The following is a 144,179-nucleotide window of genomic DNA, read 5'->3' on the forward strand; positions in this document are numbered from 1 at the left end:
GCCGCAGTCCAGAAGGTGAGGGCGTACTCCTCAGCGGTCTGGGCACCCTTCCGGAGTAGTCGCTCACCTCTCTCTCTGCCCTCCGGTGGATGGTCGAAGACTGCCAAGAACAGAGACATGAACCCCTCGTAGGAACCCAACTCCTCTTTTCCCCTCTCTCAAACTGCCACAGTCCAATCCACTGCTCGCCCAGTCAGCAGGGAAATGATTGGGGCAACCAAGGACCTCTCGGTGGTGGGGGCTCCAGTCTGATGAGCGAAAAAGAGCGAGCACTGGAGTAGGAAGCCACGACATTTGGATGGAGTCCCGTCATATGTCTGGGAGATAGTTGGGCATCACTGACCTGGGCTGACTGCTGGGTAGGCTGGGGGACTGGCTCGCTAGGACGACTTGTGGTAGAAGGCCCTCCGCTATTTGCAAGTGAATCCTCTCGGGTGGAGGACCTCATCCATAGTCACACACAGTTGCGCCAGCTGATCGTGGTGTTGGCAGAGTAGGTGTCCCTGTTCGCCAACTGTCTGGTACACAGTTCACTACTGCTGCTTCCATAATTTGTGAGGTAGTATTCTGTAATGGGAGTAGGGAAACAAGTGCAGTGTGAGTTTAATGACCATGGACCTAATGCAAACCAAGAGCAGCATCTAACAAGGAAACATAAACAATACTACCTGATGACTGACAGAACAGAGTGCTAGATAAATGGTAAGTAATCAAGGTAGTAATTGAAGTCCAGGTGTAACTGATGATGGGGCGCAGGTGTGTGTAATGATGGTTGTCAGGTGTGCGTAATGATGGGTTGCCAGGACCAGTGGTTTGTAAACCGGTGACGTTACGCGCCGGAGCAGATGTGACATAGATAAAGCGCTTCATTGCCAAAATCCCAAACTATCCCTTTAAGATGAATACACTAACTGTAAGTTACTCTGGATGAGTGTCTGCTAAATGACTAAAGTGGAGAAGAAAAAAAAAATATATATATATATTTAATCATGGTCTTTCGGCTCACTTTCCTACTGTGCAACCCCCTCTCTGTAGTCTCTACATATCTATTTTATCTGTGTGTGTGTATGTCTCTCTCTCTCCCCTTCCCTCTGTCTCGCTTCCCCTCCTCTATCCACCAGGCTGTAACTATCTCTCTATCGCAGTAGATGCATAAACGCTGATAAGCATGCAAAGGCAGCAATGCTGCAGTGAGAGAGAGGCCAATGTCTCTCTGAAGCTTTTAGTCTTCTGACACACACACACACAATATTAAATTGCCAGGGCAGTGTGTCACTCTAATAGGTTAATTAAATGGACGTCTTGCTTGGCTCCTCTCGTTCTCCGTCTGTCTGTTCTTCTCTAGCTCTTTTCCCTGGAGTGACAGTTCATTTTATATGGTTAGAAGCAGCAAGCTTTTGCATAGGGTTTATGGGATTCTATGAAAGATGTCAGCGTTGCTCTTGAAAAATCTGCCAGTGCGGTTAAACTGTGGTGAACAGTGGTCTCCTTTGTTTAATGCCCAAGGCAAAATTTGAGGTAATTAAATATCTCTTTTGTTTATTTTATTGCAATTGTATAATGTACATTTCAACTTCCGAAACCGAGAGAGGTAAGATGTCAGAGAAATCTGTAGAACCCAAAGCTTAAACACTTGCATTCCCAGTGACATGTGGCAAAAGTCTGACCCTTAGTGGATGTGATAAAACATGGCATATACCAACCAGCTGTAAAACATTGAGAGGATTCTATTTATTCCCTTGGCCTTCCCCAAGTGAATTGGGTTAGCGTTGGTTGCTTTAATTTTGGAACCGTGCTGCCTCCTGAGTGTGAGCAAGGTGCCTTGTTTCGGCCAATAGCCCCCAAAAATAGATGCTGTACGTTTCTAAACGATGCATCATGCTGCAGTATTGACAACATGACAGATTGGGGCATATTACTGTTTGATTTGAAAAGGGTGCGCCTCCATCACCGATTCACATCACGGGCCATAGCCTGGTGCACCACAATTCAGCTTAATCAAACTCCCTCAATGGTCCTGTAAAAAAAAGAGGTGGGGCTTACCTGAAAGAGGTGGGGCTATCCCTTTAAATGCTCCCATTTGAAATTCATTAGCTCTTTTTCAACCAAACCAGAATGTTACCCTCACGATGCATTTATTGACTGTGAGTATTACATGAATGTGGTGGCCAAGTTAACACTTTTGTATTGTTATGTAGATTTGTTTACTGTGCCCATGGTGTCGGCGAACCAAGTAATTGGGCGTCACTCTAAAGGGGGAAGGTGGAATAAACGAGTCAGGAGTAGGTTTTTGATTGAACACAGTTCTCTATTGAGGGCATTTGGTCAACACAAACACTCCAACATAATCAATGAAAATCTTCCAAGGAAAAACATACATCTTCTCCAGATAAAACAGGAACACAATAGGATTATCTTTAAACTACAACAAAAGTCACGGGATTGTCACCGTCTTAGTGGTTCTTCCTGGATAGCTCCTCTCTCTCGGTGGCCATCTTCCAGAGATAGTTCCCCCCCCTTCTCTGCTGGTTCCATTCTCTCTCTTATAGGGGAAGGAGAGTATGTCATTAGTACCGTCAGCTGTGCTTAATTGCCTCTGGTTACCTTGTCTCCCATGCCTTTTTGGGCTACTATCCATGAGCTCAGCCTGCCCTCTGGTGGTCCTTCCACAATAAAGTATCCCATCTTCTTGGTCAACACTCACACAACAGGGTTTTTTCCATTAAAAAAAGCATCTCAATATATGGCTGGCTGTTTTTTTTATTTTCAAATGAGCAACAGAGCCAATCGGATGTTACAATTCAATGAATGATTTACCTGCGTGACATGCCAGGATTCAGGAATGGGCTTGGGTAGGCTATGTAGCGCTGTCATTAAGAGATGCAGATAGCCTAATATACTATTGTAGCCCATAGATACAGGATTTTTATTCTGAGGTTGCTTCTCATTCTCCCAAAAAGTTTTCAGACTCCAAATGAGTAATATGGACAAATCAAATGAACTAAACTTCCTTGGTGAGGCCTTGGTTCTGTTCAAAACAGAAAAAGGGAGCTTATGGAAACTGCAATCAAACTGACCGGAGACAAACATCCTTCTCATCAATGGCTACCAGTGTTTTCTTCTCCTATGAGGAATTTGCTGGAGGAACACAAGGTCACCACCCCATCAAAATAATGTCATCTGTCCTCCCTTTCCTCACCACATATCGATCCAGCTCAGTTTCCCTGCGGCTCTGAGGCAAACAGCAATGTTAATGAATTGCCTCAGAAGAAGTTTGGGGTTGTGTTGTCCGTGCATGTGCAGCACAATGGGCCCAGGACGTGGAGACTCTAATTCTAGGGCAGTAGCTGTGTTTATCATTGTGGTTGTTTATGTTAGGATACGGTTGCTATCTTACTGTAATGTAGCTGTCTGTTCCTGGCCTTAACCTGTTCCATTTGTGTCCTTGGCTCTTTCTCAATTCCTTTCCTTTGTTGCTAGCATCCTTTCTCCTCAAAATGCATTAGAGAAAAATATCTGAGAGGAAGGACTTTCTCCAATATGGTTGCAGAGGAGGCAAGGAGATGGGATGTGAGGAATTGCAGAAATACAGATTGCGATCAAGCTCCATGCAGACTAAGATCACCCTGACCTTCCCTTTACGGTCCGTGCTATACGAGATCCTTGGGATGTCCCGACACATTTAAAATGTTTTTAAAAAAATGGTTAATGGGGAAATATACATTTCTCAACTTCAAATTCATCATCACCACCGCCCCAATATCAACATTTGTGAAAATGGCGCATTTCTATGTTTTGTAGTCATGATGTTTTCAATGACATCATCAACCAATTGGTAGAAAACTACTCATAATTGGTTAAAATCACACATGATGCGCACCAACATCATTGGAAACACTTATTATCCCCTCCTTTCCCCCCCACATATGCTAGGGTGGTGCTAGAGATGATGACTACTATAAAGTTAAACAAATTTCCCTTTAAGTTTAGGGCAGGAACATCCCAGGGATTCTGGAAAGCGCTGACCTTCCCTTTACCCCTCAGGAGGATCACTTCGTCCCTCCGGCCTTTGATAGGCATCCTTGAGGCTCCGGTAGGCTCTTCCTGTCTCCCTCTGTGAAGGCTTCCTAGATTAAACCACTTCAAACACAGCCTTTGTACAGAGTCCCTTCCACCCAGAATATCAAACTGTTTTCCTGCTGCCTCTGATACTTTGATAGACTAGCTTGTTGCTACATTAGACTGAGTGCTTTGTAAGGAACTGGAGGGCGTAATCTAGTGTTATTACTTGGTTTCCAAGAGTTGAGTGTCTCATAGCCCACATGCACTACTTCATCTATAAAATGTAGCAGCTTGGTCCAAGCAGTCTCCTAATACTAAGAGACCAAGGTTCTAAAACTAAACCAAAACAAAGAGAAATAAATAGAGAGAGAATGAGAAAAAGTAAGGACTTACAATCAAAGACACTATGCATGCCCGCACACATACAAACGCACATACAAACGCACACGCTTGCCCACACACCCCATATAAGGTTTCTTCCTGAACTCTTATATCCAACAGTATAGTCTTTTGAACTCAAGATGGCGCCATCTTCCTGTCATTTTTGCACACTTACTCCACAAACCAACAGAAAAGTAATTGAAACAGGCTGTTCTCATCATTAAGAGAAACAATCAACAAATCAAGGGGCAACAGTTACTGCATAAATGTTTCAAATGTCCCCTTTTCTTCTCTCAGACAAGGCATCTTACAGATACTTTCCCCATTCGTCTCCAGTTCTTAAAGTGCAGAGGACTCATTCCATTCCCTCACTCTCATGGGGGCTGTGAGAAAAAAAAGGGCTCTGTACTCTGAACACTCAAGTCTGGCAGGTGTGGGGTTTATGGAACACACACACACACACTGGGGCCAAGCGAGCATCTGGGGATGTTGCAGCTGGCCATTCTGTCATGTGAGATGGTGCTGGTAACGGGTGAACGCATCCCCAACATTACCCTTGAAGACACAGGTGGTTTTATGGGAAGTCCTGGTGTCTGTTTGTCCGATTTTAAGTTTCAGAAGGGACCTTTATGGTAAGTGTTGAATGGATACAATGCATTACAGGGCAACGGGCCCCTATTATTAACATCAAAGGAAACATTAGTTACAACTCCCAGACAATACAGGAAATGGAAAATCTCATCACATCCTTCTGCCTGCGTAATACCTAATGCTAATGTCAGACAGTTGGAATGTTGGACGCTAAGTTTGTTTAAACACATCCTGTAGAACTGCATCCCAGACCAGCACTTTGGCCTGCACTGAATATACTGCTAGTATTCACATGACAATGGGATCCTCGTGTTGTTACTGCAGCCATACATTAGCCAACTACACTTTAGCCTTAACAAAGGACAAAGTAGTAGTAACTGTCTGCCATGTTGTAGGTAATTAGGCTCTTTTCCAGTGTTGTATGGTTGTATCAGTGCTTGCTGCTCGCTGTGTTTGTTGACATCGTATCCATGGGGACAAGGTTCAGCTGGCAATCTGGAGAGTGTCAGTGTGAACGGCGGAGACGCAGTCCTGGGACGTAAGGGCGTGTGGGTGGGGCCTGTATAGGACAGGCAGGGCCTGCTCTACTCTACAACACCACCCCTTATGCTCTCTCCCAAATTGTGTTTGACATGGCCAGTCCCATGGCATCAGTTGACGCAGCAGCCAATGAGTGATGGTGTCCCATGATGATGACATAGTTAAAGAAACCATGTCTATTGGAGGTTATAATTTCACTGCATTAAGATTCCCTCTAGAAGAATCACATGTAAAGACAAAACTACATTTAAACATTTATGACCAAACATCAACGAACACAATGGAAGAGTGTGTGTCGCTGTTTAGTATTGTAATGTTCCCGAACTGTTGCAGTCAGTGACAGGTGCAGAGGCAGATGGGAGGCACGTTTGGGATTTGTGCTAGGTCAGAGAGGCTGGGCACCCTCCAGACTGAGACCGGCACATCTGTAGACAATCCCACTGCAGACCAGGCTTAGCAGGACCAGCTGTGGTGTGCAGGGCGGTAAGGATGGGACTGGGGAGAGGAGCTGGACAGGATAGAACACAACTTTTTAAGGGCAAACCAGAATTGGATGATAGTTTGAGAATGAATTTGAATCAAATGCTCTTGTAAGAGAAGAAATTACTTTAGGTACTCTTGTTTTCCAGGCTGATTTATCATGCTGATATGATACATGTTAAATTCAATTACAGACTTTTCTGGGACTACAACACCAGGCACGTACGTCATCACACTTTCACTCCAAAACGGTAGTAATTTCCTCTTCCACCTCTACAGAGCTGTATCAGAGCTGCCTTTGACATAACAATTCTCTCATGCTTTCGCTCTCACTCGCTCTTTGATCAATTCAAAGGGTCCTTATTGGCATGGGAAACATGGGTTTACATTACCAAAGCAAGTGAAATAATCAAACAATGCCAAAAACCAACAAAGGGTATTAAACAAAAAAATGAAAATTAACAGACATTAACAGACATTAACAGTAAACATTACACACAAAGTTTCAAGAGAAGAACAATGTTTAAAAGATTATATTAGGGATCAAAAAATGTACTGTATAACATTTAACTGTTACATAATGTGCAAATTCTAAAATGGTGTCACGACTTCCACCGAAGAAGGTGTTCGGGAAGTGCTCGGCGGTCGTCGTCGCCGGCCTACTAGCTGCAACCAATCCATTTTTCCTTTTCGTTTGTGTCTGTCTGTTTTGTTATCACCTGTGTCTGATTCATTGCGGTGGGTTTATTAACCTCCGCTGCCTGCTAGTCTTTGTGTGGGATTATTTTGCTGTGTTAGCTCTGTTAGGGGTGCGTGTTTGCGCCACAGGTTTTTTTCCCTCACTGTCGTTGTACCTGTTGGTACTGTATTAGCAGTAGAGGTTTCTCCTTCGTGTGTTTCGTGATTTTCCCCACCTGTTGTTGATGGGTTGGGACTTATAATAAACGACTGGTCCAACTGGAATTCCTTGCTCTCCTGCTCCTGACTCCTGCACCTACCTCTTCTTAGGAGGCACCTAACAAATGGTCCTTTTGTAGCTCATTTGGTAGAGCATGGCGTTTGTAATGCCAGGGTAGTGGATTCAATTCCCAGGACCACCCATAAGTAAAATGTATGCAGGCATGATTGTAAATTACTTTGGATTAAAGCGTCTGCTAAATGGCTATTAATATAATAATATACAAATGACGGGGTAAATAAACATGTTATACTTACATTGGTTTTTGACCCACTGGTTGACCTTTTCTTGTGGCAGCAGGTCACAGATTTTAATACTGTGATTGCACACTGTGGTATTCCACCTCAGAGTTTGTCAAAATGTTGATTTGTGTTCGAATTCTTTGTGGGTTTGTGTAATTTGAGGAAAGGTTAGAAACTGCAGCTCTGTTTCCACCTAATTTTTTGAGCAGTGGCCACATATATCCTGTCATCTCTTAAAACTTTTTCAGGATCGGTGGGTCCCCTGCGGGACGTTAAGCTAATGTAGGCTATTGCAATTAGCATGAGCTTGTAAGTAACAAGGTAATTTCCCAGGACATAGACATGTCTGATAATGGCAGAGCTTAAATTCTTGTTAATCTACCTGCACTGTCCAATTTACAGTAGCTATTAGGGTGAAATAATACCATGCTATTGTTTGAGGAGAGTGCACAATTTTTAACATGAAAAGTTATTAATAAACCAATTAGGCACATTTGGGCAGTCTTAATACAAAATGTTGAACAGAAATACAATGGTTCATTGGATCAGTCTAACACTTTGCATATACACTGCTCTAGTGGCCAAAATCGAAATTGCAGTTGGATTGGAATAATACATGATGGCCTTTCTCTTGCATTTCAAAGATCGTACAATTTTTTTTACAAAATAATGTTTGGTTTTTTCCTTTGTATTATCTTTTACCAGATCTATTGTGTTATATTCCTTTCACACCTTTCAAATGGTACCAATAATATGCATCTCCTTGCTTCAGGGCCTGAATTACAGGCAGTTAGATTTGGGTATGTCATTTCAGGTGAAAATTGAAAAAAAGGGTCCGTTCCTGAAAAGGTTAAGAGCCATGTCTGTGTATGGTGACCTCTCTCAATAGCAAGGCTATGCTCACTGAGTCTGTACATTGTCGTGGAATTTCTACACAGGGACAGTCGAAGTCAATCTTAAATGAATCATTCTTTATTAACAGCAAGCTGGAGAGGTCATAGTCAAACTTAGATGCATAAAGTATCAGTCTGAAGTGAGCTCTGTCAGGGCAGTCCAGTTCTCTTTACTGCTTACACAAACAAGTGTTATTTGCATGATTTAGCTTATTCATAATTAATTCATCATTAATGTTTGGTTCATGCATGTGACCGACCGATACCTCACAAGGCTTCTCTCCAAGCTGAGACCTTGAAACAGAGATATCCCCTTCGTTCTCAAAATAAGGTTCTGGCCATACTGCCGAATTGCAGATACTAATTGTGAGGATTCCTCCTAGCCACGATCAATCAGTCACTTGCATTAATACAGAAATTGGTTATTAGAAAAGCACAAACACTCACTGTGATTATCATTTCATTTTATTCATTTGGTTATTACTTAAACTATCAAAGGAGTAGGTAAACAAAATCAACGCATAAAACCAGACACTTTATCCTTCAAACCCTTCATTCTGGGTTTTACAATCCAACTTGTAAAACCCTGGCTTAAAGACCTTTGCTTCATACAGTTACACATATGCTTCATTGCCAGAATCCATAAATTAAATTGTGTAATGACATTTTCAGCTGGAGCTTTTGTCGTGAGTGGCATGTTGATGACAGATCGGTATCTCAATACATTTTGTCTTAATTACTATACATTTCGGGGTGTGAAGACCTCCACAATCAACCTGATACCCCAAATAAACAATTTTGGACAAGCCTTAATCAATTACAGACACGGTTGACAATCCTCTCCCTCTCGGAATTCCATTTTTCTGGTGCTTCTTCATTTCCTTCTTCAGATAGTGTTTCAGTTCGTCCTCCCAATGGCACATGTTCAAAGTGGATGGCCCTTTATAATGTCCCAATTTCAATATCTGAGGAATTATCTGATTTCCTCCAGCAAACGAAACTCTCACCAAGGCCGGCACCATCTTTTGCTGTCCATTATATCTTGTCTAATTTCCTACCAGTACACCAGCAGCATGAGAAGTTTGGACAGGATCTTTCTCCATGCTCTCTCCACGTGGGCACATATCACTCATGAGAGAAGGCAGTTGATAGCTTCGACTGGATGCTGTGTACAGGTTGCTGGCTTGGACTCAGGTTTCAGGTAGAAGTGGTGAAGGGTCATCGTGAATGCCACTATCGCCATTACTTAAGCCTATTGGAGGGGGTGAGGCTCACACTGTACTTGACCAAATGATCCCTTCTGTGCATCTAGATGCCGTCTGTGGTCACCTTCAACATAACCTCAAGAGAGGACAGATCAGAACAACAGTTTAATTTAGGGTTTTTCTGATTCAGGAAATCTAGACAAATGGTTGACAAATTGGTATGGTATGACAAAGTATAACTACTACCAATATTCTTAATACAAGCATCTAACACAAATTTCAAAGAGATTAACAAGACACTGATTAATTTTTCAATTTGGCTTATACTCCCCCATCATATCGGCGATCTCACAGCAGTTACAGAGTCAAGGAGTTAGAGGGCTAATCCCGACCATCCAGCAGACCAAATCTGGTGAGATTTGTATTGAAGCAAGACAAAAACAAAACAACGATACACTTCTTCCCTTTAGACACATGACTCACATTGTGATTCATATGTAAAATTAAAAACTAAAGGAGAGGGTTAAATCAAAATAACAAATAAAATTTGAATTACAACTGTTTAATAGACTAGAGACAGGTTTCCCTCATTCAGGGGCATCCCTCTTTCTCTCTCTCTCTCTCTCTCTCGTGGTTCGAATCACACAGGACTGTTGATAAATTATAAATGTAATCCTAATTATCAGTGTTTACATATTGCAATTAAATGTCACCCAATGTCTCTAGCCTTTCTAGTGAGGGTGATCAGGCCTCAACAGAAAGTCAGAACAGAGGTCATTCAACACATTAAGTTAAGTCTTTTTTTCCCTCATAATTGAAAGATATTTCAAACATTTCAAACATTTTGTATACCATGTTCCCATTGGGTTTTTCAGTATATTTCTTATCAGGAGAACTGACGTGTGTGCAACAAACTCTGACAATAGAACTTCAGAAAATGTCATTTGTGTGCCCTTTTAAGGTGCATCCTTTCTAACCTGTGAAAAACCCACTAAAATAAAAAATAAAAAGACCCACACAATAAATCAGTATTTACACCACTAACAAATATTCAATAACAGGTGGATTGTGTGTGGGTACTGGCGTGTGTGTGGTAAAATGTAGGGTAAAAACTAACATAATGGCCAGGCCTTACTTGATATGGGAGCTCCATTAACAGATGGATTCGTGCACCTTTTTATACAAACTTCTCCCAAGGCACCTTCCTCAGAAAGCATTTCAAAGGGAGGGATACATAATCATCGGCATACTCATCAGAAAACTTGTTATTGGACATTCCATAAGTCCTGGAAGAAAGAAAATGAACATGTACTTAGTTTGCATATCTTAATCAGTCCTAAAAATTCTTAATCGAGTTTACTGCATCTTGGGCAGGAAGTTTTGATAAATCCATGCGTATACAGAACAGACACATCAGATGATACAGTGTCCTGTTAAGCTGAATGGACACCATTCATTTTGACCTGTTGCATTGACATATGATCTGAACTGACGATGACATCAACTAGTGAAAATATGAAACCTGTTGTTTAACAAATCTGCTATGACCTTCAAAAGGTTAGTGCTGGCTTATCAGCGCAATATTTGGTACTTGGATCAAATCAAATGTATTTATAAAGCCCTTCTTACATCAGCTGATATCTCAAAGTGCTGTACAGAAACCCAGCTTAAAACCCCAAACAGCAAGCAATGCAGGTGTAGAAGCACGGTGGCTAGGAAAAACTCCCTAGAAAGGCCAAAACCTAGGAAAAAACCTAGAGAGGAACCAGGCTATGAGGGCTGGCCAGTCCTCTTCTGGCTGTGTCGGGTGGAGATTATAACAGAACATGGCCAAGATGTTCAAATGTTCATAGATGACCAGCAGGGTCAAATAATAATAAATACAGTGGTTGTCGAGGGTGCAACAGGTCAGCACCTCAGGAGTAAATGTCAGTTGGCTTTCAGTTGACGATCATTCAGAGTATCTCTACCACTCCTGTTGTCTCTAGAGAGTTGAAAACAGCAGGTCTGGGACAGGTAGCACGTCCAGTGAACAGGTCAGGGTTCCATAGCCGCAGGCAGAACAGTTGAAACTGGAGCAGCAGCATGGCCAGGTGGACTGGGGACAGCAAGGAGTCATCAGGCCAGGTAGTCCTGAGGCATGGTCTTAGGGCTCAGGTCCTCTGAGAGAGAGAGAGAGAGAGAGAGAGAGAAAGAATTAGAGAGCATACTTAAATTCACACAGGACACCTGATAAGACAGGAGAAATACTCCAGATATAACAGACTGACCCTAGCCCCCTGACACATAAACTACTGCAGCATAAATACTGGAGGCTGAGACAGGAGGGGTCGGGAGACACTGTGGCCCCATCCAACAATACCCCCGTACAGGGACAAACAGGCAGGATATAACCCAACCACTTTGCCAAAGTACAGCTCCCACACCACTAGAGGGATAGCTTCAACCACCAACTTACCATCCTGAGACAAGGTCGAGCATAGCCCACAAAGATCTCCGCCACGGCACAACCCAAGGGGGGGGGGTCTACTTCAATTGTGGACACAGCTCCACGTAATGGAAACTGATTATTGTTTTAGATGACATTACCTTCTTATTTAAATCAGTGGTGCTACCCAAACTATAGAATTGACTAATAATAATTGGAAATGGTCAAAAATGTCTCTTATTCAATTATTCAAACCTCTGTCCCAAATTTTCCCACTGTGTCCCTTTTTAAGCCTGTTTGAGTTCAGTGAGTACTGGCGGCTATCTATTGTTCCACAGGAAACGTATCTCTAACCCAAACACCAGATGACAGCCTCTAATTTAACGTCAGTCCCAAGCCTCAATCCCTCTGTTCATCATGTGACCTTGTATTGAAACATTTACTTCTTCAAATTACTAAAACATTGCATTATTAGAGTGCTATCTGAAAGCCACAAATATTACCATTCACTTTGTTATCTTCACTAGTCTGCATATGTTTCCTCAAACTAGGACTCCCTTCTTCCCAATAGGAAGAACTTCTCAATCACTATTGCTAATACACGTGGATCACTCTCAAACAATGTTCTGCTTTTTCCCCTATTACAAGGTTTAAAAACAAAACAAACATAACTTTCTCGTGATTGGAAGGCATTGTTTTCATTTTAGTCTACCCTAACATTGTTATACTTAATATTTATTACCAATTTCTGTTGGATATACACTTTCTGCTTCACACTTATTAAATGTATATTATTTTAAGATGAACATGTAATGCGCCTAATTTTATAGAATACATCGGCCGATTCAGAAGGGAAGAGACATTTTCTGGGATTAAAACATGTATTAAAACTGGGCTAGCACTGTCTATCAGTCCCCTGCAGATGGCGTGCTCTGTCCAGTCTCCACCTAGCAAGTGAAACTCTAATCCAATTTACATTCACACATTGTTTACTTCATCAAATCTAATAAGCCATTATACTATTTATTTTTCAAATACTTTTTTCACCACTTCCGTGTGTGTGTGTGTGTGTGTGTGTGTGTGTGTGTGTGTGTAATGAACACAGCAACAAAAAAACGTCCTCACTGTCAACTGCGTTTATTTTCAGCAAACTGAACGTGTAAATATTTTATTGAACATAAGATTCAATATCTGAGACAAACTTCCACAGATATGTGGCTAACAGAAATTGAATAATTTTGCCAGTTCTTGCTGTGAGATGTTACCCCACTCTTCCACCAAGGCACCTGCAAGTTCCTGGACATTTCTGTGGGGAACGGCCCTAGCCCTCACCCTCCGATCCAACAGGTCCCAGACGTGCTCAATGGGATTGAGATCCGGGCTCTTCGCTGGCCATGACAGAACACTGACATTCCTGTCTTGCAGGAAATCACACACAGAACGAGCAGTATGGCTGGTGGCATTGTCATACTGGAGGGTCATGTCCGGATGAGCCTGCAGGAAGGATACCACATGAGGGAGGAGGATATCTTCCCTGTAACACACAGAATTGAGATTGCCTGCAATGACAACAAGCCCAGTCCGATGATGCTGTGACACACCATGACGGACCATCCACATCCAAATCGATACCGGTCCAGAGTACAGGCCTCGGTGTAACGCTCATTCCTTCGACAATAAACGTGAATCCGACCATCACCCCTTGTGAGACAAAACCGCGACTCGTCAGTGAAGAGCACTTTTTGCCAGTCCTGTCTGGTCCAGCAACGGTGGGTTTGTGCCCATAGGCAACGTTGTTTCCGGTGATGTCTGGTGAGGACCTGCCTTACAACAGGCCTACAAGCCCTCAGTCCAGCCTCTCTCAGCCTATTGCGGACAGTCTGAGCACTGATGGAGGGATTGTGCGTTCCTTGTGTAACTCGGGCAGTTGTTGTTGCCATCCTGTACCTATCCCGCAGGTGTGATGTTCAGATGTACTGATCCTGTGCAGGTGTTGTTACACGCGGTCTGCAACTGCGAGGACGATCAGCTGTCCGTCCTGTCTCCCTGTAGCAATGTCTTAGGCATCTCACAGTACAGACATTGCAATTTATTGCCCTGGTCACATCTGCAGTCCTCATGCCTCCTTGCAGCATGCCTAAGGCACGTTCACACAGATGAGAGGGACTCTGGGCATCTTTCTTTTGGTGTTTTTCAGAGTCAGTAGAAAGGCCTCTTTAATGTCCTACGTTTTCATAACTGTGACATAATTGCTTACCGCCTGTAAGATTTTAGTGGAACAACCGTTCCACAGGTGCATGTTCATTAATTGTTTACGGTTCATTGAACAACCTTGGGAAACAGTGTTTAAACCCTTTACAATAAAGATCTGTGAAGTTATTTGGATTTATACAAATTATCTTTGAAAGACAGGGTCCTTTAAAGACAGGGTCCTGGAAAAGGGACATTTCTTTTTTTGGTTGTATGTGTGTGTGTGTATGTGTGTGTGTGTGTGTGTGTGTGTGTGTGTGTGTGTGTGTGTGTGTGTGTGTGTGTGTGTGTGTGTGTGTGTGTGTGTGTGTGTGTGTGTGTGTGTGTGTGTGTGTGTGTGTGTGTGTGTGTGTGTGTGTGTGTGTGTGTGTGTGTGTGTGTGTGTGTGTGTGTGTGTGTGTAATCAAATCTCTAGTAACCGATTTATATAGGCGACAATTTAATTTCATATCTTCCTACACACACACACCTTAGTGTTCCATTCACACATTTAATTTCCCTATATAACGTTATAAATCAACTTATGTATTCACATCCACGCCACCAGCAATGATCACAGCACAGCCAGCCCGAGAGGTACACATGTTCTCATGGAAATCTCAGTGTCTGGGGGGTATCAATGAACAACCCTTATCCATCTCGCCTGTTACCCTCTCAAGCTTTTCAATGGCTTCTCCTGTCTGTGCTCACTACCTGTAGATCGACAGATGGAAGTGGACGGAAGCCCTTGATAACATTATAGATCACACAGAACTGGTTGGGGTATTCATTCAAACACGCACCTCTTTCACATCCACATTCACAGTACTTTTCCTTAGGCTTTCCATGATACCGTACTTGCCCTCGCTCTAGTCTTCTCACCAAAAGACCAGTGAATACATAGTCTTCTCACCAAAAGACCAGTGAATACATAGTCTTCTCACCAAAAGACCAGTGAATACATAGTCTTCTCACCAAAAGACCAGTGAATACATAGTCTTCTCACCAAAAGACCAGTGAATACATAGTCTTCTCACCAAAAGACCAGTGAATACATAGTCTTCTCACCAAAAGACCAGTGAATACATAGTCTTCTCACCAAAAGACCAGTGAATACATAGTCTTCTCACCAAAAGACCAGTGAATACATAGTCTTCTCACCATAAGACCAGTGAATACATAGTCTTCTCACCAAAAGACCAGTGAATACATAGTCTTCTCACCATAAGACTGTGTACCATTTTATTGTTAAGTTAAAAAAAACAATAAAAAAACAAACATTTTCTTCAGATTCATTCAGTTGCCGTCTCCCTCAATTGTTCATGGATGATGCGTCTCCTCCTGGGCAGCTCACAGTAAGGGTCTGGGCGGGTCCTCGTCGTCTCTTGGTCAGATGGGAACTTCCCTTACGCTTCATAAAATGCACCACCGGTTCTCCTAGCAGACCCCCACTGGAAAGCTCCGCAGGCAGAATCAATCATCCAGTTCGTGATGCTAAATTGTCATGGAAGTCAATCTTAAATGAATCATTGTTTATTAACAGCAAGCTGGAGAGGTCACAGTCAAACTTAGATGAATAAAGTACTGGTCTGAAGTGAGCTCCCCCAGGGCAGTCCCGTTAGATCTCTTATATACTGGTTACACAGACCAGTTATATTTGCATGATTTAGCTTATAGCCTCATTATTGTGTTACTGTTCATTTTATTTTCTACTTTAGTTTATTTATTAAATATTTTCTTTCTTAAGCATTTCACTGTAAGGTCTACACCTATTATATTCGTCGCATTTGGCTAATCAAATTTGATTTGATTTGAAACAGATGTTTGATTTCAGAGTCTAGTAGGGTGAGCTGGGTGCTGCGGCCTGTTCTCGTGCCCTCACCAATTAATTGATATAAATGTTGAAGAGGGTGGGGCTCAATCTGCATCCCTGTCTCACCCCACCCCCGGCCCTGGGGGAAGAAATCTGTGTTTATTGGACCGCACACTTATTGTTTGTACATTGATTTGATAATATTATAGGTTTTCCTCCCAACACCGCTTTCCGTCAGTGTATACAGCAGGCCCTCATGCCAAATTCAGTCAAAAGCTTTTTTGAAGTCAACAAAGCATGTGAAGACTTTGCTTTTATTTTGTTTGTCAATTAGGGTGTGCAGGGTGTATACGTTGTATGGTAATTTGGTCAAAACCACCAGAGGAGCGGCAGGGAGACCAGAAAAGCCAAAGATGAAACACAATACAGACAAGTGGGCATTAGCCGGCCAAGTGACTTGAGCAAAAATAAAGAGTTTCTCTCTGGCTTTTGCTTACTTTTAATTTCTCCTCCACTCACTAAAAACCTCTGCATTCTAAACGAGAAGTGATTGGGCCTGTTCAATGAATGGTTTATTTCAGAATAATAGTCACACTGCTTTGTGTCACAATCGGGGTGTGAATCGTTTTCCCGTGTAACACTGTACGTACATGCATAATTGAGGCCAGCGATGAGAGAAGCATCCACCCAGGCATATCATTCCTCTGGTGAAGAAGCCCCACAGCAGATACTGTACATACAGACAAGGGGGAACATATCAGCATCTGCATGCTGTTTCACTGGGGACCCATCTCAGTGTAGTGCCTCAAATGATATGCTGGTTTACTAATAATGGTTTCAGGCCAAAACAGATTTCTGGTATTTCTGGCTGTTTAGTGTAGTTCTATGTCTGAGTTTATTCTCAGAATGAACTAATAGAAATACCTATTGGTTGTGGATGCCTATTTGTAGTCAGCCTTAAAGACAAACTTGACTTTCCGCTGATTTTGTTTCACCTTAACCATAAAGGCTTGATAAAGCTGTAACACTTTTTGTAGTGCTCATCATCATTAACTCCTAAATAAAGGTAATGTCCCCGCTGAACCTTTATTGCTTCAAGATGAGGAGCTTTCACACAGGGCTCTCTTGTATATTGCCCTCTCCTGATGAGGCCCACAAAGGGGACGGACGGACGGACGGACGGACGGACGGACGGACACACACACACACACACACACACACACACACACACACACACACACACACACACACACACACACACACACACACACACACACACACACACACACACACACACACACACACACACACACACACACGCACACACACACACACTATGGGGTGCATCATTATTTGGAACTATGATCATCCCCTCCGTAGTCTGTGCTCCCCCCTCCCATTCTTCCCTCCCTGCCTCCACTAGCCTCAGAGCCAGATGGATTATCTCATCAATCACGTCTCCCAATACTGTACTATCCCCAGCCAGTCAAAAAACAGTCAAAAAAATTAAATTACCTCATCAGCCCCACTCTATTTATCTACACTTTGTGAAGCACTCAAACAGGAAACAGCTAATCTAGTCCAGGCACGAAAACCTCTTAATACAGTGCTTCACAGAAATGTATTGTATGAGGGTTTGGCAGAGGTTCGGGAAGTCTGATACATTGGAACTCTCTGTTATCCATCACATAGAGATAGCTAGAGCCCTCTTCACACACACACACACACACACACACATTCCTGGCAATCAGACAGCAGCTCCCAACCCAACACTGTCTTCTAGAGAGAAAGAAGAGCTTCCCCTATCAAACCCTGCCAGAGATCTCTCTCATTACCAATACACTATTGATCTTTACCTCAGAGGGTTGCATGGTTAATACCCCAAAGGCCATGTTCCTCCTGTGTGTTCCTGCATGTAACTTATTGTGGAAATATATATATGATGCAATAACTATTGTAAAATGTTAAAGTCAATCTGTGTTCGAATACTCATACTAACCATACTATCTGTGACGTAAATTGAGTATGTAGTATGCTTATTGGTCATAGTATGGCTATAGTTAGTATGCCAAAAGTTCCCAGATGTCGTACTAAATTCAGAGAGTTCCAAAATACTAACTATACAAGCAGTGGACACTATTTCTGTGCTTTTAGGGCCTGTCATGACAAATAGTGTCCCCTTCTACATCACAATGGGATTCGATGAGTTCTAGCTGCTGTTGCTAGGGTTCTTGCACCAAATCGTCTGTTGCTTGGCTCTATTTTATCTCGCAGCGGTCGTGAAGTAAGGAGGACGCCGGCAGTTCTAGTTCACCGCAGAAGCGCTCGCTCAGTCTTAACTAGCTGTCTTTGCTGGATGGAGAGAGGCCCAGAAAGAGGAAGAGAAAGAAAGTGGCAGAGGGAGAGAGAGGTGGGAAGAGCGTGAAAGACAGAGAGATGGAAACTGAGGTAAACAATGCAATTGTATATCAAATTATTGCATATACTCCAGTCATTCAAATTTGAGATGACTTAATGTGTTATTGTTTGTCTATTGCTACTTTTGAATAACATACTTTGAGATCACTGATATTCCACCTGATGTGGAAGTTATCGAACCAGATCAGAATGCCTTTAAGGACCACGTTCAGTCACAGGCTGAGAAGGACGTGGAGGTTTATGACCTGCTGTTAATTTATTTTCTGGCCCTCCAAGAGATATTTGTAATAATATGCAATATATTTGCATTTATTTCTGTTATCAATCAAGGTGAGACGGAACATCAACAAGGCGCAGGATAAGCAGAAGGAGAGCTACCGGAGGAGAATCAAGGGGAACACGTGCTTCAACATCCGGGCGAATGACTTGGTTTGGAAGAAAGACGAAAGGAAGGAGAAACCTGGGAAACCTCGTTGCTCTTTCGCTCCTAGCTGGGGTCATCATCCGTTAAGATGAATGTGCGTGAATTTGTCTGTCCATCGTGACTGTCATTTGTTTTGTCTGATGTTTTCCCCACCCTTGTTTTCACTGCTTGGCTGGCTCCCCACCTCAAGACGGTAGATATTTTGCTACATTGTATCATGTTGTAAATTGTATGTTGTTGTAAATTGTATGTTATTGTAAATAAATCAACTTAATTTTTTTCACCTTTATTCAACCAGGAAGGCAAGTTGAGAACAAGTTCTCATTTACAACTGCGGCCTGGCCAAGATAAAGCAAAGCAGTTCGACACGTACAACAACACAGTTACACATGGTGTAAAACAAACATACAGTCAATAATACAGTAGAAAAATAAGTCTATATACAATGTGAGCAAGTGAGGTGAGATAAGGGAGGAAAAGGCAAAAAAAGGCCATGGTGGCGAAGTAAATACAATATAGCAAGTTAAACACTGGAATGGTTGATTTGCAGTGGAAGAATGTGCAAAGTAGAGAGAAATAATGGGGTGCAAAGGAGCAAAAATAAATAAATAAAGTAGGGAAAGAGGTAGTTGCTTGGGCTAAATTATAGATGGGCTATGTACAGGTGCAGTAATCTGTGAGCTGCTCTGACAGCTGGTGCTTAAAGCTAGTGAGGGAGATAAGTGTTTCCAGTTTCAGAGATTTTTGTAGTGCGTTCCAGTCATTGGCAGCAGAGAACTGGAAGGAGAGGTGGCCAAAGGAAGAATTGGTTTTGGGGGTGACCAGAGAGATGTACCTGCTGGAGCGCGTAATACAGGTGGGTGCTGCTATGGTGACCAGCGAGCTGAGATAAGGGGGGACTTTATCTAGCAGGGTCTTGTAGATGACATGGAGCCAGTGGGTTTGGCGACGAGTATGAAGCTAGGGCCAGCCATCGAGATTTATTGAGTAGGGTATTGGAGGCTATTTTGTAAATGACATTGCTGAAGTCGAGGATTGGTAGGATGGTCAGTTTTCCAAGGGTATGTTTGGCAGCATGAGTGAAGGATGCTTTGTTGCGAAATAGGAAGCCGATTCTAGATTTAACTTTGGATTGGATATGTTTGATGTGAGTCTGGAAGGAGAGTTTACAGTCTAACCAGACACCTAGGTATTTGTAGTTGTCCACGTATTCTAAGTCAGAGCGGTCCAGAGTAGTGATGTTGGACAGGCGGGCAGGTAGCGATTGGTTGAAGAGCATGTATTTAGTTTTACTTGTATTTAAGAGCAATTGGATGCCACGGAAGGAGAGTTATGGCATTGAAGCTCGCCTGGAGGGTTGTTAACACAGTGTCCAAAGAAGGGCCAGAAGTATACAGAAAGGTGTCGTCTGCGTAGAGGTGGATCAGAGACTCACCAGCAGCAAGAGCGACATCATTGATGTATACAGAGAAGAGAGTCGGTCCAAGAATTGAACCCTGTGGCACCCCCATAGAGACTGCCAGAGGCCCGGACAACAGACCCTCCGATTTGACACACTTATCTCTATCAGAGAAGTAGTTGGTGAACCAGGCGAGGCAATCATTTGAGAAACCAAGGCTGTTGAGTCTGCCGATGAGGATGTGGTGATTGACAGAGTCGAAAGCCTTGGCCAGGTCAATGAATACAGCTGCACAGTATTGTTTCTTATCGATGGCGGTAAGATATCGTTTAGGACCTTGAGCGTGGCTGAGGTGCACCCATGACCAGCTCTGAAACCAGATTGCATAGCGGAGAAGGTATGGTGGGATTCTAAATGGTCGGTAATCTGTTTGTTGACTTGGCTTTCGAAGACCTTAGAAAGACAGGGAAGGACAGATATAGGTCTGTGGCAGTTTGGGTCAAGAGTGTCCCCCCCTTTGAAGAGGGGGATAACCGCAGCTGCTTTCCAATCTTTGGGAATCTCAGACGACACGAAAGAGAGGTTGATCAGGCTAGTAATAGGGGTTGCAACAATTTTGGCAGATCATTTTAGAAAGAGAGGGTCCAGTTTGTCTAGCCCGGCTGATTTGTAGGGGTCCAGATTTTGCGGCTCTTTCAGAACATCAGCTGACTGGATTTGGGAGAAGGAGAAATGGGGAAGGCTTGGGCGAGTTGCTGTGGGGGGTGCAGTGCTGTTGACCGGGGTAGGGGTAGCCAGGTGGAAAGCATGGCCAGCCATAGAAAAATGCTTATTGAAATGCTCAATTATAGTGAATTTATCGGTGGTGACAGTGTCCTATCTTCAGTGCAGTGGGCAGCTGGGAGGAGGTGTTCTTATTCTCCATGGACTTTACAGTGTCCCAGAACTTTTTCGAGTTTGTGTTGCAGGAAGCAAATTTCTGCTTGAAAAAGTTAGCCTTGGCTTTTCTAACTGCCTGTGTATAATGGTTTCTAGCTTCCCTGAAACGTTGGATATCAAGGGGGCTATTCGATGCTAATGCAGAACGCCATAGGATGTTTTTGTGCTGGTCAAGGGCAGTCAGGTCTGGAGAGAACCAAGGGCTATATCTGTTCCTGGTTCTAAATGTCTTCTTCTTATTTAAGATGGTGAGGAAGGCATTTAAAAAAAAAACAGGCATCCTCTACTGATGGGATGAGATCAATATCCTTCCAGGATACCCCGGCCAGGTCGATTAGAAAGGCCTGCTCGCTGAAGTGTTTCAGGGAGTGTTTGACAGTGATGAGTGGAGGTCGTTCGACCGCTGACCCATTACGGATGCAGGCAATGAGGCAGTGATCGCTGAGATCTTGGTTGAAAACAGCAGAGGTGTACTTAGAGGGCAAGTTGGTTAGGATGATATCTATGAGGGTGGCCGTCTTTATGTAACAGTGTAACTTTAGACCGTCCCCTCGCCCATACCCGGGCGCGAACCAGGGACCCTCTGCACACATCAACAACAGTCACCCACGAAGCATCGTTACCCATCGCCCCACAAAAGCTGTGGCCCTTGCAGAGCAAGGGGAACTACTACTTCAAGGTCTCAGTGAAGTGACGTCACTGATTGAAACGCTACTTAGCGCGCACCGCTAACTAAGCTAGCCGTTTCACATCCGTTACATTTACGGCATTGGAGTGAGGTTGGGGTGAGGGTAGTGAGGTTGGTTGGGGTCACGGCGATTCAGACAGCTAGCAAGCTAGCATAGGATGGAGGTCTGTTTTTAGCCACCTTGTGCCTTTCCGTCTGTAGATTAGTGGGGTTCCGTGTGGTAGAGGGGATCAATCCAATTGGCAAAATAGATATAGTTATAGTGACCCAAGAAAAATTGTCCGATAGATCTATTCAGATAGCAGCCGATAAGACAGCTAACTATTAGCGGGCCGCAGATGGGCGTTCAGGTAACGTCGCGACGGAGGTGCCAGTTGCATAACTCCCAGTCGTGAAGGCCCGGTGGGGCTCCGCATTGGCAGTAAAACGGGTCCGGATAGGTGATTGTAGCCCAGGAGTGACTGATGGAACTCTTCAGCTGGCTAGCTCCGGAATAATTTATGTTTGCTCCGGGTTCGACGTAAGCCAATAGTCACATGGATAGCAGCTAGCTAGCTGCGAGATCCTGGTGTAAATGTCCAGAGCTTGCAGTTGAAATCCGGGATATGTAGAGAAAAATAGGTCCGGTATGTTCTGGTCTGAGTCGCGTTGTACAAAACTGGTGATAGATTTTTGAGCTAAAGGATAGCTGATGACCACAAACCGTGGTTAGCTGAACACTAACGTTAGCCAGTAAATTGGCTAGCTTCTGGTTAGCTTCTATTCTGGATTTCAGATTTGAGGTAAATAATACTTTAAAAAAAATTGGTGATGCGGGTTGCAGGAGAGAGTTTTGAAGTTGAGTTTTTGGAAAATAAAATATATAAAAGATATGTGAAGAAAGGTGTAAATATATATATATATATACGGGACACGACAAGACGACGACAAAGGACGTCTGACTGCTATGCCATCTTGGCGGGATAATAACCTGGTGTAGTATATTGTTTTAAATTTGTATAAAGATGTGTTTTCTTGCAGACATTGGCTGTGAAGTTGGTTGGTAAGTATATAGCACATGTATCTGTCTTGTATTCCAAGTAACGTTTACAAGCAAGTAAATATTTTTACATTTGTTTGCTGGTAAATATTTGAAACTTGTTAGAATTGATTGTAAATGTTCTATTTGCATATTAAATGTATTAATTGCAAGTAACATTTTCAAATGACTGAAATTGACTGTTCAGTTGCACAGTTCCTTATTGGTCCTTAACCCCTTCTTCCTAGCCATTAATCTTTTGTGCCCATTTCCAAATCAAATTTGAGGCCAGGATTGGTATGGAATTAGACATTGGTTTTCTAGTTAGTGTTGGCATATCTGGAGGTTCTAGATTAGTTTACGTAATATGGCAGAAGTGTCACAGAGTTCATTACACAGCAGGGTGGAGTCATCACCATATTGCTACAACTATCCAAGCCCCATCAGGTCAAACACGACAAAGGCCAGGCCTGTGTTATTGAACCCCTAACTGAGACTGGATGCCTGTCGAGGACAAGTGGCAGGTGATGCAGCTAGTTTTTCCTGTCTCTTGATTCTGCCTCTCTCCTCATCCTTGAACTCTTTATTTTCTCTCCCTCAGATTAAATTCTGCATCTATTGATGTCAAATTGCCCACTCATCCCATCCATCTCATTACATAATCTAAAGATACTGTTATTGTCATGTTGCCGTTAACTGCTAGTAATGTTTGCTAGCCGTATCATACTGGGCACATAATATGTGAGATACACAGATGAACTAAAAACACTAGCACTGCAAACACTCAGAACAAGCGGAGCAGCAGTGCCTGGACTTCGCAGTCCCCCCCTTCTGAGACTGAACAAGTGACAGGCAGAACCTCCCAACCACACAGCCCCCAACTCTCTATTCCACACACCAGAATGAAGTGTTTCAGTTTGATTGCCCAATGAGTGCACAAACAAATTATCTGTGAAAATAAATGAAGGACAAGCCTGTATCACAAAAATATTAAAGTTGATGTATTAAAATCTTAAATTGCTAGGTTGGGCTGTTTCAGCTGTTTCACAAGGTGTTCATTATTGTAAGTTATCCTTTGTTATTTATTTGTTCCACATTATTCATTGTTGTATCCTAGGACCTGCAATAGATACATATATTCAACCACAAGGGTGTACTAATGAGCTATGCGAGATATATATATATATATATATACCTATATATATATATATACCTATATATTTCTTAATCAAAGTAGAGGACTACTGAAATTATATTATTTCAGTGTAGATAAGGGAATGGCAGGTTAATTAAAATAACATGACAGCCAGACAAGCCAGTGTATGATTAAAAAGGATTTGCATATGAATGGAGTGGAAATTAGCTGACTTCATGATCTGTAAGAAAGTAACTTTAATGTGTCATGCAGATTACGTTTTCTTTGACATTTCCGAAACGTAGCAACGTTTAAAATATGGATTTCATGTTGCAATGTTAACAACGTAGCCAAAGTAGTTAGAATTAATGTTTTCATTTTATTAGCTAAACAAAACGTATTTAAACAGTGAAATTGTCGTGGAAATCAGCCTTGTTTGCATAACGACAAAGTAAAGAACGTAATTTAGGCTGTGATGATCTCCAAAATTCGAATTAGTAGGTAATCACACCGTTGATATAGCAACGGACGCTAATCATTTATCGAATCCCATTGTGAGTAGAGGGGGACGTTATGTGGCCCATAATGCAATTCTTCAGAAAATGGGTGTGGCCTGGCCACATTTTCAGATTTGAAGAAAATGGCGGAAAATATGCAACCGAAATCCGACGACAGCGAATACAAATTCATTGCTTTAACTAATTGTGACAAATGTTAAGAAAAGGTTGAGCAAAGTAATGACTTTTCAAATAAGTTACATTACATGTTATGTTGGCTGACAATTTGTTAGCTACGCTATGTTTACAAACCACATAAAAATAAAATAGGCCGTCATTGTAAATATGAATTTCTTCTCAACTGACTTGACTAGTTAAAAAAAGGTTCAAAAAAATATATACAAAATACGTCCGGTGTCCATAAACGTCTGCAACAAAAAAGTGTCATTAAATTGTTGCCAGCAGAACAGTTACAGTCACCAACACGCTGGATAACATTAAAACAGCTTAACCAGCTCTGCTAGGACGAGTAAAAGGTCAGAGTGAGGTGTTCTCTCATTTGTGTCTGGAAATAGCAAGCTAGCCAACGTTAGCCAGTTAGCTTGGGTGATTGACTGCTGTTGTGAGGTCAGAATGCTCATCAACCCTACTCCTTGGCCAGAGCGTCCAGTGACGTGCTCTGAGAGCGAAATGCTCTGAATTTACGAAAGGAAAATCTGACAATGCTCTGGATTTACGAGCACACACTGGCACTCCAGATTGAGTTCATGAACACACCCACAATTGTAAAATGTCTAGCTAGTCATTTGTTGTTGAAGGCAACCATGTTGCAGAAGTGCTAATACATGATGCAGAGAGAAATATAGCATTAAGGAAGATGCAATACTGTAAAGGGTAAGTGCCACACCCTCGTCTATACAGGTTTGTGTCATAAATTATGGCGAGACAGCTCTTTGAGATGATGATCCTATTGGCCTTCAGAGCCTAATGATTTATGGGTCACGATGGGTCACAATAAATAGTATCACCAACCTCGATTTGCATACTTTTATCTGGCCGTTTGACTTTGACCTTGGCAAGTCAGGGCTTCCCTGTCAGGGGTTGGCAATGATATGGACAGCATAATCAACCTAGAATACCAAGGGAACAGCGTTTACAAGACACTGTGGGATTGCCGTGGATACCGTCACAAACCTTAGATGGATTTATTTTGCCCTTTTTCTCCCCAATTTTGTGATATCCAATTGGTAGTTACAGTCTTGTCCCATCGTTGCGACTCCCGTACGGACTCGGGAGAGGCTAAGGTCGAGAGCCATGTGTTCTCCAAAACACAACCTTGCCAAGCTCACTGCTTCAAGACACACTGCCGCCTTAACCCAGAAGCCAGCCTCACCAATGTGTCGAAGGAAACACCGTCTAACTAGCGACCGTGTCAGCGTGCATGCGCCTGGCACGCCACAGGAGTTGCTAGAGCGCGATGGGACAAGGACATCCCGGCCGGCCAAACCCTCCCCTAACCCGGACGACGCTGGGCCAATTGTGTGCCGAATCATGGGTCTCCCGGTCACGGCCGGCTGAGACAGAGCCCGGGATCGAACCTGGATGCAGTGCTTTAGACCGCTGTGCCACTTGGGAGGCGAGATGGATTAATTGACAGGAAGACAGAGTAGAGAGAGGTTTTTACTTTCAATCTGGTCAACATTCACATTTGAATAAGGCAAAGTGACAGTCTTTTATCACAAATCTGTGCCCACTGTTTGTTGTAATCAACTTAATTCTGAGTTCCAATTTAAAAGTGTTGTTATTGTGAGTTAACATGCAATGGAAGGAGCTAGCTAGAGCATTACAATTATTTACTAAAGTTTGTCTTTGTTTTCTCCCTCCTAAACCTAACAAACAACAAAAAGTAATCATTTAATGTAAAATATCTGTGGCTTTTAACCAACAAACTCTCACTCTGCCATAGTAGAGTTAGTGATAGCATTAGCATGTAGGAGAGTTTGTTTGTTTTCCTCTCTTCTTCAGGGACAGATTGAGAGCTGGCAATGCTGATAACAGCTAAGGAATGACAGGAATGCACAAACAGCCCTTCCTCCATCCGCTCTACTCCATATCCATCCATCCCTCCCGCCCTCCCCTATTCTCCCTTCCCTCAGCCCTCATCCCCATGCCCCCCTCTCCCTTGCTTTCTCCCTCTCTCTCTCCCCATCTCTTCAGTCTCAGAAATCTGTTCCACAAATGACTTCCATCTGAAGAGTAGAGTAAATACTCAGCTCTGGTGATTCTGGGGTCTAGTAAATAAAAAAGAGAAAGAAAACAGAATGTCGTAAAAGTCTACAACACTGCTTACAGTGAAGCGCACCCAAATGCTGGCAGATTTGATCCCTTGGACCCTTTAGGAAAAACCCTCTGCTGTCTGGAAGTTGTGTGGCGAGTATAGACAATCTGAGTTAGATACTGGAACCCTAGAATCACTAGGCTCGACTCTTATCGACAAACACACAGTTTCACTGTGAGAAACCGAAACTAACACCAAGTCCTCAAAAACGACTGTCCTTCGAATGCAGAGAGTGAATGTTTAACCAGGCACAAACAATTCCATGAATGATTGTGTAGTGTGCCATGCCAGTCAATACCCTGACTGTCTTAATCAAATGAGTACAGCGTGTGTCCAGAATTTTCACACAATGACTTATCTAATTACTTAGTTGAAGGATGAACAAGCAAGTTAACTCTGGAATAGCTGGAGTACGGAGCACTACTTGGGTAACACTTACTTGATGTGGCTATTTATGAAGTGTTGTAGTGCCTTAACAACTATGTTTGACACATTACAGATACAGTCATAATGCATCAACCAATTGTATAACAATTCATTAGGGCATTATTAGCTGTAATGTTATACATTCACAACATGTAATGGCCCCTCTCACCTCTCTCACTTTATAAGAAGCTTCTTTGTTATGAAGTGAGTCTGTTTGTTAAATATGAACGGTTATGAAAATGTTTTGATAAAAAAAGATGTTTTATGCTTAGTTATAGTGAAACACATCAATTCTGGTCTTCATTTTGACCATTTGTTGAAAAAGTGATATTTTGGCAGTGGAGTGTATTCATGGATGCCAAGGGAAGCCAGGCTTCCCCCCCAAAAAATACCAAGAAAAAACAACATTTAAAGTAATGTATCTTTCGTCTCTCTGTATTTTGATCATGTTCCTTCAATTCGCAAGAGGCTGAATGTATCTCAGCGGAGAAAGCATTCTAGCAAGCAAAACAGCGCCTCTCTATCTTTGCATGTGTAGGCCATCTATCTGATGCTGTATGGTCATAAAGGGTACGACATTGTTGCCTCCCATAGCATTCAATGCAAGGGAAGCCAGCAAGCATTTGTTCTCCCTTGATTAAAAAAAGTATAAATAATAGCCAATCAGTGCTGAGCTAAACTGGGACTGGTAATTGCACACCAAAAAAAAGGTGTCAATGGAAGCCAGTTTGGGTTTAGCTTCATTCCTATCACAACACATCAAGAGAAATAGCCTATGTAATTGACAGAAACAACGTGAATTTTTGCATCTCATGGTGTTGTCCTCCGGTGGCTAGTTTTCTAGCTAAAATTGGCCCTTTCCTAAATTAGCAATGGATGGAGATAGGGATTTGGACATGTGGTTTTACTTAATTCTCCTTAGCCTACTGGCCAATGATTTATTCTGCCATCATGTCTTTTTATTGTCTCGGCCTTAGGCCTATATATCTAGGATGCAAGGCATATGAACAATCATGTTTTAATGCAAACAAATGCAATTATCACAACACATAGTTTGTAGTTTGGCTTTTTTTCTGGCTTCCCCAGTGATTTTACCCACAAGCCGCTACTGTATTTCGGTCTTTTATAAGTAAATCTAGCTCATTGTTCCCATAGCGATTCAAGTCTACCATTGAAATTGTGATGTAGATGCACCTTGCGGAGGTGCCCTTAAATCATCTCAAGGAAGGGGTTCTGTTACGTTCGTTTAAAGATGAATTAGACCAAGGTGTAGCGTGGTAGGCGAACATCTTACTTTATTTTTTAAATGAACACCCCCCCCCCAAAAAAAAAATACAAAACAACCGTAAAGTTCTGCAGGCTATACAGCAACTAACAAAATCAAGATCCCACAAATTAAGGTGGAAAACAGGCTGCCTAAGTATGATCCCCAATCAGATACAATCAGATAGACAGCTGCCTCTGATTGGGAACCATACCCGTCCAACAAAGAAACAGAAAAACTAGAATGCCCACCCAAATCACACCTGACCTAACCAAAAGAGAAATAAAAAGGACCTCTAAAGTCAGGGTGTGACAGGTTCAGTATGAAATATACTCCCTTCTACACTGAACAAAAATATAAACACAACATGCAACAATTAAAAATATTTTACTGAGTTACAGTTCATATAAGGAAATCTTTCAATTGAAATAAATTCATTAGGCGCTAATCTATGAATTTCACATGACTGGGGTGATGGCGACGGATGACTGCCACGAGAGTGGGACTCAGGATCTCTTCACGGTATCTCTGTCCATTCAAATTGCCATTGATAAAATGGCTGTTCGTTGTCCGTAGCTTATGCCTGCCAATACCATAACCCCACCTCCACCATGGGGCAGTCTCTTCACAATGTTGACACCAGCATACCGCTCGCCCACAGGACTCCATACAGCTGGTCTGCCATCTGCCCGGTACTGTTGAAAATCTGGATTCATTCATGAAGAGCACACTTCTCCAGTGTGCCAGTGACCATCGAAGGTGAGCATCTGCTCACTAAAGTTAGTTACGACACCGAACTGCAGTCAGGTCAAGACCCTGGTGAGGACGACAAGCTTGCAGATGTGCTTCCCTGAGGCGGTTTCTGATAGTTTGTGCAGAAATTCTTTGGTTGTGCAAACTCACAGTTTCATCAGCTGTCCGATGCCTGGTCTCAGATGATCCTGCAGGTGAAGAAGCCGGATGTGAAGGTCCTGGGCTGGCGTGGTCACATGTGGTCTGCAGTTGTGAGGCCGGTGGGACGTGCTGCAAAATTCTGTAAAACGACATTGGAGGCAGCTTATAGTAGAGAAATTAACATAAAATTCTCTGGCAATAGCTCTGGTGGACATTCCTGCAGTCAGCATGCCAATTGCATATTCTCTCAAAAGTTGAGACATCTGTGGCATTGTGTTGTGTTAAAAAACTGCCCATTTAAGAGTGGCCTTTTATTGTCCCCAGCACAAGGTGCACCTGTGTAATGATCATGCAGTTTAATCAGCTTCTAGATATGCCACATCTGTCAGGTGGATGGATTATCTTGTCAAATGAGAAATGCTCACTAAAAGGATGTAAAAAAAATGTGCACAAAATTTGAGAGAAATAAGCTTTTTGTGCATATGGAACATTTTGGGAATCTTTTATTTCAGCTCATGAAACATGGGACCAACCCTTTACATGTTGTGTTTATATTTTTGCTCAGTGTATGTGTGCTGGACTGTACCACCTCAAGGTTTACTATAAAAGCAGCTGACCGCAGCACCTTTATTTAGCAAAGGATCTTGTTAAGTGGAGTGTGTCAATATATTTAGCATGACGCTTCCTTGACTAGACTACAGGCATTACACAAAATTCAAAAGCAAGTAAGGCACATTTCCGCAAATGATCAAATTCAACATTTTTGCATACCACTTCATACACGTGTTTTTACAAAGAAAAAAAAACATGTAAGCTATGAGGATTATACGTTTATATTCATAGCTACATCCATCGTAACCAAAAAATAGATGATAATGGTGGTCAGGTCAACTCATTCTATTTTTTCCTAACTGCATAGATTGATTGGTGGCTCAGCCTGCTAAGAGTGTGGGTTCATAGTTCAATGGTTATATGTTTTAATCCCACATGGGGCAGATATGTTTTTTTGTTTATTTACAATATTCATCCCGTGCCCACACACATCTAATTCTGAAAAGTGAAAGCATGCCTGTGAGAGGGGTCGCCCTGGTAGTAGTTGTAGGTTTTTATACAGTACGCATGACCAATTGTAATAGAGCTACTGCTTAAATACTGCAATGCGGGTTGGATTGAAGTGAACATCTCATCTTCATTTTCAAGGTGATGATTGGACTTTTCTTCCCAACACAATGCACATCATTTTATTATCTGAGCGTGCCAGTGGACTTCTGGTAAGTATGCTTTTGAGAGAAAGTGTTGGGATCAACTATGTTTCCACACCCCCAAAATTGATATTTACATGCAATTCCCCCCACCCACAACTTCTCACCTGAATGCATTTTTTTAAAGGGGTTTGGCAAAGGCTGATATTGGGGTTGAGACTTAACCTTTATCAACAGCTGGTGGGCAATCTCTAATATTAAGGGAGTCTCGAAGATCTGCTCGCCTGAGTTGGAATACCTCATGATGATCTGTAGATCATACTATTTACCAAAAGTTTTCATCTATATTCTTTGAAGCTGTCTATTAACCACCACAAACCGATGCTGGAACTAAGAACATACTCAACGACCTGTATAGGGCTATAAACAAACAAGAAAATGCTCATCCAGAGGCGGCACTCCTAGTGGCCGGTGATTTTATTGCAAGAAAACAAATCCATTTGACCTCATTTCTACCAGCATGTCACCTGTGCAACTAGAGGCGAAAAAACTCTAGATCACCTTTACTCCCTTGCCCTCCAATTGGCAAATCTAACCATAACTCTATCTGCCTGATTCCTGCTTACAAGCAAAAACTCAAACAGGAAGTACTGCATTTGTAAATGATGTCGGAGTGCTACCAGAAGAGCTAAATGTCTTCTATGCTCGCTTTGAGGCAAGCAACACTGAACCATGCATGAGAGCACCGGGTTGGACACTGTGATCACGCTCTCCGTAGAAAATGTGAGTAAGCCGTTAAACAGGTTAAAGATTCCGACAGATTACCAGGACGCGTATTCAGAGCATGCGCTGACCAGCTGGCAAGTGTCTTCACTGATATTTTCAACCTCTCCCTGACCCAGTCTGTAATACCTATATGTTTCAAGCAGACCACCATAGTCCCTGTGCCCAAGAACGCCAAGCTAACCTGTCTAAGTGACTATCGCACCGTAGCATTCATATCTGTAGCTATGAAATGCTTCGAAAGGCTGGTCATGGCTCACATTAACACCATCATCTCAGACACCCTTGACCCACTCCAATTCGCATACCACCCCAAGAGATCCACAGATGACACAATCTCTACACTTCCTTTTCCCACTTGGACAAAAGGAATACATGTGAGAATTCTGTTTATTGACTACAGCTCAGCATTCAACAGCATAGTGCTCTTCAAACTCATCACTAAGCTAAGGACCCTGGGACTGAACACCTCCCTCCGCAACTGGATCCTTGACTTCCTGATGGGACTCCCCCTGGTGGTGAGGGTAGGCAACAACACATCTGCCAGGCTGACCCTCAACACGGGGGCCCATCAGGGGTGCCTTCATAGTCCCTTCCTGTATTCCCTGTTCAATCATGACTGCGTGGCTGCTCACAACTTCAACAACATCATTAAGTTTGCAGACGACACAACGGTGGTAGGCCTGATCACTGAAGATGATAAGGCAGCCTATAGGGAGGAGGTCAGAGACCTGGCAGTGTGGTGCCAGGACAAAAACCTCTCACTCAACCTCAGCAAGAAAAAGGAGCTGATCGTGGACTACAGGACACAGAGGGCCGAGCACACCCCCATTCACATTGATGAAGCCGTGGTGGAGCGGGTTGAGAGCTACAGCTGCACCATTGAAAGCATGTTGACTGGCTGCATCACTGCTTGGTATGGCAACTGCTTGGCATCCGATTGCAAAGTGCTACAGAGGGTAGTGTGAATGGCCCAGTACATCACTGGCATCCAGACCTCTATACCAGACAGTGTCAGAGGAAGGCCCTAAAAATTGTCAAAGACTCCAGCCACCCAAGTCATAGACTGTTCTAACTACTACCTCATGGAAAGCGGTACCGATCCACCAAGTCTGGAACCAACAGCAGCTTCTAGGTGCTAGTGATGGCTATTTAACAGTCTGACAGCCTTGAGATAGAAGCTGTTTTTCAGTCTCTCGGTCCCAACTTTAATGCACCTGTACAGACCTCGCCTTCTGGATGATAGCGGGGTAAACAGGCAGTGGCTCGGTTGGTTGTTGTCCTTGATGATCTTTTTGGGCTTCCTGTGACATCGGGTACTGTAACTGTCCTGGAGGGCAGGTAGTTTGCCCCCGGTGATACATTGGGCAGACTGCACCACCCTCTGGAGAGCCCTGCGGTTGTGGTTGCGGTCAGTGCAGTTGCAGTACTAAGTGGTGATACAGCCCAATAGGATGCTTTCAATTGTGCATATGTAAAGACTTGTGAGGGTTTTAGGTACCAAGCCAAATTTCTTCAGCCTCCTGAGGTTGAAGAGGCATTGTTGACTATGAACCCTTTATAAATGATATGTTAATGTAAAGTGCTACTGAAATATATTATCTGAATGTTATTGTGTCTGGCCATTTCAAAAACAAATACAATTGCTCAGATGAAAACAACAACATTCCCACTGAGCACAAAAGAGGAGGGGTGGTTAGCTGTATTCACAAAATGTCAGAACAGGCTACTAGGGGGAATCCAGAGAAGGCTGCTAGGGGGAATCCAGAGAAAAAAAGTTTACCATGGTGCAGACTGCGACTTTTTGCTATCACACCCTCACTCTTTGCTTACACGTTCCTTTCTTTCATTTGCATTAGCATTTGCCAGACATGAGAGTGCATTTAGAACACATGAATAGTACATTATTAATCCATGAAGATGAACCATATTTAACTGAACAGCTACAGGAACAGTTAATGTGCACAAAGCATTTTAAAAGCTGTAAAACACTAGTGTAACATCCACTTCCAACTCACACTCTCAAACACATAGATCCCCTGAACACAGCTCACGCTCCAGATCCCAATCACCTGAATTCTGATCACCTGTTCACACACCTGTATGTCATTATCACACACTATTTAGTTTAGTTCTTTGCACCCCATCTTTGTGAGGTATTGTTTTGTGACACACTTCTATTCGGAGCGCTGTTTTTCCCATAAACTAATCATCCTGTGTATGATAGTTGTGGCCTGCCTCACTTAACGACGGCTTTTGCCTATTCCCTGCCTGTATGGATTTCCTGTTATTAACCTATTGCCTGATCTCCCATACAACATTACTAGCCTTTTCCCTGCCTGTTTTATTGCCTTTTTGGACCCCCTGTGTATGACCTTCTGCTTGCCCCTGGACCCAGCTACCTGCCTCCTTCTGTGGTCCTTTACCAATAAACACCTGCTGCACCCTGCACTTGAAACCAGCTCTCTGTCTCCCATTGTGTTCATTACAACTTGTGGAAGACTGTGTTGTAGATATGTCATCTCTGTTTTCATTCGTCATATAAATCACTATCATGTATTCTGAGAACAACCAGTCCTTTATGTTGCTCTAAAATATATCATTCTGTTATTCAGACACTACACACAAACTCAAGTCCCACACACTTACACACACAAACACACGCAAACATGCATATAATGAACAATGCCCATATGCACGCACAAACACAACGGACATGTTGTTTTTCTTCTGTTGACGACAGATGGGGCTTGTGCACCAACTACACACCTCCCCTTTAAACCTCTACAAAGCCCCAGACCTCCCCTTTCACACACTATGAAACACATTCCAGCTCTCAGGAACAGCACTGACTCACTGATGCTGTCTGTGTGTGGTCTCTTCTGGAGACGATCACTTTGATCTGGAGGATGGAGTCACCAATACACATGTTGTCTCAGTCTATGGAATTCTTTCTGTGCATCTGGTCGTCTGTGTACAGTATGTGTGTGGTCTAACTTTACTATGCTTTTGGGTTCCAAAAGTCCTCCCAAGGATAGTAAAACAAGGAACATTTGACAAGTGGAGACATTTTGCCAGTACCCAAAAGGAAAAATGCTATTTTGGCTTAGGGTTGACATTTTTAGGTTTAGAATTAAGTTTAGGACTTGGGGTTAGGTTTAGGGTTAGAGTATCCTGATTTTAAATGAGAATACATTTTTGGGTCATCACTTGCACAGTAAAACCAACGAATGTGTGTATGTCTGTTTAAATAGATTCCAATTGTTGCTTAATTAAAATGTGTTCTCTCTCTCTCTCCCTCTCCAAGGCACCTGTGTTCTGACTGCTTCTCTGCTCTTTCTCCTCCTGCTCTGTGTACATTCTGACCTTGAACCCGACGCTGACAGTCTCAATGACTCAACCCCCTAACTAATTTCCTCACACAGACACGCATGAACCCCCGGAACTATTTACTACTGCCATTCACATCAATGGGACACACACCATCCCTCCCCTTCCTCCCACTTCCACCCCACTTTGATGTTGGTGCACTGTTTATTCCCACAAAAGTGTTGTTTTGAGCTGGGTGTGTAGATGTATGGGGGATAATGGGTTCTCCCCATGCAAGGAGGTGGAGAATTGATCAAGTGTCTTCAGAATTGATCAAGTGAAAAATTATTAAAAAATAATCCCTTTCTACATGTGTAAAGGAGTATGTTAAAAAAAAAAAACTAAGTAGGCTGTTGTTGGAGCATCAGATATGGTATTGATTATATGTCACTGGTTTGACCCTGAACAAGACTTAGAAACTACTTCAATGTCCCTGTCCTGGTGAGACCCAGAAGAGTGCTGAGGCTAAACAGTGTTTAGGTTTAGGGGGAGTCACAAAACAGAAGGGATTACTGCCACATACACACACACACACAAATGACACACGTTTCTCTTTCATGTGTGCACACACTTTCGTACGCACATACACACATATACTATACAAACACACACATGCAATACTTGGGCACCACAGAGGTAATCAGTGGGGATTTAAAAGTCAGAACACTCAGGGTGGAAGGGGCTTGGGTTGCTTAGCGACGGGCCTGTTGATGTCCAAACAATGTTAGCGTCATCAGAGCGGGGTTCTGCTGAGTGCAACAATGTCACTTGTGTTATCTGTCCCCCGTCTGCAGCTAGTCAGTGGAATGCTCCAACCCAACAGCCGTCGGGGCAGACAGACATGACTTAGCCTACATCTCTGAGACACATTAACAGTGACACACTCTCTCTAAAACACACACTATAGGCTAGGTATGCACTCAAACAAACACATGCAAACTCATGCACATCCAGTTGCAGCACACAAGCAATCTCACAGATGATTGTAAAGTATTCAACTAGTATACAATGTTGTACACACACACACAGACAGACAGACAGACAGACACCCACCACACACACACCACTTAATTCTGGAATAGTTTGAGGATGATCTCTCATAACTGTCTCTCACCTAACACATTTGTGCAAAACGTCATGAAGAGAAAAAAGATTTCCATGAAGGAAAATTAGGAATAGGGTCATGTCCACAAAGCACTGTGCTGCTCCATAGGAGCGGGATGCATTCTCCAGGGGAAGAGGATAGGGATGCAACATGCTGGAGGATTATGAAAACTCTTGAAGGAATAATTGCTTTTCAGATGAATGAAAAACAAGGTGAAATTTCTATTTTGTTTTCTAATGGTAGCTTCTTTGAATATCAATTCCATAATAGGTGACATATCAAAGAGAGATTTAGTGAGACTTTTAAAACTAATTATTCGAATTACAACACATTGATATTTTAAGTGGATTTCTGCCAGTTTTAGACCTTAATAAACAAGTACATAAAATGGATCAAATCTCAGAAGTATCCATATTTCTGTGGTGCACAATTTCAGTGAAGGATCAAATACTTTGCGCTCTGGGACATTGTTGATTCGGTTTAGATAAGATTTTACATAGCAGAACTTTGACAACCTATTGCCAATACAGTCGTTATGTTTGGCTATCAGAAACCGTTCCAACGGCACGGTTGGTTTTTGGCGCGCTAGGACCCAGACGCGTGAAAGCGCAGCGCTTGGCCGCGAGCAGCAGCACTGGCGGCAGCGGGGCTCGGATCGCTTCCCCTGATTCCAAGCTTAACTTCCCGAGCTGCTGACGTCACTTGGCAGCCTGGGCTGTACTCGCCGCTCCATACATAGCGCCGAGAAAAATGCTGCTCTCCGTACCGCCAAGGACAGGAATCAATCCATACAACGGCTATAACAGCAGAAACGGCAAAAAGGTAAACCCTTTTCTGTTTTTTGTGCGCTCCCGGTCGACCAGTGGGACAACACGCCCGTGTCAGTGGCGACAGAAATCTGTGTAGTGCGTGACAGCAATCTGCAGTGTCCTTGAAAAGCGAATCGTACCAAACCAACTTCGTTCTCCGTGGAGAAAATTGCTGCTCACTATTCTGCACCCCCACTGTGGTATGTGTAAAAACTGCTATTCGGTGGTCCGGGCATCGACGCAGCCTATATATTTAGTTTTTATTCACGATTTGGGAATTCAACCGTAGAGAGCAATACACGAACCATATACTTCTGTTCAGTCATTAGAAAAAGTCAGTAATGGATACAAACTTTTATGGGCAACTGTACAGTATTGGGTCAGTGTACGTCTGTGCGTAAATGTGAATCCGAAAAGGTGGGGGTGGGGTGCAGATGAGGGAGACAGGGAATGTGTTATTCAATGTAGCCTTAATTGATTTCAGTCTCCTTTTCGGGATGGTGAACAATGAACAGTGATATCATGTGTCAAATCAAGTATCCATTGTCTACGCAGCCGCGTAAGTTTGGCAAAGTTTTTTTTTTTTTAAGGCAAAGATGCCCCACCCCTTGAAAGAACCCACCATTGTGACGATACCCACTTTCCCCAAATTATGAATAACAAAATAACAGTTACATTCAAAATACTGTAATGTGGTAGCCAGCAACAATCAATCTGCAACTGAAACGTTACAATTAACGTCGGGGATTGGACATCATTAAACATTGTAATATAACACATCTACAATGTAGCCTACCGCTTATGTAACAGTAATAATACTTGTTTTGGTTTAAATTGTTTTTATGGCCTTACTATTAACGAGATTTTACAATGTTATTACAACATATATTTTGTTATTATATTGATTAAGATTATTCGATTTTCTGTTGCATTAATGTTGAGTTCAAAATAAACACAATACAAGATCAAAGCCAAAGCTATTGGTATCTATTAATGCAACACCTGACATATTTGATCAGTTATGCTGTAGCCATAATAGTTTTGCCACAAAGAGAAATGCAATCGTGTTTTCATAGTTGTTCTGATGAAGTGAGGTTACCATAATTAACAGCATTTCAGTCTCTCTCTGGAATATAAACATAGACTAGAATGTTACATTTTAATGAAGGTGTTTTACTTAACTGTCATCAACTAAATGACTATATACCAAATGAAGATATATCTCATCAGCCTTTCAAATTCGGCACATTTCAGTGTTGGTTAGGTGGCTCTTGGATGCATTTACACAACAGGAAAAACTCACATTGTTGAAACAATGCTTTTATATGAATATATTTGCATGTAAAATGTGGCCTGTCTTTTATTATGTTGCTTGCCTGCCAAAGAGGCCTTTGAATAGTGTTTGGTATCCTTTCAAAGCCTCGGTCCTGTTGTGCAGGCCTGCCTGTGGCTGCTTGTGTTTACCTTTCCTCTACAAGAGCCTGATGTCATTTGTATTGCTTGAAGGAGGAGGAGGGTGTGGTCCTTTTCTCTGTTGCATCAGAGAGGGAGAGATAGACAGAGAGTGAGAAAGAGAGAGCGAGAAAGAGAGCGAGAGATACAGGACTAAATTAATACACCAATCTGTGACGATGCTAATTTTAGAAGTACATTGTCTTGTTGTGACATATTACTATATCTATCATGTCTAGACAATCATGTCTGCTACATCACTGAATTGAAACTGAAACAACGGACATCTTCAGTTATCATACAATTGGCCTAATTTTATTACTGTATTACTGGGGTAAGATTATTGTGATTGAGGGATTGGGGGAAACTAGGGGAATCAGGTTCCAGGGGTAAAATCATTAGCCGGTTAGAGTTCTAGGATTTTGTTTCTATAGGTGATTTCCCAAAGTGACTTTTCTTTCTCAAATTCCGCTTCTTCCAATGGGTGATATCAGTGTACTCTATTTCCTCTGTTTTCCTTGATGAGATATGTTACAAAATGTATAATGTGACTGGTTGAATCAAAGGAAGAGGATGTGTTCCTGTTTCACAAGCTTTGGCCTGATTTCCCCTGTATTCTTGACTTTACTGCCATCATTCTGGCATGATGTCACTCCATGAAACTCAACTGACTCCTTAGGGATAAACATTACGAATGCTCCATAGAAATGTGCACTCCTAAGAAGACGATCAACCTACACCGAGTGTACAAAAAATTAAGAACACCTTCCTAATGTACACCTTCCTAATACTATCATACCCTGTTCAAAGGCATGCCAATATTTTGTCTTGCCCATTCACCCTCTGAATGGCACATGCATTCTATGTCTCAATTGTGTCAATGCTTGAAATTAATTATTTAAACGGTCTCCTCCCATTCATCTGCACTGATTTGAAGTGGATTTAACAAGTGACATCAATAAGGGATCATAGTTTTCACCTTTATCCACCTGATCAGTCTATGTCATGGAAAGACCAGGTGTTCTTAATGTTTTGTACACTCAGTGTATATACTATAGTATTCTAAGTAGCCTGTGTTACACTGTAGGGCTTATGAGTAAGGACATAACAGTCACAGTCCATATGAAACAGTGTATAGCAAATATATTATGATTCATTTATGAGAGCTGAAATGTAATGACGACAACAAGCATAATATTTCTTCAGTGACAGTTTGAGTTCTGGTTCATAAGGTTAAGGTTTGATGATTGAGTAGTTTAAGCTACCGCTGTGAACTAATGTTTATTGATATCGAGAGAGAGAGAAAGAATGAAAAGGTTTCTTTCCTAAGGATAGACTTTTTGAGTTACAATTTTACATATTCTCAGCACAGACAGATTTAAACAAGTTGCTGTTCCCTCTGTATTTCAGTAATACCAATATTTCTACATTAAAGGGAAGGGAGAGAGCCAGCATGTTGGTGCATTGCAGGCAACGGTCAAATATCTACGTTAATCCTGTTTTTGTTTATGTTCAGAAATTGGTCTGTGTGGTGGAGTCCACTAAGATGTCATATGCACTAAGATGTGTGGAGAGATTCCTTGAACATCTCTCTCCCCCTCTCTGTTTCTCTGTCTTTCCCCATCAACTTGTTTGTCTCTCTCCCAAACTCCCTCTCCCACCCTCTCTGTCTCTCTCGCTCTCTCTTTCTCTCTCCCTCTGTCTTTCTCTCTCCCTCTGTCTTTCTCTCTCCCTCTGTCTTTCTCTCTCCCTCTGTCTTTCTCTCTCCCTCCCTCTCTCTCCCTCCCTCTGTCTCGCTCTCCCTCACTCTCGCTCTCTCTCCCTCCCTCCCTCTCCCTCTCTCTCTCTCTCTCTCTCCCTCCTCTCCCTCCCTCCCTCCCTCCCTCCCTCCCTCCCTCCCCTCCCTCCCTCCCTCCCTCCCTCCCTCCCTCCCTCCCTCCCTCCCTCCCTCCCTCCCTCCCTCCCTCCCTCCCTCCCTCCCTCCCTCCCTCCCTCTCTCTCTCTCTCTCTCTCTCTCTCTCTCCTTCCTTCCCTCCCTCCTTCCCTCCCTCCCTCCCTCTCTCTCTCTCTCTCTCTCTCTCTCTCTCTCTCTCTCTCTCTCTCTCTCTCTCTCTCCGTCTCCTTCTGTCAAGCGTTCCCGTATACCTGAGCGGCTGGCAGGAGTAAATAAGAGACAGAACACAAAATATACCGCGTGCTGAGCTGAGGGCTGAAAAAAGAGCCCTTTGTGTGTGGGAGGTGATTAGCAACCAGATGGCACCAGGGGTTTGGTTACTGTGGTGCCTCCAGAGTCACCTGCTCATCCTCCTCTGCCTGCCCCACTATCTCAGTTTCTCTCCTTTCCTGAATTTCCTGGTAGAAAATATAAAATGAGGAGGCAGGTTAATCCAAACCAAAGACTGAATGTTTCTATACAGTATTGTGCTCTTTTGTATGTGCACATTTGTTTTGTTTTTGCAATCAAATTGAGTACTCAATTAATGTGAATGAATGATGATTGAATGGCAGATGTCATTTGCAAGGTTTGTCATTGTTTTATTGAGTGTTAATATATGCTGGTGTTTAGTGCTAAAACCCATGCTAAAATAAATTATACAAAAGGCATGGTGCCTTGTCTTTGTAAGAGGATACCCTTCAATCTATAAAGATGGAAAAATGTTATTGAATGGCAATAACATACAGCGGTCTCTCTCTTTAATACCTATGACTAAGTATTCAAATGCAACATGAAAATAAACTTAAGCGACCACAACAAGTACCTGTTTATGAGGGAAAGATCTGTGAGTGTTCCACAAAAAGGCTATTCACTGTAAGATCCCCCGAGGAGGCCTGGTGGAAGTGAGGCCCTACATGCCTTTCCTTTGAGTTAAACCATTTCATACTTTCACTTTCAACCCCCAAAAACCTTTGAAATATCACCAACATTGTAGGATGCTAGCCCTAATGTAAACCAGGGAGCTTACTTTCAGTCCTCTTTTGGCTTTCATGTTCCTTTCTTTGGTGCTGAGAGATCTGAGTAGGGTAGATGACAGCTATGGAATTTTTTGAATCTAAAAAAATATGCGCCACACAACAATGGGTGTTTGTTTGTATGTCTGAAAGGCTCAGAAGATGTCTGACATGCTCACCAAGTTGTGTATCTTGTCATGACCAGGCTTGCCTTCATCCATAAATGTATTTTATTTTACTGCATGCACATATAATTTTATTGAATGTAGCCACCTAACCAACTTAAAATATATATATATATATATAATATATTAAAATATATTTAAGCTTAGTAAATTCAATCTTGTCACGAATAGACCATTTCAGTATGTCCTTTTTTAGAAAAGGTATGAAATTCAAATCGAGAAATAACATGTCTTCTCCATGAAATCGGTCGTCTCTAGTTAACACAGCCACAAAGTCATAATTATGATTCAACATCGCCATTTCTAAAATGTATCTTAAAATCAGATTTTAAACCTAACCCTAACATTTACCCTAACCTTAACCACAAATCTAACCTAATGCCTAATTGTAACCTTAAATGAATGCCAAAAATAAATGTATTTTTGTCCATTTGACTTTGTGGCTGTGTTATCTAGTGGAAACCCCATCTAGAGTCGATTGACGCGCCGGTACGTCTATCTAAGTAACAAAATAACATAATCTACATCAAAATCCGTCAGTCTAAACTAGAGATACCTGTGTTTTTGCTTTGGATGCATCTCATTCCACCATATCTGCTTATGTCGCACTTCCGCATCTGCGGTGAAAGGTGACAGAGCTAGAGCGGTATGTCAGACCATGAGACATCCTGAAAATTGGTCTTCTAACGAAATGTCTGTAGTGTCCGAATGGTTTAACCTATTATGACCATGCTATGGAAAGGGGGTGTTCTCAAAAACACATGCTGTTCTCCGTTTTGCTCTATGGCGCCCAGAAGTGTCACGGACTCTTCTGAAGATAATCAGTACCGGGTTAAAAACAATTATGAAAGTAGTTTTATGCCTACCCCCAAAATGAGTTAAATATGTGTACAAAAAAAAGTTTCCTGAGCTTTCATATCCTACATATAGGACACACACTTTAAAACCTTGTTTCTTATTATGTACCTTTTTAAAATGTATTTTCCATTTATGAATGTGTTATTCAATGCGTTTCTCTGGGCTATAGTAGTAAAGGCCAAATTCAATATTTTACAAATATATATATATATATATATATTTTATACCTAAAGGGGTCCTAAAATTCAAAATCAAATAGCTAAAAGATCCATAGTATGACCACCCCCCACCCCCAAAAAATACATTTAAACTCAGTTGTTCACAATTGCTGACATTTATTCCTAGTAAACATTCCCTCTCTTAGGTCAGTTAGGAGAATTATTTATTTCAGCTTTTATTTCTTTCATCACATTCCCAGTGGGTCAGAAGTTTACATACACTCAATTAGTATTTGTTAGCATTGCCTTTAAATTGTTTAACTTGGGTCAAACGTTTCGGGTAGCCTTTCACAAGCTTCCCACAGTAAGTTGGGTGTTCTTCCTGACAGAGCTGGTGTAACTGAGTCAGGTTTGTAGGCCTCCTTGATCGCACACGCTTTTTCAGTTCTGCCCACAAATTTCCTATAGGATTGAGGTCATTTTGCCACAACTTTGGAAGACCCATTTGCGACCAAGCTTTAACTTCCTGACTGATGTCTGAGATGTTGCTTCAATATATCCACATCTATTTTGTGAAGTGCACCAGTCCCTCCTGCAGCAAAACACCCCCACAACATGATGCTGCCACCCCCGTGCTTCACGGTTGGGATGGTGTACTTCGAAACATAACGATGGTCATTATGGCCAAACAGTTCTATTGTTGTTTCATCAGACCAGAGGACATTTCTCCAAGAAGTATGATCTTTGTCCCCATGTGCAGTTGCAAACCTTAATCTGGCTTTTTTATGGCGGTTTTGGAGCAGTGGATTCTTCCTTGCTGAGCGGCCTTTCTGGTTATGTCGATATAGGACTTGTTTTACTGTGGATATAGATACTTTTGTACCGGTTTCCTCCAGCATCTTCACAAGGTCCTTTGCTGTTCTTCTGGGATTGATTTGCACTTTTCTCACCAAAGTACGTTAATCTCTAGGAGACAGAATGCGTCTCCTTCTTGAGCGGTATGACGGCTGAGTGGTCCCATGGTGTTTAAACTTGCATACTATTGTTTGTACAGATGAAAATGGTACCTTCTGGCGTTTGGACTTGTGGAGGTCTACAATTTTTTTTCTGAGATCTTGGTTAATTTCTTTTGATTTTCCCATGATGTCAAGCAAAGAGGCACTGAGTTTGTTGGCAGGCCTTGAAATACATCCACAGGTACACCTCCAATTGACTCAAATTAATTCAGTTAGCCTATCAGAAGCTGCTAAAGCCATGACATCATTTTCTGGAGTTTTCCAAGCAGTTTAAAGGCACAGCCAACTTAGTGTATGTAAACATCTGACCAACTGGAATTGTGATACAGTGAATTATAAGTGAAATAATCTGTCTGTAAACAATTGTTGGAAAAATGACTTGTGTCATGCACAAAATAGATGTCCTAACCGACTTGCCAAAACTATAGTTTGTTAACAAGAAATTTGTGGAGTGGTTGAAAAACGAGTTTTAATGACTCCAACCTAAGTGTATGTAAACTTCCGACTTCAACTGTATATTTAGTATCTCTACCAGTAAGTCTTCTGTTGGGTGTCTGTGCTTTGTTACAGACTTGGTATATCTGGCCGTTGTTATATTGTCTCCTTTGTATTGTCTCCTTTGTAGACTATGTCATGGATAATACTCTGTGTAAGAGCCAGTTAAAATAAGTCTGGGCTTTTAAGTCCCGTATAGAAACACGCACAAACCTTTTGTCCCCCGGGGGAATATCAAAGAGGCCTTCTCAAACATGAACACATTGTTCTTTTCAGCAACATCAACTACCAGGGGGATGTATTATCAGACACTACACATTTATGCATTTTAAGCTGGGCTGGTGTAGTGGATAGGTGGAATAGTTGCAGTCAGTGGCTTCATTCCAGGCTGACTGCATTGCAGACGCCTGCCAGATCTGACAACGCCTGGATAGGTGTTTACCATATCAGCTAAGCATATCATATGACATTACAATCTGATGCCCAACCTTGCAGTCGATGGGAAGGTACATGTGTTAGTTGATGCAAAGCAACAACTGCAATGTAGTTGGCCTGGAATGCGACCACTGGTGTAGTGGATGGTTGGGGTAGGTTCAGTATGTTCTACTGGTGTAGTGGAGGGTTGGGATTGGTGCAGTCCGTGAGTAAGGTTTACTGATGTAGTGGCTTGACACTGGATCAACTTGGCCGGGGGAAGTCGCCTTGTCCCGCTGGCCCCGCTCCAGCTGTATGTTTACCTAAGTCTCTGTCATTGTTTAATGCATCAGACGTTTGAAAGTGGTCTCTCCCTCCATTGCCAATCACATGAGTAGTACAAGGTGAGCAGGAATAGAGAGCGAGAAAAAGGGGGAGAGAGAGAGAAACAGAGGGAGGGAGAGTCCTTGGAGAAAGCACAGCTGTCTGAAATATGATGCCAAGCACTGCAGTGATGCCAGGTACTGACACGAACATTACGCCTGAATGTGAGCAAGAAAGACAAAGAAAAGGATGAAAGAGTTAGAGAGAGAAAAGGGCATGGAAGAGGGATGCAAGGGAGAGAGAGAGGAAGGCAAGAACAGTAGGAGAGAGTGAGTGAGTGAAAGAGCGAGAGAGGGTACTAGGGGGAGAAGCGGGGGGGGGGGGGCCTGTTTGTCCTTTGTCACCTGGTAGGAATGCAGAGTGGCTGTCTGGCTGGCTGATGAACATGACTGATCAGGAGCGAAAATAAAGGGATGTCCTGTCTGCCTCTGTGTGCTCTATCAGCCTGCCAACTATAACCCACAGCACCGGAACGTTCAGCCTATGTTCAGAGTAACGTTTGCCAGTCACCTGAGGCCAAGGACGAGAATAATGACTTTCTTTTACTGTAAGCAACCAAGCCCATTGCTTTGTGGTCGTACCGTGTTGGCTGGAGAACAGGATAAGGAAAAGTAACTATTTGGTGGATCTGAGAGCAGAGTTGAAGAATAGATGGATTTCATTATCAGATACGTTATACATAGATTCAAATGTTGAATGATCTACTGTAGTTTTAATATCAAATTGACTCATTGGGTTTAATGTTGCAAAACCGTTAAGCATTTTACGACAAGTCTTTAGTCTAAATGTACTCAAATGTGAGCTATTTTCTTGGCTCTGAAAGAGTATTTCTAGTTTATCAAATATTTTCTCAACTAACCGAATTACGTATCATAAAGACTATGTAATTTGGACCAACTGGAGGCTGCTTCTCAGACAGTTCACAAATTTGTATGTCACCGTCCTCTCCTTTTGGTGGTGGGAACAAATGTTCCAGCTATAGGATACAGGAAACCAGCTATAAACAGACAAGCCCAACAGGAAGAAAAATATAGAAACAGAGAGCAAGACCGACAGAGTTATATCTAAGGGAGAAGGGGTTTGTGCGCTCAGATTTCCTGAAACTATTAAACAACAGTGTGGCCTATAAAATGGTCAGTGAACAGCAGAGTCTTCTATCCCAGGCCATTCTTCTGCCCATCATGGAGGAAATGGGGAATATATGAAAGTTTGTCTGATATATGGACAGGGAAATTGGAAGCATTTCAGTGTAATGCAGATTGGGTAGCCTAGTCTGAGTGGAAATTGTCAGGTTGGTAGCAGAGGGACTGCTGAAGGAAAACGAGTTAAGGTTTTAGTGTTATCCTGTGTGTGTGTGTGTGTGTGTGTGTGTGTGTGTGTGTGTGTGTGTGTGTGTGTGTGTGTGTGTGTGTGGTGTGTGTGTGTGTGTGTGTGTGTGTGTGTGTGTGTGTGTGTGTGTGTGTGTGTGTGTGTGTGTGTGTGTGTGTGTGTGTGTGTGTGCGTGCGTGCGTGCGTACGTGCGTGTGCCCTGGAAACGAGAGTGGTCACAGGATAAGGTTACTATTATGAGTTAGTCTGAGGTGGCTGCATGGTCAGAGAGACAGGTTGGAAACCCAGACCCACTTCCCTACAGACAAAGATAGCCAAGCTAGACTGTGTGAATGTAACAAGTACCTTTGTGAATGAGTTCATTACAAGCAGAAAGCTACAGGCTATTTAGCCACTAGGTTTGGTATGATGGAATTACAGGCTCTGTAGCCACTAAGTTTGGTATGATGGAATTACAGGCTCTGTAGCCACTAGGTTTGGTGTGACGGAAGCAGCTCCAGTCTACTCAACATCACACATACTTGCTGTGGTCATAATCCCTCATTTTGGGAAATGGAGAGCAATTAGATTTCTTTGATCGTCCACAGAAACTGTGTGTGTAGCCCTAGTTAAAGGTTACTGTAGAAATCATGTTCCTATAAAGATGTGGGCACACCATTCCTGCAGGTTTTCTATTCTACATAGGACACACACAAACGCACCGAGTTTCTAGAGTTACGAATATATAATGATCAGTATTCATGTGTTCATTACAAAAAAAAGAGTGAGAAAGGTATTTGCTGGAAAATGACTGCACACCGTTAACACCAAGTGGGTGCACTGGTGTGTGTGGTGTAGTGTGCAATGTTCCCTCTAAGCTGCATGCGTGCTGGGGCGCGCAGATCCCCGGGACTGCTGCACAGAAGAAATATCAGCTTGCATAGAGAAGCACGAGATTGAACTTCACTCAACTTTCTAGTTCCCCTTTCGTTTTCCCCTTTAGTTTCCCTCTACAGTGAGAATTGTGATCGAATCAACGCAATATACTGATTGCAACATATCGAAACAAAACAAACTATGCAAGAGATTTCCTTGTAGGCAGTGTGCATTGGAGTAGGATTCTATTACATTGACAGGCACGACCCATACTCTACCAAACTGGTGCGCCATAACCAATCAGAGCTGCAGTCTCCCTATATGCAAATAGACCATTGCCATATATGGATCTGTGCCATTCACTTTGAACAGGACTGTGTTCACAGTATGAGTGGTCGTGAGCTGTGCCTGTTTTGAGATCAAAGCGAGAGCTGCATGTAGCCAGTGTGCACATTTGTTCATATTCTTTGCTATTAAGTGAGTTATTAGCCCAGTTATAGCTCATTTCTAGTCAGCAATGGGGGGAGTGGTTTCTTCCTCCAAGAGCACAAAACATATGCATTTCTAGCCATCTTTGAAAAACGAGTCAGGTTAACAGCTTTTTTATGTCTTAAAGGTAAGCTAAGTAGCCATTAGGCAGAGGTTAGCACAATTTGTCTGATTCTCGGTAATAATGTTATGGGATAATAATGCATTTTATTTTGTCAAATGGTTTCTTGCATCAAACAACACAATATTTTCGGTCACCTCCTTATCTGAAGGACAAGTTGATAAACAGGTTAATGTCAAGCCATGCATGTTTTTTTTTTCAAAAGTCTCATGAAATGTAGGCCTACGTTGAACACCGCACATTGGCTGCTACTGTTGGCTGAATGATAGAACAGCTATTTCCATGTTAATATATTATGGGATGCATTTTCTCCCATTGTTTTTGATGTTAGTCCACTCTGAAAGGTCTACATCATGAACAAATAGCCACAGTAGCCTACTTGACCACTGTTATAATTGTAACTTAAAGTGGGTACAGCCTCAATGACCACAGTAAACGCGCACCAAAAGTTGCACCGAATTTTCAAATCTACTCTGTGGTTGTATAGTGTGTGTGTGTGTGTGTGTGTGTGTGTGTGTGTGTGTGTGTGTGTGTGTGTGTGTGTGTGTGTGTGTGTGTGTGTGTGTGTGTGTGTGTGTGTGTGTGTGTGTGTGTGTGTGTGTGTGTGAGGGAAAGAGAGAGAGAGGAGGGGGGAGAAAGGGAGAGAGTGTTTTAATTTGACCAGGGCATGCCCACATGTCATCTAACATGAGCAAATACAGAGAATCTTTTCAGGCTGAATCAGCATTGGAGGACCTGGAGAAATGAGCCTGCGCCTGGGCTTCAGGGGGTTCAGTGGCGGCTCATATGGGGGGGATATCTCCTTTTTTTTGTTCAGGGGACACAAAGGGGGACACTGTGTCCCTGTGGATGAGGTGTAATTAGCGAGATTCGGCCCCTGCTCTTGACTCGCCCCTCTGTGTCTCGACTCCCCCCCCCCTCACTGAGGTATTCCTAAACATGGGGAGTCTGATCTGTAGACAAATTGACCCATTGTCCCCCTGGTGCAGTTCATCCACTGAGCCTGGCCTAATTAGAACCCCTTCAGGAGACAAGCAGGGAACAGGAGAGGGCCTCTATAGGAGAGCAATACTATAGGCAGTATTCTACAAAACACCTTGGAATAGGCTACTGCAGAGGCGCTGGCAAGGATGAAGAATATTTTTCATTTTTCATTAGTCAAACGACACGTGGCGGTTCGATTGGGAAGGTGAATGGAATGTTTCAGTTGTCTTAAGAAATGGAATGAAACACCGCAACAGATCTCAAGGAACTACACTGGACTTTGTGCAAACTGGAAACCGCATATCCTGACTCCGCATTTATTGTAGCTGGGGACTTTAATAAAGCAAATCTATGGAAAACGCTATTGAAGTTCTATCAACACATCGCCTGCACTACTCGCTCATCAATAATTTTTTACCATTGCTACTCCCCCTTCCAGGATGGCTACAATGCCCTCCCCCACCCACCCTTCAGCAAATCAGATCACTCCTCCATTCTGCTCCTCCCTTCCTATAGGCAGAAACTTAAACAGGAAGTACCCGTGGTAAATACTGTTCAACTTTGGTCTGACCAATCAGAATCTATGCTTCAAGATTGTTTTGATCACACATCTTGGGATATGTTCCAGGTTGCCCCTGAGAATAATATTGACGTATACACTGGCTCTGTGATTGAGTTAATCAGGAAGTGTATAATGGACGTTGTTCCCACTGTGACGATTAGAACTTATCCAAACCAAAAACAGTGGATAGATTGCAGCATTTACGCAAAACTGAAAGCGGGAACTATTGCATTTAACCACAGCAAGGTGACTGGGAACATGGATGAGTACAAACAGTCCAGCAATGCCCTCTGTAAGGCAATCATACAAGCAAAAAGTCAGTAAAGAGACAAAGTGGAGTCACAATTCAACGGCTCAGACACAAGACATACGTTTTAGGGACTCCAGACAATCATGGATTATGAAGGGAAAACCAGCCATGTTGTAGACATTGATGCCTTGCTCCCGGAGAAGCTAAACACCTTCTTCGCACGCTTTGAGGAAAACACAGTGACCACCGCCGCTCACGAGGACTGTGAGCTCCTATTCTCCATCGCCATGGCCAACGTGAGTAAGACATTTAAGGGTGTTAACCCTTGCAAGGCTGCCAGCCCAGACGGAATCCCTAGTCCTCAGAGTATGTGCCAACCAGCTGGCTGGAGTGTTTATGCACATATTTAATCTCTCTCTATCCAGTCTATTGTCCCCACTTGCTTCAAGATGTCCACCATTGTTCCTGTACCCAAGAAAGCAAAGTTAACTGAACTAAATAACTATCGCCCTGTAGCACTCACTTCTGTCATCATGAAGTGCTTTGAGAGGCTAGTTAAGGATCATATCACCTCCACCTTACCCGACACCCTAGACCCACTATAGTTTGCATATCGCCCCAACAGATCCACGGATGACGCAATCACATTTGCCTTTGCACTGCACACTGCCCTATCCCACCTGGACAAGATGAATACCTATGTAAGAATGCTGTTCATCGACTACAGCTCAGCCTTCAACACCATATTGCCCTCCAAGCTCATCACTAAGCTTGGGGTCCTGAGTCTGAACTAGAGGCCGACCGATTAATCAGCATGGCCGATTAATTAGGACCGATTTCAAGTTTTCATAACAATCGGTAATCTGCATTTTTGGATGACGATTATGACCGATTACATTGCATTCCACGAGGAAACTGCGTGGCAGGCAGACCACCTGTTACGTGAGTGCAGCAAGAAGCCAAGGTAAGTTGCTAGCTAGCCTTAAACTTATCTTATAAAAAACAATCAATCTTCACGAAGTCACTAGTTAACTACACATGGTTGATGATATTACTAGGTTAACTAGCTTGTCCTGCGTTGCATATAATCAATGCGGTGCCTGTTAATTTATCATCGAATCAGCCTCATTCGCCAAAAGGGGGATGAGTGCGCATTCGCGAAAAAAGCACAATCGTTGCACGAATGTACCTAACCATAAACATCAATGCCTTTCTTAAAATCAATACACAGAAGTATATTTTTTAAACCTGCATATTTAGTTAAAATAAATTAATGTTAGCAGGCAATATTAACTAGGGAAATTGTGTCACTTCTCTTGCGTTCATTGCACGCAGAGTCGGGGTATATGTAACAGTTTGGGCCACCTGGCTCGTTGTGAACTAATTTGCCAGTCTTTTACTTAATTATGACATAACATTGAAGGTTGTGCAATGTAACAGCAATATTTAGACTTATGGTTGCCACCCGTTCGATAAAATATGGAATGGTTCCGTATTTCACTGAAAGAATAAATGTTTTGTTTTCGAAATTATCGTTTCCTGATTTGACCATATTAATGACCAAAGGCTCGTATTTCTGTGTTTATTAAATTATAATTAAGTCTATGATTTGATATTTGATAGAGCAGTCTGACTGAGCGGTGGTAGGCTGCAGCAGGCTTGTAAGTATTCATTCAAACTTTACTATGTTTGCCAGCAGCTCTTAGCAATGCTTGATTCACAGCTCTGTTTATGACTTCAAGACTATCAACTCCTGAGATTAGGCTGGCAATACTAAAGTGCCTATTAGAACATCCAATAGTCAAAGGTATATGAAATACAAATGGTATAGAGAGAAATAGTCAACGCGTTAATAATTCCGATAGTAACTACAACCTAAAACTTCTTAACTGGGAATATTGAAGAACAGGGAATATTGAACCACCAGCTTTCATATGTTCTCATGTTCTGAGCAAGGAACTTAAACGTTAGCTTTTTTACATGGCACATATTGCACTTTTACTTTCTTCTCCAACACTGTGTATTTGCATTATTTAAACCAAATTGAGCATGTTTCATTACTTATTTGAGTCTAAATAGATGTTATTTATGTATTATATTAAGTTAAAATAAAAGTGTTAATTCAGTATTGTTGTAATTGTCATTATTACAAAAATATATTTTTGGTCCTCCAATAATCAGTATCGGTATCGGCATTGAAAAATCATAATCGGTCGACCTCTAGTCTGAACCCTGCCCTGTGCAACTGGGTCCTGGACATCCTGATGGGCCGACCCCAGGTGTTGAAGGTTGGCTAAAACACCTCCACTGTTCACCCATGACTACATGGCCACACACATCTCCAACTCAATCATCAAGTTTGCAGACGACACAACAGTGGTAGGCTTGATTACAAACAACGACGAGACAGCCTACAGGGTGGAGGTGAGGACCCTGGCAGAGTGGTGCCAGGAAAATAACCTTTCCCTCAATGTCAACAAAATGAAGGAGCTGATCGTGGACTTCAGGAAATAGCAGAGAGAGCACTCCTCCATCCACATCAATAGGGAGAGTGTAAAAAGCTTCAAGTTCCTCAGCGTGCACATCACTAACAACCTGAAATGATCCATCCACACAGACAGTCTGGTGACGTAGGCGCAACAGCGCCTCTTCAACCTCAGGAGGCTGAAGGAATTTGGCTTGGCCCCTAAGACCCTCATGAACTTCTACAAATGCACCATTGAGAGCATCCTGTCAGACTGTATCACCACCTGGTATGGCAACTGTACAGTCCGCAACTGCAGGGCTCTCTAGAGGAAGGTGCGGTCAGCCCAACGCATCCCTGGGGACACACTGCCTGCCCCACAAGACATCTACTGCAACCGGTGTCACAGGAACGCCAAGAAGATCATTAAGGACCTCGGGCACCGGAACCACATCCTGTTCAAAGTGATACCATGAAGAAGGCAGAGACAGTACAAGTGCACCAAAGCTGGGACCGAGAGACTGAAAAATCTCCAGGCCATCAGACTTAAATTGTCACCAGTAGCCAGCCTCTGCCCAGTACCCTACCTTAGAGACTGCTTCACTATGTACCTAGTCATTGAACACTGGTCACTTTAATAATGTTTACATACTGTTTTTCCCACTTCATACATTTTCAACATTGTGTTGTGTTACAGCCTGAATTCAAAATGGATGACATATATATTTTTCTTATCCATCTACAGACAATACCCCATAATTACAAAGTAAAAACGTTTTTAGACATTTTTGCAAATATATTGAACATGAAATACAGAAATATCTAATTTACATACTGCAAGTATTCACACCCCTGAGTCAATACTTTGTGGAAGTACCTTTGTCAGTGATTACAGCTGTGAGTCTTTCTGGGTAAGTCTCTAGGAGATTTCCACACCTGTGCAACATTTGTCAATTATTTTTTATTTTTTATTTTTTTACTTCTCTAGAGTAGGGGCAACATTTGGAATTTTGGATGAAAAGCGTGCCCAAATTAAACTGCCTTCCACTCAGGCCCAGAAGATAGGATATGCATATAATTGGTAGATTTGGATAGGAAACACTCTACACCTTCCAAAACTGTTAAAATAGTGTCTGTGAGTATAACAGAACTGATTTAGCAGGTGAAAACCTGAGAAAAATCCATTCAGGAAGTATAATTTTTTGTTGTTGTAGTTTTCTATTCAATGCCTTTACAGTTTCCATTGACTTAGGACTCAAATTGCAGTTCCTATGCATTCCACTAGATGTCAACAGTCTTTAGAAATTGTTTCAGGCTGAGGGAGTAAGAGCAGTCTGAATGAGTGGATCCTGCCGTGTCACAGAGCTTTTTCATGCGCACGACCGAGAGAGTTTCTTTCTTGTTTACCATTTATATTGAAGACGTTATTGTCCAGTTGAACTATTATCGATTATTTAGGCTAAAAACTACCTGAGGATTGAATATAAACATCGTTTGACATGTTTCTATGAACTTTACGGATACAATTTGGATTTTTTTCTCTTACTGAAGAAAACACGCAAACAAAATGGAGGTTTTCAGATATAAAGAGAGACTTTATCGAACAAAAGGAGCATTTATTGAATAAATGAATGTCTTCTGAGTGCAACCATATGAAGATCATCAAAGGTAAGTGATTAATTTTATCTCTATTTCTGACTTGTGTAACTCTTCTACTTGGCTGGTTACTGTTTGTAATGATTTGTCTGCTGGGCTATGTTCTCAAATAATTGTAAGGTATGCTTTCGCCGTAAAGCATTTTTGAAATTGGACACCGTGGTTGGATTCACAAGAAGTTCATCTTTAACCCTATCTCACTGGATGTTGGCCAGGTGGGACGCTAGCGTCCCACATACCCTAGAGATGTTTTAAGCTCTGTCAAATTGATTGTTGATCATTGCTAAACAACGATTTTCAGGTCTTGCCATTAATTTTCTATTAGATTTAAGTCAAAACTGTAACTCAGCCTCTCAGGAACATTCACTATCTTCTTGGTAAGCAACTCCCGTGTAGATTTGGCCTTGTATTTGAGGTTATTTACCTGCTGAAAGGTGAGGAAGTTAATCCAAAATCATGTTAAACACTATTATTATTGAGTCCATGCAACTTATCTTGCGACTTGTTAATGAACATTTTACTCCTGAACTTATTTAGGCCATAAATAAAAGGGTTGAATACTTATTGACTCAAAATATTTCATCTTTTCATTTTTTTATGAATTAGCAAAAATGTCTTAAAACATAATTCCACTTTGACATTATGGAGTCTTTTGTGTAGGCCAGTGATAGAAAAAAATCTAAATTTGATCCATTTTAAATGCAGGCTGACAACTTTCTGAAAGCAATGTATGTACAGTATATACTGTTTTCTAGTCAAGTCTCATCCTATATAGCTACTGCTGTACCCACATTTTGTATTCATATACTGTAAATATACACTACCGGTCAAAAGGTTTAGAACACCTACTCATTCAAGGGTTTGTGTTTATTCTTACTACATTATTCTACATTGTAGAATAATAGTGAAGACATCAAAACTATGAAATAACACATATAGAATCATGTAGTAACTAAAAAAGTGTTAAACAAATGCACTACTATTTTATATTGCTGCAAAGAAACCACTACTAAAGGACACCAATAAGAAGAAGAGACTTGCTTAGGCCAAGAAACACAAGCAATGGACATTAAACCGGTGGAATTTTGTCCTTTGGTCTGGAGTTCAAATTGGAGATTCTTAGTTCCAACTGCATGGAGGAGGAGTTGTTATGGTATGGGGTTGCTTTGCTGTGACACTGTCTGTGATTTATTTATCATTCTTGGCACACTTAACCAGCACGGCTACCACAGCATTCAGCTGCGATACGCCATCCCATCTTGTTTGGGCTTTGTTTTTCAACAGGACAATGACCCAACACACCTAGAGGTTGTGCAATGGCTATTTTACTAAGAAGGAGAGTGATGGAGTGCTGCATCAAATGACCTGGCCTCCACAATCCCCCGACCTCAACCAAATTGATATGGTTTGGGGTGAGTGAAGGAAAAGCAGCCAACAAGTGCTCAGCATATGTGGGAACTCCTTCAAGCATTCCAGGTGAAGCTGGTTGAGAGAATGCCAAGAGTGTGCAAAGCTGTCATCAAGGCAATAGGTGGCTTTTTGAAGCTTTTTGATTTGTTTAACACTTTTTGGTTACTTCATTATTCCATATGTGTTATTTCATAGTTTTGATGTCTTCACTATTATTCTACAAGATAGAAAATAGTCAAAATAAAGAAAAACCCTTGAATGAGTAGGTGTTCTAAGACTTTTGACTGGTAGTGTATAGGAGACTAATGTCTATAGACACACCATCATGTCCATACATATTTACTGTATATTCCGGACTCTGACATTGCTCGTTGTAATATTTCTTAATTCTTTTATTTTTTGGGGCTTTGTGTGTATTGTTTTGTATTTTTAGGTAGTTGGAGCTAGGAACATACTGTATGCATTTTGCTACACCCATTATAACATCTTCAAAATATGTGTATGTGACCAATAAAATTAGATTTTTAAAACACGTTGATACATACACATACACGAATGAGCGCACACACACACACACACACACACACACACACACACACACACACACACACACACACACACACACACACACACACACACACACACACACACACTCATTAAATCTTCCACAATAACAAACGGTCACAGCCTCTAGCCACTGGTGTTTATGTACTGTTGAAGGAATGTTTATTTGAGATTGTTAAAAGTATCGTGTAACGTTGTTGTGCTAAAATGGTATTATTGCGTCAATATACTTGTTTTGGAAACGGCTCTCTTTCCTGGGAAGCAACTTCAATCAATCTCCAACTTAATGAAAGAACACAACGCTACTCAAACCATTATTACTGCCATAAGAAAACGATTTAACTTAACAGTTGTGAAATAAAAAATAGTGGATTCAAGTGAAGCTAAAACATTTACTCTTGAATCCAACTATTCCAGACTCATTCATGGGAAACTGTGATGCTTTGCCTATTGGGCAAGAGCTCGTCAAATCAAATCAAATTGTATTTGTCACATACACATGTTTAGCAGATGTTAGCAGATGTTATTGTGGGTGTAGTTTGTGTGTAGCGACTCAGTGTGTTGAATAACTGATCCTCCCCATAGGCTATTTTAGCACCACTCAGAATGCTGCTAAAGTGCTATAGGGAGAGTTGTTTATAGGCTGCATTAAGCAGCTTGTTATAAACAGTTATAGCGGGTCAGAGAATGCTGCTCTTCTGTGCTAGGCTCAGCTGACAGGGAACTCTTCCCAAAAGAGTGTTTTGTTAATCATCGCTGGGAGCTCTCCTGTCTCCTCGTTTCCCCTTTGCTGTGACATATTTAAGTAACCACGGTGCTCATGAATGTATGAACCTTGGACCTATTGTGGACTGAGCTGACCTCACAGTTCTAATTGTTTACTATTTTGGCACCTTTTTAGGGAGTCGAGCAAAGGTTAGCTATGCTGTATTGTTGAGGACAAAATTGTCTTAGGGGGGCATGAGAGGGAAATGTCTAAACGACTGAGTTGAACCTGTGGGTGTTGTGGAATAGGCCCGACCGGATGTTTGTGTTGTGTTTTGAAGCACTCCCTTTATACAGAGAGTGTGGTATGGGAGAAAAGACAGCCCATGACTTCTCACAAAGAACGAAAGATAGAAAGTGTTTACACACGTCACAGAATTCAGCGCCATCAAACTAAGCAAATATTGGTGTATGTTGTTCTTTGACTCATTGGGTTTCGCTGTGCAAAGCCGAGGAATTTTACGCGGTTTGGAAATTGATAGAGAAAAAAGGAGCAGTTGCCCAGTATGGAGTAAGCAGAAAGAGGCCCGTTTTCCCAATATGCCCTAGGCAGCAAAGAGGCCCCACGTTCACTTCAGAATGCAGTATTTGTGAATTTTGACATGAAGGCTGTTTGCTATCGTTTTACACTGCTCTCACACAATTGCCTGTCTCTTGACCCACCATTTGTATTTGTTAAAAACCGGGGTTTGAGTTTAGTCCTTTTGAACGGTAACAGCTATAACAATTAAAAGCATGCTATGAATAATTTATGAAAATATAAAGTTCCTGAACTGGTCTCCCGAGTGGCACGGTGGTCTGTCACTGTATCTCAGTGCTAGCTGTGCCACTAGAGATTCTGGGTTCAAAATTCTGACTATGCTGCATTCTGGTTGGCGATACAACCTTACAGCCTACACGTGTTGCGACAAGGATCTGTTCGGTGTACAATTGGCCCAGCTTCGACTGGTTTAGGGGAGGGTTTCGCCAGCAGGGATGTCCTTGTCCCATCGCGCACTAGCGTCTCCTGTGGTGAGCCGGGCGTAGTGCATGCTGACAATGTCTCCAGGTGCACGGTGTTTCCTCCAACGCATTTGTGCTGCTGGCTTCCGGGTTAAGTTGGTGTTGTGACAAGAAGCAGTGCGGCATGGTTGGGTTGTGTTTCAGAGAACGCACGGCTCTCGACCTTTGCCTCTCCCGAGTCCGTACGGGAGTTGCAGCGGTGAAGCAAGACTGTAACTACCCATTGGATACCACGAAATTGGGGAGAAATAGGGGTAAAAGTAACCAAAAGGGTAAATAAAAAGTACCTGAACTGAATACACACCCACACATATTCTTAACCACCTAGAAAGAGAGGAATCTACCAACTCCCACTCCCACCCTTTTATTAGATTCTCCAATTCCAAAATCACGACTTTAAATTGTTTATTATCTTTGTGGTCCAGCAGAAGACCTGAGGAGCGTTAGTGCCTGGGCCTCAAAGCCAGTTCCATTGCTGATTCTCATTCTTCCCCTCTAATTAAGGATCGATTTAGACCTGGGACACCAGGTGAGTGCAATTATCAGGTAGAACAGTAGTACCTCTGACCTCCAGGCTCGGATTTGAATAGCCCTGACTTATAACCGTCTCTCTCTCCCTCTCGCTCGCTCTCTCTCTTGTTTTCAGCATACGTATGTTGTCCTATATAACCGTCTCTCTCTCCCTCTCTCTCTCTCCATCTCTCTCTCTCTCTTGTTTTCAGCATACGTATGTTGTCCTATATAACCGTCTCTCTCTCCCTCTCTCTCTCTCCATCTCTCTCTCTCCATCTCTCTCTCTCTCTTGTTTTCAGCATACGTATGTTGTCCTATATAACCGTCTCTCTCTCTCCCTCTCTCTCTGTGTTCTCAGCATGCGTATGTGTCCTATATCATTGTCTCTCTCTGTTTCCAGCAGGCCTATGTGTCCTCTGGCCACCAGATGGCACCCCCCAGTCCCAACACCAACAGCAACAACAGTGGCGGGGGAGGGGAACAACTGAGTAAAACTAACCTGTACATCCGTGGTCTTCACCCCGGGACCACAGACCAGGACCTGGTCAAGCTATGCCAGCCGTAAGTCTTCTTCTCCTCCTCATTGTCTGCCTTCGTTTACACGGGTAGGGGGAAGTTTCCCCTAGACCACATTTGGCAGACCCATTCCACAGAGGGCTGAGTGTATGCGGGGTTTCACTCCTCCCTTGCACTTGATCGATGAATTAAGGTCACTTATTAGTAAGGAACTCCTCTCACCTCGTTGTCTAGGTCTTAATTGAAAGGAAAAACCAAAAACCAGCAGACATCAGGCCCTCCATATAATTAGTTTGACACCCCTGCCCATGTAGAAGAAGAGTACTTTATTGATCCTTACAAAATGGAAAAGTGTCTTCTTCTGTACCTAACCCCCTGATATACCCACACACAAACACACATTTAGGTCAGGAGTGTGGTGAAATAGCCCCTTAGACACATCTAAGATCATTTTTGTATTTTCATCATGGTAGTTAGGGTTAGGATGGGAGCAGGAAGCTGATCCTAGATCTGTGTCCACGGGTGACTTCTACCTGGAGCTTTTCAACAGGTGCTGCTTTGCCACAAAGTGGCTACAGTTATTACTATCAGGCTACCTCCATATTCAGTAAGCCTACCCTCAGATCAGAACTTGTTGACTTTACTGCATTATGGTTGGCGATACAACCTACACGTATTGCAACAAGGATTGTGGCTGGATATTGCTTACTCTCAGGGCTGCCATGTCACATTTGGCGAAGGTTGCCCCTGACGCATGCACTGACCAAGGCCGTCAATTGTTTCAGGTACAATGCACATTACAATATAAGTGCTGAAAGTAAAATGCTCGTGTCAGCAGCAGTGCTACAGTTTGGGTGGTGCTGCTCAGCCTTTGGCAGAGTTGGAAGGGCATGGATGTTAACTTCATAACAAGCTATTCTTTAGAATCACATCATTTACATAATGACACTATGAACATCAAATGTAATCAAGTGGGTGTTTCATAGAATTGATACCTAGGTTACTTTCTGAATGTAATCAGTTACTAGTTACCTATGAAATTGTAATCAGTAACGTAACAGTAACGTAACCTTTGGATTACCCAAACTCAGTAACGTAATCTGATTACAGTTACTTTTGGATTACTTTCCCCTTTAGAGGCATTCAAATAAGACTAAAAGGATCCATCAAATGCATTTTTGTGTAATCATAGTAGTCTCTGACTTGTGGTCAGACTCGCTCAGGTGGAACAAACTTAAACTTGTGCCTTTTTTCAATGATTTATTGAATGTCATTGAGAAAACAGAAAGGTGTCAATGTACATCCTTTCTGAATTTAAAAGTAATTCAAGAAGTAATTATATAGTTTTTTCAAAAATATCAAATCTGATTACAATATATTTGCTGGTAACGTAACTGATTAGTTAGTTTTTTAAAAACTGATTAGTAACTGATTAGTTTCGTCATTGATTACATGTAATCAGTTTCTCCCCAACTCTGCCCCCGGAAAACAACTGTATTCACCCCAGTCCAAATGAAGAATTTGAATCAGTTTTTAGCAAGTATGTATCTGTCCATTTGAAATGTGTGTGAAGAAAAAAACAGGGGATTAAACACAGATAGAAACAGAGAAGAAAATAAATAGAGGTTAACAGGAAGGAGAGAAGGAGGGAAGGAGAGAAGGAGGGAAGGAGAGAAGGAGGGAAGAGGAAAACTAAAACACACACCCAACAAGTCACCGCCTACAAACAACACACACACGTATACTGCTCTCTCTCTCTCTCTCTCTCTCTCTCTCTCTCTCTCTCTCTCTCTCTCTCTCTCTCTCTCTCTCTCTCTCTCTCTCTCTCTCTCTCTCTCTCTCTCTCTCTCTCTCTCTCTCTCTCTCTCTCTCTATATATATATATATATATATATATATATATATATAATCCTAGAAGCGTTTCCCTATAGTTCCTCACTCCAGCAGTAGTGTAACAGTCCCACTCTCCTGTAGAAGAAATCAGTTGAGTATTGCAGATAGATAACGAACTGGTTTGGCTCATGCAAGTCAGGGCTGATCATTGTGTTCCAGGAATGATTTATTTCTGTAAACATATACTTAAGCTTCTGTGGAGTGGGAGAGAGGTTAGAGGACATCATATTTGCTATATCAGGCCTTTAATTTCCCAGCGGCATGTACTACCTTGACCGTCACTGCCCCCTGGCCGTAAATGCCCCTTAAAGAAATCCATGCCTTGCGGCCAAAGTGTCCGTTGTGCCCTTCGGCTGAATATAATCATTCAAATTCCCTCTCTCACTCACATGGCTCTCTCAGATACCTCAATTCTTATTAGCCAATGCCCGTTACGTGATTGGGTCCTTCTCACGGGCATCGTAGCCCTGAAGTAGGCTACTAGTGAAAACAAACCCATCGGGGATGCAATGGCGTGCGTCCTTCTTATCGAATTCCAAGGCGCATTTTGAAGATGTTAGAATAACTTTCCACGTTTACTTTTCCTCAGCCAACAAGATGAGTAACGAACAGCAAAGGGAGCTAGCTTTAGTCAATCTACTATCCCCCATAGTACAAACGTTGACCTATTCTATTGGTCAAGCTGGTCATTCTGTCCGAGGAATAAGTATTCCAAACAGACTCTGGGACTGTTGTGGGACAATAGATCCCAAATTAATACATCCACTGTACATAAAAAAAAAACGTTTAAAAGCAATGAGACAGATATACAGTGCCTTGCGAAAGTATTCGGCCCCCTTGAACTTTGCGACCTTTTGCCACATTTCAGGCTTCAAACATAAAGATATAAAACTGTATTTTTTTGTGAAGAATCAACAACAAGTGTGACACAATCATGAAGTGGAACGACATTTATTGGATATTTCAAACTTTTATAACAAATCAAAAACTGAAAGATTGGGCGTGCAAAATTATTCAGCCCATTTAAGTTAATACTTTGTAGCGCCACCTTTTGCTGCGATTACAGCTGTAAGTCGCTTGGGGTATGTCTCTATCAGTTTTGCACATCGAGAGACTGAAATTTTTTCCCATTCCTCCTTGCAAAACAGCTCGAGCTCAGTGAGGTTGGATGGAGAGCATTTGTGAACAGCAGTTTTCAGTTCTTTCCACAGATTCTCGATTGGATTCAGGTCTGGACTTTGACTTGGCCATTCTAACACCTGGATATGTTTATTTTTGAACCATTCCATTGTAGATTTAGCTTTATGTTTTGGATCATTGTCTTGTTGGAAGACAAATCTCCGTCCCAGTCTCAGGTCTTTTGCAGACTCCATCAGGTTTTCTTCCAGAATGGTCCTGTATTTGGCTCCATCCATCTTCCCATCAATTTTAACCATCTTCCCTGTCCCTGCTGAAGAAAAGCAGGCCCAAACCATGATGCTGCCACCACCATGTTTGACAGTGGGGATGGTGTGTTCAGGGTGATGAGCTGTGTTGCTTTTACGCCAAACATAACGTTTTGCATTGTTGCCAAAAAGTTCAATTTTGGTTTCATCTGACCAGAGCACCTTCTTCCACATGTTTGGTGTGTCTCCCAGGTGGCTTGTGGCAAACTTTAAACGACACTTTTTATGGATATGTTTAAGAAATGGCTTTCTTCTTGCCACTCTTCCATAAAGGCCAGATTTGTGCAATATACGACTGATTGTTGTCCTATGGACAGAGTCTCCCGCCTCAGCTGTAGATCTCTGCAGTTCATCCAGAGTGATCATGGGCCTCTTGGCTGCATCTCTGATCAGTCTTCTCCTTGTATGAGCTGAAAGTTTAGAGGGAAGACCAGGTCTTGGTAGATTTGCAGTGGTCTGATACTCCTTCCATTTCAATATTATCGCTTGCACAGTGCTCCTTGGGATGTTTAAAGCTTGGGAAATCTTTTTGTATCCAAATCCGGCTTTAAACTTCTTCACAACAGTATCTCGGACCTGCCTGGTGTGTTCCTTGTTCTTCATGATGCTCTCTGCGCTTTTAACGGACCTCTGAGACTATCACAGTGCAGGTGCATTTATACGGAGACTTGATTACACACAGGTGGATTGTATTTATCATCATTAGTCATTTAGGTCAACATTGGATCATTCAGAGATCCTCACTGAACTTCTGGAGAGAGTTTGCTGCACTGAAAGTAAAGGGGCTGAATAATTTTGCACGCCCAATTTTTCAGTTTTTGTTTGTTAAAAAAGTTTGAAATATCCAATAAATGTCGTTCCACTTCATGATTGTGTCCCACTTGTTGATTCTTCACAAAAAAATACAGTTTTATATCTTTATGTTTGAAGCCTGAAATGTGGCAAAAGGTCGCAAAGTTCAAGGGGGCCGAATACTTTCGCAAGGCACTGTAACAGATCAGAACGTTTAGCTTAAAATGTTGATTAGGCTATTTCTTCACATTATACGTGCAGCAATACGCACACAGCAGTAGGCTTTAAGCGTGAATGTTCCAAAATGAAAGGAACGCAGGAAAACACCGTTCCAAAGCACAACGCAAATGTGAGTGGTTTCATATGACAGCGATATAGACACTGGCCTTTCTCTCTTTTCTGAATGACAGAAGCCTTTAGACATTATTATGAATTATCCTACATTATATTTGTCATACATGACTGGAGTTTATCAGATACAGTACCAGTCAACAGTTTGGACACACCTACTCATTCAAGGGTTTCTTTATTTTCTACATTGTAGAATAATAGTGAAGACGTCAAAACTATGAAATAACACATGAAATCATGTAGTTACCAAAAAAGGGTTAAACAAATCAAAATATATTTTAGATTCTTCAAAGTAGCTACTCTTTGCCTTGATGACAGCTTTGCACACTCTTGGCATTCTCTCAACCAGCTTCACCTGGAATTATTTTACAACAGTCTTGAAGGAGTTCCCACATACACTACCGGTCAAAAGTTTTAAAACACACTCATTCAAGGGTTTCTTTATTTTACCATTTTCTACATTGTCGAATAATAGTTTAGACATCAAAACTATGAAATAACACATGGAATAATGTAGTAACCAAAAAAGTGTTAAACAAATCCAAATATATTTTAGATTCTTCAAAGCTTCTCATAAAGATAAGTTAGTCTAGCTGTGTCCAGTCCAGGTGGTGCTTGTACAGGCAGACCATCTATGGGAGGAAGGATGTCAGCCTTGCGCAGGAGCTGAAACCTGGTCCCGACTGAGTCCAAAAGCTCCTTGGCGACAACAATACCAGGCTCCGGAGAATCGAAGCTGTAAAACAGGAAATAACACAAAAAAATTGAGAAGACATTACAAACTTGCATAACGTCAATTATCCTCCCAAGTTTAGATAAGATGAATAACCTCATCCAATGCAATGAAAATGATGTTCGCCTGAAGTGCTGATACTGCTTGATCTGTGGCAGTGGCCTAAAGTACGTAGTCAGGTGTTGTTGCCAGCCATAGCTTTCCACCAGCACCGTACCATCCTCCAGTCCAACCAGCTGTGGGCTGTTGATCCCTATCACAGTGCTGTCCTTCACAACACCAGAAATCTCAGACAAAGTGTTCACACTGGTCTTTGTGAAGCGCTGTTTAATGAGGCCGAAGCACCAGTCGGGGGCAAACTTGATGTGGCCTGTGATCAGGAAGTGAAGGTCCAGACTGTGGTGGAGCAGCACAATCTTGTTCTGGTCACTGCAGTTATCACAATTCAGGCCCCCACATGTTTCCCAAACTCCGTAGTTGGTGCATGTAGTTGATGACTGTGCTGCTGCCTTTGCTAGATGACATGCCTTCATCAATCAAGTAGTTGACTTGTTGTGGTATTCCTTCACAGCAGACACCAAACAAGCCACACCTGCAACGAGTTAAAAACTAGATGGGACCTGGCTGCTTAGGGTCAGAAGGATAGTGCATCTGCAAACAACAACAAAAGAACATTAAGATAAATAAACATTTGTGCTTGAGATGTGGGGCAGCAATTTTCTCCACAGATTCCTGAAGGAAGACAGCACGACTACACGTACCTTCGGAAAATAAATACATCTGAGATCAATAAAAGTAGTGCCAATCATGTTGGAGATAAATGAAATAATCAAAACATGTTTATGTTTCACATACCAAGTGGTGTCATCGATTCCACAGTGCTGCTTTTGTCACATGAGATGGCAACATGTGTCCTTCGTGGCGTCCTGGTAATACTATTAATACAATATCCTCTGTGTAGTTTTGATGAAGTTCACAACTCGCTGTAAGTCCTCATGCTTCAGGTGTAACCTGTGCTTGCTTGGGCCGGCTCGCTTTTTGATGGGAGGAATTAGATCGTTCTCCTTGAATGACTGGTGGAGGAGAGTCAGGCGTGTTCTACTGATGCTGAAAGACAAATTCCAGATACAAATATTTTTGCATTATTATACAATAGATGGCTGTAATCTCCGTCAGACACACCTGGCTAACTTGATGTGTCATGTGTGTGTCGAAGTGGAGTCTTTGTTTAGCTATATAACTAAAGATGAACCATAATCCTAATCCATAGAGTTCTAGCAATACAAACTGATTGTCATAGCTAGCTAAAGTTAACCAAAATTGGTTCAATGTTTGCAAGCTAAAGATAGCTAACTAGCTATGAAAACAACTTTCTGCTCAAATTAGTAAAGTAAAACATCGGAAACTGTAGCTAGACTCCGTATACATGGATGAACGCTTCACGTCAGACTACAACCCCTTTCATTAAATAAGACATCCTGTGTCGTTTCCATTTTGTTTGTACAGCTTGCTTGGCCTGTTGTCTCAAGTCACTCTGGTTCATACTGACAATGCCATAAGAATCAGATCTTTCTCCCTCTCGTCACGGATGCCACCGTCGCCCGAAAACTGCAGTAGAAAGGATTATCTACACATAACAAGCAGCTCATTTTAGTCAGAAGATGCTACACGGCAGACCAATCCGAAACTCATCTCTCGGCATGTCCAATCTATTCATTATCTCAGCCAATCATGGCTAGCGGGAAGATTCCTGTCTTTTTTTGTGGCTAAACCAGCTAGGTTTGTAATTTAACAACTTTATTGGTATTTACAGTTTGCGTACAAGTTTGTTATTAAGGCACATGAAAGTTCAAATGTTCCAAAAGGCATTTCTGCCAAACAAACACTTTATTTTATTATAAAATGCCTCTCCTGTGAAGTTGTGACTTGCGACATGACTAGTTTCCTGAAACTAGTCATATGTATTTGTGTGTAATTAAAAGTCGCATTAAAATTTGGCTACATTTTCTGGTGCCTTCCTTCCGTCAGCATTGGTCTGGATGAGACAGACTGTAGCCAATCCTAGACTTTGACATGTAGGCTAATTATTTATCTAAATTTACATACACTTGGGTTTTTCTTAACAGAATAGCTAGTGTTTTTCATTTTTTTAAATAAATTTAATTGGCTATTTTGGTTAATGGCCTCCCCTAGCAGGTGGCCTTGGCAGATTGGGTACCTCTTGAAGGCCAAATGGCCTTGCCCCTAAAATCACGTAATGCCAGGCCTGCCCTATATAGTGCTATAAGGGCACAAGGCAAGACCCAAATGCAGACACAGGAGGCAGATGGTTGAGCTACGATATTTATTACACCAAAAGGGGTAGGCAAAGGGCAGGTCGGGGACTGGCGAGAGTTCATAAACCAGGTCAGAGTCCAAATGGTACAAGGGGATAGGTAGGATCGAGGTCAGATCAGGCAGAGTGGTCAGGCAGGCGGATTCGGCGTCAGGACAGGCAAGGGTCAAAACCAGGAGGGCTAAGAAAAAACAGAGACTGGGGAAAAAAAATTGCACACTAGCGACTCCTGTGGCAGGCCAGGCACAGTGCACGCTGACACGGTCGCCAGGTGCATGGTGTTTACTCCGACGCATTGGTGCTGCTGGCTTCCGGGTTAAGTGGGTATTGTGACAAGAAGCAGTGCGGCTTGGTTGGGTTGTGTTTTGGATCTTCTCCTCTCCCGAGTCTGTACGGGAGTTGCAGTGATGACACAAGACTAACTACCAATTTGGGAGAAAAAGGGGTAAAAGAAATTATCATTGTTTTTTTGAAAGACTGTTACATTCAGCAAGCCTGGAGATGAATGTGTTGAATGAACAATCAGGAAAGATGGATACATTAGGAACCACGGCCAGAATCATCAAGGGCATGCATAATGGACGCCATATCATCCAGCCCAAGCACCAGCAAACCACTCCATTCTACTATTATCCCATACCTTCTGAGGAAGTAGTGGGGGCTAATGGACTGGGGTTTACAGAGGTAGGGGGGTCAGACACAGGAGACTGGGACACAGAAACAACAATGTGGACACATACTGGGTGCATCCCAATTATTTATATTTGATCATAAAAGCGTTGTATTGGTGGAGGCATGGGCTAGTGAGAGTTTCCACCATATTTCCTTTCAAATGATTGAATGGAAGTAGACAAGTGCACACTTTGGGAAGAAGAGGTCATTTGGACGCAGACACATCCTCTGTTAGTAGGGACCAGTTTGGATGCATCCTGATCTCATTGTTTGGATAAGTGCACAGTGAGTGACCTAGAAATGATTAAGACTTAAAACAGAATCAGGGACTTAACAGGGAAACACTGGAGATTGACATCAAGTTGGAGAGGGATGGGTGGATTTGTGTGATATGGGTTGGAGAATGGGATGTTTGTGGGGGTGGGTGCAGGGGGGGATTGACTGAGGAGAAGGCCATCCAGTGAGGGGGAAACATAATTGACTTGGAAAAGAATACCATGGCATGCTGGGAAAAGAATGCCACAGGCCTGTAAGTGGGTCAGAGTTGACGGCTAAGACTTTCTTCCCCCCTATCGTCCCCTCCCTACCAACTACTCACACCCTTTACAACAACTGTTGATGAAGTGGAGGTAGGAGGAAGGTCAGAGAGTTACCACCTCAACCTTTGAACTATTCGATAGAATGTCTGACATTGTCAACAACAACACAAGCCATTTCTCTCTCTCTCACACAAACTGTCTCTTTATATAACGCTCTTGTAATTCTCTAATTCAAATGTCAGTTATGTTTGTTTTACAGTTTGAAACGTGCTTATTGCAGCAGTGCATGGGATGAGGCACTCCAAGTACATTCATGTAATATGAGGATATCAAAGGAGGAATGGAATTAATGTATCCCCCCAAAAAAATCTGAGCCTTTAACCATGCAATATAATTAATAGTAATATGATTTTCTTTACTTGCAGTATTGGCTATGTGTTTGATCAACGTATAGCTTTCCTATCAACAGTTGAGCCATGCTGCCTGTCACGTACAGTATACAGTAGGATGTAAAAAGATAAATATATATACGATATTTATTTAACCCTTATTTAACTAGGAAAATATTTTTTTACAATGACGGCCTACCCCGGTCAAATTCTCCCCTAACCCAGAAGACGCTGGGCAAATTGAGCGCCGCCCTATGGGAATAGGATCTGGAAATAATAGCATATTGCACACCTCGAACGGTCCTCCACTGGCTTATCCACACTCATAATGGTGGAGAGCCTACAGATGTAGGATCTTAATTTGATCACCCTGTTGCAGGTTAACTGTCCATTTAAAACTTGTGTACTTGATTTTTCCTTACCAAAAATATATCAACCCCTACAAAAATGTCCATTGCTGCTACAGGATTGCTGTAACAAACTGGCTCAAATTAAGATCCTACAGCTGTCTGTTCACCAAGAAATCAGTATTGGGTGTTTTTGTATGGTTGTGGACATATGGCTGAAGGTAAAAATTGCTCCCTATTCAAAGATCTAGGATCAGATTACTTCAACTCCCAATCCTTACCGTAACCAACAGAGGAATGAAAGAAAATCTGCCTCTGTGTCAGTGCTTAGGGGCAACAATCTTACTCCATGTGTGGATGTTAATGCTAACAGCCAGGCTTTAGTGGAGCAGGGGAGAGTGAGAAGAGAGAGAGAGAGAGAGAGAGATCAGGTTACAGTGTACACTCAGCCCTGGTGCTCTGTCAGGGTCAGCTAATAGACCAGCCCCCCTTGCTGACTGCATTACACAGAGACAGTGGAGGGCAGGGCCTCTCTCTCTCCCTAGCAGAAGTCAGGATGGCCAAGCAGTCGAAGGCGCTGCGTTCAGGTCGAAGTCTCCCCTGGAAGCATGGGTTCCAATCCCACTTCTGACATTTGATTTCTTATACCATGTATACCATTGTGCTTTAAAGTTACTCCGCATACTACAACTCTACTAGATCTCCCAGATCAAGGTAGATTATCAGTGGTCTTGTATGTCTTCCATTTCCTAATAATTGCTCCCACAGTTGATTTCTTCAAACCAAGCCGCTTACCTATTGCAGATTCAGTCTTCCCAGCCTGGTGCAGGTCTACAATTTTGTTTCTGGTGTCCTTTGACAGCTCTTTGATCTTGGCCATAGTGGAGTTTGGAGTGTGACTGTTTGAGGTTGTGGACAGGTGTCTTTTATACTGATAACAAGTTCAAACAGGTGCCATTAATACAGATAACGAGTGGAGGAGGAGCCTCTTAAAGAAGAAGTTACAGGTTTGTGAGAGCCAGAAATCTTGCTTGTTTGGAGGTGACCAAATACTTATTTTCCACCATAATTTGCAAATAAATTCATTAAAAATCCTACAATGTGATTTTCTGTTTTTTTTTTCTCGCATTTTGTCTGTCATAGTTGAAGTGTACCTATGATGGAAAATTACAGGCCTCTCTCATCTTTTTAAGTGGGAGAACTTGCACAATTGGTGGCTGACTAAATACTTTTTTGCCCCACTGTATATATATATAAGGACCAACTGTCCTGTCCAGCTCCACAGTATGTTGAAATGGAATTGTACTTAACTTCTGGTTTCCCACTGACTGTTTTTGTGCAACCCAATACACTTGAAAGCAACTGCATCGCTAAAAGCACCTGTGTGTGTGTATTTTGAGGAATCAGAGCGAACAGGCAGGGATAAAGACATGCCCAGAACAAATTGTTTTTGGCCCTGGGGCTCTTTCTCCTGCCAGCTGAAAACAACACCAGGGAACACAGTTACTGTACACCCCCTCCATCAACACTCCACCTCTCAACCCCACAGACAAAGAGGAGGAGGGGTGAGATAACAGACGAGTGTGTTTCTGCACCAGTAGTGATCACACTAAAGAAGCACAATTGAGTCGAAGAGCATGTATGGTTCAGGTTTACACCTTAACCACAGGCTTGGGAATGGGTGTTTGCGTGCATGTATGTGTGTGCGTGATTACTCAACCGAAGGAAGTGTTTGTGTCTAAATGTTTGAGATCTTCCACCAAATGTCCGATAGTCACCTCCTCCGCACATGGTCTGATGTCATGTTTTTGTGTTTTGAAGATATGGGAAGATTGTGTCCACGAAGGCAATCCTGGACAAAACCACCAACAAGTGCAAAGGTGAGAGTTTAGAGTTCAACAGGTTCTTTGGTTCATTTTTTATTTTTTTATTTTATTTCACCATTATTTAACCAGGTAGGCTAGTTCATGACACAGATGACACTGACATTTAACCTGGAAAGATCATAGTGTTGTGTTGTCTCCTTAAACAAGATCATGGACTTATGGACTTCAAAACTTGATCACAGCTGCATTGTACAATACTAGACTGTATTAGGCTATATGAAAGATTGTTTTAGTATTAGTCTGGTTACAGGTCTATTGCTACACTGTATAAGTTCATGAAGCCACATCCACAGAGTGGCGTTGGTTAGACCTGTTGTGGAAGCACATGGTCAGTAGGACAAATAACAACAGCTGTAGAAGGCCATAAATATGTCATACTGGGACTGGTGGGCTTTAGTAGCCTGCACCAAGCTCTTGTAATTTCACGGAATGCCTTTAGACTTCAAGCACCTGTAGTTCATCTAACAACCGTTTTGAATGCCAACTTCACTCATCAATCATGAAAACAATGTACACCTTCATGACTGTAAGGAAATGTGTGTGTATATGTGTTGTGTAGGCTATGGCTTCGTGGACTTCGACAGCCCGGCAGCGGCCCAGAAAGCGGTGAGCGCCCTGAAGTCCAGTGGGGTCCAGGCTCAGATGGCCAAGGTAAGACTCTCATTTAAGTCAACTCCACACACTCTTCATATTCACAGTAACACCGGATCTATTATATTCACAGTAACATTGTTTTGAATTGTGAGTTCAATCACATCTACTTGAATGGGACTCTTTACAATTCTGCGAGACTCCTTCCTGCCTCACTTTCTTTATTTTATTGCCAAATGTTCCCAGAAACTTAACTTTCAAAGAATTTCTCTCAGACTGGATGATGGATCTCCTTTGATTTGATGGTGAATTGACAGCCAGTCCAGCCAAGTTGCTGTCTATATTGAACAACAAAAAGCATTGACATTCCTATAACGCAGTGTACATGCAAACACATTCCCTCCCACATTATCAGTGGTATCAAATGTGAGCTCTTTTACTGTATGTTGTTATGGCCTGATTGGCAGTAAGTGCCCTCTTGGCACTGTCTCAAGACAAACTGCCATAGGTTATGGAGAGATGTGTTTACCTTCGTTAGCTGGCAGTTGACTTGCAGGCAGAGAGGGAGGGTGAAGAGGTCACAGGATTAGACAGGCAGTCTATCAGATGACATGGAACTGGTCGTCTCTCCTCCTCTTCACCTCTATTCTCCCATCTCCCTCTGCCCCTTTTCATCTCCCATACCCTTCCTCTCCCTCTCTCTCACCTATCCTTCTCCCTCCTTCTCTCTCCCCTTCCTTCTTTTAGTATCTCAACCTCCTTTTCCTCAACCTCTTCACTACCCCACCCATCTATCTATCCCTCTCTCCTTACTCCTCTCTCTTCCTCCTTTACCTGCCCCACCCACCCATCCCTTTCTCTCCCTCCTCCTTTGTCTGGCTGGCTGTATGCGTGTCCTGCTAAGCAGCCCCTGCTGTGGGCCTTGTTATGAGCTCTTTGTGTGGGTGTCTGTAGTCAAAGGGGCTGTTGTGGGCCCATTAAGCTGATCCCTCTGTGCCTCTCAGGCCCCCCATTGAGAGGGCCCTGGGGAGTGTGCCACCGCACCCGCCGTCAATGGACCGGGGACAATGAGCTGCCCTGTGCCTGCATGGGTTAGTGTCTGGGCACGGGGCATTCACTATATGGCTTCATTCACTCCACTCCAACCCTGCTCTCAGTCCACACCCAAACAACGGGGCCCAAGTCACTTCACTACTACAGCTGGAATGAATTCACTCACTTCAGAATTAAGACAAACGATCCATTGCAACTGAACATCAGGGTCCACCAAATCACTCCTGCTACCCAGATATTGTATCCAAATACGCACTGTATCAGAACACAAGGGCCTAATTTACCCAAACAGTATAACTGAGGAGTTGGTAGTGGACAAAACAGAGGAGAGTGCCCTATTAAAATACAATTTGGACCAGTGAGCTATGGTGAGCTTTTCTGCATCATGGCCTGGCCTTCTGATCAGGGCTTAGGTCATCAGGTTATCCAGGTATAACTCTAGGGCACTGGCGACAACAGGATTTGTGCATTCCTGATTTAAAACGGTGTTTTTTAAAATCAGAAACTGAAATCAAATACTATGGCATTAGGTTAGGTTCTTTCCCTGTACTTCCACTGAATGTGGGTCATGTTGTTGTCATGTTTCCATTGTGTTGGTTCTTTAAAAGTGTGGGCCATGCTGAGCGTTGTCATAACTCCCAGCCAGTCAGTCGTCTCTACAGAGGAGTGTCTGTGGCTATGGGCTGGCTGGCTACAGACAGGGAAACAATGGAAAGGGATAGAAATAGACTGCTCTTTACTTCCGAGAGCCTCACGCACCACCTGCCTGGTACATAGACATACGCACACACAAGAACAACACCTCGACAGACTGTCTTGACCAGGACCTTGCTGAAAATGTCGTTGTAGCTATGGTCTTACATTTTTTTTATTTAATTGGAACAAAATATCTTATGATATATCTCTGACTATCTCTGGGTAGTGCCAATACATTACTGAGATATTCAAGGGTTGTGTGTTACCAGGGGAGAGAGAGAAAGAGAGAGCATGAGAGGGAAAGGGGGAGAAATAGTGAGGGAGCAATGAAGAGATTCAATTTAATTTGTGGTTGGGTGTGGTCCCAACATCATTTGAGTATCTGCGTCAGAGGAGCCTTTTAAGAAATGTTGGCCCCACATGCAGAACAGGATTAGATGGACAACTTGAGTTCAAAACAAAGGGTCAAACAAAGCCTTGTTCTGTTCTGATCCTTTATCACAGAAGGTTGCCTCAGTCAGTCATATCTATCACAGTGCCACTAAGTTGCATAACAAGGAAGTGTCTCCTTTACCACCCATGTGGTTTAAATCCCAGAAGTTGGCCTTTCCCTCTTGACACGTTGAATCCTGGTTAAGGAGCTAAATCACGTGGGAGGCCAGGCTAATCAGAATGGCAATGAGACATGTTTCAGGCTGCTGTGTGTTCCCAGACGAAGGGAAAAAAACTACATTCCAAATTGTTTAATGTCACGTAAAAAGTTTTAAAAATACATGTAGATACATTTGCATATTAAACATGTAAGCATGTAATGCCTTAAAATGTGTACGAACTGTCAAAATGCTGAATTTTGGCACTTTTGCAAGCCTCTGTGTAAAAACACATTTATTGAAAATTGGATTTTTAAAATGATCCATGTGTTCTATATTAAAGGATACATAATTTTTAAAAGTTGATTTAACCTTTATTTAACTAGGCAAGTCAGTTAAGAACAAATTCTTATTTACAATGACGGTCTACCAAAAGGAAAAAGGCTAAAGAAATCTGCCTACCAAAAGGCAAGAGAAATCCAGACCCAAAGGACAGATTTTCACCGGTCTAATGTCCATTGCTTGTGTTTCTTGCCCAAGCAGGTCTCTTCTTATTATTGGTGTCCTTTAGTAGTGTTTTTTTCTCCCAGCAATTCGACCATGAAAGCTTGATTTATGCAGTCTCCTCTAAACAGTTGATGTTGAGATGTGTCTGTTGCTTTAATTATTTGGGCTGCAAATTCTGAGGCTGGTAACTCTAATGAACTTATCCTCTGCAGCAGAGGTAACTCTGGGTCTTCCTTTCCTGTGGCTGGTCCTCACGAGAGCCAGTTTCATCATAGCGCTTGATGGTTTTTGCAACTGCACTTGAAGAAACTTTCAAAGTTCTTGAAATGTTCAATACTGACTGGCCTTCATGTCTTAAAGTAATGATGGACTGTCGTTTCTCTTTGCTTATTTGAGCTGTTCTTGCCATAATATGGAATTGGTCTTTTACCAAATAGGACTATCTTCTGTATACCCCCCCTACCTTGTCACAACACAACTGATTGGCTCAGACGCATTAAGGAAAGAAAACAAGGAACAACTGTTAATTGAAATGCATTCCAGGTGAAGCTGGTTGAGAAAATGCCAAGCGAGTGCAAAGCTGTCATCAAGGCAAAGGTTGGCTACTTTGAAGAAACTCAAGAGCAGCTAACCGATCGCTGCAGCTGTACATAGTCCATCTGTAAATTGCCCACCCAATCTATCTACCTCATCCCCATATTGTTTTTATATACTTTTCTGCTCTTTTGCACACCAGTATCTCTACTTGCACATCATCATCTGCTCATTTATCACTCCATTGTTAATCTGCTGAATTATAATTACTTCGCTACTATGGCCCATTTATTGCCTTCCTCCTCACGCCATTTGCACACACTGTATATAGACTTTCTTTTTTTCTATTGTGTTATTGACTGTACGCTTGTTTATTCCATGTGTAACTCTGTGTTGTTGTTTGTGTCGCACTGCTTTGCTTTATCTTGGCCAGGTCGCAGTTGTAAATGAGACCTTGTTCTCAACTAGCCTACCTGGTTAAATAAAGGTGAAATAATACAATTTATTTGTTTATTAACACTTTTGGCTACTACATATGTGTTATTTCATTGTTTTGATGTCTTCATTATTATTCTACAATGTAGAAAATAGTAAAAATAAGGAAAATCCCTTGAATGAGTAGGTGTGTCCAAACTTTTGACTGGTACTGTATTTAAAATGTATTTTTTCCCCGTATGGCTTGACCAGCTTCAGTGCCATGAATCCACCCAGGAATTCCTTATTGTCAGATCAACAGAGTGACATCGTCACCTAGCTCAACTCCTGTTCAATCCCCTGTGAAAACTGAGTGTTTGTCCGAAATAGCACCCTATTCCCTATATAGTGACAGGGCCCTGGTCAAAAGTAGTGCACTATATAGGGAATAGGGTGCCATTTGGGACGCATATTGAAGCTCCAGTAGGCAGCTCCCTGTGTCCTACCACTCTCCTGTCTGACTTGGTATCAAGCTGACTCTTTGCTTATGGTTCAACAGAGATAAGTGTGGAATTACAGGTCTGTTGCTTGAACCTGTATATTTGGAGGGAGATGGAGTGAACAGTGGTATGTAGTGTAGTCATACAGTTTGGTGTCACTGGTGTGGGTGGTGTTTTTGACTGGTGATGACGATGGTGCGTGAAACTAGAATTTAGACTTGACTTGACTGAAACGCTAGCTTTAAACACTATATCTAAAAAATAAGCTCATATCCTCTCTATTACTCCCTACCTGGGGCATGGACCTGGTAACTTGGTATTCACTATCACATTTCATAACAAGTTGTTCTTCCCTTGTGGTCTCTCAAACGTTGCATAAAAATGATTTGTGATAGGGAAAGAGACTGTGGGATAGATTGTATCAGGAGAGAGAGAGACTAATGAATGAGATGGAGTAAAAAGGGAGGACTCCCATGGGAGGGAGTTCAACCCGTGATGGAAGCACAACTCCTATGAACAAACACACTTCTCTTCCCCATCATCCACTCCTCCCCCTTCGTCTTTCCTTCCTCCTGAGTGCTCCTTCCCTTTCTCCTCTCCCCTATGTTTGTTGAAGCTCCCTCTTCCGCCCCCCTCCTCCCTCTCTTTGGCCCAGCCCCTACTTGCCTGGTTGCCAAGCTCCTGTTGCTGTGCGAACTCTTAACTTCACGCCTGGTTTCCTGCCTGTTTCTTTCACACAAGGTTTCACTTTTGAGCCCTGGAATCAGAATCGTCTCGCATTCCTCTTCCTTTTATTCATTCTTCTGCTTTGGGCTGTTTCTCAGTCATTCCACATTTCTACATACTTTTCCTCCATTATAACGCATACATTTTCCAGCAGTTGTGTGTGTTTTTAAGAGGTGAAAAGCACTCACATACAACCCACATTCAGTCAAAAAACCATTGTCAATGCATACTGTATGAACTTGTTATATCTTCTATCTTTCATAACCATTACATCACAAAAATGTCAACTACATTTTTAACAGTGAATGTAAACCCTCTTTGTTTGTGATTACACAAGTCTGATTTATGTGTGTTTCTCTTATGCAGCAACAGGAGCAGGACCCCACCAACCTGTACATCTCCAACCTGCCTGTGTCCATGGATGAGCAGGAACTGGAGAGCATGCTCAAGTCCTTCGGCCAAGTCATCTCCACACGCATCCTCCGCGACGCCATCGGGACCAGCCGTGGCGTGGGTTTCGCTAGGTACTTTATAGCATAACATAATACACTAACCATTGAACTGTGTGACACAGCCAAGTATTGCTCCATGCGTCGAGTTCAAACTGTTATGGCTTGGTCTGCGCTCTGCTCCATAACAATTGAATAAGCCAACATATCTTTTTTTATATTATCAACTGTTACTAATGATCATCCGCAACTAGGGCTTTAGTGGTCACGAAATATCGTCAGCTGGTGATTGTCAAGCAAATAACTGTCGGTGTCACTGTAATTCACCGTTAAATAATATAAACACAATTAGCATCTCCTTGCTTCCACACATGCAGACCTTTGGAACATCTACATTTTAAAAGTCTAATAAATCCATGTAATATAGCCTACACCTTCACAATAAATCCATTATTTATTTTAGACAGGTCTAAAGAAACATGATATAAAGAAAATGTTGTTTATTTCAGAAGAACAGAATAGCATACTCTTATGTTAGGTCCTAATCTGACTATGCCAAATGGCTGTGGGCTACAGTAGTTTAGTTAGCAGACAAGATTGCTTCGAATTCCATGGTAATATTTTATATTATTTTATAGTATGAAGAATACAATTGAACTAACTTGCTGACCAGACCGCATGCGTCCGTGTGCGCCATCGTGCACATGTTGATTTTGTCCCCACACACCAGACACGATCAGGACACACAGGTTGAAATATCAAAACAAACTCTTAACCAACTATATATTAATTTGGGACAGCTTGAAAAGCATTAAACATTTATGGCAATTTAGCTAGCTAGCTTGCTGTTGCTAGCTAATTTGTCCTGGGATATAAACTAGAGGTCGACCGATTAATCGGAATGGCCGATTAATTAGGACCGATTTCAAGTTTTCATAACAATCGGAAATCTGCATTTTTGGACACCGATTTGGCCGATTTAAAAAAATATATTATTATTATTATTTATTTTTACACCTTTATTTATCCTTTATTTAACTAGGCAAGTCAGTTAAAACCTCTCTGGGATATGTGGGACGCTACCGTCCCACCTGGCCAAAAGCCAGGGAAAATACAGAGCGCCAAATTCAAATAAATTACTATAAAAATCAAACTTTCATTAATTCACGAATGCAAGATAGCAAATTAAAACTACACTTGTTGTTTATCCAGCCAACATGTCAGATTTCAAAAAGGCTTTTCGGCGAAAGCAAACGATGCTATTATCTGAGGATAGCACAAAGAGAGAAAAGCATATTTCAACCCTGCAGGCGTGAAACAAAACGCAGAAATAAAAATATAATTCATGCCTTACCTTTGACGAGCTTCTTTTGTTGGCACTCCAATATGTCCCATAAACATCACAAATGGTCCTTTTGTTCAATTAATTCCGTCGATATATATCCAAAATGTCCATTTATTTGGCGTCTTTCATCCAGAAAAACACCGGTTTCAACTTGCGCAACGTGACTACAGAATATCTCAAAAGTTACCTGTAAACTTTGCCAAAACATTTCAAACTACTTTTGTAATATAACTTTAGGTATTTTTTTTATGTAAATTATCGATAAAATTGGAGACGGGATGATCTGTGTTCAATACAGGAGGAAAACAATCTGTAGCTAGCTTTCTGGTCACGCACCTCTACCTAACAGTACACTTCAAGTGACTTTCGTTCAAGATGGCTGTACTTCTTCATTACACAAAGGAAAAACCTCAAACAATTTCTAAAGACTGGTGACATCCAGTGGAAGCAGTAGGAACTGCAAGAAGGTCCCTTAGAAATCTAGATTCCCAATGAAAGCTCATTGAAAAGAGAGTGACCTCAAAAAAAAAATTCTGAATGGTTTGTCCTCGGGGTTTCGTCTGCTAAATAAGTTCTGTTATACTCACCGACATGATTCAAACAGTTTTAGAAACTTCAGAGTGTTTTCTATCCAAATTTACTAATAATATGCATATCTTTGGGCATGCATTTCATCCGGACGTGAAAATACTGCCACCTGTCACCAAGAAGTGGGTTAACTGTCTTATTCAGGGGCAGAATGACAGATTTTTACCTTGTCAGCTCGGGGATTCAATCTTGCAACCTTACAGTTAACTAGTCCAACACTCTAACCATCTGATTACATTGCACTCCACGAGGAGACTGCCTGTTACGCGAATGCAGTAAGAAGCCAAGGTAAGTTGCTAGCTAGCATTAAACTTATCTTATAAAAACAATCAATCAATCATAATCACTAGTTAACTACACATGGTTGATGATATTACTAGTTTATCTAGTGTGTCCTGCGTTGCATATAATCGATGCGGTGCATATTCGCGAAAAAGGACTGTCTTGCTCCAATGTGTACCTAACCATAAACATCAATGCCTTTCTTAAAATCAATACACAAGTATATATTTTTAAACCTGCATGTTTAGTTAATATTGCCTGCTAACCTGGCTTTTTGCAAACTCTGTGAAGACTATTTCTTCCTAACCAAGACAGCCAACTTCACCAAACGGGGGATGATATAAACATAAGCGCATTTGTGAAAAAAGCACAATCGTTGCATGACTGTACCTAACCATAAACATCAATGCTTTTCTTAAAATCAATAAACAGAAGTATATATTTTTAAACCTGCATATTTAGCTAAAAGAAATCCAGGTTAGCAGGCAATATTAACCAGGTAAAATTGTGTCACTTCTCTTGCGTTCATTGCACGCAGAGTCAGTGTATATGCAACAGTTTGGGCCACCTAATTTGCCAGAATTTTTTATTCTATGATTTGATAGAGCAGTCTGACTGAGCGATGGTAGGCACCAGCATGTTCGTAAGCATTCATTCAAACAGCACTTTCGTGCGTTTTGCCAGCAGCTCTTGGCTGTGCTTCAAGCATTGAGCTGTTTATGACCTCAAGCCTATAAACTCCCGAGATTAGGCTGGTGTAACCGATGTGAAATGGCTAGTTAGTTAGCGGGGTGCGCGCTAATAGCGTTTCAAACGTCACTCGCTCGGAAACTTGGAGTGGTTGTTCCCCTTGTTCTGCTTTTGTGGAGCGATGGGTAACGCTGCTTCGAGGGTGGCTGTTGTCGATATGTTCCTGGTTCGAGCCCAGGTAGGGGCGAGGAGAGGGACGGAAGCTATACTGTTACACTGGCAATACTAAAGTGCCTATAAGAACATCCAATAGTCAAAGGTATATGAAATTTAAATCGTATAGAGAAAAATTGTAATTCCTATAATAACTACAACCTAAAACTACAACCTAAAACTTCTTACCTGGGAATATTGAAGACTCCTGTTAAAAGGAACCACCAGCTTTCATATGTTCTCATGTTCTGAGCAAGGAACTTACAGTGGGGAGAACAAGTATTTGATACACTGCCGATTTTGCAGGTTTTCCTACTTACAAAGCATGTAGAGGTCTGTAATTTTTATCATTGGTACACTTCAACTGTGAGAGACGGAATCTAAAACAAAAATCCAGAAAATCACATTGTATGATTTTTAAGTAATTAATTTGCATTTTATTGCATGACATAAGTATTTGATACATCAGAAAAGCAGAAATTAATATTTGGTACAGAAACCTTTGTTTGCAATTACAGAGACAATACGTTTCCTGTAGTTCTTGACCAGGTTTCCACACACTGCAGCAGGGATTTTGTCCCACTCCTCCATACAGACCTTCTCCAGATCCTTAAGGTTTCGGGGCTGTCGCTGAGCAATACAGACTTTCAGCTCACTCCAAAGACTTTCTATTGGGTTCAGGTCTGGAGACTGGCTAGGCCACTCCAGGACCTTGAGATGCTTCTCACGGAGCCACTCCTTAGTTGCCCTGGCTGTGTGTTTCGGGTCATTGCCATGCTGGAAGACCCAGCCACGACCCATCTTCAATGCTCTTACTGAGGGAAGGAGGTTGGTGGCCAAGATCTTGCGATACAAGATCTCGCGATACATGGCCCCATCCATCCTCCCCTCAATACGGTGCAGTCGTCCTGTCCCCTTTGCAGAAAAGTATCCCCAAAGAATGACGTTTCCACCTCCATGCTTCACGTTTGGGATGGTGTTCTTGGGCTTGTACTCATCCTTCTTCTTCCTCCAAACACGATGAGTGGAGTTTAGACCAAAAAGCTCTATTTTTGTCTCATCAGACCACATGACCTTCTCCCATTCCTCCTCTGGATCATCCAGATGGTCATTGGCAAACTTCAGAAGGGCCTGGACATGCACTGGCTTGAGCAGGGGGACCTTGCGTGCACTGCAGGATTTTAATCCATGACGGCGTAGTGTGTTACTAATGGTTTTCTTTGAGACTGTGGTCCCAGCTCTCTTCAGGACATTGACCAGGTCCTGCTGTGTAGGTCTGAGCTGATCCCTCACCTTCCTCATGATCATTGATGCCCCACGAGGTGAGATCTTGCATGGCGCCTAGACCTAGGGTGATTGACTGTCATCTTGAACTTCTTCCATTTTCTAATAATTGTGCCAACAGTTGTTGCCTTCTCACCAAGCTGCTTGCCTATTGTCCTGTAGCCCATCCCAGCCTTGTGCAGGTCTATAATTTTATCCCTGATGTCCTTACACAGCTCTATGGTCTTGGCCATTGTGGAGAGGTTGGAGTCTGTTTGATTGAGTGTGTGGACAGGTGTCTTTTATACAGGTAACAAGTTCAAACAGGTGCAGTTAATACAGGTAATGAGTGGAGAACAGGAGGGCTTCTTAAAGAAAAACGAACAGGTCTGTGAGAGCCGGAATTCTTACTGGTTGGTAGGTGATCAAATACTTATGCCATGCAATAAAATGCAAATTAATTACTTAAAAATCATACAATGTGATTTTCTGGATTTTTGTTTTACATTCAGTCTCTCACAGTCAAATTGGCAGTTGAATATGTGTGGTTATTAGGCCTACTGACGGTCGATACTGATTGTGGCTAATATTTAACATGATAGAAATAGGAAACAGAGGGAGTCGGGGAGACTTTAATAATAAGACCTTTGAGACTGCCCATCCCTGCAATTAAAACGCGATACAATTTAAATTCTGCATAATCGCAAAGCATTTCATATAGTTTATCTTGCGAAGGTTGATCTGTTGATATGCCTCAGTTTAGAGGGCTGCGGGTCATGGGCAGATCATTGCGGAGCGGTGTTCATTGTTCATGCTGCAGGTGGGAGCGGATGGTCAGACAGAGGACTTTGGGATGCTTTGCTGTCCCCCAGATGATCAGAAAACGGTCGTCTTTCTGCTTTGTGTGCATTAGCCTGGGCCTACCTATTGTATTAAAAGCACAACTTTGTCACATTATTCACATTCCGAATTCGCTGCTTCAACTTCAGTAGCTTTCCTCTCCTGGTTGGGGCGTGTGAGATCAAGTGCACCTAGTATACAGTATTTGTGGTCTCATTAGAGATAGAGTAAGTTGCCTATGCATGGGCGGAGAATCACTGGCAGTTATCTTTACAAGGAAATGTACTTCCTAAATATGATTAGGCTGTAGTTTACTACAATGCCTAGAAATAAATATTGATCATCGTTATTTGTCTCCGTCTGAAAATCATCCCACTCCTTAAAGGTAGGTTAGAAAAATATCTCAAGAGAAAGTGCAAGTTTCCAACTCTGCTCTCTTCAAACTACACCTAGCATATTGGTTGATATAGCCCAGTAATACCGATAGCTTAATATAATGAGCCATGTGAGAATCTCTGGTGATTTACCCTAAGCTATTTGGGCGGGTGTGGTATGAAAAGCTGCGGGAGCGGGGTGAAGAAATCTATCCCGTGCAGACATATTCATGGTTTCCTGGCACGTAAAGGTGATGGAATAATTAGGGAATTAAGAATTAAGGTCAGAATACAACGTATTTATAGACACACCTCCCTCACACCTTCATTTATTCAATCTCCACCCAAAACGAATAGCAAGTGAATGGCACGCAACCCCATTTGTTATTTTTATTTTTTATTTTACCTTTATTTATACAGGTTTTTTCTCATTGAGATAACATCTCTTTTCCAAGAGAGACCTGGTCCAATAGCAGCAGAGGGAACAACGTTTCAGACAAAACAACTTACATACACTAACACAACATTAAACAAAACTATAAACACACATGCAGTACAACAAAAACATTGTACATTAAAAACACAAGCTTCTTGACTAAAAACAGCTGGTCTAAAAACAATGACACTCTTCTATGATATATACATCGATCAAGTGTTTAAACTCCAACAACGAAACTAGATCATCACATTTTAAAATGTTCATGACAGAATTCCAGGACCACGGAGCTAAGTAACCAAAACTATTTCTACAATGTCCTGTTCTCAATTTTTGGTACTGTTAGAAGCAAATGAGAATGGGACCGTAATTGATATTTATTTACTGACCAGACTAAAAAAGAACAGAGATAAAATGGCATTTTACCCAATATGGCCTTATAAATTAGTGTATACCAGTGTTTAAGCCTACGCAAGGTCAATGACGACCAGCCAACAGCGCTGTAGAGATCACAATGATGTGTTAGACGTTTCTGATTTGAAATGAACCTGAGGGCTGCATGATACACTGAATCAAGTGCTCTCAGGGTAGTGGCTGAGGCCTGCATATATATATAAAACATCACTAAAATCTAAAACCGACAGTAATGTACATCGTTCCAGCTCCTTCCTGTCTTCAAAAGAAAAACAAGCCTTATCCCGGTAATAAAATCCTATTTGCAGCTTGAGCTTCCTTATCAAGTTCTCTACATGCACAGTGAAGCTCAGCTTATCATCAACCCACACACACAAATATTTGTACACTTTAACTTGCTCTATAGTATTTCCAGCCAATGTAGCAATGACATGATTTGTAACATGCCTGGCATTTGAAAATACCAAGCCTAAATAAGTTCAGTAGTAATAATTTGATTAACAAGTCCCATACTAAGTTGCATGAATTTACTCTGTGTGTGATAATAGTGTTTAACATTATTTTTTTTAATGACTACCTCATCTCTGTCCTCCACACATACAATTATCTGTAGAGACCCTCAGTCGGGCAGATTCAGCCACAAAGACCAAACACAGATTCAACCACAAAGACGAGGGAGGTTTTCCAATGCCTCGCAAAGAAGGGCACATATTGGTAGATTGGTAAAAAAAAACAAGACATTGAATATCCCTTTGAGCATGGTGAAGTCAATAATTACACTTTGGATGTTAAAGCAACACACCATGTCACTACAAAGATACAGGTTTCATTCCTAACTCAGTTGCCGGAGAGGAAGGAAACCGCTTGGGGAATTCAACATGAAGCCAATGGTGACTTTAAACAGCTACAGACAGTGACAGGAGAAAACTGAGGATGGATCAACAACATTGTAGTTACTCCACAATACTAACCTAAATAACAGAGAGAAAAGAAGGAAGCCTGTACAGAATAAAAATATTCCAAAACATGCATCCTGTTTGCAATAAGGCACTAAAGTAAAACTGCAAAAAAAAAAACGTTATGTCCTAAATCCAAAGCGCTATGTTTGAGGCAAATCCAACACAACACATCACTGAGTACCGCTCTTCATATTTTTAAGCATGGAGGTAGCTGCATCACGTTATGGTTATGCTTGTCATTGGCAAGGACTAGTGAGTTTTTTTAAGATAAAAAGAAAGGGAATGGAGCAAAGCACAGGCAAAATCCTTGAAGAAAACCTGGTTCAGTCACTGAGAGACAAATTCACCTTTCTGCCAGACAATAATCTAAATCCCAAGGTCAAATATACACTGGATTTTATTAGGCCTGAGTGGCCTAATTACAGTTTTGAATTAAATCGTCTTGAAAATCTATGGCAATACTTTAAAATGGATGTCTGGCAATGATCAACAACCAACTTGACAGAGATAAAAAAAATCATTTTTTAAAGAATAATGTGCAAATATTGTACAATCCAGGTGTGCAAAGATCTTAAAGACTTACCCAGAAAGACGTACAACTGTAATCGCTGCCAAAGGTGATTCTAACATGTATTGACTCAGGGGGTTGAAAACTCTAACCAAGAGATATTAGTGTTTTTTTGTAGTTCGTTGACAATTAAATCCCTTTGAATCCCTCTTTGTAACACAACAAAATGCGGGAAAAGTTGAGTGCGCATACTTTCTGAAGGCACTGTACGCATGGAGAGAAAAGTGCATAAAAAGGAAATTACGTTTGATTTATGCATGCTTAACTCGTGTCGGAATTGGGCCCTACATGCTACACCAGCAGCAGCTTTAGCAACATGCTACATGCTACACCAATAGCTACATGCTACACCAGCAGCAGCTTTAGCAACATGCTACGTGCTACACCAATAGCTACATGCTACACCAGCAGCTATACTAAAGCTACATGCTACATTAGGGTCGTTCAATGAAATGAGTAAACAAATATAGTGTTTTAAAAGCCTGTTATCTTAAATGAAGTGCCCTTTAGTATATACCACATGGACAATTCTATAAAATTTTCTTATATGAAAAAAGACTCGCTAGTGCTAATGACCCTCGGTGACTTCTAGGAAGACTTAAGCATATTTAACCCCAACAGTCCTCCAAGTTTTCAGCATAATTGTAAAGCCCTAGTTATGTTGTTGCTTTGACAAAGTCATTTCTGAAGATAATTATTTATGAAGTGATTCATTTTAAGGTAAAAACAAAAAAAACAGTCCCTCATTTTAACGTCAACCCTGTTTTGTGAAATTAACTTTAATATGGTGAAACTGTTCCTTTTTAAATAATTTCTTCAAAAGAAACATTGAACATATAATAGTCAAATCATAGTGTAAAAGCATTTGACCATTTTCTGGTGGAAAACTACCCTGTTACTTTATTTGGCACTTAATTTGCACTTACTAGAGCATTTTTTCCTTCATTTAACCTCTTGATATGGCAGAATGTTAAAATTAGGTGAAATAAAATACAAAAATTATCCAAGTTACACTACTCAAAAGGCACCTAATTGGTAGAATGATCCATTAGCAGCCATAGGTACATGCTATATCAGCAGCAACAGGGGTCACACCAGGGCCTCTCTGATTAATGGGCTTGAATGTTTGACTGTGTTTCAGGATGGAGTCCACAGAAAAGTGCGAAGCCATTATTCAACATTTCAATGGGAAATTTATTAAGACTCCACCAGGAGTTCCAGGTGAGCAGATCTCTCTACGTGTCTCATCTATGTGTTCTCCACCATGCCCAGATGTTATGATACCACACGATCCTCTGTTATTTACTTCAGATGGCAGATCTCTCTACGTGTCTCATCTATGTGTTCTCCACCATGCCCAGTTGTTATGATACCACATGATCCTCTGTTATTTACTTTAGATGGCAGATCTCTCTACGTGTCTCATCTATGTTTCTCCACCATGCCCAGATGTTATGATACCACATGATCCTCAGTTATTTACTTCAGATGGCAGATCGAGAGCTGTATCCAGAAACAATTGCTATCCCCTACCCCCTAAAAACCTTCAGAGATCTGAGAGGATTGGACAGGTATAAGCAATATGGCAAAAACTTCCATCTCTCAGAGAGCCATGTGGAGATAACACCATGTTGCTTAAACCAAATCAAATCAAATCAAATTTATTTATATAGCCCTTCGTACATCAGCTGATATCTCAAAGTGCTGTACAGAAACCCAGCCTAAAACCCCAAACAGCAAGCAATGCAGGTGTAGAAGCACGGTGGCTAGGAAAAACTCCCTAGAAAGGCCAATACCTAGGAAGAAACCTAGAGAGGAACCAGGCTATGTGGGGTGGCCAGTCCTCTTCTGGCTGTGCCGGGTGGAGATTATAACAGAACATGGCCAAGATGTTCAAATGTTCATAAATGACCAGCATGGTCGAATAATAATAAGGCAGAACAGTTGAAACTGGAGCAGCAGCACAGTCAGGTGGAAGTTGAAACTGGAGCAGCAGCATGGCCAGGTGGACTGGGGACAGCAAGGAGTCATCATGTCAGGTAGTCCTGGGGCATGGTCCTAGGGCTCAGGTCAGTTGAAACTGGAACAGCAGCATGGCCAGGTGGACTGGGGACAGCAAGGAGTCATCATGTCAGGTAGTCCTGGGGCATGGTCCTAGGGCTCAGGTCCTCCGAGAGAGAGAAAGAAAGAGAGAAGGAGAGAATTAGAGAACGCACACTTAGATTCACACAGGACACCGAATAGGACAGGAGAAGTACTCCAGATATAACAAACTGACCCCAGCCCCCCGACACATAAACTACTGCAGCATAAATACTGGAGGCTGAGACAGGAGGGGTCAGGAGACACTGTGGCCCCATCCGAGGACACCCCCGGACAGGGCCAAACAGGAAGGATATAACCCCACCCACTTTGCCAAAGCACAGCCACCACACCACTAAACCTATTGTATCCCCTCAGATCTCCACAAATATCTAGAGGTTAGGGGCTAGGGGTTTTGTCTGAACAGGGCCTTGGTCTCTGATCCCAGGCTCCTGGTTTCCCCCCTCAACTCTCCCAGTGGATTGGTATTCGTTGCCTCCTACAGAATTCACCCTCTGATTCCATCAGTTTCTCTCTCCCACAGTGCCCCCGGAACCATTATTGTGCAAGTTTGCAGACGGGGGACAGAAAAAGAGGCAGAATCAGGGGAAGTACCTTCAGAATGGCAGGCCCTGGGCAAGGGATGGAGAGACGGTGAGAGGCTTGATTTCACGGGTGGAGGCATTCATGAATTGCCATTTTGGAATTAGAGACTGCATGTTCTAAATAAGGTCATTGTCAAAGCAAGAGAGAGCTGGAATCTGATCTCACAGAGATAGGATTGTGTGTCTTAACCCTAAACATTCTTAACCTAACTAAACATTCTATTTGTGCATATCTGTGATTATGTCACCTTCATGTTTTTTTATTCGGAGTTCTTTGTGTTGTTGTCCCAGGGAGGGATGACGTTAGCATATGACCCCACAGCCTTACAGAATGGGTGAGTACAGAGAGACAAAAACGGAGTCAGCCCACCCAAAAACAAACATCAGTCAGGCGTTCTGTCCCTGTTAAACAGAGACACCTGGTGGATGCAGGAGGCATTACATCACTAGTTTATTTTGTTGCACTGTAGTTTTATCTGAAAGTTCAATCATTTTATAATAACTTTCATGCACAATACATTCATATTATTTATGCTTATTCATTTTAGAGTAAATCCTTTGTAAGGATTTTTCTGACATGCATGGCTTGATGTGTGTATGTTGTGCAGGTTCTATTCGTCACCCTACAGTCTGGCCCCAAACCGGATGATCGCCCAAACGTCCCTCTCTCCCTACATGCATTCACCAGTCTCATCTTACCAGGTCAGACACAGAACACACACACACACCACCATCACCGAACTGCCATTCACAAACACATGAAGGAGGAAATCTCTGTAGCCATTGGAGCTATGTCATTGTTATTGTTATTTGTATTTCCTGTCCGGATTCAGATTTCATCTCTACTCATTCCCTTGTGTGTTTCTGTGTAAAGATGCTGTGTTTTCCTCTTCTCTCTCTCCAGCTACATAGTCCCTCCTGGATGCACCACCAGTCGTACCTCATGCAGCCTGCAGTGAGTAGTAAATAGTATTCTCTACCTCTGCTGCTAAAGTTCACTCCTTACTATTCCCTCCACATCTGGTTAGCTTGAAGTTCTGCTCATCTATCTCTCTCGCTCTTATTCTCTTTGTCATTCTGTCTCTATTTATATTCCTCTCTATCTTCTCTTCCCCTCTCTCCCTCTATCTCTCTGTCACTCTCTGTAATCATGTCTCTGATTTATTGGCTTACTGTCCTTCTCTCTTCCTCTCTCCACTTATCTCTGTCTACACCCTCTTTCTCTCCCTCCCTTTCATTCTCTCCCAGGGCACAGTCCTGACTCCAACCATGGACCATGCCATGTCCATTCAGCCCACCTCCATGATGGGCCCCATGACCCAGCAGCTCAGCCACCTATCCCTGGGCAGCACAGGCACAGTTAGTACCCTACAGATACCCACTCCATCTCAACCTCCACTCCCTTCAACACCCCACAGATACCCACTCCACCGCCCCCTCCACTCCCTTCAACACCCCACAGATACCCACTCCACTCCCTTCAACACCCTACAGATACCCACTCCATCTCCCCCTCCACTCCCTTCAACACCCTACAGATACCCACTCCATCTCCCCCTCCACTCCCTTCAACACCCTACAGATACCCACTCCATCTCCCCCACCACTCCCTTCAACACCCCACAGATACCCACTCTACCCCCTCTCCTTTGGTCCCTTAGTCTCATCTCAAGACTAAAACACATTGAACAAACCTGAGTGGAGCTAAGGTGAATCGAGTTGTACTGAATTGCAGTTGAAAATAAAAGCAGTTGCCTATGCATGATGTTGTGAGTCCTGTTGACGTTGGATCTCTACACAGTAATAATGACTGATGGTTTCTTCTCTTCTCGTCCTGTCACAGTATATGCCTGCCAACACTATGCAGGGGACATACATCCCCCAGTACCAACCAGTGCCTCCCTCCAGTGTCCCTGTAGAGGTAAGACCCCAACCGACACCATAAGCATTAACTATGCAGAACTAATTAAAGGGATACTTCAGAATTTTGGCAATCTACTTTATATACTTCCCCAGAGTCAGATGAACTTGTGGATACCATTTTTATGTCTCTGCGTGCAGTTAGCGTCAGAGAAATTGGCAACTAGAGTTAGCACAATGACTGGGCGTCTATGGTAACTGATAGCATACTAGTTGATAACATAGACTTCCATTCATTGCGCCAATGCTAGTTAACATTGGCTCGTGAGACCAAACTACCTCTAACTTCATTCATACAGGAATCCTGAAGTTTTCCTTTAAAGGGATGACAATAGGGTGTTTCTCTTACAAGAAGTTCTCAACTCAGGGACCTATTAATACTGTTCCACTCCATTTCCTTCCTTTTCTTGAAGGAGAACGGAGGACAACAGCAACAGGTTGCTATGGAGACACCTGCAGAACACACAAACTACTCCTACCAGCACACCAAGTGAAGCTAAGGTAGGATTATGTCAAACATCAACTCTATAAATAAAGTAGTCAAAAGTTTAGTATTTGGTCCCATTTTTTTGGCATACAATATAGCTCAGTATTTGAATGATTTACTTTATTCAGTCATTATTGATCATCTTTATCAAGGGTGTTAATATTTTCGTACCACACTGTATTTGCTAACTTAGTTTCGGGGTACATTACTACTTAGTTCTTGTTCCTCCCTACTAGCTCCATGTCAGAACATTGCATGTAGGAGCCAATTTGTTAGTTCACAAAAAAAACTAAAGCGTGTCAGATATTGACCACCTTAAAGAAAATGTTTAAAATTCTGAATTTATTGATCAGCATTCTGGAAATATACTGATTTACACAGATAGATAATGTTATGGAAAGTATGTAGACTTATGAAATATTGTATGTTACATCTATTATGTAAAAAGTGTAGTGTGACAGAGTGTGTGTGTTGCAGCTCGGGGTCAGGAGGCCATCTTGCTGACTGAACCACAGAGGGCTGGTTCTCTACAAGAAGATAACAGAGCTCTGTTTAGCACCAGACTTGAACACTGTTGACAAAAGGAATACGTGTGTGCTTTGAAAAAGAAGTTCACATGCTTAGTTTGTCTGGACTTTTCCTCTCTCTTCTTCAAGAGTCAATCAGCCAAAGGTGGAAGCCTTCTGCAATGGAAGCTTTGATCTCTTTTCATAACTGAAAAAATAAACTAAGTTGAACAAAGAAACCAATTTGGAAAGGGGGAAATGACACAGAACGTTATTTTTGTGCACGTAAAATAACAAATTCTTATTTTTTAAAAGCATTCTGGAGTTTCAGAGTGGTAAAAGGAAAGTAATTACAACACAATGTGTCTTTTATTTTTTGGTAAAATATGCAAACTTTCATTTTAAATTTTTTATGTCTGTTTTTTGACATTCTATTCACAGCAGTTTGACAATATTTTGTACATAAAAAAATATACTAATACACATTTAGTTGGTTTAATGTTTTAGTGTAGGATACTTTTAAGTACGGAAAATGCTAAACAAACCGTTTAAAGCTACTTCTCTCTAAAACTAATCCAGTAAGACAAAGTTCAGTTAACTCACTGGCATTATTTATACATTTAAAATGAAGTCAAACTTAAACCTTATAAAGCATTCACTCATAAACACTCAGAATTTGTTATGAGCAGAGGACAATCATGATCATTCTTATTTATATGTACATCATAGTTCTATTTTTAGATATTTAGTCATATTCAAACATGTCACTTGCTTTTGTGTACATTTTATTTAATAAAATTCTTTATTTAACAAATCTGGTAAATGCCAAACACTGGCAATAAACATGATACCACTTAGAAAATAATTAACATGTGTTAAATAAGAGCTAAATGATTTTTTTTAAATTAAGCACATTTGATATTGCTGTAAAACTTTCTTAAGAGAAGAAAATTAACTTTTCTTTTTTTTTAGGGTATCATGTAATCCAAATGCATCCAAATGTCACCTTCTGTCTCCAAAAACTTGAGACAAAATTAATTGTCATAATATGATTCAACATTTAATAAATTAATTACTATACTATACAATCTTTTTATTGGATTTTATTGGATTCATAGATCATATAATAATTATTATACAACATATTTGGTTTGGTTTGTGCTAGAGTCCATGTCACACCAGTGTCCATAAGAAGTGGTTTTAAGCGGTTTTGTTCTGGTAGTTGTTCAGATGTCTATAGGGAATTTCACCTTTTGTACAAAGTAGACAGACAAATAAGTGGACATGCCTTAGTTTTGAGCAGTTGGGTTACTATGAAATAGGTGTGCAAAATAGCTCAAACAAATCAATTAAAAAGCAAAGCAATGAGGGGAGAAGTAGGACTAAGAAGAGTCCTTAAGAGTCCTTTGTTGTTGGGAAAGGGAGCTGCAAGTCTTTCTCAATGCTGCTGTTGTCTCCTGAGTTTTAATTCCTGACTGTCAATTAATTTGATAAAACAATTTGTAGAAAGAAGTAAAGTATGTTTTGTCTTTTGGGGCGTTCACTTGAACCCTTCTGAGCTGTCATGCCTTTTGTTATCTCTGTTGTTGATTTAGTTGTTATAAAACGTGTTTTTGATGTATTTTATTTTCAAAAGATTTGCGATTTTAGCAGTAGGGAAAAAGTTTAGATTTGAGATTTTATTTTATAAGAGATTCATAGGATTTTTTTTTATTGTGTTGAGTTTGTGCGTTTGCACATGGTCCATGCAAACTTAAGAGATGATTTGATGTTTTTTTCAATGTTTCTTCACGTTCATTTCCGTTCCAGAGCACTGTGTTGTTCAATATGATATTGTTTTTTAGGCCTGTGTGAAATAGGCATTAACTGAAACACGTCCACGTTTATCTTGGAGACACTCAATGACACTCAATGGCAACCTTGCCCTCCAGCTCAGACCAGTCCAGTGGAGATGTACACCTAGTCTAGTGTAAAAGCATTCTATTGTATCTGTCAGAGAAAAGGAGGCTGCTATCCAGAAAACACCAAACAGAATATGAAAGTGTTGGCGAAAAAGGGTCCCATAACAAATTGTTCTACAGCAGTTAACTAAACCTTGGATGATTTGTTTCTTGTTTCAACAAAGACAAAAATGTGTAAACTTGGCGGATTTCGTTAGAAATGACGACCAAAGTATGTCTAAGCCCTAACTGTAACCAGGCAGATTAGCCCTATTTAAGAAGGGGAAGCCTCTTTCTCCTCATTGAAGGCTATTCAGTTTCAGTTACGGTTGAGGGTTTGGCAAAGAAAAGTTCATACAGATGCAATCAATATCAGATGTTATATTGCCGTAATATTATACAGGGCTGAGTTGAACCATGCCTTGTTAAAACCTAGTGTTACCCTAGTAAACATCCTCCCATCACACTGGATCTTGGGTTTTTGCCATTCTTCAGTATTAATGACATCACATATACTGTTTCTTCTTCCTTCCCTATCTCTATACCTCGGTCCTCGCCCTACAAAACGTTGTTAGTTATTATTTATGTCTGCAACACCAAAGATGATGAAGCCATCCACCTGTCAGCAAAGCGATCTGTCAGAGTATCTGTCTTGGAGAACATGCCTCTCTCATCCATATTGGCATACAAAGCTACAGTAATGCTATAGTAACATCTTCACTAAGTGGCAGTTCCCTGGTCAGTGGTGAACAAGCAATATGTTTCCTTTAGGTTCTGAATGAATGTAGAGATCCATACATGTGTGCTTCATTTATCGACATTTGCTTGTTTGGGTTTGGTACATCCAGCTGAAGACCAGTATATGCTACTGTATCTTTAAGAGAACAGGGCAATGGGTCTACTTAGCTTCTTTAGTGTTGATGAGGAGAGCTCAGCATTTATCTATCTTTCTGTAAATATTAGGAATATTTTCTGCTCTTTGTTTTTGGTTGAACTCATGTCAAGACCATTGTTTGTTCCTGTTTCCACCTTTGTTGATGTGAGTGTTTTGTTGATGTCTTGTGATCTGTCCAGATAATACACGTTTTCAGATCCAGTGCTCCTCATGAAGGAAAATGTCATGGTTTTATTTTCTATTGTAATAAACTGATAGTCCATGTATCAGCCATCACTTTAAATACAAAAAAACGTGGTTTTGAAACTATGAAATTACCAGTTGTTACACTGCAGTCTTGTTCATTGAAACAGATTTTCAGATTTGACAACTTGCTTATTGCAGTTTTTTGGGGAGAGCAAATCATTATATGACACTCAATTCCTTGTGAGAATGTAGTATTAGTCAGGTAACCCATTGTGTTATGGTGAATGGTGTTAAAGGGATCCAAAATCTATTGTTTGTCAGTCGTCTTCAGACCTCAAAAGCGGTATAATGTCCATCTGTTCTGTAGATCTAAATTTCAATTGGAGTGGACTTTCACTTTAAGTTACAACTAGCTACAATTACCTGTAAATCATTGTCTGGGGGAGCACATTTGAGGCTATTGTATGTTTCCCTGGTGCGTACCTTTGACAGGTATCTTATAATACCAAGGAAAATGAGCAAAAACAAGATGTGAAACAGAGGTTTCACTTGCACTTATTTTCAAACCATGCAAACCATGTAAAGTAAAACCCTAATACCTAGCATTATCCTGTCCTTGCTTGTTGTCCAGATCATGTAGCTTCAATGGCTTATTTCATAGTTTCAAAATGTTTTGCTGCTAAAACAGGATGTCCCAGCAGTGGATAGATGGGAGCCACACTGGTTGTTTAAAAATGTCTTACTTTAACCTAGAATATCAAAAGTAGATCAGATTAAAGTATAGTTAACATTCACAAATTATAAAATTACATTTGAGACACATTTTGTGAAAGTTGTACTCTTTGAGTCATTTTGTAATCTCTTGGGTAATTCGGCAGAAATCTGACATTTTGAACATACAACTGTCTCATCTCTCACTGCTTGTAAAACATTTCCTTATTTATACAATAACTCATTTTGTACAGTGTATTAGAGGAGAGAGGTTTTGATATTTGGTTTGTTAGTTAGCTGGCTAGCCACTCGGTTACGTTCGTCTTCCTGTGCCAGAGTCTCTGTAACTCTTGTTTTTTATTCCAAAAAAAAAAAAAGTATTTTCTTTGTTTGTTTTACTCTTAGAATTTTAACACGTCAATGTTCTTTTTTAATAAAAAAAATATGTTTTTTAATGGCTGTATCTGTGTTCCAAAAAGTTATTACCAAAATTATTCGAATACAATTGAAAGAAAGACAAGTCAATTACATAAAAATTCCAAGTTTATTTTAGTGTTGAGCGAATCGTATTATGTTTGTTCAATATACATTTTTCAATGTGGTAACCAAAGTGATTGATATCCATCGAAAAGGTGTGAGCTCCTTTCCCTTTGGCTGATCATAGTAACATCCAAACACAACTTTATTGACCAAGCCTTGACACTAATAATGATACTGCATTCAAAAGGCTATACATTAACCTTACAGAGGAGTCACAATAGAACTTGCAACTGATAAACCAATTGTAGGATCTAATAGGATTGTTCATGAAACTTCTTCCCTTTCGATTTGAAGTCATTCTGTATGTGTCTGGGTATGTATCTGTGTAGCTAAACGTGCATAAAAGCAATCCGTACACGATACAGAGCCTTCATGACCATATAGAAACTACTCTAATCACATTGTAGTTTGGAAAATATTATCTGGCCATACCTGGAAGTTCCAGTATGTAGTTCCAAGCTGGAACCTTAGCAATGTATTTGATCCAGATCAGAATCTGTAAAAATGTACAAAATAACTGACAATAAAATGTAATCTAGGAAACGCATCTGAAGATAACTGTAGTTTTGATTTGACAGAGTAAGACAATTAAACTCAACCCTGCTGAGTTCAAAAGATTTCCTGAATCAATATGATAGTTTAGGAAAACAGGAACATTTACAGAAAGATAGCATGCTTGAAAGATACAGTATCAATGGTTACTTGTTTTTGTATTCTTTGTGCTGAGTTGATGACAGACAAGAACCAGAAATCGGTTTCTCTGAAGACTAGAAGGAACAATAAGTTAAAGTATTATACTGTTTTAGTATTAGAACAGTGTCGCCAACATTCTGTGACTCAAAATGTTAATGCTATTTATCGTTATGTGCTTTTGTAACCCTCATTTCCTAACACAGAGCAGACGACAAACACACTACTTACTTACTGTAAGTGCCCTTCTAAGTAATGGCCAGGTTTGTTGTTTCCCAAAGCTGACCTGCTCTCCAACTGTTCGCCATAAATAAGGTGAGGTATGCAATCTCGGCACCCAGAACCAAATCTTGTGTGTTCGCTGGCCAGCTGCTCAATTTAAAGGTAAACAGCCTGTCAGGACGAGAGACTATGAGACGTGAGAAATATCCCTTTTTTTATCACAGAAGAACCAGGGTTGTTTGAGAAGAAGACAGAAATGAAAGAAGCTCTTAAAGACGTCCTCCAGTTATTTAAAAAAAACTTTTACTGTTGAAAAGCGATTTCCCAAGTATAAATACAGTAAAGTACACACAATAAAGGGTAAAAAATATATATGTTTTGAGAAAAATAGTGGTTTTTAAACAAATTTCGAGGAGTAGGACATAACTGGACAACCTATTGAGATGTGCCTTTTGTTCAGATAATTGGGTGTTAAATGAGGTGAAAAGGAGACTGGAGTGCCACTTTAAGTTCTAAGGTTGAGGGAGATTGGGCTGAGGGAGTGCAGTGAGCCAAAACACCCATGTGGTCCAAATGAGAAATATACAGACATCTAGTTTGATAGATGTTTTTATGTTTCCCAACAGATTGAGAGACAGACGGGTAGACAGATTTATCAGTCACGGCCCCCTCCAAAACATGACAGTAGGAAGCTGAACAGGTTTACTATGTCCAGGTAGAGGTTCAGGGTGGCAAAGACGTACTCCTCTGGACTCATAGTGTAGCGCTTGTTGCCTATCAGCAGCTGGGTGTCAAACGCCAGAAACTAAGAGAGAAAGAGAGAGTGGAGGGGGGGGGGGGTTGAGATCAAACCATTTCGCTACAGACTGTAACCCAATGATTAGGGCCAGAAATTTGTCTTGACCATGTGACCTTGACCAGGAAAAACTCTGGGCCTTCCCAATGATGAATGCGTGTTGAATATCTGCCACTCACCAGAGTGAAGAGGATAGCTCCTATCACAGCGTAGATGGCTTGTAACCAGGACACCTGTGTCAGACAGTAAGAATTTTATCAACCAATCCTAATGAGGATAGGCCACCAATCTAGGAAAGACACTGGCTTATAATCATCTCACAAGATAAAAGTGATAGTTTGGGATTTTGGTAATGAAGCCCTTTATCTACTTCCCCAGAGTCAGACGAACTCATGAATACCATTTTTATGTCTCTGTGACCAGTATGCAGGAAGCTCACAAAATTACTTCTAACTTCCTGCATAATGGACGCAGAGACATAAAAATTATATCCACGAGTTTACCTGACTCTGGGAAATAACATAAAGGTATTCATTGTCAAAATCCCGAACTATCCCTTTAAAGGAATACCCAGGACTAAACAATCTTGTACATGCTAGTCTCTACCCACCCAAATGGGGAGAGTGAGGGCCAAAAGCCTTACCGTCACTCTATATATAAACTCACTATCAGTCCCTCACAACTATTCTTATCGCCTTCTGGAAAGGTACACATGCTCATTACGCCATCATGTGACCTAATTGTCCTTATTTACAGTGTCAGCTGTCAATGGAAGCTAAGCAGGCAGACGGGCTACTTACATATCCGAAGGGGATGACGATGGAGAGTATGATGCAACAGAACAGCATGACCATGGTCAGGACAAACAGGACTCCCTGGTGGGAGGTGAAGTCAATCTACAGTCGGAAACAAGGGAGAGAGAATAGGGGTGTGTTGTTAAAATGCACACATGATCTGATTGCAGCATATTCATTTTGTCAGAAGAAAACAATTTAACAAAAGATTGCACTGATACATAGGGTTAGGAGTTTTTCCTGGTCAGGTCATGTGGTAAAGTAAAACTCCTGGCCCTAGTGATACATACTCATTTCATTCATGACTATTTACGTTATCTGTATGTTTTTTGTTTCAATGAGTAGGAAGCCTGTGTGGGGATGGGGGTCATTTTTATCACCTTGGTCTGGAAGCTGAAGATGGTGACAGACATACACACCAGAGCAGTGATGCCTAGACACAGGACCACTGACTTGGTGTTGTAGAAGCTGGAGAAACAGAGTTGGTTAATCCATCAACCATTCATCCTACACATACTTTGTAGATGTTGATAGATGTGTTAATTCATTATTATCTTCATAAATAATTGATGTCAACATTTGAGCCCCCAACTAACTCGGTTGAATGCATTCAGTTGTGCAACTGACTGGGTACCCCCCCCCCCCCCCCACAAGTCATTTACCTGGACACAAAGCCCATCATGCAGGCCAGGCTGAGAGTCTGAGGGCAGACAGAACATAGACAAACACAGAGCAGAGTGAATCAGGTGCACAGACCGGTAGGGAGAGTATTGAGTACATGCTATTCTCTCGATTTCTTTCATATTTGTTACTCCTCATACTCACAAAGAGAGCCAGCAGAACAAGGTTCCAGGGAAACTGTCTCCTATTATAGAGATACAGACAACTCAGGTTGGTGAGTTCATTCTATAATATTGCAAGTTATCATTTACAATGGACGATCACAACCATTATCTAGGAATAATGTTGTAGATACATTACTGTGTTATACACCTGCTTAGTGTGTAATAAGTGTTGGTGTTCATGTGTATTAAAACTACATTCACTATTTGATTTAGTGAATATCACATAAGTGCTGTGTACTACCCAGATTGTAATTTTCATAGGAGGGAAACTCTTACCTGATTTGTTCACCACAGCAGTTCAATGCGATGTAGGTGGCCAAGAACATCATGCTGTTGAAAAGCAAAAAGAAACCAGTTCATTATTAACACAATTACATAGCTAATCACCCCCTTCCTGTTACCCATCGGCCCACCATTTGCGCATACGTCACATGCACAAGTCTCCCAAACCTGAGGGAGTAAAAATGATGGAGGGTGTAGGGGCTAATTAGTAGTCTGGCTAACACCTAATTCAAAGTCCTCCCGACTTCAGAGGCTGGAAAGGCTGTTTTGATGTTGTTGGCGTGATGTCGATAGTGAAGGGTGCTGTTCTTTTACTGGTTGGTGCTCCTCTGTGTCTGTCTCACTAAAACACCCACGGGCACTAGTGATGCTCGGGTTGCCTCATAACAGGCAAGAAGCAGAGATGAAAGAGGAAAGACAAAGTGAACTTTACCCGTGTTAACTAGACTGGAGAATTCAATCTATCGATTCATTACATTATTCTGGTGAGCAAGGGTTTCTTTAGTCTACTAGGGCAACAAGTAATGCCAGAAGATAAGCTGCATCTATCTAATTATAGACACGTTGATTGACAAATAGCCTACCATATGTCAGAAATGATAAGCAGAAACATAGGCCTATCTAAAAAAAAGAAGGCCTGTCAAAAAATTGTTCCGCCATCTGACTGTACAGCGCATTTTTCTATATTTGCAGGTTAGGGTCAGGCCTCAGACTTTCACTTTATACATATAGTCGGGCAGTTGCGGATGGGTTATTGCACATCACTAACATGCACAGCCACATAGCCCCAGCACACTGCCCCCTTCCATTACAATGGCTGGATTTTCAAATCCAAACAACCAGAGGTCTCAACACCTGAGGAAAAATGTATATATATTATATATTCGAGAGAACAAATCAATATGTCGGCTCAATTTCTGAGCGAATACTGCATTTACGTAGGCCTCCTGTCCAGACCAGTGTGTGAGCTCTCCGGGTGTTATGAGTCACTTCAGCCAGGCTAATAGACCCTCAGATAGCACTTCAACTGACTTAGCTACACTAAAGATGGTCTATTATATTGACAAGATATTTGAGTGACCGCTCTAACAATGGAAATGCATGTCCTCAAAGAGGGAATGCAGGCGGGACTCCGATATAAAGTCATTTTTTGGTAAGATGCGGAAATGCCACGTGCGTCCACTTATATCAGTGCATTCTTAATAACCTAACCCTTATGACACTTATACAAGATCAAATAAGCCTCACGTAGCAAATTACCAATTACATTTTTTGTTGACCAAATTCGTCACTCTCATTGACCTCCATAGAAAAACTCCTCACTTCGTGGGCTTATTTTCGTGAACGGATTTTGGGTCGAGTAAAATGTCTCACTTTGCCTCTTCCTATCTGGCTACGCTGAGCGAAGTGGTATCCCATAACGCAGCAATTTGTTTTTGAGTTTGCACAATTTCACACAAAATAATGGAGGCTTGTAATTTCTTTGTGTCTGATTTAGAATAATATGAAATACATCCTTAATTAAATAATGTTACTGAGGTTTATATCTTGTAACAGGGGGAATTTTCTCAGTAGAAAGTCCTGCTAATTTTATTATTGAAATGTCAAACATGAATTCCATCATTCAAGTCACGAGTGTGTCCCAAAGATGATGGGTTTATTTGATTCCCTCACCAATCTTGAAGTCGCCCTCAGAGTTTCGTCAGCAACACGTGCCAACGGAGGGCCCTGCAAGCAAGTTGTTAGGGGTGAGGGGCTGGTTTGGGATTCACTGTCTAGGTGAGGAAAAGTCAGGACATGTCAATCAAGATGTTAGTTGTCACTTACTAGGAGCACATGTACAGGAGGGGGTGTGTCTGAATGTAGAACCTCACTGGTGCACTGTGGAGAAATGAGAGAGTGTTACGCAATGTAGAGTGCACACACACTCATGTTCATCAAATGTATTGGATATTTATGTTTTGGATATATTTGCAATGTGTTGGATATGATACATACCAGAATGTGAAGAGCGCAACAATGGCCACAGTCACACAGAGTTGGATCATCAGGATGGCATAGACCTATAAGGATACAGAGAGTTGGAATAAGAGGGGACGGCCCAGATACACCCTCAAAATACTATACTACATGCTAGATCATGCATGCTTAGAAACGTCTGTGTAGCTCAGTTACAGTAATATCATTATCTGGAAGGATAACGGAAGACGAAAACAAGTGTTTCTTATTGGACGCGTGGTTCTTATAAGTTCAGGTTGTCCCTCGCTGTTTTAGTACCTTTCTGATGAAGATCCTCCTGATGGCCTGGTCATCCCAAGAGAACTGGGTTTGCATCTCCTCATAATCTGACAGGGAGGGAAGACAGGGAGTTAAACATCTGGTTAAAACAGCAGATGTGTAAAGATTCAACACTGACATTTACATGTTACGTCATTTAGCAGAAGCTCTTATCCAGAGCGATTTACGGTTAAGTGCCTTGCTCAAGGGCACATTGACAGATTTTTCAACTAGTCAGCTCGAGGGTTCAAATTAGCAATCTTTCAGTTACTGTCCCAATGCTCTTAACCGCGTGGCTACCTGCCACCCTGGTTACATCACACGCTAAAATGTTGGCGGCAGGTAGCCTGGCGGGTAGGAGCGTTTGGCCAGTAACCAAAAGGTTGCTGGATCGAATCCCCAAGCTGACAAGTAAAAAATATGTTGTTTTTCCCCAGAGCAAGGCACTTAACACACTGTTCCCCAGGCGCCAATGACGTGGATGTTGATTCAGGCAGCCCCGCCGAACCTCTCTGTTTCAGAGGGGTTGGGTTAAATGCGGAAGACACATTTCAGTTGAATGCATTCAGTTGTACAACTGACTAGGTATCCCCCTTTCCTGCCCATTTGACTTTGTTCTATAGTAAGGTGGTTGGTGTGCGTCCAGCAGTAGAAGACCACTGCATACTGTAGCCAGAAAGGTGTCCATTGATAGAAGGGGATGAGATATCCTGTGTAACTGACTAGTTGAGATACAAAGATGTTTTATTATCTGCAGTAGCCTCTTCATAGCTGGGTGGGTGTTCTTTGCCTGTCCTTGGAGACAGCTGGGTATATGGTGAGATACACAAATGATCAGAGATACCAGTCTTTATACATTGAGCCCCAAACTATTGTGACAGGGACAATTCTGTGGTTGTTTTGGCTCTGTACTCCAGCACTTTGGATTCAAAATGATATACACAAATATAATACCCCACAAAAAATGCTAACCTCCCCTATTAATGCAAGGGTCAGCATGTCTTGGGGGTATGATATTTGTGCATCTGTAACTTTGTCACTCATCATTATTCAAGATTTATTCGGGATTATCTGTAATCATGTTGGCATCCACATTCATGTAGAAGTGTTTAGAAACATATTATTATCTACAATAAAAGTGACTCCACAAGCTTGTTGTAGTCATTGCATACTATGAATATGTGACCAAATACTTAACATTTTACAACTTTAACACACATAAGTGAATTTGTCCCAATACTTGTGGTCCCCTAAAATGGGGGGACTATGTACAAGAAGTGCTGTAATCTCTAAACGGTTCACTCGATATGGATGAAAATACCCTCATTAAAGCTCATAGTCATTGTATCATTTAAAGTACAGAGCCAAAAGAACAACAACATTTTCCCCGTCCCAATACTTTTGGAGCTCACTGTATGTAGTATCAAAGTGAAATAGACTTTTAATAAACACTTCACTCGTACAGGGCCGGCTCGCCCTGTTCACGGATCACGCGTCACGTGTAGGACCCCTGACTTAATAAGATAATATATAATAACTATGGAAGACACTTAGGCTTTGGATGGATGAAAGTCTGAATAGTAGAATACACAAATTGAAAATTGTATAATTGGTAGTGCAGTTTCCCTCTTGTTATGTCAGTCACTGTGTGACAAGTCAGGTTTTCATTGACCCAGGTTTACTTGACAAAAGCAATGTTGCAAAAGAAAATCTAAGATAAGAGACTTTTTATCGGCAGCGGCGCCGGACAGGCGGGAGGCTCCGGCAGCGGCGCCGGACAGGCGGGAGGCAGCGGTGCCGGACAGGCGGGAGGCTCCGGCAGCAGCGCCGGACAGACAGGACCACCTGCAGGGAGGAGACAGAGAGACAGGTGTTAGGAGGCACCTGAAGGACCGGGCTGTGGGGGAGCACTGGAGCTCTGGTGCGCAACCTTGGCACCACTTCCCCAGGCTGGACAACTACTCTAGCCCGGACCCTCCAGAGTGCAGGCACAGGTTGAACCGGGCTGTGGGTAAGCACGGGAGATCTAGTGCTTACTACACGCACCTCTCCCTTAGGCTGCACTCCCACATTTGCCCGGCACGAGCGGAGCGCAGGCAGAGGACGCACTGCACCCTCCCAGCGCCCCGGAAACACAGCACGCAGAGCCGGCGCAGGATAACCTGGACCAAAACTGCGTACCGGCGACCAGACCCGCCGAGCAGGCACCATACGCCCTGGCTCAATGCCCACACTCGCATGGCACTTTCGGGGGGCTGCCCTATAGCGCACCGGGCTATGGGCACGCACTGGCGACACCGTGCGCTTAACCGCATAACACGGTGCCTGACCAGTAATGCGCTGCTTATAATAAGCACGAGGAGTGAGCTCAGGTCTGCTACCTGGCTTAGTACCACACCTCGTCTGCCCCCCCCAAAAAAAATTATTTTGGGGCTGCCTCTCGTACCTGTCGCACTGCCGTGCTGCCTCCTCATATCGCCGCCGCTCAGCTTTCGCTGCCTCCAGCTCTGCTTTCGGGCGGCGATATTCCCCAGCCTGTGCCCAGGGTCCCTCTCCGTTCAGTATCTCCTCCCATGTCCAGGAGTCCTGTGATGCTGTCCGCTGTTGTTGCTGCTGCGGCTGCTGTCGTCGCTGCTGTTTACCACGCCGCTTGGTCCGAGTTGGGTGGGTGATTCTGTCATGGATTTCTTCATCTGAACGAGAGGCGGACCAAAGCGCAGCGTGGTTGTTTTGACCTATGTTTTAATAAATCCCTTCACATGAACAAACTAACAAAAACAAGAAATGTGAAAACTCAAAACAGTCCTATCTGGTGCAAACACAGAGACAGGAACAATCACCCACAAACACACAGTGAAACCCAGGCTACCTAAGTATGATTCTCAATCAGAGACAACCAATGACACCTGCCTCTGATTGAGAACCATACTAGGCCGAAACATAGAAATACCCAAATCATAGAAAAACAAACATAGACTGCCCACCCAACTCACGCCCTGACCATACTAAATAATAACAAAGGAAATAAAGGTCAGAACGTGACAATAATCAATGCTTGGAGTTTGTCAGAATTTGTTTGTCCACCCATCTCTTGAGGATTGACTACAAGTTCTCAATGGGATTAAGATCTGGGGAGTTTCCTGGCCATGGACCCAAAATATCGATATTTTGTTCCCCGAGCCACTTAGTTATCACTTTTGCCTTATGGCAATGTGCTCCATCATGCTGGAAAAGGCATTGTTCATCACCAAACTGTTCCTGGATCATTGGGAGAAGTTGCTCTCGGATGATGTGATGGTACCATTCTTTATTCATGGCTGTGTTCTTAGGCAAAATTGTGAGTGAGCCCACTCCCTTGGCTGAGAAGCAAACCCACATGAATGGTCTCAGGATGCTTTACATGTTGGCATGTTGGCATGACACAGGACTGATGGTAGTGCTCACCTTGTCTTCTCCGGAAAAGCTTTTTTCCGGATGCCCCAAACAATCGGAAAGGGGATTCATCAGAGAAAATGACCCCAGTCCCAGTCCTCAGCAGTCCAATCCCTTCTTTGCTGCCCTTCTTGACACCAGGCCTTCCTCCAAAAGTCTTCGCCTCACTGTGCGTGCAGATGCACTCACACCTGCCTGCTGCCATTCCTGAGCAAGCTCTGTACTGGTGGTGCCCCGATCCCACAGCTGAATCAACTTTAGGAGACGGTCCTGGCGCTTGCTGGACTTTCTTGGGAACCCTGAAGCCTTCGTCACAACAATTGAACCGCTCTCCTTCCAAACACTCACTTCCGTCATCATGAAGTGCTTTGAGAGACTAGTCAAAGACCATATCACCTCCACCCTACCTGACACCCTAGACCCACTCCAATTTGCTTACCGCCCAAATAGGTCCACAGACGATGCAATCTCAACCACACTGCACACTGCCCTAACCCATCTGGACAAGAGGAATACTTATGTGAGAATGCTGTTCATCGACTACAGCTCAGCATCTAACACCATAGTACCCTCCAAGCTCGTCATCAAGCTCGAGACCCTGGGTCTCGACCCCGCCCTGTGCAACTGGGTACTGGACTTCTTGACGGGCCGCCCCCAGGTGGTGAGGGTAGGTAACAACATCTCCACCCCGCTGATCCTCAACACTGGGGCCCCACAAGGGTACGCTCTGAGCCCTCTCCTGTACTTCTTGTTCACCCATGACTGCGTGGCCATGCACGCCTCCAACTCAATCATCAAGTTTGCGGACGACACTACAGTGGTAGGCTTGATTACCAACAACGACGAGACGGCCTACAGGGAGGAGGTAAGGGCCCTCGGAGTGTGGTGTCAGGAAAATAACCTCACACTCAACGTCAACAAAACAAAGGAGATGATTGTGGATTCACATCGATGGGACAGTAGTGGAGTGGATAGTAAGTTTTAAGTTCCTCGGCGTACACATCAAACTGAACAAACTGAATTGGTCCACCCACACAGACAGCGTCGTGAAGAAGGCGCAGCAGCGCCTCTTCAACCTCAGGAGGCTGAAGAAATTTGGCTTGTCACCAAAAGCACTCACAAACTTTTACAGACGCACAATCGAGAGCATCCCGTCGGGCTGTATCACCGCCTGGTACGGCAACTGCTCCGCCCACAACCGTAAGGTTCTCCAGAGGGTAGTGAGGTCTGCACAACGCATCACCGGGGACAAACTACCTGCCCTCCAGGACACCTACACCACCCGATGTCACAGGAAGGCCATAAAGATCATCAAGGACAACAAGGACAACAACCACCCGAGCCACTGCCTGTTCACCCCACTATCATCCAGAAGGCGAGGTCAGTACAGGTGCATGAAAGCAGGGACCGAAAGACTGAAAAACAGCTTCTATCTCAAGGCCATCAGACCACCACTAACATTGAGTGGCTGCTGCCAACACACTGACTCAACTCCAGCCACTTTAATAATGGGAATTGATGGAAATTGATGTAAAATATATCACTAGCCACTTTAAACAATGCTACTTAATATAATGTTTACATACCCTACATTACTCATCTCATATGTATATGTATATACTATACCCTATATCATCTACTGCATATTTATGTAATACATGTATCACTAGCCACTTTAAACTATGCCACTTTGTTTACATATTCATCTCATAAGTATATACTGTACTCGATACCATCTACTGCATCTTGCCTATGTCGTTCTATACCATCACGCATTCATATATCTTTATGTACATATTCTTTATCCCTTTACACTTGTGTGTATAAGGTAGTAGTTTTGGAATTGTTAGGTTAGATTACTCGTTGGTTATTACTGCATTGTCGGAACTAGAAGCACAAGCATTTCGCTACACTCGCATTAACATCTGCTAACCATGTGTATGTGACAAATCGATTTGATTTGATTTGATTTGAAGTTCTTGATGATCCAATAAATGGTTGATTTAGGTGCAATCTTACTGGCAGCAAAATCCTTGCCTGTGAAGCCCTTTTTGTGCAAAGCAATGATGACGGCATGTGTTTCCTTGCAGGTAACCATGTTTGACAGAGAAAGAACAACGATTCCAAGCACCACCCTCCTTTTGAAGCTTCCAGTCTGTTATTCGAACTCAATCAGCATGACAGAGTGATCTCCAACCTTGTCCTCGTCAACACTCACACCTGTGTTAACGAGAGGATCACTGACATGATGTCAGTTGGTCCTTTTGTGGCAGGGCTGAAATGCAGTGGAAATGTTTTTGGGGGATTCAGTTAATTTGCATGTCAAAGAGGGACTTTGCAATTTATTGCAATTCATCTGATCACTCTTCATAACATTCTGGACTATATGCAAATTTGCATCATACAAACTTGAGGCAGCAGACTGTGAAAATGAATATTTGTGTAATTCTCAAAACTTTTGGCCACGACTGTACATCCTGCAGTTTTTATTGACACGGGATAGTTAAATGGAAACGCACAGTAGCAGGCAATTGTTACATCAATTTTCTATGCAAACTTTCTAAACATAGACAAAAAATCTTGTGACAAATTCATGGAAACATACGTAGCTATAGCCATGAAGCATGGCTTGAAACTAACTAATGTTCTATCGAGTCATGTTTTAGGTCGTGAGGTGGGAGGGACCCCCAACCAAATCTCACTTGGGGCCCACAAAAGGCTCGAGCCGGCTCTGCTCTCTTATAACATAAAACTTACTTCATCCAACTCAACTTCTTTCAACTCAACTTCCTTTTGCTGCTATAAGACAAATTGGGCGAGTGAAGGATAACGTGAAGGATAAACAATTTATAAACTTGCTATATTCTATTCTATACATCATTCTATTCATGCATTCAACTCCTTGTGATCCACTGATAATCCAGATAGGCTACACATAGAGGCCTGTATCAGTGTAAACAAACCTCCATGTTTCATCAGTGTTTAGGATATAGGATAAGGATTAGGATACTCTCAGTAGGCAGCCATCTTAGTTTGGCCGACATATAGGGCGCGTTCCCCTGCCCAGGCGTTGTTGACGCATGCCAGATCTTACAATGCCTGGATAGGTATTTTACATATCAGCTAACCACATCATATGTTATAGCAATCTTGTGCCCAACGGCACAGTCGATGACGTGGCACGCAACTATTGGTTGATGCATGCAACGTCTGAGCAGGGGAACACGACCAGAGACTTGTTTACAGTGAATGAGCATAACATTTAAGAAATAGAGAAATATTTGTCTGTCTCTCTTTCTCTCTTTTTTAGACGATAGTCTATGATGATATTCTATAGTATATCAGAGAGAAAACCACATATAATGTCTGGAATTGGAAATTCAGAACAACAACCAATTTCTGTTCACATCAGCTTTGAAATAGTAATTTGACAAGAGAGAGAAATCTTTACCTTTCCCTTAGTCATATTTGTGTCTTTTTGGCACCTTGTAGTGTTGAATTGCTGTTGTTTATGGTGTTGATATCCTTGTTCTTATGCTGTTAATGGCTTGTCAACCTCAGTAGTAGATTTCCTTCTATATAATAAAGCTTATTTTCTCTTCTTTTTATTTATTTATTTTATTTATTTTAATATATTTTTTCTTATGTATTTTTCCTGTCCTTTTCTTTCAGCCGTGGTACAGTAGAAGAGAGAGAGATTGAACTCGTTCTTACAGTGGCTGTGCTGAATCTGTGGTAACTGTGCGGATTACACCATCAAAGTTCTATATAGAGCACCATTAGGAGGTTAATCCCTCTCCAACTCTGATCCCATTTACCCCCCTATCTCTGCTGTAATGAGGCCGATCTCGCAACATCCAGGTAAGGCTTCAGCATTTTGACATGCAGGAATGTACCACTGCCTCAACCAAAGAAGGGGTGGTTGATCTGTTTGTAGTAACACTGACAAACACGTTTCCCAAAGGGCTTCAGAGCAATTAGGAGGCCCAAACCAATATATTGAATGATCAGCTGATGATCCAGGCAGGGGAAACTATGTTGCATATCTGAATTACATGTCCTTTACAGTATATAACATACTGACCCCCATAGTAGAATTACAGTAGTAGGAAAGGGAGCTCTGCCAGTCAAAACACATCATCCAAAATCTATTTTCATAATACATTTTATAAACCTTTTATAATATCATCAATAATATCCACCTCTCCATGTCTCTCTCTCTGTCTGACTCTCCATCTCCCCATACCTCCCTCCCCATACCTCCCTCCCTCTATCGAGACCAGCAGTCCACCACCAATTTCACGATTCCGTGAAGAGAGCTGAACATTCTAAACATAATTTCTTAGAACTTCTTTTACAATCAACCATGTATTTTTTTATATATACAGTGCCTTCGGTAAGTATTCAGACCCCTTGACTTTTTCCACATTTTGTTACATTACAGCCTTATTCTACAATGGATTTTTTTTTTAATAAAAAAATATTCTGAAATCTATAAGTATTCAGACCCTTAGCTCAGGCGCATCCTGTTTCCATTGATCATCCTTGAGATGTTTCTACAACTTGATTGGAGTCCACCTGTGGTAAATTCAATTGATTGGGCATGACCTGTAAAGGCACACACCTGTCTATATGAGATCCCACAGTTGACAGTGCATGTCAGAGCAAAAACCAAGCCCTGATGTTGAAGGAATTGTCTGTAGCGCGCCGAGACAGGATTGTGTTGAGGCACAGATCTGGGGAAGGGTACCAAAATCTTTCTGCAGCATTGAAGGTTCCCAAGTACGCAGTGGCCGCCATCATTCTTCAATGGAAGAAGTTTGGAACCACCAAGACTCTTCCTAGAGCTGGCCGCCCGGCCAAACTACGCAATCGGGGGAGAAGGGCCTTGGTTAGGGAGGTGACCAAGAACCCGATGGTCACTCTGACAGAGCTCTAGAGTTCCTCTGTGGTGATGGGAGAATATTCCAGAAGGACAACCATCTCTGCAGCACTCAACCAATCAGGCCTTTATGGTAGAGTGGCCAGACAGAAGCCACTCCTCAGTAAAAGGCACATGACAGCCCTCTTGGAGTTTGCCAAAAGGCATCAAAAGACTCTCAGACCATGAGAAACAAGATTCACTGGTCTGACGAAACCATGATTGAATTCTTTGGCCTGAATGCCAAGCGTCACGTCTGGAGGAATCCCTGCACCATCCTTACGATGACGCATGGTGGTGGAATCATCATGCTGTAGGGTTGTTTTTCAGCGGCAGGGACTAGGAGACTAGTCAGGATTGAGGCAAAGATGAACGGAGATCCTTGATGAAAACCTGTTCACGTGCGCTCAGGACCTCAGACTGGGGCGAAGGTTCACCTTCCAACAGAACAACGACCCTAAGCACACAGCCAAGACAATGCAGGAGTGGCTTCGGGACAAGTCTCTGAACGTCCTTGAGTGACCCAGCCAGAGTCCAGACTTGAACCTGATCGAACATCTTTGGAAAGACCTGAACATAGCTGTGCTGCAACGCTCCCCATCCAACCTGACAGAGCTTGAGAGGATCTGCAGAGAAGAATGGGAGAAACTCCCCAAATACATGTGTGCCAAGTTTGTAGGGTCATACCCAAGAAGATTCAAGGCTGTAATTGCTGCCAAAGGTAATTCAACAAAGTACTGAGTAATGGGTTTGAATACTTATGTAAATGTGATATTATTATTATTTTTTTAGTTTTATAAATGAGCAAACATTTCATAAAACCTGTTTTTGCTTTGTCATTATGGGGTATTGTGTGTAGATTGATGAGGGGATAAAACGATTTAATCCATTTTAGAATAAGGCTGGAACCTAATTTTTTTTGTTGAAAAAATCAAGTGGTCTGAATACTTTCCGAAGGCACTGTATATATAACCCGTTAAATGGATAAGAAAAACACAGCTCGTGAAACAGTGACATCATGCCTTTGTGTAAGACTAGTTTAGTAACAGCCAGGTGGATTAATAAGATAAAGGCTAGGTACATTATGGACCTGAGATGACCCACGCATAAAATCATAATAGGATCCACCCACAACAACCTTTGATCTGGTGCTGTAACATTCATTTCTACAGAATTTAAAAACCACTTATCTAACCTCTGGTGTCTCTATTCCACTTCCATTGTACAGTGTCGAGATGGAAAACATCAGACAACCATAATATGGTTATTGTGAAAAATCCCACTCTGCTCTCCTGGTTTCTCTGAATGCTCGTTACTCTGGTATGACATAGCTTGACTGAAACTAGGAAAGCAGACAAGGTTTTCCTTTCCCACAGTCTGTGTCTGTGTCTGGTTGTCTTTCCTAGTCTTTGGTTGCCATCACTGTGCTTTATTACTTTGGCAATCATAAGATCTATTTAACTAGCCTCTAGAAAACTCCTTCCACTCCCCTCCTACTAAGTGTGTTGGGCACCGCCTAGAGTTTTAGACAGTACACTTCCAATGCCTAGAGGGCAGCAGAAGCTAGGTTGCGTTCTGAGAGTGCCAGTAGCCGGTAGCCGGTAGCCTGTAGCCGGTTTGATATGATCCCTGATTGGTCACAGTTGTGCGTGTCGGCAGGTGATTGCGGAGTGAGAGATGGCTTGAGTAGCCTCTGAGCCTTCCCACGTGTTTGATATCTTGTAATGGCATGTCTGTTTTAAAAATATATATATGATTGTTTTGGTCACCAACAATTGAACATCTATGATATGCTTAGGCTGATTGACTACAGAGTCAGGACACCAGATTTGGAAATACATTCCACTCCTTCAGTCATAGTCAATCCAAATCACGTCCCTACACAGGCTCAGGGGCCTGGTAGGGGGGGATCATCCTGCTATGTTATAGATGTTTATTCCTGAATACTCAAAAACGTTGCATCCACCTTCACTATCAATGTATGTGTATCCTTCAACTGGAGAACGACATTCTGAATCTCAACTGGCTGCTGGGCGTCCACTGCCATAGCTTCCTCAGGTCCACTCGCTCCAACTATTTCCGTGCAGGAGACCTTCAAGGGTAATGTTTAAAGTGCATGAAGCCACCTATTGTTCTGGAGTGTGCAATCAATAATGGTTTGCCTAATTCTGTACTACTAAGATTTCTATACTATTTCTAACAAACCCTCCCCCATCTGTGATTGGGAGTCCCATAGGACGGCACAGATTTGGCCGAGCGTCGTCTGGGTTTGGCCGGGGTAGGCCGTCATTGTAAATAAGAATTTGTTCTTAACTGACTTGCCTAGTTAAATAAAGGCTAAATAAAATACTTTTAAAAAAAATCCTTCCATCCTGCTGAGACACTCCATCCTTAGGCCTTAGGATTATTCAGCATTTCAAAAATCATGTCGACAACCACAATAATCATGCACCCGGCAAGTCATGTTGATAACCATTTTAGTGAAAGCTGTGAAGTGAATTTGATTTACTATCAAAGTGTCCCTTGACACAGCATATTTATGGGAGCAAGATTTCTGAACAGATGTCAAAACCATGTCAGGATTTGTAGAACCCCCCCCTCCCTCCCCCTCACAATTACAACATGTAGCCTTCACATTGTTCCCACAGTCACCATAATCATGTTCCCCTCCACACTTGGCACATATTTTCTTTCCTTCACACTGAGCAGCTGCATGTCCCATTCTTCGGGATTTAAAACACCGCAATGGGGATGGGACAAATTCTCTGACATTGAAAATAATTAATCCGATCTGTACTTTTTCAGACAAAACCTTCTCAAACCTAAGAACCACTGATAAGCTTTCATTTCTTCATCCCTCTTTCCTGCAGATCAACCTTTCACCTCAATCACTATACCTCCCTTCACATTTTCTTTAATATCATCTATGGACATAGACAGTGGGACCCCAGACATGACTCCCTTTAACTTTAGCATAAGCTCCAGGAACATGGCTTTTGATCTACTTCCCTTGCTGAGCACAGCTAGCACAGAATATTAACAGTCTACCATTTCCAATGAACTGGGCTAGTTTTACTTCACCTATCTCTTTCTTTACGGCATTGGTTAATCAAACATCATCACAACTTTCCACTCTGACACATCATTACTCTTGTTCCCTACCTTCACCCTCTTCACACTCTCTTCGCTAAAAGCTAAACTGCTTTCAGTAGCATGGTCTCTCTTTTTCCTATTACTTTCCACCACAGACCATTCAGGTCCTTGACACTCATCATCCCAACCCATATCATGTCATGAGAACTATATCATGTCATTGATCGCCCCCCATCTAGCTTCAGAGTTTGTTCTGTTAGGTGACCTAAACTGGGATATGCTTAACACCCCGCCAGTCCTACAATCTAAGCTAGATGCCCTCAATCTCACACAAATCATCAAGGAACCCACCAGGTACAACCCTAACTCTGTAAACAAGGGCACCCTCATAGACGTCATCCTGACCAACTGGCCCTCCAAATACACCTCCGCTGTCTTCAACCAGGATCTCAGCGATCACTGCCTCATTGCCTGTATCCGCTACCGAGCCGCAGTCAAACGACCACCCCTCATCACTGTCAAACGCTCCCTAAGACACTTCTGTGAGCAGGCCTTTCTAATCGACCTGGCCTGGGTATCCTGGAAGGACATTGACCTCATCCCGTCAGTTGAGGATGCCTGGTCATTCTTTAAAAGTAACTTCCTCACCATTTTAGATAAGCATGCTCCGTTCAAAAAATGCAGAACTAAGAACAGATACAGCCCTTGGTTCACCCCAGACCTGACTGCCCTCGACCAGCACAAAAACATCCTGTGGCGGACTGCAATAGCATCGAATAGTCCCCGTGATATGCAACTGTTCAGGGAAGTCCGGAACCAATACACGCAGTCAGTCAGGAAAGCTAAGGCCAGCTTCTTCAGGCAGAAGTTTGCATCCTGTAGCTACAACTCCAAAAAGTTCTGGGACACTGTGAAGTCCATGGAGAACAAGAGCACCTCCTCCCAGCTGCCCACTGCACTGAGGCTAGGTAACACGGTCACCACCGATAAATCCATGATTATCGAAAACTTCAATAAGCATTTCTCAACGGCTGGCCATGCCTTCCGCCTGGCTACTTCAACCTCGGCCAACAGCTCCGCCCCCCCCGCAGTTCCTCGCCCAAGCCTCTCCAGGTTCTCCTTTACCCAAATCCAGATAGCAGATGTTCTGAAAGAGCTGCAAAACCTGGACCCGTACAAATCAGCTGGGCTTGACAATCTGGACCCTCTATTTCTGAAACTATCTGCCACCATTGTCGCAACCCCTATTACCAGCCTGTTCAACCTCTCTTTCATATCGTCTGAGATCCCCAAGGATTGGAAAGCTGCCGCAGTCATCCCCCTCTTTAAAGGGGGAGACACCCTGGACCCAAACTGTTACAGACCTATATCCATCCTGCCCTGCCTATCTAAGGTCTTCGAAAGCCAAGTCAACAAACAGGTCACTGACCATCTCGAATCCCACCGTACCTTCTCCGCTGTGCAATCTGGTTTCCGAGCCGGTCACGGGTGCACCTCAGCCACACTCAAGGTACTAAACGATATCATAACCGCCATCGATAAAAGACAGTACTGTGCAGCCGTCTTCATCGACCTTGCCAAGGCTTTCGACTCTGTCAATCACCATATTCTTATCGGCAGACTCAGTAGCCTCGGTTTTTCGGATGACTGCCTTGCCTGGTTCACCAATTACTTTGCAGACAGAGTTCAGTGTGTCAAATCGGAGGGCATGCTGTCCGGTCCTCTGGCAGTCTCTATGGGGGTGCCACAGGGTTCAATTCTCGGGCCGACTCTTTTCTCTGTATATATCAATGATGTTGCTCTTGCTGTGGGCGATTCCCTGATCCACCTCTACGCAGACGACACCATTCTATATACTTTCGGCCCTTCATTGGACACTGTGCTATCTAACCTCCAAACAAGCTTCAATGCCATACAACACTCCTTCCGTGGCCTCCAACTGCTCTTAAACGCTAGTAAAACCAAATGCATGCTTTTCAACCGATCGCTGCCTGCACCCGCATGCCCGACTAGCATCACCACCCTGGATGGTTCCGACCTAGAATATGTGGGCATCTATAAGTACCTAGGTGTCTGGCTAGACTGCAAACTCTCCTTCCAGACTCATTTCAAACATCTCCAATCGAAAATCAAATCAAGAGTCGGCTTTCTATTCCGCAACAAAGCCTCCTTCACTCACGCCGCCAAGCTTACCCTAGTAAAACTGACTATCCTACCGATCCTCGACTTCGGCGATGTCATCTACAAAATGGCTTCCAACACTCTACTCAGCAAACTGGATGCAGTCTATCACAGTGCCATCCGTTTTGTCACTAAAGCACTTTATACCACCCACCACTGCGACTTGTATGCTCTAGTCGGCTGGCCCTCGCTACGTATTCGTCGCCAGACCCACTGGCTCCAGGTCATCTACAAGTCCATGCTAGGTAAAGCTCCGCCTTATCTCAGCTCACTGGTCACGATGGCAACACCCATCCGTAGCACGCGCTCCAGCAGGTGTATCTCACTGATCATCCCTAAAGCAAACACCTCATTTGGCCGCCTTTCGTTCCAGTACTCTGCTGCCTGTGACTGGAACGAATTGCAAAAATCGCTGAAGTTGGAGACTTTTATCTCCCTCACCAACTTCAAACATCAGCTATCTGAGCAGCTAACCGATCGCTGCAGCTGTACATAGTCTATTGGTAAATAGCCCACCCATTTTCACCTACCTCATCCCCATACTGTTTTTATTTATTTACTTTTCTGCTCTTTTGCACACCAATATCTCTACCTGTACATGACCATCTGATAATTTATCACTCCAGTGTTAATCTGCAAAATTGTTATTATTCGCCTACCTCCTCATGCCTTTTGCACACATTGTATATAGACTCCCCCTTTGTTTTCTACTGTGTTATTGACTTGTAAATTGTTTACTCCATGTGTAACTCTGTGTTGTCTGCTCACACTGCTATGCTTTATCTTGGCCAGGTCGCAGTTGCAAATGAGAACTTGTTCTCAACTAGCCTACCTGGTTAAATAAAGGTGTTCTCAACTAGCCTACCTGGTTAAATAAAGGTGTTCTCAACTAGCCTACCTGGTTAAATAAAGGTGTTCTCAACTAGCCTACCTGGTTAAATAAAGGTGTTCTCAACTAGCCTACCTGGTTAAATAAAGGTGTTCTCAACTAGCCTACCTGGTTAAATAAAGGTGTTCTCAACTAGCCTACCTGGTTAAATAAAGGTGTTCTCAACTAGCCTACCTGGTTAAATAAAGGTGTTCTCAACTAGCCTACCTGGTTAAATAAAGGTGTTCTCAACTAGCCTACCTGGTTAAATAAAGGTGTTCTCAACTAGCCTACCTGGTTAAATAAAGGTGTTCTCAACTAGCCTACCTGGTTAAATAAAGGTGTTCTCAACTAGCCTACCTGGTTAAATAAAGGTGTTCTCAACTAGCCTACCTGGTTAAATAAAGGTGTTCTCAACTAGCCTACCTGGTTAAATAAAGGTGTTCTCAACTAGCCTACCTGGTTAAATAAAGGTGTTCTCAACTAGCCTACCTGGTTAAATAAAGGTGTTCTCAACTAGCCTACCTGGTTAAATAAAGGTGTTCTCAACTAGCCTACCTGGTTAAATAAAGGTGTTCTCAACTAGCCTACCTGGTTAAATAAAGGTGTTCTCAACTAGCCTACCTGGTTAAATAAAGGTGTTCTCAACTAGCCTACCTGGTTAAATAAAGGTGTTCTCAACTAGCCTACCTGGTTAAATAAAGGTGTTCTCAACTAGCCTACCTGGTTAAATAAAGGGGAAATAAAAATAAAATAAATAAAAATCCATATTCCGTGCATTCCAGCACAGCCGTTGCTTCTCCAACCCTCTCTCCATATGCTCCATCGCCGCATCCTCACTACTCGCCGCCATCACCAGGTGCTTCCTTGGCACACTCCCCATCCCAGGTCAGTGTCATTATGTCGTACACATTGTTGGATTACCTCATGTAGAAAAAAAATGTGATTTACATTAATAACGGAGCATTTTCTAAATTCAAACAAACCACCTGCAACTGGACGAGGAGATTTTAGAAGATACGTTTGGCCGAGAAATCGAGAGCGAAGATAGTATAGCCAATACCAGATTTGTTTGGCAAATCTGTCCATAACTCTATCCTCCTGATTCCTGCTTAGAAGCAAAAACTCAAACAGGAATTACCAGTGACAAGCTCAATATGGAAGTGGTCAGATGAAGCGGATGAAAAGCTGCGGGACTCTTTCGCTAGCAGAGACTGGAATATGTTCCGGGACTCATCCGATGGCATTAAGGAGTTTACCACATCAGTCACCGGCTTCATTGATAAGTACATCGACGACGTCGTCCCCACAGTGAACATAAATACATATCCCAACCAAAAGCCATGGATTACAGGCAACATTTGCACTGAGCTAAAGGCTTGAGCTGCTGATTTCATTGAGCGGGACACTAACCAGGACACTTATAAGTAATCCCGCTTCCCTCTCTGACGAACCATCAAACAGGCCAAGTATCAATACAGGACTAAGATCGAATCCTACTACGCCAGCTCTGATGCTCGTCGGATGTGGCAGGATTTGCAAATTATCATGGATTACAAAGGGACTGTCATTAAGTTTGCCGACGACTCGACGGTGATAGGGCTGATCACTGACAACAATGAGACATCCTATAGGGAGGAGGTCAGAGACCTGGCAGTGTGGTGCCAGGACACCAACCTCTTCCTCAACGTCAGAAAGAAAAAGGAGCTGATCGTGGACTACAGGAAACAGAGGGCTGAGCACACCCCCATTCACATTGATGGGGCTGTAGTGAAACGGGTCAAGAGCTTCAAGTTTCTCGATGTCCACATCACTAAGTATCTATCATGGTCCAAACACACCAACACACTCGTGAAAAAGGCATGACAACACCTCTTCTCCCTCAGGAGGCTGAATTTGGTATAGGCCCTCAAATCCTCCACAGGCTCTACAGCTGCACCATTGAGAGCATCTTGACTGGCTGCATCACCACTTGGTATGGCAACTGTTTGGCATCCGACCACAAGGCGCTACAGAGGGTAGTGTGAACGGCCCAGTACATCACTGGGGCTGAGATCCCTGCCATCCGGGACCTCTATACAAGGCTGTGTCAGAGGAAGGCCCTAAAAATTGTCAAAGACTCAAGCCACCCAAGTCATAGACTGCTCTCTCTGCTACCACACAGCAAGCTCCATGTCTGGAACAAACAGGACCCTGAACAGCTTCACCCCCAAGCCATAAGACTGCTAAATAGTTAACCAAATAGCTGCCTGGGCTATCTGAATTGACACTTTTTGTACACATTTTTGACTCTTCACATACTCTGCTGCTACCTCAAATACCTCATACCCCTACACATCGACTCGGTACTGGCACCCCTTATATACTGCCAAGTTATCGTCACTCATTGTGTTGTCTATTATTACTTTTATTACTACATGTTTCTCTTTTCTATTATTTCAACAACAACAACAAAATATCTTTGTATTGTTGGGAAGGGAACACCTGTTGTTTACGAAGCATGTGATGAATCAAATGTTATTTGATTTTAATCAAGGTTCCCCAACTGGCGGCCCGCTCCCCCCCCCCCCCCCCCCCGAGCAAAATTGTAAAAACACCAGCAACTCAGCTCTAAGTTTGTTACATTTTGGAAATATGTTCCAAAGTAAACCCACGCATAATATAGATATATATGTGATCATATACAAATGTAAGCAAGGTTTGAAATGACTGTTTCAGTCAAATATTAGAGCTGTTTCTTGCTGTCAATTTGCAGTCTACAAATAATTAGTAATTATGTTCTGGCCCCCTGATCATCCGGCTCAAGTAAAAATCCTCCTGCAACTGAATCTAACTGATGATCCCTGATCTATGGCGACGTTTTGCATAGGCAACCTGCAACGTCCAGTAATGGATACCAAAATGTTTTGGGTATATTACATTATGTGGTGTACAGTCTGTAGCTGCTGGTAAGTAAAGCTGTCTTTCTAGGCACACGCAGCCAACACCCTGATCACGTATGTTGACTTACCTTCACGTTAAATGCACACAGGTTATAGAACAGTTAGTCAAGCCTAAAACACCTAGACATAGCGAGAACAGGCTTATCCTTGTGCTGGATGGCTAGTTGGTTTTGTAACAATCCTGCTTAAATAAATAAAGACTGATAAACTCATTTCAACAGTGTGAAGCTTGTCAACTGTAAAACTAAATAGTTTAGTCTTGACAGCTTAGTTTCAGCCAATGGAATCAAGAGTCCAGACCCATTAGATAGAGATGTTGCTTAAATTGTACTTAGGCACTGATCTAGGACCAGCTTACCTTCCTTAAGGTCTACCCTTAATCATTAAGGGGGGAAACACAAAACTGACCATATATCAGCACCCAGTGGCAATCATACTCCATACAAGTCAGCAACACTCTGTGTCATTATGAACACTAGATGGCGATAGTGTACTATCTGTAAAGTTATGGTGTCCTACTCTGCTGTATGGTTCTTTATCCACACGTAAGAATAGCACTGTAAATCCGCGTTCACGTACTAGTCGGAAGAAGGGAACTGAAATGTCCGATTTACTAATTCGTTGAAGGCGGGCACGCGTATAACAACAACCAGTTAACTGTTAACAATTCGGACATTTGGTTCATAATTGACCGACGAAATACTCCACAAGTTTAGCGAGTCTTATTTTTCAGACTTTATAAACGTATGTTCTTAATGACATTCTCTTTTTTCTTCATTCTTCTCATGTTATATATAGTCTGTGACGCACTTGTTAACGCTTTAGCTGTAACTGTCCTGTAGGTGGCGCATGAAGCTCTGTTTTAGTCGGCTTACTGTGTGTTCCAGACAGAGCAGTGTTCTACACAAATGTACCCTTCATTATGTTCCCAATGTTCCCAAAGGTTGGTTCTATTTATACCTTCCAAATCTGCTCTCATAGCCGAAAAACACTTGGGAGGTTTTGGCTCCCATGACAAACTACAGTATTTGAGGGTAAAATCAGGTAAAGATGCCATCAATCTGGGGGCAAAGTGAATATTTAGCTTCACTCGCAGCTGGCCAGTAAACATTTTCAAACATAAAACTGCTATTAAAGTACTTTAATTCACACCTGTCTGATGTGAATGCCCTAATTTAGGGGACAGGGCACTGATATAAAACTCATAGACATGTGACTGGTTACCTTGATTATTTCCTACCTAGGCAGAGAGGAAGAGTTGAAGCGAGAGGATTTGCTCTGCCCAAAATCTGTCCACGAAAATAAGACCACGAAATTAGGAATTTTTGTATGGAGTTCAATGAGAGAGAACTTATAATGGAATTGCTAATTTGCTACATGAGGCTTATTTGATCAAATAGAAGTTTCGCAATGATTTGGTTGTTATGAATGCACTGATATAAGTGGACACAGGTATCACTTTAGCAACTTTATATCTTGAACCAATGACAAATGTATTTAAATGGCAGTGGCCATGCTTGACAGCGTTACCCAACCCCTCAGAGTTTTTCAACTGTTCAGTACAGCACCATTTCCCTTCAATTGAATGTTCCAGAAAGTAAAAATGTACTGAACGAGGCCCTGTTGTTCACACATGTATCTGCCCTCTCATTGGCCTGAATGCTCCTATCTGATCTCGCCTCCTTCCGCATGCATTCCATATTTGATGATATATACTGTATTTCCATTGTTAGAGTCAACTATCTTGTCAATATAATAGATCATCTTTCCCCAGGGTCATGGTTACAAGGGTGCTGGGGTGTGTGTGTGGGCCCTCCAGATGTTAGATGCCCTCTGAATGCCCTCTGTATCTTGCTCTGGTCGTTATATTTGTACCTTCACAAGGACACACACACATGCATGGAGACTTTCTATCTGATTGTAATCATTATTTTCTTAATCTCCAGAAATGTACAGATTTCAGATGCACTGTGGAGACATCCCAACTCTAATCTGTACCTAGCTCTGCATGGACACGTCCCAACTCTCATCTGTATCTAGCTCTGCGTGGACACGTCCCAACTCTCATCTGTACCTAGCTCTGTGTGGACACGTCCCAACTCTCATCTGTATCTAGCTCTGCGTGGACACGTCCCAACTCTCATCTGTACCTAGCTCTGCGTGGACACGTCCCAACTCTCATCTGTACCTAGCTCTGCGTGGACACGTCCCAACTCTCATCTGTATGTAGCTCTGCGTGGACACGTCCCAACTCTCATCTGTACCTAGCTCTGCGTGGACACGTCCCAACTCTCATCTGTACCTAGCTCTGCGTGGACACGTCCCAACTCTCATCTGTATGTAGCTCTGCGTGGACACGTCCCAACTCTCATCTGTATGTAGCTCTGCGTGGACACGTCCCAACTCTCATCTGTATCTAGCTCTGCGTGGCCACGTCCCAACTCTCATCTGTATCTAGCTCTGCGTGGACACGTCCCAACTCTCATCTGTACCTAGCTCTGCGTGGACACGTCCCAACTCTCATCTGTATCTAGCTCTGCGTGGACACGTCCCAACTCTCATCTGTACCTAGCTCTGCGTGGACACGTCCCAACTCTCATCTGTACCTAGCTCTGCGTGGACACGTCCCAACTCTCATCTGTATGTAGCTCTGCGTGGACACGTCCCAACTCTCATCTGTATCTAGCTCTGCGTGGCCACGTCCCAACTCTCATCTGTATCTAGCTCTGCGTGGACACGTCCCAACTCTCATCTGTACCTAGCTCTGCGTGGCCACGTCCCAACTCTCATCTGTATCTAGCTCTGCGTGGACACGTCCCAACTCTCATCTGTACCTAGCTCTGCGTGGACACGTCCCAACTCTCATCTGTATCTAGCTCTACGTGGACACGTCCCAACTCTCATCTGTATCTAACTCTGCGTGGACACATCCCAACTCTCATCTGTATCTAGCTCTGCGTGGCCACGTCCCAACTCTCATCTGTATCTAGCTCTGCGTGGCCACGTCCCAACTCTCATCTGTATCTAGCTCTGCGTGGCCACGTCCCAACTCTCATCTGTATCTAGCTCTGCGACAAGTAATGTTCAGACAATCAATCAATCAAATGTATTTATGAAGCCCTTTTTACATCAGCAGATGTCACAAAGTGTGATACAGAAACACAGCCTAAAACTACAAAAAGTAAGCAACGTAGATGGAGAAACACACACTTGACACATTTACCCACATTATTTTCTATCAAATATATTTGACACAGTTCGCATCCTAATCATTCTGTCCCTGCATGGTTCTGTTATATCTGCTCTTCGAGGACGAGTTTGTGTTAACCTGTGAGCTGTGTGCTTATATACACACACTGATACAAATGCCCTTAACAGCCTGTAACAAGGCACTTAATTGATCTGATGCCCATTATCATTCATTTGGTATAATGGGTGACAAAAGCTGGAACATCATTGTTAAAAGTGACCTTACTTTGCTAGGTTACTGCTTTGCCTCTGTTGTGCAGTGTGGTATGTTGGGTATGGTTAGTGGCTTTTATATAAGTCAATAACACACGGAAACGAGTGAAGAGTCATACACAAGAAGTACAGTATACCATCTCATTTAATATTGGTTCTCTATGGAAGAAGTTTAACCATGAAACATTTACAAAATATACACAAGGTAATGCATCAATCAATCAACAATAGTTATATTTCAATAATGTAGGTTCAAATCAAACAGTTTTTTTTATTTTTTACACGGTTTGTGCACCGGTTCCATCAGTAAGGATGAGTGTTGGGGGTTGTAAGGATCAGTTCATGACAGGAAGACCACTGGCCCCATACAGTAGATGCATACCTTGCACCCCCCCCCACACACACACACAATCGTGCACCTCTCAAACATAGCACCCCCGCTTTGTGTCTTCAATAGTGCTAACATCATACAGCAATCAACTCAAATGAAGTAGGAACCAGTCTCAAATATTATGTACAATATGTTCAACAATAGAATACCTTAATACATATAACCCGACAAATTAGGTCTAAAATGACCAAATGTCTCCCTGATTACAGTATTCAAATATAATGCTTCATACTCTCAATTCTTACAAATGTAAATAATACATTTTCTCATCAAATCCCAAATATTGGATTTCCAAAAAGATTCATGACATGATTTTGAAAATATCTTAGGCTGTTTTAACAGTGCATACACAGTCAGTTAGGGATCTAATAGTGTGTTATACATTGCTATTGCTCTGTCATGTGGGCTTGTTGATGTATGGAAAGTGCTGTGTTTGAATGTGTAGAAAGAAAATGGCCCTTTCTCTTGTGAAAAGGGTGTGCTTCCTTCTTGCTGGTTTTCTGTCTGTCTGTGGCAGGACAGGAGGACATAGTGATGCGCGAAATGAGAGAGGAGGAATGGAACCATCTTTTGGTCTTCAGTCACTGTCACTATCATTGGGAAATATGGGTAATGGAGGATTTGTAGACTCTCGTCCTTCAACTATGGGAGTTAAGTTGGACTAAGATGAGGATTTGCTGTCTAACTCCCAGCACACCAACTTGTTAGGCAGATTATACGTCTATGAGAGATTCTACCAGCTGTGAGTATTGTTCATGAGGTCATAGTTCAAGAGACTCCCTCCTATTATCCATTTTTCTCTGAGATGCCTCTCAGTCCACTCATTCACCCTGTCCAACCCTGCTTCTGCCCCAGTCCTAGCTCCAGCACACACAGCCCATTGAAGAGAGCCTGAGGATGACCGGCTGCTGGCTTATGGCTGGAGTGAAGGAGTCATGAGGGTGTTCACCAAGAGGACTGCCCCTTTCGGGGGTCCGGTAGTCAGTGGGTGCCCCTGCGGGCTGTGGTTCCTTCAGGCCCTTAGGGGTCGATGCTAAAGGCCAGCAGCTTGTCGGAGTGCATGTTGTTGAGGGTGCGCAGGTCAGGCAGGCGCAGCAGCAGCTTGGGGAAGAGGGCGCTGTCGTCGGGGCAGCGGCGGGTGATGAGCGAGCGCAGGGCTTTGATCAGACTCTCCTGAAGCTGCTCCACTGCAACTACATCAGCCACACCTGAACAGTCTGAGAGAGGAGACAATGTTATATACATGGTGAAAAATCTAAACATCTGTGATTTAAAAAAAATATTTAGAGAAGCGTGTGTTTCTTATGAGTCTCTTACCGGCAGACACTAGCACCACAGCCATGAAGAGGGCCATCTCGTCGGGCTCCAGGCCCAGAGATCCCAGCTTCTCACTAAACTCAAACATGGCGTCCAGCAGAGAGCCCATACCCAGCGCCCGCAGGGATGTCAGGGGGTATGTCTGGCCGTTCAGGAAGGTCACCGTCTTCTCCTTGGGGTCGAACAGTGAGCAGAACCTGACCATCAGCACCTGGAAGGTGCCGGCCTTAAGCAGCATGACCTGGTCATGCTGGCTGAGACTCTGGAACCCGGGGATGCTCTTGGCAAACTCCACCACCTCCTTGACGGCCGGGGTGAAGCACTGGGAAAAGGCGTCCCAGATCTGCTGGCTGGATCGGTCACGGGGGGCCACGGGACATGTGTTCAGGGGACATGCCTGAGAAAGAGGGAGAGGGTTAGAATGGCTCTATGACCCATGCATTGTACATACAGTACATATACTGAGGTTTAACGAGACTCACCAGAACTTTGGCGCCTCCACTCAACTTCCAGGGGCATGTGGTCTGGTTTAGAGACTCGCCGGCTGAAAAGTTGTTGTGATTGGCTTGAAAGGTCTGAGCAGACTGGCTGCCATTGGACATTGGGCATTGACTCTGATTGGATGATGGTTGGTAGGTATATTGGGCGTTGTCAACATTGTTGTTGCGTGGGTAGCGAGGGGGGGTCTGGTAGCTTTGTGTGGGATGTGACTGGTACCCCTGAGAGGGGTTGGAATGGGAGTGGGTTTGGGGTGCGGGGTGAGCGTAGCCAGAATCATGTGCTGGATTGTTGCGGATGTTGTTGCTGTTGACGACCATCTTGATTACTGGCTTCACATCCTCTTGGGCAAAGATGTTGCGGTAGGCAGTGGAAATGGACTCGCCAGGTTCTGGGCTGGCCGGGGCCTCAGAGGAAGAAGGGGAGGAATCAATCTCCATGGATGCTGATTCGTTGAGGCTATTCATGTAGCTCTGCATCTCGTCCAATAGCCTCTGCTTTTCACGCTTTGGGATACGCCCAAAACGCACAGCTGCGGAGGAGGACATGGGGAGAATACGTTAGCCAATGAATGGATAATACAGATGGCAGTGACTGGAGCTGGTATAGCAGTAGCCTATTACTTATCAGTCTAATTCAACCTTTACTCCCTGACACTGATTGGGAATGCAATCCCTGTGTTGTATTATTACTGACTACTCCTACAGGGTAAAGAAAGCTGGGGGAGCTTTTCTCCTCTCTCTATAACCAGTCTGTTTCAATCGACCATGAAAATACATGGTTTACCACCCCGCCCCCCCCTTCTCCTCTTCATCTCTCCAGTCCTTCCATCCCCCTCTCCATAGCACACGTCCTCTGGCAAACCTATTTATAGTCTGCTACTGTATGCTACACCCCTTCCCCCTGATCTCTCTCTTCCTCTTTCTACCTCGCCCCTCGCTGACTCTTGCTCTCTAGCTCCTTCCTCTGTGTCCCTGTTAAGAAACACAAAGTAGGTTCTTGGGTCAGCTAGAGTAAACGTTGTCATTGTGACTGACAGAGTGAGGGAGGAGTGGTCAAAGTAGAGGAGTGGAAAAAGTGAGAGGGTAATAGGGTATGAGTAAAGGGGTGAAGTGGTAATGAAAAGGGCGAAAGAGAGTATCATGGGCGAGAGGGAATGTGAAAGGGTGAGGGAATTAGAGGATGATTGAAGGAGGGTGAAGGGTAAAAAGATGGAAAAGGGAAAAAGAGGGTAGGTAAGTGACATCAAATGTGGTTTTAAATATAAATGCCTTGCATTCCTAAAATACATCTTCAAATAACAGAAGTATTAAAATAACATATAGAGCGAAAAGGCCAAACCTATGCTTTGAGCTTTGTTGGGTAATTGGTGCAATGGTGGATCATTTTCCTCCTCTATAGCATTTTCCTTTTATAGGTCACCTCAAAAGGTTTGCTCCAGAAAAGAAGATGATTTATTATCACCTAGTTTATAGATACCTCTGGAGGGTATGGTGGCCTGTAGGGAAATGATGTCATACAGGAGAGGGATGGAGCTGAGCCTCTAACTGTACCAACTGTACTATCCTCCAATAACATTCTAATAGTTTACCATTAGAACATGACCTATTAAATGCCTGTATGTTATAGACTTTGTGGTAATACTTCTAATAGATGTGCAAACACATTCAACCTAACACGGAGGGTAATGAAGCGGCCTGTGGCCTAATTTCCAGAAATAAACCGTATTTGCCACAGTTTTCCCCATGACTGATGACTACTGGGACTCCCCAACTGCTTCTGTCATCAATCAGAAACTATGGGCCAGAGGAGAGAAAAAGAGGGAGAGGAAGATAGAATGTTCTCTCTTACCATCTCTGGACATGCCCACGTAGAGACACTTCTTGAAGCGGCAGTGCTGGCAGCGGTTGCGGTTCATGCGCATGATCAGGCAGCTCTCGTTCTTCACACACATCTTGTAGTGGATGTTCTGCTGGATGCTGCGCCGGAAGAAACCCTTGCAGCCTTCACAGGCGTGAACGCCGTAATGGAAGCCAGACGCGATGTCCCCACACACCTTACACAGGAGCACCATGCCTCCTGTCTCTGTGAGGTAGACATAAATAGGAATGATTGGTTAGACATTACAATAGAAAAATATAAGAAGAAAGAAAGAAAGCCAGTAGAAGTGGTACTTACTGGTGAAGGTGCCAGTGAAACTGCAGGGCCTCTTGGCCACCATAGGGTGGGCGTAGGTGTTTCCAGAGGATGTAGCGGCTGTAGTGGCATTGGCTTCAGGGAACTGGAAGACTAGTTTAGGTGAGGGCCCACCCCTGTTCTCCCCTCTTTCTCTCTTCAGAGGGCCGATCTCGGGGAACGAGACAGGCTCAGGAGATGAGGGTTGGGAGTGGGAGGACCGGGGGGACTGGGTCTGGTACCCGCTGGAGGGGCTGCCAGGGCTGGGGCTGGCACTACCAGATGATCCAGCATACAGTATCACACCACCTGGAGTGCAAAGATGAGAGGAGAGAGAGGGAGGGCAGTTAGTGTTACCATGTCACAAGGAAGCAGACATTAGGCTATGCTGTCAGCAAACTAGCTGTGCAAACATATCTAGATTCATATCTGTGTCGAAGGTAGGTAGGTCAACTAACAGATAAGTGTTGAGCAATAGGCACTTGGCTGGGTTACCAAACATGAACACACCTCCTGCCCGAGGTCGATATTTAAACCACAATCAGTCTCAGAGAAGCTGGTAAAAGGTAATAGAAGGTCAGAATGTGTCGGGAAAATGAGGTCAAGTCTTGCCTCGGGGCCAACCAGATCTTTGTCAATAGTCTTTTTCCAAAATGTGGATTTATAAGATTTCAAAAAAGCATTATCATTTTAGCTTTGACTAATTCTGTGTTTGATGTGAGACCTTGAATATATACAACAACAAAATAATGTAAAAAGTATTTAAAACATTTCCCGATTTTGTAAGAAAAAAATCTAGACTATATAAATTGTACCGTACCGCGCCCACTCAAAAGTTCTAGAACGTTCCAAAGCAAGTTCGGTACGTAAACTCGGAAATGGCTCATAACTCCCTCCCTCTCCCCACCTCTCTACCCCTCCCTCCCTGTAAAGATTGTGCTCTGTGTACGAGAAGAGCGACAGCCCCTCACGTGTACGTTCAGCCAGCCAGCCAGCTGCCTCCTCGCGCTAACAGCAAGCCTCGCTTTTCCCTGTTCATGCGCCTGGAGCTTGCTCAAACTGCCTGCCACACGACCGCCGACTCACATGGACTCCTGACACACAAGGCGCTTTCCGCAGTCCCGTGTAGACAACAGTCGCAGTACAATAACAGGCTGCTGAGAGCTCACGGTTGAAAGAGAGAGGGTTTACGTTTGAAAGAGAGAGGACAGGCTGCTGTGCGTGTATTGCATTCCACTGAGTCACCGGAACCCCGGGGGGGGGGGGGGGGGGTAGCTTGTCTGGAGGATGAAAAAGCGGTTTTAATATAATTTCAGTCAGCATTACATGTTTTCAATACAGGTCAAACCCATCATTGTGCTATCTGAAACAATAGCCGTGTTTCTCTCTCTGCTGGAGGAGACAAGTGCTGCTGGCTGGGATATTCTGTTTAGCTTAAAGTGAGTGTGCCTGACTATAATTCCTCTGCCAGCATGTGCCAACACCGACTGTGATAACTGCTGGGGCTTCACTGTTTGCGTGTGGCAGAGCTTCCCCTCTACCTGAAATGTCTGACTTTAAATCTACCCCCACCCCCTCTATTGACACACACTCATATAGTCCTGAGCTGTTGGTTTGGTTTACATTGTCAAGTGGCAGCCCAGTGAGGGGGACCTGACCCCTGACCTTCTCTATGGCAGAGACAGCATAATTCACCAGAAACCTGAGCCTGGCCAGGTGGCTCGAGGAAAGGCCCCTCCCTGGAGCACTATGCTATGACACAGGTGGGGAAGGGCTGTATGACTCAGAGCTAGGATAAACATAGACAGTAACTAACCCCTCCTTATTCCCTCCCCCTTTAATGGAGGTCCCACCCACTCTTAGGGCATAGAAAAGAAGGGAGACAGCCAGGTGACGTGTGTGTATACTTGGCCGTGTGTGTATACTTGGCCGTGAGTCTTGAGACAGGTGGAAAAAAACTCAGCTTGGACTGAAATGCATATCAATGAAGACCAAATAGCTCATCAATAATATTGTAATCCTGTAATTTCTAACATGTTAATATAGTGACTATCGGTTTAGTTTATTGAAAGGCAAGCCCATATCCCTTACCATCTGACAATCAGGCTTCTGAGTTCTCACCTTCACCCCTGTGCTATAGTCACACAGCTATAATGGTAATATAACCACTGCTGTTGTGAAACCGCTGTACTCTGTCACTAAGGGTGAGGTCAGCTTTAACTCCACTGCTTCGTTGGAAGTCAGATAAACGTCCATGGCTCATGTCGGGTGAGGAGACTCGTGGTGAGCTAATCTGATAGTGGGTTGGCTGGAGGGAGTGCTCAGGAACGTGTCCTCCTTTCCCCCCTCTCTCTTGGTGACCCTTACTCACTCCCTCCCTTCTTCTGTCCCTCCAGACATCCCAGACACTGCCTCCTTGTCTAACCTATCATCTCATTGGCCTAATCTATCATCTCAACCTCGCCATTTGTAAGTGTGTTACAATGACATGGTAAATCTATAAATAAATTTGTGAATAAGACTGGGGTGAACCACTGGTTATACACACAATTACATTGGATACCAGTAGATTAATAATGATAAATCCAGGCAATCACAACTGGCTGTGATTGGGAGTGCCATAAGGCGGAGCACAATTGGCCCAGCGTCGTCTGGGTTTGGCCGGTGTAGGCCGTCATTGTAAATAAGAATTAGTTCTTAACTGACTTGCCTAGTTAAATAAAGGTTAAATATAAAAATATATATATATATTGTCCAGTTACTCATATTAACTTCCCATCCGGCTCTGATGATTGACAGAATAGCAGTCTTTGCATTTATTGGCAGAAGAAGTGGGGCAATATAACAATTAGTGTATCTTGGAGTAGAAGCCTATAGAAACTTTATGACATAGAAAACAGTGTATTTTGATCCACCATATAAACTATATTATAAATATAGGCCAGCCTACCCTCCAACCTGAATTTAGAGAATTTGAATTTGCTACTTGTCAGGGTAATTTGTGATATCGGTGAGTGAACCATCGCTACAATGTATTCTCAACATGTGACATTTTGTGTATTGCTACCATGTATTACAAAAGTATCACAATATCCACTATATTGAATATACTGTATATCAAACTATTCAGTTGTCTTTCCAAATTAAAATATATCGGCGTAAATAAATCAACATTAAACTAGTGAATAGGGTACTAAAACGTTCTGACCCACTGACCAAATTCTGGCAGCAGCAAAACAGAGTTCCCGGAAAGGCTGTGAGTAGGAGTTCCCGGAAAGGCTGTGAGTGAGCGAGGGGAGAGCGCAAGGGAGATTAAAAATATGAAGGCGAGGGTGGGAATCACGCGCTGCACGTGGATGCGGAGGTTTATGCACGTGAAGTCGGCTCTAGACAGGCAAGGTGGGAACTCGGGTAAATCAGGCGCATGATGCCGATCATTATCAGACTGTTGCCATGCAAATAATAGCTAAGATACTTATTAGACTTGAGAACATGGCTGTAAATAGGGGACTAGGTCATTCAATATCAATGCCACTGTCACATTCCCTGCTGTCTTCGTGGAAATATACTTGGCAATTGAGTTATTCCAGCCTCAAATGTGTCATAACATGACCGTTATGGTAATTACCTCATATTATTAATGGAACCTGACTCAAAAGGCAATTATCTATTGAATTAACGCAATTTGAATATCTTTAATATATTATTATCTATTATCTTTATATCTAAATTGTGTCACCTTGTAGGCTTACAGGGTTTCCCTTTATAAGGGAACCACTCCCATATTGTGACCTGCCATGGAGATTCATTCACTGCTATGAATTCATGGACTATGGAGGCCAACTTGGTCAACATATCAGTTGAAATAAAGGTTGAACACTCCCCATTACTGAGAGTTGGCTAGTGGTCATCATTCCACTGATGCCAATGACCCACTAACTGATAGGATATGTTTGGCACCCAAACATATGCATATATTGAAATAAATGTTGGGTAATTCATATCTGAATTACTACTTTTTGTATTCCATATCTTGTATTTTGTATATTTTGTTATATTGTACATTTTATATTGGTAAAAATGTTTTGACTGTAGCTCTGCTGGTGCCTGCAGTAGATCAGGGAAGACAATATTTCATAATAAAACCGTTTTTATGACCAATTCACCACCTACTCAATTTAGACCTGGCTTGAATAGCTGTTAACTGTTCAAATGTGGCCTTCATGTCAGGACCAGCTCTTTTTAAAATGGTTTTGTCTCTCATGTCTATGGAATTGGCGTGATAGGTCCTTGACACACCATTGAGAGAGAAAAAAGTTATGATGCCCAGCAGCACTGAACAAGCTTGGGGAGACACCAGTCAGGTAGCTTGAGAAGTTCTGAAAATGCCTTTCTGGAGTAGTGCTGCTGATGAAAGGATTTGGAACGGTTTCGTTTTCCCCTTGTAATCCGGTTTGATTCAATTACGCCAACAATTCTCAACTCTCCAAGCAAAGGCAATCCATAAAATTGCTATTATGTAAAAGGAGCTAACACTAAATCAATAATGGAATAGTCACATGAAGTGCCGACCAGCACGTGCAGGCACCAGGGACTGACCGAGCGTGTAAAGTGGGACCGGTACTGAACGTCAATTTGTTATTTACATGTAGGGAATCGGGAAGTAGCAGTCAGCTCAGTCGCCGCAAAATAGCAAAGATTGTGGCATGCCATACGACAACCCACTCCCTCCAAACCATAAGCATCACTCACATTAGCCTTCACCCAAAAACACACTTGGCATTAAAATTTTGATTTAGCCCATCTATCTTTGACAAAATAGCAGCAAAATTATACAAAAGCGAGTTTTGAGATATAGTTAACAAAACCGCGTTAATTGCAGGCACCGAGCATTATTAGTGCTCATGTAAAGTTGTGCCATTGGGATAGGAATCGCAATTCCAGATAGAACCTATCTTCTTATCTCCAATGTATACTACAATATAAACATTTTAAATATAGGTAACCTAAAACATAACTTATTACACGATAGAAAGTAAATACGCGAAATAGTATATGTCCAATACCTCACCGAAGTAGCATTTCACTTAAAATGGAGGGATGTATTGCAAAATTACATAGCAAAAATTGTATTATAAAAAGATGGGTTAATCTGTGGACATCGGATGGTTGGAGTTAAAAACAGAATGAATGGTGGATTGGCCGCTGTGGGTAAAAATCCATCCCTTGCAGAAAAAAGAAATTACGAATGTATGTATAACTAGTTAACTACATATACTCTTTATGTGAGCGAAAATAGCTATTAGTAGCAATAGAATACATATTATCTGCCGAAGTGGTGGTAGGGTTGGGGGGAATACAAAAAAAGCCTCGGGCAATACATGATCATGACATTATCAATGAACTCATTACCACTACGCACGGTACGTGTACCAAACACAGTGAAGGAATATGCCTAAACAGTACACATTACATTTACTCAGTAGTGTTAATTTACAAGTAGTGTATTCGCAAATACATTTATGTTTTAGCCTACAACTGACAATAGCATTGATTGGTTATAACTTGGAAATGGAACTCACCAGGGCTGTTGTCCATTTTTTCCGGTATTTGGTTGATTCTAAACGGTATTGGAATTATTCAATGTTGGTTTGTCTCTTTGCGTCAATGAGGAGTTTCGTTGATATAGGTGAAATAGTCATGAACCGCCAAGAAAGCATAGAGCGGGAATCCCAATAAGAGCAATGAGACTGTGCGCAGGTCATTGGGGGTCAATCAAACCCGTCAAGTATGGAAAAAATATCGAAACTGATTTAAAGATCAGCAAAACCTAAACTGGTATCGTTTGACGAAATATTTGCAAATCGTCTCCAAGGTGTGTAATTCAGTGCCTTGCTGCCTCTAGCCTGCTTCGCTTGGTGTTCGTAGGTCGTGTGGTGTACAGTAAACTATCACTGTAACATAACAAGCATTATTTGAAAAGAAATCCCAAGCATTCGGCTTTAGTGCCAGTCAGTCACCATGAACATCTCCAAAGTCAAAAGTGTGAAAGTAGTTTAGGCACACCCACTCATTAATAGGCAATACACCGCGCCCACACTACACCATCACGTTTTCAGGTGTCTGAGAAATGTGACCATTTTTTTTTGTCCCTTCAACCTCTGTTTTGTATGCCAAGGATTACACTCACACTCTCTCTTTCTCTGACTGCATCTGTCACGCTCTAATAGAGTATCTCATCCACCTCTTGTACACCCCCCACCCTCCTCTAGCCCTTTATTCGTTCGCACGTTTTCATTGGTGGAGAGCTAGAGTGGAGGCGAAACCGTTGGACTCTCAACATTTGGGAGGCTAGTAAAGCTCGGTTGCATGTGCGCGCGGCATGTGAGCCGCGGAGCCTTGTGTCCTACTGACATACATTCTATGCAAATATATGAGGCCTTGCGATAAGAAGGGTGGACGGAGAGGGGACTAGCCAGGGCTAGCACATGGGAAGGAGGCGGAGCTCACCGTGCTACCGCTCCCTCCATCTCGCTATCAAGTTCTGCCTTCAGAAGCGATTCGTTTTTTCCTAGAATCACAGCATCGGAAATTGGCATGAATCGTGGTGGGAATGTGGGTCAACATCAATTACATGAGAGAACACATATCAAGCAGCAAAGCTTTCTCAAATACAATGTGGTGTCCTTAAGTAAAGGCACCTCATAGGAATCCCGAGTGCCCATGTTTTCCGTGGTTAGACACGGATTTGAATGTAGGTCATTGGGCTCTGCTGGAGGGGCTCTTAGTACGTGCGCCTCATGTTTTATTATCATATATGCTAACGAATTTTAAATAAAGAAGTAATGAAGAGTGACGCAGATGCTCTGCCTACACCTAGGTTATAACACATTATTATACAATTGGGTCAAATGGGTCTGTGTGTGTTATATGTTCTTTGTGGCAGCTGGTTAGATATGGTCAATGCTGATAGGCTACTAGACGCCGTCACTTTTAAACCTCGTGAACCCAGCATGGGTAGCCAATGACACGACAGCCAGAGCGTCAGAGCATGTCCTCACGTGTTTTTCGTAATGAAGCATCGCCACTCCGTCGTGGAGTTCACTGCGCCGTAGATCACGACTGTTGGCCAAACTTTATGATATACCAGGGCAGTAGGTGAATTATATATGCGTAATATTGCACAAGTTTAAGACCACGTTGTTTCCGATTCAAGAAACGTGTATAGCTATACGTCATTGTCATGTTTCAGACATTGGTCATGTATGCCGCGTTCAAGTACTTGTCGGAACTAGGAAACTAGGACATTTCCGACTTGCTAACTGGTTGAGGATATACGCGTGCCGCTTTCAACCAGTTAGCAAGTCGGACATTTCCGAGTTTCCTAGTTCCGACTTGTACTTGAACGCGGCATTAACCACACATGGAACTGCGCCCTTTGGGCATTAACGTGCAATTATGCACAGAATGACACGACAGTTCTGGAGTTTACAGTCATTTAAAAACAATTTATATTAACTGATTCAGAGTCGGTAAATTACACATTCATAAGCACAGCATAAGGGTATAACATTCATTTTAATGGAACATCATAGAAGTTTGACGGATTTTGAATAAAAGCATCATGATGTGACAAAGTTACTTGGTTATGACACACTTGACCAAAACGGAATGGTATCCATATTGTTATATATGACCTGTCTTCATGATATTGAATATAAGCAATACAGATATAGGCTACATTGTCTGTGAATCAAACACCACCATTAAAAACTGTAATTCATAAATATTTTAACATTCGGAATGTAGCAGTTATGTACTGTGCCTATAGATGTGTAATTCATTATGAATATGAGATTTAATTTGAATCAAGACATATTTCGGTAGTTAAATAAATTGCAGTTAGGCAAATCACATTTAATCAGTTAATCATTGCAGTTAACCACAACGACTTACAAGAATGGCACAATATAAATGATTCATTTAATGTTAGTCATTGTTTTCATAGCTCAGTGTGTAGGACTACTAAATATACACTGAACAAAAATATAAATGCAACATGCTACAATTTCGAAGATTTGACTGAGTTACAGTTCAGACCAGTTGGCTCGTGTGTTTACGGACATATTCAATCTGCTGTCCCCACATGCTTCAAGATGGCCACCATTGTTCCTGTACCCAAGAAGGCAAAGGTAACTGAACTAAATGACCGTCGCCCCGTAGCACTCACTTATGTCATCATGAAGTGCTTTGAGAGGCTAGTCAAAGATTATATCACCTCCACCTTACCTGTCACCCTAGACCCACTTCAATTTGCTTACGGCCCCAATAGGTCCACAGATGATGCAATCGCCATCACACTGCACACTGCCCTATCCCATCTGGACAAGAGGAATACCTATGTAAGAATGCTGTTCATTGACTACAGCTCAGCATTCAACACCATAGTAACCTCCAAGCTCATCATTAATCTTGAGTCCCTGGGTTTCAGCCCCGCCCTGTGCAATTGGGTCCTGGACTTCCAGACAGGCTTCCTCCAACTCAATCATCAATTTTGCAGATGACACAACAGTAGCAGGCTTGATGACCAACAATGACGAGACAGCCTACAGAGAGGAGGTGAGGGCACTCGGAGTGTGGTGTCAGGAAAACAACCAAAGGAGATGATCGTGGACTTCAGGAAACAGCAGAGGGAGCACCCCCCTATCCACATCGACGGGACAGCAGTGGAGAAGGTGGAGAGTTTTAAGTTCCCCTGGCGTACACATCATGAACAAACTGAAATGGTCCACCCACACAGACAGTGTGGTGAAGAAGGCACAACAGCGCCTCTTCAAACTCAGGAGGCTGAATAAATTTGTCTTGTCACCTAAAACCCTCACAAACTCTTACAGATGCACAATTGAGAGAATCCTGTCGGGCTGTTACGGGCCTGGTACGGCATCTGCCTGCCCACAACCGCAAGGCTCTCCAGAGGGTGGTGCGGTCTGCACAACGCATCACTGGGGGAAAACTACCTGCCCTCCAAGACACCTACACCACCGATGTCACAGGAAGGCCATAAAGATCATCAAGGACAACAACCACCCGAGCCACTGCCTGTTCACCCCGCTACCATCCAGAAGGCGAGGTCAGTACAGGTGCATCAATGCTGGGACCGAGAGACTGAAAAACAGCTTCTATTTCAAGGCCATCAGACTGTTAAACAGCCATCACTAGCACAGAGAGGCTGCTGCCTATATACAGACTTGAAATCATTGGCCACTTTAATAAATGAATCACTAGTCACTTTAATAATGCCACTTTAATAATGTTTGCATATCTTGCATTACTCATCTCATATGTATATACTGTCTTTTATACCATCTATTGCATCTTGCCTATGCTGCTTTGTCATTGCTCATCCATATATTTATGTGTATATATTCTTATTCCATTCCTTTACTTAGACGTGTGTGTAATAGGTCGTTGTTGTGGAAATGTTAGATTACTTGTTAGATATTGCCGCACTGTCGGAACTAGAAGCACAAGCCGTTTGCTACACTCGCAATAACATCTGCTAACCATGTGTATGTGACCAATAAAATGTTATTTGATTATAAGGAAATCAGTCAATTGAAATGAATGAATTAGACCCTAATTTATGGATTGCACATGACTGGGAATACAGATATGCATCTGTTGGTCACAGATATCTTTAAAAAAAATTGGGGGCGTGGTTCAGAAAATCACTCAGTATCTGATGTGACCACCATTTGCCTCATGCAGCACATATCTCCTTCACATAGAGTTGATCAGGCTGTTGATTGTAGCCTGTGGAATGTTGTCCCACTCTTCAATCGCTGTGCAAAGTTGCTGGATATTGGCGGGAACTGGAACACGCTGTCATACACGTAGATCCAGAGCATCCCAAACATGCTCAACGGGTGACTTCTGGTGAGTAAGCAGGCCATGGAGGAACTGGGACATTTTCAGCTCCCATGAATTGTGTACAGCTCCTTGCATGATCATGCTGAAACATGAGTTGATGGTGGCGTATGAGTGGCACTACAATGGGACTCAGGATCTCGTCATGGTATCTCTGTGCATTCAAATGGTGTTCGTTGTCCGCAGCTTATGTCTGCCCATACCATAACCCCACCGTCACCATGGGGCACTCTGTTTACAACGTGACAGGTGAAGAAGCCGGATGTGGAGGTCCTGGGCTGGCGTGGTTACACGTGGTATGCAGTTGTGAGGCCAGTTGGACGTACTGCCAAATTCTCTAAAACGGCTTATGGTAAATAAATTAACATTCAATAACTCTGGTCGACATTCATGCAGTCTGCATGCCAATTGCACTCCCCCTTAAAAGTTGAGACATCTTTGGCATTGTGTTGTGTAACAAAACTGCACATTTTAGAGTGGCCTTTTATTGTCCCCTGTGTAATGATCATGCTATTTAATCAGCTTCTTGATATGCCACACCTGTCAGGTGGATGGATTATCCTGACAAAGGAGAAATGCTCACTATCGTAAACAAATTTGTGCACAACATTTGAGAGAAATACGATTTTGTGCATATGGAAAATTTCGGGGGTCTTTTATTTCAGCTCATGAAACATGGGACCAACACTTTACATGTTGCGCTTATATTTTTGTTCAGTATACAGACTGTCTCACAAAATGTAGCCTATAGTTGTGAGGGATTACTTATTGGGCTGTATTTGTAGGGTCATCATATGTTTTCCTGACCCTGCCCAGGGACTACTTTGGTCTAGTTATAGGCTGGGCTATGAGATATACATGGACAGATGTTGCTCTCTCATTCTCTCTGGTGGACTGACTCTCTAACCCTTCTCCCTGAAGTGTGCAATACTTGTCCCCTTCATAGATTTAAAGCATTGGATTGGTGTAGGGATTATCTGTAGTTGTCTTGTTCAATGGAAACAATTACACGTGTTATAAATATATTTCTTACTAAGGTTCCTTCCTTTTCAATCCACGAGGGGGAATGAATCAGTGCACATTTCAGGGAAGGGTATACACGGACCCTAGCCATTCTCTACATTGGGAACCAAGTTGGAATTCCTACAGCATTGGGCAGTTTATCTTTTTGATTCTAGGCAGCTGTTGACAAATTAAAACAAAAAATAAGTATTTTTGTGAATGATTGAGTGTTGGGTAATGGTATGCGGAGGCTGCAAGTAGCCTAGTGGTTAGAGTGTTGGGCCAGTAACCAAAAGGTTGCCAGATCAAATTTTGGATCAAATATGTGGAAAGTCCAGACTGCACATAATGGGTACTAAATTAGCCTACCTCTTAAAAATATTTATTTGTATTCATTTTCAAATGTTAAAAACTTACAAATTTACATTTCTTCTGTAAAATTGGAACAACAGTGATTTATGGTGAAAAATATATAATAGCATTGTCAAATAACTCAAAGCCAGACTCTCCAAAGAAGAAACTGTTTTCCAAATGTTTCTATGCATTGACTGGTGTATTTGTTCTTTTGAAGATGTTGGTATGTGTTTTGTGTGTGTGAGTTATCAGTATGTGGGTTGATTAGTAGCCTCAGTGTCTGAGGGTGTTTTTTATACGTTCGGATTTTGAATAAAGATATCATAAGTGACGCAGATGCTTTATACCTAGGTTATAACACATTATGATACAATTGGTCTTATTGGGTTGATTTGTGCTAAGTGTTCTCTGTGGCAGCTGGTTAGAGCCCAGCACGTGTAGACAATGTCATGACAACCAGAGCACCAGAGCATGTCCTCACGTGTTATTCGTAATGAAGCAGCGCCACTCCGTGGTGGAACTTTATGGTTTAGCAGGGCAGTAGGTGAATTATATGCGCGTCATATAGCACAAGTTTGAGAACACGTTGTTTTCTATTCAAACGTATATCGAGTCATTCGTTATTATCATGTTTCAGACATTGGTCGTATAACCATACATGAAACTGCGTTCTCTGGGTAATAACCCACATAATGTCACGAAATTCCTACAGTTTACAGTAATTTAGAAACTATATCTACTCATATTCAGAATTGGCAAATTAATTACACATTCTTAAACACAACATACGTGTGACAAAACATTAATTTTAATGGAACGTCATAGAAGTTTGACGGATTTTGAATAAAGAGGTCATGATGTGATGCAGATGCTTTAAACTTAGTTAATGACACGCTTGACCAATGGAAGGGTATCCATAATGTTATATAAGACCTCTCTTTGTGACAATATTGAATATAGCACAAACAATAAAGTTATAGGCTACACAAACGCAGCCATTTAACAATTTAATTCATAAAAGTTTTCATTTATAATTGTCTATGTAGCAGTTCTGTACTGTGCCTATAGTTGTGTATATCATTAAGAATATGAGAGTTCATTTGAATCGAGTCATTTTTCAGAAGTTAAATAAATTGCAGTTTACCACATTTAATCACTTAACCATTGCAGTTAATCACCGTTAATCACAACGATTTACAAGAACGGCACAAAAATAATTGTTAAATCAATTTGAGCAATTGATTTCATAGCTCCATGTGTAGACTATATTGTAAACACATACATACACATAGTTGCGAATGATTACTTATTGGGCTGTATTTGTAGGGTCATCATACGTTTTCCTGACCATGCCCAGAGACTACTTTGGTCTAGATATAGGCTGGGCTATGAGATATGCTTGACCTAGTTACCTAACCAGGAATAACTAGGCTATTTGCCCTAGTTGGCATGATGCACTCTAGTGGACATTCTTCTGATGCATTTTCACAACATTTTGTAATTTACTTGATACTTTCTGATTAAGTGGATGATAATTAATGGAAAGTGTAAATGTCAATTCAGTATGTAGAAATGCTTATAAAGCTGTGTACATTGTCTTTACATGGACAGATGATCTCTCTCGCTCTCTCTCTCTCTCTCTCTCTCTCCTGGACTGACTCTACCCTTCTCCCCGATGTGTGTAATTCTAGTTTACTCCCCTTCATGGATTTAAAGCATTGGATTGGTGTAGGGCTAGATGGAATTTGATTTGTCACATGCTTTGTAAGCAATAGGTGTAGACTAAGAGGGAATGCTTACTTGTGTGCCCTTCCCAACAATGTAGAGAGAAAGAAAATATAGAAATAATAGAAAAGTAAAACAGTAATAATGGCCTCCCGAGTGTCACAGCGGTCTAAGGCACTACAAACCCAGGTTCGATCCGGCCACGACCGGGATACCCTTGATGCGGTGCACAATTGGCCTAGCGTCGTCCGGGTTAGGGGAGGGTTTGGCAGGCCGGGATCTTCTTGTCCCATCGCGCTCTAGCGACTCCTGTGGCGGGCCGGGCGAATACACACTGACACGGTAGCAAGGTGTACGGTGTTTCCTCTGACACATGGTGCGGCTGGCTTCCAGGTTAAGCGAGCGGTGTGTCAAGAAGCAGTGTGGCTTGGCGGGGTCATGCGGGAGAGTTGCAGAGATGGGACAAGACTGTAACTACAAAATTGGATATCATGAAATAATAGATACACAATGATAACTTGGCTATATACTGAGTCGATGAGCAGGGGTGCGAGGTAGTTGAGGTAAATATCTACATATAAATAGGAATTGGTGTAGGGTAGAGGTAGTCATCAATGAATAAGCTGACTCAGTCACCGGATTCATACAAAAATGCATAGATGATATGATACCTATTGTGTCTTTCAAAACGCTTCCTTTCAAAACCGTGGATTGATGACAGCCCTGTCGGAAACTGAACTCCCTATGCAACTGGGCCCTGGACTTCCTGACGGCCCCCACCAGGTGGTGATGGTAGGCAACATTACATCCACACTGATCCTCAACACGTGGGCCCCACAAGGGTGCATCTTCGACTGCGTGCATCCACGGCTGTGTATACCCACGACTGCGTGGTCTCACACAGTTCCAACTCCATCATCAAGTTCGCTAACAACTTGACAGTAGGAGGGAGGCCTGATTACCAACAACGACGAGATGTCCTATAGGGCACTCTGACGGCATGGTGCCAGGTAAACAACCTCTCCCTCAACATCAGCAAAACAAAGGAGCTGATTGTGGACTTTAGGTGGAACCAGGTTGGGCATGCACCCATCCTCATCAATGGGGGCGCGAGGAGATGGTAAAAAATGCCAAGTTCCTTGGCATAAACATCTCAGAGGAACTGAAATGGTCAAACCACAGAGACACCATGGTGAAGAAAGCACAACAGTGTCTCTTCCAAACTCAGGAGGGTGAAGAAATTTGGTCTGTCCCAGAGGGCCCTCAGTGTTCTACAAGAGCACCATTTAGAGCATACTGTTAGGCTGCATCATAGCCTGGATCGGCAACTCCACCACCGCTGACTGCAAGGCACTACAGAGGGTGGTACACTCACCCGAACGCAGCATTGGGTGCATACTGCCTGCCATCCAGGACACGTAAAACACCAGGTGTCTCCCCGCTTCCATCACTCAAACGCGGGCATACAGGAGCGTCATGGCTAAAACTAACAGACTGGCCAATAGTTTTTACAACTAGATCATCAGGCTGCTGAATAGCCACAACTAGTCACTAGTCAGCTACCTGTTTCAGCTCCCCCACATTATATTTTTCCCTCCCTCTCAATGGACAATTACCCTGCCCACACTCCAATGGACATTTTATTTATGTTTATCATTGTCACAGTAATAAACATGTATATATTTTTATTTGTATATTTGTTGTTGTTTTATTCATACCTGCACTGTTTGAACCCGGTGCCTAAGAATTTTCTCGCTACACTGCAACTACATCTGCGACCCTGTGCATGTGACAAAATTAAAATAGAACATTTTTAAAAAGTCTTTTTTTTTCTATGGAAAAAATAATATGTGTTATATGTATATTTATTAAACCAGTACATTCCTTTTTAATCCACAAGGGGGAGTGAATGATTGTATTACTTCAGGGAGAATGGTAGAAATAGACCCTAGCCATTCTCTAAATTGGCAAGCCAGTTGGGCAGTTCATCTTTCTCCTACTAGAGGGCGCTGTTGGCAAATAAAAAGAAGAACTGTACAACAATTTATTTATTTAACCAGGAAAGTCAGTTAAGAACAAATTCTTATTTACAATGACGGCCTATCCCGGCCAAACCCTAGCAATGCTGGGCCAATTGTGCACCGCCCTGTGGGACTCCCAATCACAGCCGGTTGTGATACAGCCTGGAATTGAGCCAGGGTCTGTAGTAACACCTCTAGCACTGAGATACAGTGCCTTAGACCACTGCACCACTCAGGAGCCCCACAAGCAACAAGCCCTTCTGGAGTACCCACAAACAAAATAGTGTAGTGGCATTTTTATGTGTTTTTGTCAGCGAGTCCGGATTGTGTTTTGGGTGATGGTATGTGTTGTGTCTATGGTGTCCTTTACTTAGATGTTCTTCTTATTTTATAGTGAAGCGTAATCTATTGCCTTAGTATCTTCTTTGGAGAGTCTGGGTGTATCAAGGCACAAGGTGAGACCCAGATGTAGACACAGGAGGCAGATGGTTGGAGTCTTACAATGTTTAATAATCCAAAGGGGTAGGCAAGAGAATGGTCGTGGACAGGCAAAAAGGTCAAAACCAGATCAGAGTCCAGGAGGTACAGAGTGTCGGACAGGCTCGTGGTCAAGGCAGTCAGAATGGTCAGGCGGGCGGGTACAGAGTCCAGAAACAGGCAAGGGTCAAAACCGGGAGGACTATAAAAAGGAGAACAGGGAAAAGACGCTGATTGACTTGACTAAACATACAAGACAAACTGGCACAGAGAGACAGGAAACACAGGGATAAATGCACTGGGGAAAATAAGTGACACCTGGAGGGGTGAAGAAAATCACAGGAACAGGTGAAACAGATCAAGGCGTGAAAGTGACAGCTTGCGGGACTCTACCTGAAGTGTCAGATCCCAAGTGGAAATCCATACACTCTGCCCAATGCGGTAGCGGGGAGCTGGGGTCCGGCGACGGTCCGCTTGTCGACGATACCTGGAGTTGGTCTTGAGAATAGCCACCCTGGCTCTTCTCCAGGTACGTCGACCCCGGGAGACAAACATCTGGGCCGAGAGTACGCTGACCTCCTGGTCTTGTTCCGGGAAGAGTGGAGGCTGATACCCCATGGAGCACTCAAAAAGGGAGAGTCCTGTGGCAGAATTGGGAAGGGTGTAAGGGTGTTCCAGGCATACTCCACCCAGACCAGTTGATGGCTCCAGGTAGTGGGGTTGAATGAGACCAGGCACCTTAAGGTGATCTCCAGGTCTTGGTTGGCTCGCTCTGACTGACTGTTAGTTTGGGGATGGAATCCGGATGACAGGCTGGCCGATGACCCAATAAGGGTGCAGAATGCCTTCCAGAACTGAGACGAGAACTGAGGACCCAGATCGGAGACCATGTCTACCGGGAGTCCATTGATCCGGAAGACATGCTGCACCACAAGCTTGGCTGTCTCCTTGGCAGAAGGTAGTTTGGGAAGAGGGATGAAATGGGTTGCCTTGGAGAACCGTCAGACTACCGTCAGAATGACAGTATTTCCATCAGACAGAGGGAGCCCATTGTCAAAGTCCAGAGATATATGAGACCAGGGACAATGAGGGAACGGTAGTGACTGAAGGAGGCCAGAAGGAGCTTACCGTGGAGTCTTGTTCTGAGCACACACTGTGCATTTGGCGACAAAGGCAGAAATGTCAGGAACCATTGTGGGCCACCAGAAATGTTGTCAGAGGAAGGCTAGTGTACGACAGGACCCTGGATGACAGGTTAGCCTGGAGGAATGAGCCCATTCTAGGACACGGGACCGGACTGGATTAGGGACAAACAGGCCCCCTTCAGGTCCAGGCTGGTAGCGTTGTGCTTCGCGGACCAGGTTCTCAATACTCCAATCCACAGTGGCAGCAAAGCATGACGTAGGGAGAATGGTTTCAGAGGTCGAGGGTGTGGCAGAGGAACTGTATAGGTGGGAGAGGGCGTTGGGCTTCACATTCTTTGACCTTGGTGGTAGGAGATGGTGCAGTTAAATCTGGTGAACAGGAGGGCCCACTGGGCCTGCCTGATGTTGAGGTGCTGGGCTGTACAGATATATTCCAGGTTTTTATGGTCAGTCCAGACCAGGAATGGCTGTTCTGCTCCTTCCAGCCAGTGCCTCTACTCTTCCAACGCCATCTTCACCGCCAGGAGTTCTCGGTTGCCAAAATCGTAGTTCCTTTCAGCAGGATTGAGACGATGGGACAGGAAGGCACAGGGAAGAAGCTTCTGGTCCTGGGCAGATCGCTGGGACAGGATGGCCCCCACTCCAACATCCGAAGCATCCACTTCCACCACAAATTGACGCGAGGGGTCAGGATGGATGAGGATGGGTGCTGTTGTGAACCAATGCTTCAGGTCCACAAAGGCTTTGTCGAAAGCTGGAGACCATTTGAACGGTACCTTGGGAGAGGTGAGTGCCGAGAGGGGGACCGCCAGGGTGCTGTAGTCCCGAATGAAACAGCCGTAGAAGTTTGCAAACCCAAGAAACCATTGCAACTGCACCCTGGTCGTTGGTTGAGGCCAATCCACCACTGTTTTCACCTTTCCAGGATCCATCTGAACATTTCCCTCAGCAATGACATATCCTAGAAAGGTGATTGTAGAGCAGTGAAACTCACACTTCTTGGCTTTCATTAACAGTTGGTTCTCCAGGAGGCGCTGAAGGACATGTCTGACATGAAGAACATGTTCTTGTGCAGATCCGGAAAAAAACAGGATGTCGTCAAAGTACACAAACTCAAACCGGTTTAGCATGTACCGAAGCACATCATTGACCAAAGCCTGGAAAACAGCAGGGCTGTTAGTGAGTTCAAATGGCATGACCTGATACTCATAAGGTCCACTGGCTGTGTTGAAGGCTGTCTTCCACTCATCCCCCTCGCGTATCCGAACCAGGTGGTAGGCATTTCGAAGGTCCAAATTGGAAAATATGGTGGCGCCCTGGAGTGGTTCAAACACCGAGGAGAGGAGAGGTACGGGGTAACGGTTCTTGACAGTAATGTCATTAAGTCCCCGGTAGTCAATGCACGGACGCAGGGTCATGTCCTTCTTCTCCACAAAGAAAAACCTTGCGCTGGCAGGAGATGCAGACGGACCGACAGCCCCAGTGGCCAGAGACTCCTTTATGTACTCCTCCATAGCTCTGGTCTCTGGTCCAGAAAGGGAATCCCATCGACCCCAAGGTGGTGTAGTGCCTGGAAGAAGATCAATGGCACAATCATAAGGACGGTGCGGGGGAAGGGAAGTAGCACGTGCCTTACTGAACACTTCCAGGAGGTCATGGTATTCTGTGGGGATAGCAGAGACATCCACAGTCTTGCTAACATCCAGAGGAAGACGACATGAGGAAGGCTGTGCTGCTTTAAAGCAGTGGGAATGGCAAAATGGGCTCCAACCCAGGATGGAGCTTGTGGTCCAATCAATCATCGGATTGTGCTTTTGAAGCCAGGAAAATCCCAAAACAAACGGAACATGGGTGCAATGAGATGCAATGAGGAGCAATTGTATTGTCTCACTGTGGTTACCCGTAATTGAACGGGCACAGTACTATGGGTGACTTCCCCTATAGAGCGGCCGTCCAGTGCACTAGCATCCATGGGCACAGAGAGAGGCTGAGTGGTAATAACAAGCTCCGAAGCTATCGTGGCGTCCATAAAACTTTCATCAGCCCCAGAGTCAATGAGCACTCGGAGAGATTTAGATTGGTCTCCCCACAGCACAAGAGCAAAAAGGGGTGTGCGGGTGATGGAAATTAGGGAACTCCCAGTCTGACTCACCATAGTACTAGTACCCACTAGAGACAAGGGTTTCCTAATAGGGCAGGTAGCTATAAAATGTCCTGCCCCTCCACAGTACAGACATTATTCATCATTCATGAGCGTTCCCCAACTGATAACCTAGCTCTTCCCAATTGCATAGGCTCAGGAGTGTCCAACTCACGTCGTAGATTCCCAAGAGGGCTCGGGTGGCTCCAAATCCTCTCGGAAGAGCTGCCTTCCAGATTCCCTTGGAGGTGAATGCGCCATAGAGGGCGCACGAGTGTGCCCGAGACCTGACCTTTCACTCTTGCGTTCCCTTAGGCGTCCATCAATTTTAATGGTAAGGGCGATAAGGGAGTCGAGATCCATCGGCAATTCCTGAGCAGCTAGCTCATGATTCCAGGCACTCTCGGCAGCCAATGTGCGAAAATCACCCGCGTAGTCTGCCACACTACGGGAGTTTTGACATAAGTCAAGCTGTTTATGGGCCGCCTTTCTCACGGAAACCGGAAACTCAAATACCTTTCTCACTTCTGCCATGAATTCCTCCAGATGACCACAAATGGTAGATTGTTGCTCCCAAACTGCTGTAGCCCAGGAGAGCGCCCTTACGGACATTTGAGTATTAATATACGCTCTCTTCCATCTGTCTGAAGGAGACACAAATGGCTGTAGCTCAAAAATAAGTGAGCACTGAAAAAGCAAACCCCTGAGAAAGAAAATCCCGGCAGGTACCAGGATTCCCCAAAAATCACTCCGAAAGAGGTAAGCGGAGTTCTCGGGGAGCCGGGATAGACTGTACAAACTCACCACAGATAGGGGGAAAATGGCTGAGTGATTGGGGTTTTTCAGAGGTGGTGGGCCGTCTCTGAGCTAACTCCCTGATTTTCTCCATTAATAACCTTTAACCTATGGTTGTAGCGTTCCGTCAAGGAACTGAGTCCTTCCAAAAGGCCCTGTACCAACTCCTCATGTCTCCTAGGTGGCTCCCTGCAGGGAGA

The 144,179-nt window shown here is 42.8% G+C and overlaps 4 protein-coding genes across 7 annotated transcripts; 1 reads left to right on the plus strand and 3 right to left on the minus strand.

Annotated features, from left to right (window-relative positions):
• The first annotated feature begins 36,382 nt into the window (after positions 1–36,382).
• Positions 36,383–93,122, plus strand: LOC109895132 (RNA-binding motif, single-stranded-interacting protein 2-like). Its single transcript, XM_020488792.2, has 14 exons — positions 36,383–36,543; positions 57,806–57,966; positions 69,239–69,297; positions 69,863–69,954; positions 75,281–75,438; positions 84,477–84,556; positions 85,962–86,071; positions 86,314–86,357; positions 86,631–86,724; positions 86,927–86,977; positions 87,271–87,381; positions 87,866–87,943; positions 88,356–88,443; positions 88,907–93,122. The coding sequence occupies exons 1-13, from the start codon at positions 36,472–36,474 to the stop codon at positions 88,434–88,436; spliced, it is 1,191 nt and encodes a 396-aa protein (XP_020344381.1). The 5' UTR covers positions 36,383–36,471; the 3' UTR covers positions 88,437–88,443; positions 88,907–93,122.
• Positions 62,899–68,263, minus strand: LOC116374003 (uncharacterized). Of its 3 annotated transcripts, XM_031823119.1 has the most exons (4): positions 68,213–68,263; positions 63,991–64,242; positions 63,232–63,786; positions 62,899–63,138 (listed from the first exon to the last, which is right to left on the minus strand). In XM_031823119.1, exons 3-4 carry the CDS (start codon positions 63,666–63,668, stop codon positions 62,964–62,966), a joined length of 612 nt encoding a protein of 203 aa, XP_031678979.1. In that variant the 5' UTR covers positions 63,669–63,786; positions 63,991–64,242; positions 68,213–68,263; the 3' UTR covers positions 62,899–62,963. The 3 variants fall into 3 exon arrangements, 2 of the variants coding, with proteins under 2 accessions (XP_031678979.1, XP_031678981.1); XR_004209750.1 differs by lacking the exon at positions 63,232–63,786; XM_031823121.1 differs by lacking the exons at positions 63,991–64,242; positions 68,213–68,263 and having other exon boundaries at positions 63,232–63,953.
• Positions 93,123–93,192: 70 nt separating the features above from the next.
• Positions 93,193–99,350, minus strand: LOC109872773 (protein lifeguard 2-like). Its single transcript, XM_031823110.1, has 10 exons — positions 99,114–99,350; positions 98,835–98,899; positions 98,664–98,717; positions 96,831–96,884; positions 96,535–96,574; positions 96,372–96,409; positions 96,090–96,177; positions 95,716–95,811; positions 95,095–95,148; positions 93,193–94,924 (listed from the first exon to the last, which is right to left on the minus strand). The coding sequence occupies exons 1-10, from the start codon at positions 99,252–99,254 to the stop codon at positions 94,775–94,777; spliced, it is 780 nt and encodes a 259-aa protein (XP_031678970.1). The 5' UTR covers positions 99,255–99,350; the 3' UTR covers positions 93,193–94,774.
• A 20,789-nt stretch (positions 99,351–120,139) lies between these two features.
• On the minus strand, positions 120,140–130,610 carry LOC109895124 (nuclear receptor subfamily 1 group D member 1-like). Of its 2 annotated transcripts, none has more exons than XM_020488780.2 (6): positions 129,976–130,610; positions 124,397–124,702; positions 124,070–124,303; positions 122,203–122,750; positions 121,721–122,117; positions 120,140–121,620 (listed from the first exon to the last, which is right to left on the minus strand). In XM_020488780.2, the coding sequence occupies exons 1-6, from the start codon at positions 129,989–129,991 to the stop codon at positions 121,424–121,426; spliced, it is 1,698 nt and encodes a 565-aa protein (XP_020344369.1). In that variant the 5' UTR covers positions 129,992–130,610; the 3' UTR covers positions 120,140–121,423. The 2 variants fall into 2 exon arrangements, with proteins under 2 accessions (XP_020344369.1, XP_031678993.1); XM_031823133.1 differs by lacking the exon at positions 129,976–130,610 and adding an exon at positions 125,480–125,572.
• Between the last annotated feature and the right edge of the window lie 13,569 nt (positions 130,611–144,179).

The sequence above is a fragment of the Oncorhynchus kisutch genome, linkage group LG1 (genome assembly GCF_002021735.2).
Source record: "Oncorhynchus kisutch isolate 150728-3 linkage group LG1, Okis_V2, whole genome shotgun sequence".
Lineage (NCBI taxonomy): Eukaryota > Metazoa > Chordata > Actinopteri > Salmoniformes > Salmonidae > Oncorhynchus > Oncorhynchus kisutch.

What these genes read in the sequence shown, in the direction of transcription:
- LOC109895132 (XM_020488792.2), top strand. Translation starts at nt 36,472, where the DNA reads ATGCTGCTCTCCGTACCGCCAAGGACAGGAATCAATCCATACAACGGC. An exon ending in GGGCAAGGGATGGAGAGACG is followed by an intron (nt 86,072 to 86,313) that starts GTGAGAGGCTTG and finishes TTGTTGTCCCAG; the next exon opens with GGAGGGATGACGTTAGCATA. An exon ending in CCCTGGGCAGCACAGGCACA is followed by an intron (nt 87,382 to 87,865) that starts GTTAGTACCCTA and finishes GTCCTGTCACAG; the next exon opens with TATATGCCTGCCAACACTAT.
- LOC116374003 (XM_031823119.1), bottom strand. Translation starts at nt 63,668, where the DNA reads ATGAAGGCATGTCATCTAGCAAAGGCAGCAGCACAGTCATCAACTACA. An exon ending in TTTTCATTGCATTGGATGAG is followed by an intron (nt 63,139 to 63,231) that starts GTTATTCATCTT and finishes CCTGTTTTACAG; the next exon opens with CTTCGATTCTCCGGAGCCTG.
- LOC109872773 (XM_031823110.1), bottom strand. Translation starts at nt 99,254, where the DNA reads ATGTCAGTGTTGAATCTTTACACATCTGCTGTTTTAACCAGATGTTTA. An exon ending in GGAGGATCTTCATCAGAAAG is followed by an intron (nt 98,900 to 99,113) that starts GTACTAAAACAG and finishes GTATCCTTATAG; the next exon opens with GTCTATGCCATCCTGATGAT. An exon ending in ATGATGGGCTTTGTGTCCAG is followed by an intron (nt 96,178 to 96,371) that starts GTAAATGACTTG and finishes CTGTTTCTCCAG; the next exon opens with CTTCTACAACACCAAGTCAG.
- LOC109895124 (XM_020488780.2), bottom strand. An exon ending in CGTGGGCATGTCCAGAGATG is followed by an intron (nt 122,751 to 124,069) that starts GTAAGAGAGAAC and finishes CCTCCTCCGCAG; the next exon opens with CTGTGCGTTTTGGGCGTATC. An exon ending in GTGGAGGCGCCAAAGTTCTG is followed by an intron (nt 122,118 to 122,202) that starts GTGAGTCTCGTT and finishes CCTCTTTCTCAG; the next exon opens with GCATGTCCCCTGAACACATG.